Below are 142882 nucleotides of genomic sequence, written 5' to 3'. Positions count from 1 at the left end.
CAAAATTTTGGATTTTCCGCTCGCGCTCTCCTCCTCCTTTTTTTTTTTTTTTTTTTTTTTTTCTTCTTTGTCGTCTTTGTTTTGTTTCTCAGCTGCAAGCTCCTCCCAGGTTCACCCGTCCCTTCTTTTCTTCACGCGCTCTCCCATGCGGTCCTTAAAAAAAAACAAATCAAGCCCTAATGGGCTATTGGGCCTCCTCAAGTGGGCTGGACCACTTAGACCTTCCCTCTTGGTTAATTATTTCTTTCAAAGGAACAGATAAGAAGAGTATATGAAAGAAACATAGCATAATATCATCATCAAGATTCGAGTTTGGAACCTTTGTTTGGTGCAAAGAAGAATGCCGACCATAGGAGAAGAGGAAATACCCAGACTAGTCCGAGAATCTAGAATTTGCGCCCCGAAAAATGCTGAAAAAATTATCGGATTAGAATCTTGAGGGATAACCGTGCTGCAGGCCTCGTTTTGGAGCTCTTCGAAGAGTTAAGCCTGGCATAATTGTTCATATACGAAATCTTTCACTAAATGGGCCATGAGTTTATAAATAAAAAGGGCCTCATGCATGCATGGGTTTAGCTTGGTTTCTTGTATACTTTAAGAAATACAATTCTTTACGAGCAAACTCGCAAGAGAAGCCGGCTAAAACTAATGATATTGTTCTAGCTGTCCCAATTAAGATGGAATTCAGCATGAGAAACTACGTACGTCTGGCATCCTAGGATTTCTTTTCCTCATGCAAGGCGACTGCAACCTAGTCTTGTAGAACAAGGGCAGTGGCTTCCAATCCAGCACGTACAGCTGCGGTAATATATACATGCATGCACCTTCACACTAAATGACTTCGGCCAATTCGTGATCAAGGGTGCCGGCAGCTCTGCCATCTGGACGTCTTCTCTCTGAGGCAACTTATACACGAGGCGAAAGTATGCCGCCGTCCTCCGACTCGATGAGGAAGTAGCCATCTACGGCCCTGCCGTTTAGATGATCTATAATTTCATTATATTGTTGCAAGGATGGTGAACCCAGGGACCTTTTTCTTTTGAAAAAAAATTTGAGGGTGAGGGTGTCATACTATGATTGATGTACGTAATAACGCTGAGCCAAAAAAAAAAGAGTATAGATGACCGTGCTATACTATGAATGGGACATTAAATTGAGCATGTATTATGAATTCTTCAATAAGCTCCATTTAGATGGTTGATTGAAATTCCCCTCGCTCTCTCCTTCTCTCTTTCTTCCTGCCAATCTCCACCTTATAATGAATTTCTAAATGATCACTGATGTGGTGAAACCAACTGAGGAAGCTAGTCCATTCAATATGGTAAATGATAAGATAATTATAATGAGTGAAACCACTTTCGGCTCTTGAAACAGAAAAACGTTAATCCAAAGATATTATATTGGTAAATACTTAGAAGATAATTACTGCTACTAGCTTCATTTATTCCTTGTTAACTTACAGAAAGTCTAGACTACACATTAATACTCAGACGAGTTTACAAGTAGGAGAACAAACGCTGGATACAAGCTCGTAATTTGTCTTAGCAGCTTCCTACAAGGATTGCTTTCGACTAAGACTAAGATACATTACTTGATATTATGACTACATATTAACGATTTCATGCCCAACTTACTGGAAAGATGCTGCATGGGAGTTTAGCTCGTCATCAGATAAAAGGAGCATATGGACTACAGATTCCATGGATGGCCTTTTGCTTCTCTCATCTTCGAGGCAGCAGACTGCTATCTCCACCATCATCAATGCTTCCTTGCTGTTGAACTGTCCATCCAATCTGGAGTCAACAAAGTCGCAAATCCATGACTCTTGTCCGCTCTCCAAGTTCACTTTGAGCAACTCAAGCGACCTCCTCAGTACCATCTCTACCTCCTCCCCCCTACCAATTATCCAGTCTGAAACTCTAACCCCCTTCACTAACTCTAGAAGAACTACTCCATAGCTATAGACATCAACCTTCCCAGTGATTGGAAGACTCGAAGCCCATTCTGGAGCAATGTAACCCCTCGTCCCTTGGATACGTGATAAGTTTTGTCCAGATCCACCTCTATTTAACAGTTTGGCCAGTCCGAAATCTGCAATCTTGGGCTCAAAATTCTGACCTAACAATATATTCTCAGGCTTTACATCACAGTGGATGACCCACTCAAGGCACTCGTGATGAAGATAGGCCAATCCTTTTGCCACCCCTACCGCAATTTTAAACCTCTCACTCCATCTCAGAAAGCCGTCACCGTGAAATAAAACCTTGTCCAGCGAACCGTTCTCCACGAACTCAGAAACTAAGAGCCTGTGTGAGTGTTCTGAACAAAATCCCCACATTCTCACTAAATTCATGTGGTATATTCTCCCTATGAAGCTCAGTTCGGAATGAAATTCCTCCTCTCCTTGGATCACATCTTCCAACTTCTTGACTGCCGCCACCCTCTCATCATCCAAGACTCCCTTGTACACGGCTCCCGAGCCTCCCCTCCCGAGCTCTTCCTTGAAGTTTCGAGTAGCCCTTTTCAGCTCTTTGTAAGTGAATCTTCGAAATTGAGTAGACATCGCCCTATATCCTTCCTCCATGGGGGCTGACAGCTTCTCCCTCCTGAAAATAAACAACCAACCAAATGTAACAAAAAGGACTTCTATTACGAAAAAAGCTGATATGAACCCATAGAAATTGGCCCATTTTTTTTTCTCGGTGCTCCTTCCCCTTATATCCTTCCCGATGCTCACTTCTGGGTTGTTGCAAACAGGATCATGCCCTTGAAGACGAGGAGAGATTTTTGAGGCGTTTACAGATCTCGGTATTTTTAAGAATATGTTGTTACCGGCGCCTGGATAACTTTTTCCATTGTGGAGCTCAATTTTTGGAAAACAATCTCCGGTTCCCTTCTTATACCCAAACGCTTCGCATGAACAGTCCATTTTGCAAATCTTCCTGCATGCCCTGAATGACAGGGAAGAATTGTAATTGAAGTCATACCCCCAAAAATCTGTGTCGGGAAGTGCGAAAAATTGAACTTGATGAGATTGGTGGCAGGCGATGTTGTATTTGCGCTTGCAACCTTTGCTCCAATCGCTCGGGTCATTCACTTCAAAACCAGGAGGACAAGTACATTGGGGTGTCGGCGAGTAGACACAGATTCCATTCCTACCACACAGCGAATGTGCCAGACAGACCGATGAAAGAGCAACCCACGAAATCGACCACGTCTTCGTCGACTCATCCAAGCTGTACAGCCTAAGATTACCATCATAATCCAGAGTCATTCTCCTTCTAATCCCTGGACCCAAGTCAGAAGCTTTGAATGTCCAGTTATCGCTCGACACAAACTGCCCCATGTCATCAAGGACTGCATATTTACTGCCATTATAGGTTGCTCTGCCATTCTCCCACGCTTTATTTTCAGGATCAGGCCAGTAGACGCTAGCAAATTCCGGCGTATCATACATGAGTATCAAAACATTATTGCTGTCAAAATAAGATATATAGGGGCCTGAAGATAGTGATCCGTTAGCAGCAGCAGATACCAGTTTAGAATTTCTATTGAATACCTGGTTAGGGAGAAGAGTATCAGTAGGATAATCAAAGCTTTGCCATAGAATTGTACCATCTGGATCCTTCACAACAAGATTCCCAGTATCGAGAAGCTGCGTGTGAGCTTGAGTTGAGTTGGTGCTGGTGGTCCAAATGAGCGTGCCATCATAGTCGGTTAGAACCACATTCCCATCCTTGCGCATCGTAACTCTCGACCCATGACCATTCACAGGATTGTCACGGTTCACTGTCCAGACGATAGTCTTGGAGTTCAAGTTGGAGAACCAGATAGAGAAGGTGAAGGCATTCGAACCAACTTCGTGGAAGCCGCATGTGAATGAATTCTTTGGTGAGATGAGGATGTCTGAGTCATCCTCCACAGAAAGATAAGAATGTCTTGTCAGAGAGCTCCTAGGTGATGGAGATGCGAAAGTAAGGAGGAGCAGGAAGACGAGAAAGAGAAGGGTAAGGATGGTGGAAAGAGTAGGGTTTCTCATAGCAGAGAACTGAGTAGAACTGCAAAGAAGAAAGACAAACCAATACATGCCCTTGATCATAGATTTTGGGTCTGGTATCCTATGTTATAGTTGCTGGACCTTGAATTATTGTGTCGACCCCTCGGGAGCTGATTTGTCCAAGTGAATCGATAGGATATTTAAGGTCAAGCATGAGTCCTGACCCTTTGCGGTGCTTATCTTTCACGGTATGGAGCTATTCGTCGTTTGATAGCTATGATTCATTTGAATGGGAAAGCATCGTATTTCGGTGTCTAATGGGTGACTTGAGTGCCAAACACGGTAGGCAGTAAATATTGGTTCAATTTATATCCGAAGTCAAAAAGAAGGATCTTTCTGGAGGCTGATGTATCTAATATTTTTTTCAGCAACACCTCTTTGTTTTTTTTGAAAAACCACCTTACCTCCCTTCCCGAAAAAAAAAAAAAAATCCAACCCGCCACTGCCATTAATTCGAAGACTCAAAGTCCTCTTGAGGCCGTGCTCGAGTTCTTATCTTGTGCGGTGCTTATTTTGGCGCTTTCCATCATTGAATAGCCACCACGTCTCAATCCTTGAAACGGATGGTTGTCATTCATCTAAAACAGAGAAAATTATATTCCATGCCGAATACGTCACTTTGGTGCCATCCAAAGTAGGCAAGGAGACGAGCCACAATCATCCATTCTCGAGATGAAGTAGTGGTAATTCAAAGACGAAGAGCCCTGTACAGTACAGAAGAGGCATGACAGTAGTGGATTTTGATTCTTCCACGCTCGGCATACTTATTATCATGCAATGATCTAATGGTATCTTAAACTTGATCTACGTAGTTTGGCTGGATATTTATACGATCCAAATGTGGAGAACGCATAAAGTAAATCAGATTCTTGTATTGGGTCACGGAAACGCGGTCACCTTCAAAACGACATGTCGAAATGAAAATAATGTTAAGTTTTATATAAGCTATTAACCTATATAGGTAAAGCAATGCTAGGGTTAGATTCCGTTCGAAGCATTCAATTCAACCTTTTTTCCCACTTCAAAACTATCCCAGCGCATGGTGACCCCACTTGAACCGTAGTTCGAGAGTTCAACCCCATTTTAGTTGCAGCCTTTTACGTGCATTGTACGTGCCAGGTTCTTGTTGCATTTTGATCCAACTTTTGTGTCCACGTTTCCCATAAAGCTTCTGCCCGAAAAATAATAGTACGTCCCTCTAATTTTTTTGATTATATTTACATATATGATCTCATGGGGTGTAGGCCCTCGCTATCATTTTGATGAGAATTATCTACTAAGCATTAAATTATTGATGACAAAAGAATTGTGTCGCAATATGCCAAGAATTGCTGTGATGAATTTAGAGGGATCCAACTAATTTTTTTTGATTCATATATTTCTCAAAATGATAGCAAACTAAATTTAAGAAAAAATTGATATAAATTAAAAAAATAATTATGTAAAAAAATTCTAAAATATTTAAAGGTTTTAATTTTTTTAAAAAAATTAATTTATTACAATCAATTCATTGAATTTTTAAATTCATTCGATTTGAATTCTGATCATGAATTCTATCTGGCTGCGCGACAAAATCATCATGTGATGTGACATAATGAACCATCCTCTTTTGCTATATAAGTTGATCATATGTAAATTCGATCACGGTAGCTACATGAAATTTATAGCTAGGAATTTATAATTAGGATCTGAATTGATCCAATTTAAAAGTGCGATCTATTAATTGTACTAAATTAAAGTTGAAAAAAATTAAATTTTTCTAAATAATTTAAAATTTTTGAATAATTATTTTAAATTAAAATGAAAAAACCGCTCTGAGCCGGGTTAGCAGTTGGCTGCTTCTTTTTTTTTTGCGCACCCTTGCTAGAACCATTCACTTCCAAATCCACCTCCATTAGGGATTCAGGTTGAGTTGGTGCTGGTGGTCCAAATGACCGTGCCATCATAGTCGGTTAGAACCACGCTTCCATCCCTGCGCATCCTAACTCTCGACCCACGACCATTCACAAGATTGTCACGGTTCGCTGTCCATGTGAGAGTCTTGGAGTTCAAGTTGGAGAACCAGATCGAGAAGGTAAAGGCATTCGAACCAACTTCGTGGAAGCCGCATGTGAATGACTTGTCTGGTGAGAAGAGGATGTCTGAGTCATCCTCCACAGAAAGATAAGAATGTCTTTTCAGCGAGCTCCTAGGTGATGGAGATGCGAAAGGAAGGAGGAGCAGGAAGACGAGAAAGAGAGGGGTAAGGATGGTGGAAAGAGTTGGGTTTCTCATAGCAAAGAACTGAGTAGAACTGCAAGAAGAAAGACAAGACATGCTCTTGATCCTAGCATTGTGAAATTGAGAACATGGTAGTTTTTCAAAGATTTGCAGCTCTCTACCGTGCAAGGCAAGCATGACAGCTGATCTTTATTCTCCCGTGCCTGTTATGCTTCATCATCGACACTAACAACTCCATATCCAAATATTTACCCTAGACTTGGCCTACAAAATTTGGCATACGGAGAACGCATGAAGTAATCACATTTTTGTACCGAGTCATAGTTCCACATGGTCACTTTCGAAAGGACATGTCGAAATAAAAAAACAACATTAATTTCCATCCCGAGCATTCAATTCAACTTTTCTTTTCCCATTAATTTCAAAACTATCCCAGCACACTAGTTCGAGAGTTCAACCCCATCGAGAAGGATGGGGATTGATGAGAAGAAGATAAGAAGGGAGGCAGTGGGGATTGGGTGTGGGATGGCCATTGCCATTGGTTTGGGTAGATTCCCTTTCAAAACTATCCTATAAAGCATTTTGTTGACTTGGAGTCAACGATGTCGCCCTGGTCACCTGGCGTGATCAGCGGGGGAAATTGCTCGGTTTCCAGGGTCCACGTTCGGACTACGTCAACCTAAGCCAGTCTCCCCAACGGACGAGGGTCTCAGTGTAGGCCAGCTAGCATCGAGAAGTTTTAGAATACTTTGCGAGATCAGGAGCCTCGCGTCGAGGACACGAAGTCTGTTGGGGTATGTGGAGACCATTGGTGATGAAGAGAATTGAAGGAGAATCAATTCTGCATAATTCTGTCTGGCGGACTGTCGGAGTCGACTCAAGCTACAGTCGAGTCGACTCGGGAACAGTCGAGTCGACTCGGGAACAGTCGAGTCGACCCGGGAGGAGAAAGGCCAGAAGACCGAGAAAACCATGTTTCTGTCTCGACTGTCAGAGTCGACTCGAGATACAGTCGAGTCGACTCGAAGCATCGTCGAGTCGACTCGAGCTACAGTCGAGTCGACTCTAGATCGTGCCAGTTTTGTCCAGATGTGCCAGAGTCGACTCGAACCACAGCCGAGTCGACTCGGGCTCGCGAAAAATCGTACAGACGATTTTCTTTTGGTGTTTTTGGTGGCGTTTCGACGGCTATGATCATCTGAAGGTCTTGAGACTATATATAGGACTCATGAGAGCCCTAGGAGGAGAGATATTCAAGGATATTTTGAGAGAGACTCTTGTTTTGTGCGGCTAGGGTTCTAGAGAAGAAGAGGATTGGGATCCTACTTCTTGTGCAAGGGGAATTCTGTGTGAATCTCTTGTAGAGCGATCGCGTGTGATCATTCGGGTGTGTGCTATCTCTGTAATCTGTTCATCCTAATTGAGATTTGGAGCGGTGGAGGACGTAGGCTACTTGTAGCCGAACCTCGTTACATCTTTGTGTTTACTTTGCTATTTTCTTCCTATTTCTTCTTCTTTTGGTTTGATAATCCGCTGCGGTGCTCAAGTGTTTTACTCTATTGATACCACGGGGTAATCTTTTGCCCTTCGTAGCGGAAGCGAAGCGGTAATCCTTGAGTCCGGTGTCGAGGGAGCGAGAGAGTGCTTATCCGTTTGCTTCTCTCTTTGCTTGTCCGACGTTGGTGGTTGTACCGGTGTGAGTGGGTTCCGGTGCGGGGCGTCGCCAACAAGTGGTATCAGAGCTATTGGTATTCTGCAATGGCGGATGAAGGGAAGTTGCGAATTGAGAAGTTCAATGGCACGAACTTCGGATTTGGAAGATGCAAATAGAGGATTATCTTTACCAGAAGGATCTCTATTTACCTCTTGGAGGTAGAGCGAAGAAACCAGAGAAGATGTCCGATGAAGACTGGGAGGTCCTCGATCGGAAGACGCTCGGCACCATAAGATTGTCACTTGCATCCCAAGTGGCATTCAACATCAAAAATGAGAAGACGACGATGGAGTTGATGGCAACATTGTCGCGGATGTACGAGAAACCCTCAGCATCAAACAAGGTATTTCTCATGAAGAGGTTGTTTAATCTTCGTATGAAAAATGGCGGCAGCGTAGCAGAATACCTCAACGAGTTCAATGGACTCACGGCCCAGTTGGAGTCAGTGGAGATTAGTTTTGACGATGAGATTCGGGCATTGCTAATCCTCTCCGGATTGCCTGATAGCTGGGAGGGCCTGGTGATGGCGGTGAGCAACTCTTCGGCGACGGGGAAGTTGATCTTTGATGACGTTGTGGGAGTGCTTCTGAGTGAAGAAGCAAGAAGAAAATCTTCTGGAGCTACGGAGTCGTCTGGAAGTGCACTAAACATCTCTAACCGGGGAAGACAAAAGAAGGACGGTCGATTTCGAAGCGACTCGAAGTCGAGATCCAGCAGGTCTCGAGCACCTCAGAACAAGGGAGCGAAGTGCTGGAACTGCGGGGGGCACTTTAGGAGGGACTGCAAATCTCCTAAAGGGAAGCAAGGCGACCACACCGAAGGAGTCAGCAAGGATCTGGCAAATCTTGCTGAAAACGGTGACATGGATGCCCTCGTTCTATCTTTATCTACCGATGACGAGTCTTGGGTGATAGACTCGGGCGCGTCTTTCCATGCTACATCCCAACGGAAGCTTCTTGGAGGATATGAGAAGGGAGACTTCGGCAAAGTCTACTTAGGGGATGGAGAGCCTTGCACCATACAAGGAAGGGGAAGCGCGGAAGTGAAGTTGATTTCTGGATCTTCACTTGAGCTTGAGGACGTACGGCACGTGCCTCAACTGCAGAGGAATCTGATTTCTGTTGGACAGTTGCGAGCCAGGGGTACAAGACTATTTTCACAGCTGATCAGTGGAAGATATCCAGGAGTTCGTTGATGGTGGCTAGTGGCAAGAAGGTTGGGACACTTTATATCGCCAACGGCACGGAGAACTCTATTGGAGTTGCTGCAGCAGATGTGGACGCCAAGTTATGGCATTGCAGACTTGGGCACATGAGTTATCAGGGACTGGAGGTGATGCACCAGTTGGGAAAGCTGCAGGATCTCAGGAGTGTTGAGATGGACTTCTGTGAGGATTGTATTCTCGGAAAGCAGAAGCGTGTTTCATTCAACAAAGAAAGTAAACCTCGGAAGCAAGAAAAGCTAGATCTCGTGCACACGGACGTGTGGGGGCCTGCACCGGTTTCTTCCATTGGTGGATCTCAGTACTATGTTACTTTTATTGATGATGCTACCAGGAAGCTTTGGGTGTTCTTCTTGAAGCACAAGTCAGAGGTATTTGGGGTCTTCAGGAGATGGCAGGCAATGGTAGAACTCGAGACAGGAAGGAGGTTAAAATGCCTGAGATCAGGCAACGGTGGTGAGTATTGTAGCAGGGAGTTTGAGGACTACTGTGCAGAGGCTGGGATCGTCAGGCAGAGGACAATTCCAGGGACACCACAACAAAATGGAGTTGCTGAAAGGATGAACAGAACAATTAATGAGCGTGCCAGGAGTATGAGGATACATGTTGGATTGCCACAGCAGTTTTGGGCGGAAGCAGTTAACACTGCTGCCTACTTGATCAACAGAGGGCCATCAAAGAAACTTGAATTTGGGATTCCTGAGGAAGCATGGACAGCGAAGAAGATTGATTTGGCGCACTTACGAGTATTCGGTTGTACCAGTTATATCCATGTTGATTCCAGTCAAAGAAGCAAACTAGACGCCAAATCAAAGAAGTGCATTTTCGTTGGATACGGAGGTCAACAGTTTGGGTATCGGTTTTGGGATCCCGAACACAGGAAGATCATTCGTAGTAATGATGTGGTATTTAATGAGAAAATGCAGCAGAGCACTGAATCAGAAACGAAACCTGTTGAGCCGTGTTTTGTGGATCCTGAAGAGGAGTCTACAAATTCTGGTCAGAAGACTCAGTCAGAGCAAGAACCTGAAGTATTGGCACCCTTTCCACAACTAAGAAGGTCCACTCGTAGTACTCATGGGAAGCCTCCTCAAAGGTATGATGGGACTCTTAGTTATTTGCTGCTCACAGATAATGGCGAACCTGAATGCTTCACGGAGGCATTGGAGGTTGATACCAGCAAGGAGTGGGAGTTGGCCATGGATGATGAGATGGAGTCATTGGAGCAGAATCAAACGTGGGATTTGGTGGATCTGCCCAAGGGGAAGAAAGCACTGTCAAACAAATGGGTTTACAGGCTGAAGGAAGAGCAGAATGGGAAGAAACGGTACAAGGCCAGGCTGGTTGTAAAAGGATTTCAGCAGAGAGCAGGTATCGACTTCACGGAGATCTTTTCTCCTGTAGTCAAGATGAGTTCTATTCGGGCAGTGCTGAGCATGGTGGCAGTAGAGAATCTTCACTTAGAGCAGCTTGATATGAAGACAGCTTTTCTTCACGGAGATCTCGATGAGGAGATATATATGCAGCAGCCGGAGGGATACATTGCAGCTGGCACGGGTGACTTGGTTTGCAAATTGAAGAAAAGCCTCTATGGTTTGAAACAGGCGCCCAGGCAATGGTATCTCAAGTTCGATAGTTACATGCTTGAGATAGGATACAGGAGATGTCAGGAGGATCACTGTTGCTACTTCCGGGACTTCGGTACATCTTATATTATCTTGCTATTATATGTTGATGACATGTTAGTTGCAGGAGCTAGCATGCATGAGATTGCAAAATTGAAGCTGAAGCTGTCAAGAAAATTTGCAATGAAGGATCTAGGAGCAGCGAAACAGATCCTTGGGATGCGGATCAGCAGAGATAGGTCTAAACATATCCTTAGACTATCTCAGGCGGAGTACATCAGCCGAGTACTCAAGAGATTCTGCATGGAGGGTGCCAAACCTGTTGGCACACCACTAGGTGCCCACTTAAAGCTTTCAAAAGGACAAAGTCCGAAGACGCGGGTGGAGGAGCTCAATATGTCAAAAATTCCGTATGCATCGGCGGTGGGGAGCTTGATGTACGCTATGGTCTGTACGAGACCTGACATTGCTCAAGCAGTGGGAGTTATGAGTCGCTTTATGAGCTGCCCAGGCTTGGAGCATTAGCGTGCGGTCAAATGAATACTGAGGTATCTGAGAGGCACGGAGCACATATCAATGTGCTATGGAGGTTCTGAGATCCGGTTACAGGGCTTTGTGGACTCAGACATGGCAGGGGACTTGGACGGCAGGAGGAGCACGACAGGGTACTTGTTCACCCTGGGCAGTGGAGCCGTCAGTTGGATTTTCAGGTTGCAACCAGTTGTTGCACTGTCGACTACGGAGGCGGAGTATGTGGCAGCCACAGAGGCGTGCAAGGAACTAATATGGCTTCAGGGCTTGATGAAGGAGCTTGGGAAGGAGCAGAAGGATTGCATGTTATATTCAGATAGTCAAAGTGCAATTCATCTGGCAAAGAATTCAGCTTTCCATTCAAGGACGAAGCATATTGACATACGGTACCACTTTGTGAGGTCATTGCTCGAGCAGGGACTCGTCAAGTTGGAGAAGATTCATACAAGTCAGAATCCTGCAGATATGTTGACGAAGGTCGTCACGGTGGAGAAGCTGAGGAGTTGTTCAGCTTCTGCTGGTCTTCATGCTTGAAGACGTTGAGGAGGCATCGTACCTATCTCACTAGGATGATTCAGTTTCAGTGGGAGCACAGAGGAGAGCCAAGTAACAAGAGGATATACCCAAGGTCTCCAAGTGGGAGATTGTTGGGGTATGTGGAGACCATTGGTGATGAAGAGAATTGAAAGAGAATCAATTCTGCATAATTCTGTCTGGCGGACTGTCGGAGTCGACTCGAGCTACAGTCGAGTCGACTCGGGAACAGTCGAGTCGACCCGGGAGGAGAAAGGCCAGAAGACCGAGAAAACCATGTTTCTGTCTCGACTGTCAGAGTCGACTCGAGATACAGTCGAGTCGACTCGAAGCATCGTCGAGTCGACTCGAGCTACAGTCGAGTCGACTCTAGATCGTGCCAGTTTTGTCCAGACGTGCCAGAGTCGACTCGAACCACAGCCGAGTCGACTCGGGCTCGCGAAAAATCGTACGGACGATTTTCTTTTGGTGTTTTTGGTGGCGTTTCGACGGCTATGATCATCTGAAGGTCTTGAGACTATATATAGGACTCATGAGAGCCCTAGGAGGAGAGATATTCAAGGATATTTTGAGAGAGACTCTTATTTTGTGCGGCTAGGGTTCTAGAGAAGAAGAGAATTGGGATCCTACTTCTTGTGCAAGGGGAATTCTGTGTGAATCTCTTGTAGAGCGATCGCGTGTGATCATTCGGGTGTGTGCTATCTCTGTAATCTGTTCATCCTAATTGAGATTTGGAGCGGTGGAGGACGTAGGCTACTTGTAGCCGAACCTCGTTACATCTTTGTGTTTGCTTTGCTATTTTCTTCCTATTTCTTCTTCTTTTGGTTTGATAATCCGCTGCGGTGCTCAAGTGTTTTACCCTATTGATACCACGGGGTAATCTTTTGCCCTTCGTAGCGGAAGCGAAGCGGTAATCCTTGAGTCCGGTGTCGAGGGAGCGAGAGAGTGCTTATCCGTTTGCTTCTCTCTTTGCTTGTCCGACGTTGGTGGTTGTACCGGTGTGAGTGGGTTCCGGTGCGGGTCGCTGCCAACAAAGTCTCCACCGGACAGGGATGGATTTCTGAACTATAAAACGACAGAAGTCCACTTATGTTTCGGACAAATCGAACGATCAGTGGTGAGCAAGATTCTTGGTCTTATCTAAGAGAAAATCTATGTTTATCTGGTGGGTCACGGAGTGGGCTGAAAAACGCTGGGCGTTTATTCTAGGCCACACTATATATTGAGATTTGAGAATGCAAGAATGAAGTTTTACATTCCCCTCATTACCAATTTTCTAGTTCAATCGGTGCTCTCATTTAGTGTTAGCTTGCATGAACAGTGAAAGATGCCCATACGCTACATATGCCATCAGGAGAGTGATTTATCACCTTTCTGTCCTATGCTTCGCATGGCACGTCATTTCACTGAACTGGGGAGTGCAGAAATATATGAAGGAAACAATGCCTTAGGTTGCAAGCCAAAAAAACCTGTTTTATTAGAACAGTACAACTTAGTTGATGTTATTAAACCATTCGACACCACGTGGACTTGACGTTTAACAACAATGTGCTCTCATATGTATGATGGGTAATGTTGTGGGATGGGGTTCCGAACTTTAGTCCCACATCGACTAATCAGCGGAAAGATCTGTGCCTTATAATGAGGAGGCCTAAAACCTTTCCTCACGAGGCGCCTTTTATAGGATAAAACCGTGAGGGTCGCCCAAGCCCTCTGTACGAGCTCCGCGCCTGCAGGTGGGTGCACACCCCGTGCGAGCTCCGCGCCCACGGGGCCTGCCCAGAGCGGACAATACCTCGGGAGGGACGCAGTCACTTTCCCTGCTCGGCCGGTGTGCGGGCTGGTGCCGGGGTGAAAACTCCGCATCAGATGGCGCTAGAAGGAGGGCCCCGGCCACGCACAGACCTTCCCGCTGGGGGGGCTGTGTTGTGGGATGGGGTTCCGAACTTTAGTCCCACATCGGCTAATCAGCGGAAAGGTCTGTGCCTTATAATGAGGAGGCCTAAAACCTTTCCTCACGAGAGCCCTTTTGTGGGACAAAACCGTGAGGGACGCCCAAGCCCCCTGTACGAGCTCCGCGCCTGCAGGTGGGTGCGCACCCCGTGCGAGCTCCGCGCCCGCGGGGCCCAGAGCGGACAATACCTCGGGAGGGACGCAGCCGCTTTCCCTGCTCGGCCGGTGTGCGGGCTGTTGCCGAGGTGAAAATCCCGTAACAGGTAACATGTATAATGATATTTAGTTTGAAATGTTTTATTAATCCTGCATACCACTTATAGCTGGTATTGAGAGATTTCTCATATCAACAACATGTCATGAATCTCCTGATATTAAATTTGACATTGCAATGTTTGTTCGTAAATCATATATACATGTCTTGCCCATGATCATTGTTTTTTGCATAAAAGGGTCGATGAACTACCTAAAAAAGAATAAGAGACATTTTTATGTTTGCATGGCGAGTTTGTTCTTGTTGAACAGCCAGAGGATACTACACATGTTGGTTAATATTTGATGCCAATTGGACTTGGCTGTGACCAGATTATATTAGGTCTTCATTTTGATGTGGGGTGTCTAATTGGGTACTATTGCTGGAAAGTGGATCCGGGGGCGACCGCTCGGCTGAGAAGGAGGAGCTCCGGCAGATGGCGTGATACATCGGTGCGCCGTGTCCTCCGGGGGACCTGCAAAAAGCCGATGGCCGGAGTTTCCGGCGCCGGCCCTCCAATGCTTAAGTCAGGAGGAAGCTTAGGAGGAGAATGGCTAGTATATTGATCCTGAAAATCAGTGGGGAAGAGACCCTTTTTAAGGGGGAGAAGTTCCCCTTTTATAGGAGGATATGGAGTTACCTGAGATGTGACTGGGCGAGTTACCGTCATGATTCCGCATGTTCATGGGCATTAATGAGTTGCCGTGGATGGCTTGAGTTTTTGGGTAGGCCGGAGGCCTGCGGAGGTCGTGTGCATTAATTGTTGAGTAAGCCGGAGATCTGCAGAGGCCATGTGCATTAATTGCTAACAGTCGCTCATGGCATGGTCCCTGGTACGTTATAGCATGGCAGGCGGGTGGAGCATGGCGTAGAAAGATTGTCGCAGGGTGTGGCCACAGCGTGTGAACGGCCAGGTTGACCTTCTGAGGTTGGATCGGCGTTTGAAGTTGGGGATGTCAAGATCGGATGCCTTGGGGGCGGGCGCCTGTCGGGCGCCTTCAGGTCGGGAGCCTCCAGGTCGGGCGCCTCAGTCACGTGCCGGTGATGGTCCATGCGTTTTGGGGCGATCCGTTTTTTCCCCAACACTATCTCCCGACTTCCGAGTTCGAGCCGCTTACGTTCTCGGACGAAGGAAGTAGTTGCATTTATTGTACTAGCGGGGGCCAGGTAGCTTTGGATTATTCCGTTGTTTCGCGCGCTTAGGGGCATCTTTAATGAGAGAAGACGGGGCAACACCCTTTCGCCTTTCGAGGTTGCTTCGCGTCGTGGGCTCATGATGGGGCTCCGGGATCCAAGAGGACGCCACCTTGATTCTATATTCAAAGCGTTGATCCAGACTAGTGTGCCGCTTTGGTTTTTGGGGCCGACACGTGGCGGGATCTAGGCGGAGGGCAGGGTCCAGATCTGCCGATCGGGGCCGTCAGGAGGCTCTATATAAACCCCAGACCTGGCCCTAAAAGTTCTCATTTGGCCGTCATAGTTGCTGCTCCCCTCTTTTTCCTCTGTCTTTCTTCTTCCTTTCCCAGTCGCGACCGAGTTTTCCCAGCGATGCCCTAAGACGATTTCCGGCGACTCCACAGTAGGTCGTTTTCCCACATTGGCTTGGAGGATTTTTCTTCTTCTTTTTCTTTTTTCCTCCTTCATTCCTTGCTTTCTTCTTCGTCCTCTTTTTTTTTTTGGAATGGGTCGTGGTCCAGGTGAGGTCGGGTCTAGCCTGACTGAGGAGGAACTGGAGATGGTTTGTTCCTGATTTTTCTTTCGGCCCGAGTTTTGTCTCGAGCCTGCAGGGTCGGAGAACCGGGTGACGAGACCTCCTCCAGGTCGAATCGGGGTGTACATTGAGACACTCTGGGCCGGCCTGCAATTTCCTCTTCACGAGTTCGTGAACGAGTTGCTGGTGGCGTACCAGCTCGTCCCAGCACAACTCGTTCCGAACTCGTGGAGGACCATCATCGAGTTCCTATCATTTTGCCTTGTGCATGGGATACTGACCTCGGTGAACGTCTTCCGCTGGTGCTTCATGTTGAAGTCTAACCCGGCGGATGGAGAGTGGCTCTACCTCGCCTTTCGGGGCGGCAGGCCGCTCTTCCGAGGTGCCCCTTCCTCCATCCATGAGTGAAAGAAAAAATTTTTCTTTCTTTCCCCCGAGCTCACGTGGGGATTTGACCCGAGTTGGGGGCATCCCCGGCTGAAGGCCCTCAATAAGCTCCCCCAGCTTTCGGTGGACGAGCAGAGGGCTCTCGACGCTCTGCATGGCCTCGGGGGGATATCCTTCTAATCGACCTCCTGAGCAAGGAGGCCCTAGTGAACGTCGACCTGAGCTCGGCGTGCTCCGAGAGTAAGAGCAGTCGCACTGCTCCTTCTTCATTTTGCTGTCTTTCTTTCTTATTTGTTTCTTTCCTTCTCTTTTGCTGCTGATCTGACACTTGGAAATTTTTTCTTCTTTTTAGATGTTCCCGACATGCTGACCAGCAACACTGCACTCTTCGCCCGACTGAAAAGGCGAGTGGCCGAGGCTGGCGGGGCTCATCCCGAGCCCAGGAAGAAGGCCAAGTCGGCCTCGACTTCTGCTCCTCCCGAGACGAGGGGCTATGGGGCCGGAACTTCCGAATCCGTCTGGGAAGAGACTCCAGCTGCTGAGCACGCGAGCTCGGGGTCTAGGAGGGCGATGGACTCGGCGCCCCCGGCCTACCCCACTCCCCTTTCCCAACGGCCAAGTCGGCAGGTCGTCCGCCTGCTGCGCTCGGGCCCTGAGCCGAGCAGGGGCCCTAGGGTCCCGAGCGCATCTTGCCCAGTCGTTGCGAGCCCGGGCGGGCCAAGCCCGATGGGGACCAGCTTCCTGAGCTCATCCGGGGTCGGAGATCACTCCGAGAGGGGGTCCGACGATCCGGAGTCTCCGATCCGTGAGGGCGACTCGGCCCTCCGTGATAGCAATGTCGTGTGCAAGGTATTTCGCCGCACATTGCTCCCGACTGATCGGGCCGAGTTCGAGGCCGTCGATCCCGGGAGTCTCGTCGATGAGACTTACTGCACTGCCGTCCGAGTAAGTCGTCTCTTCATTTTTGCTTTTTTGTCTTTGATCGTTGACATCTCCTCGATCTTTACTGACTTTCGTTTTCTTTCTTTCTCCTCCTCTCTTTTTGTGCAGCACCTTCATCAGCTCGACATGTTGGTGCTGATCGCGTCGGAGTGCGAGAATGAGGCTCGGAGGAGCCGAAGGCAGCTGGAGGGGGCCGAGAAGAAACTCGCCGACTTCGAGGCCGCGCGGCGGGAGGCCATCGCGCGGATGGGGCCTGCCAAAGCCGAGCGGCAATCAGCGATCGACTAGCTCAAGGAGGAGAAGGCCTCGCATGCTTTGGCGAGGTCGAAGTTGCGCGCTTCCAAGGCGCGTCTGGCCGAGGCCCGCTCTGAGGCCGCCAGCCACAAGTATGAGGTGGGCGTTCTCCGTCTAAAGGCCGAGCAGCTCGAAGCTTGGGAAAGAAAGGCGCTGGGGCAGGCCCGGGACGCGGTGGCACTCTTCAAGGAGTCGGAAAAGTTTCACGATCTGTTGGAGGAGGAGGCCATAGACGGATTTCTCTACGGCTTCGAAAACTTTCGGAGGCAGATGCATCGGTTCTGCCCCCAGCTTGACGTTAAAGGTATTCGGCCAAGAATGGGGGTCGGTGCGGAGAGCGAGCTAGATGTTCTCGCGATTCTCGAGGCTGAGGAGGAGGTTGCTGCGGCCGAATCCGATGCGGCCGAGCAGGTGGCACGGGAGGTTCCCTCCAGGGAAGCTGCCGGGGGTACTCCCGAGGCCGCTGGTGAAGCCCCGTCCGAGGTCGCCGCAGAAGGTCCCGAGCTAGTTTTTGTCGACGACCCCCAAATGATCATCGTAGACGACCCCGAGGTCGGTGCTGAAGCGGCTGCTGCCCCTTAGGACTTAGCCTCCTCTTTTCTTTCTTTTTCTTTGTTCTCTTTTTTGTAAGTGAGGTCAGCCTTCGAAATTATTGTACGATCGAACCTTAATTTTGTACTTTGGCCTTCGGGCTTTTATCAATGAGAAACTTTCTTTTTCTATTGTGTGTTTCCACTTGTGCTGAATTGAGTTTCTGTTTGGTGAATTTCTTCGAGTCTTCAAGCTCGGCTGAGCCTTCAAGCTCCATTTCTGGGGAATTCGGTTCAATTTGTCAAGGCTTAGGCCTAGGCTTTAGGAGGACTTGCTAAGTCCTTGTGCTTGGACTTCGAAGAAGCCTCGCTAGGCCTTTAGGTTTATCCTCCGGAAAAATTTTGCCAAGTCCTCGGGCTCGGCTTCCAGAATAAGCTTGTCGAAGCTTTGAGTTCGGGCTCCGAAGAAGTCCCACTAGGCCTTTAGGTTTATCCTCTGGAAAAATTTTGCCAAGTCCTTAGGCTTGGCTTACAGAACAAGCTTGTCGAAGCTTTGAGCTCGGGCTCCGAAGATAACATAGGCCGAGGCCGGGCTATCGTTGGAGCTTTCATGCTCTTTGATCTCGAACTTGGTCGGAGTGTCGTCAGGCAGAATTTGAGCTCATGGTGACTGGCTTGGTACTTCCGAGCTCGGCCAGAGCATTATTTGGGTAGAGCTCGAGGTCGTCGTTATGGGCCTTCTCAGCTTGAGTCGACGTTTGGACTTGGTCGGGCCCTCGCCCAGAGGGGTCTGGAGTGAGTGAAGATCGAGCTGGAGATTGGTGGTAAAGAGCTTTTTGTGCTTGGTCGGAAGATTATGTGCGAGGTCGAGGGAACCTCGACTCATGGTCGATTCAGAAGAGCATCCCGACCTTAGTCGGGGGGTCCTGAGCTTGGTTGGGGCTTTGTTGACCATTCTGTGATATAAGCAAATAAGCATAATGACGCAGCTACCAGATAGGATATATCTCTCGCACCATCGGAGCCGGGCATCTTAAGTTGAGGTAAGCGACTCCGCTCCGAGGTCGACCTTCAGTGGCGTTCTTTGGCCTGTAGTCGATCCGGCAGGGTGCCCTTGTTCAGTTCGGGGCATATTATTGTGAGGGGCGTTGAGCGGCGCCGAATATCGTCGAAGTATCATGGGGATGTCGTCGAATGTCGTCCCGAGGTCGAGGGAGCTTGGGCTCGCTGTCGACTCAGCGGGGCATCCCGACCTTAGTTGGGGGATCGAGCACGAAGTCGAGGGAGCTTGAGCTCGCTGTCGACCCCGCGATGCTTTCCGAGGTCGAGGGAGCTTAGGATCCCTGTCGACTCAGCGGGGCATCCCGACCTTAGTCGGAGGATCGAGCACGAGATCGAGGGAGCTTGGGCTCACTGTCAACCCCGCGACGCTTCCCGAGGTCGAGGGAGCTTAGGCTCACTGTCGACTCAGCGGGGCATCCGACCTTAGTCGAGGGACCGAGCACGAGGTCGAGGGAGCTTGGGCTCGCTGTCGACCCCGCGACGCTTTCCGAGATCGAGGAAGCTTGGGCTCGCTGTCGACCCCGCGACGCTTTTCGAGGTTGAGGGAGCTTGGGCTCACTGTCGACTCAGCGGGGTATCCCGACCTTAGTCGAGGGACCGAGCACGAGGTCGAGGAAGCTTGGGCTCGCTGTCGACCCTGCGATGCTTCCCGAGGTCGAGGGAGCTTGGGCTCACTGTCGACTCAGTGGGGCATCCCGATCTTGGTCAGGGTCTTTGATGGAGATCGAGACCGAGCTCGATGTCAACGTAGCGAGGTGTTCCAAGCTTGGCTGGGGCATCCAAACTTGGTCGGGCATCCGAGCTTGGTCGGGTTCTCTGAATGAGGATGATAGTGTTATTTTGATGATTAACAAGCAATTATCTAGAGTATGCTATAAGTTAAATTGATACTTCATTTATAAGTTCATTACTCTCAGTATATTTGGTTAATTGAAAATAGATACATGACCTTGTTCATTTGAATGAATCTAACCTTGAGAATGCAGCAAAGTGTGGATTGAGTCGACCCAAAGGTTGATTGGGTCAACCCCGGCACATCAAGAAATCATTTGGCACACTCCTGCAAAAATGGCACAAATGAACAGTGAGTTGGGTCGACCCAAGGTAAGCATGAGTCGACCCAACCTTGAAGAACCTCAAAAACATAACTGAAGAATGCTCTCTGGATTTACTGAGAGGGTCGACCCAAACAGTGGTTGAGTCGACCCAAGCTTGAGTCGACCCAAACCCTGAGAGGGTCGACCCAAAGGCAAGACAGAAAGATAGACAGAAATTGGTTCTCTGGAATTACTGAGAGGGTCGACCCAAGAAGAAGTTGAGTCGACCCAAGTGGACTTTGAGTCGACCCAAAGAATGGTTGGGTCGACCCATGGGAAGGAAGGCTGAAATTGAGGTTTCTGTGGTTTCTGAGAGGGTCGACCCAAGGAATGTTTGAGTCGACCCAAGGCAAAGTTGGGTCGACCCAAGGACAGGTTGAGCCGACCCAAACACGGGCTGAACATAACGGCTAGTTGTGCAGAAATGCTTTTTAGACTCCCAACGGCTATAAACGGCTAGTTTCTTCAATCCAACGGTCAGAAAGGACTATTTGGAGGTTGGATAAGTATTTAAGAGGGAGTATTCATTAGAGGAAGCAAGCTTTTGGGAAAATACATTAAGTGCATTCAAGAGAGAACCCTAGCAAGGCAAGCTTCATCCAAGTGCTTTATTCAAGAATCAAAGAAAGGGATTGAGCAGATTCAAAGAGGCATCAAGAGCTCCATCCTCCCTTGAAGAGTGAAGCATCCTTGACAAAGAAGAGCAAAGCCACTTCAAAGCGATAAATACTTTCTAACTCTTCTTTGTAGTTTATATTGTTTCATATGCTCATTTAGGAGTTTGAATCTTTTCTTTTCATTTGTTAAACACTTTGTAAAGGTTCGTTGGTAAGCCCGCAAAACCAACAAAGGTTTTTGGTGAACCCGGAAAACCAAAGTGCAAAGGTTCGTTGGTGAGCCCGCAAAACCAACAAAGGTTTTTGGTAAATCCGGAAAACCAAAGTGTAAAGGTTCGTTGGTGAGCCCGCAAAACCAACAAAGGTTTTTGGTGAACCCGGAAAACCAAAGTGTATAGGTTCGTTGGTGAGCCCGTAAAACCAACAAAGGTTTTTGGATTGTGAGCCCGGAAAACAATCCAACTGTAATCCGCGAGATTATAGTGAATTCCCAAGGGGTCGCTTGGGGAGTGGACGTAGGTGCTAAGGAAAGCACCGAACCACTATATATTGTTGTGTTTGTGTTGTGCATGTGCTTACATTTATTCTTGCATTATCTTCCATCTTTGTTCTAGTTTAACTCATTCAAATAATTTAAGAAAGCATCCACCGCACTTAATTAAGAAAACTTTTAAAACACCAAAATTTAAAAGAAACCAATTCACCCCCCCCCCCCCCTCTTGGCTTGTCACCTTGGGCAACAAGTGGTATCAGAGCAAGGTGCTCTAATAGTACTCATTGATCTCACAATCAAGAGTTAAAGATCATGACAACCCAAGTGGGATGTTCTATGAGTGAGGGACAATTAATTGATAGACCTCCACTATTTGATGATATAAACTACACATATTGGAAAGCACGCATGCACATTTTCATTCAAGCACATGACTACGATTTATGGAGTATCATAGTCAATGGGCTACACACAAACACTAATCATGATAAAGAAAGGGCTCAGCAAAATGCAAAAGCCATGAATATTCTATTTTGTACATTAGATGATAGTGAATTTAATTACATATCTTCTTGCATAACTGCTAAAGACATATGGAATATGCTTGAGGTTAAATATGAAAGCACTAACATTTTTAGCAAATCAAAAATTAGCTTTGAAGAAGATGAGAGGCAAGCAGATATTGAAAACCTATGCCTTGTGGCACACAAGAACGAGGTATGTGTTGAAACACAAAGTGTCTCCTCTTCTGAATATGAAGTATATGATAAAACTGAAGATGATTTTACACTTAATGAGTTACATGATGCATTTCTTGATCTAATGAAAGAACATAAGAAACTCATTTGTAAAAATAAGAACCTGAAGAATGAAAAGAAAATCCTAGTAAATGAAAAAATGAAACTGTCTAATCATTATGAAACACTAATTAAGAAACATACTAATGAAACTAAAATCTTAATTGAGAAAAATAAAGAACTAAATCAGAAAAACCAACTTCTCACTGAAAGCTATGATAAACTTAAGAAAAATAATAAATTGCTTTCAGAAGACAATGAAAGGTTAACTAAAGAAGTTAACAAATTTAAGCCTATAGTTGAAAAATTTATTATTAGCTCTGAAAAGCTGAACTTAATGATAAATAATCAAAGAGCTGAATTTGAAAAGGATGGATTAGGATATCAATCTTGGTACACACAAAAATTCCTTAATGACATGTGTGTTAAATCCTCTACTATCTGTCCTAAAACAGATTCCAATTTATCTGATGAACCTAATAGGCAAAAACAGAAAATTGTAAGTTTATCTACTACTCATGTTAAATCTATGTTTGTTAAATTTAACAAGATGATGCAGAAATTCACTCCTTGTAATCCTAAAATTTGCAAGTCTATGGACAAAATGGCTATTAAGAAAATATGGGTTCCAAAAGGAACAATAATAGCTAACCTACAAGGACCCAAAAGAGCTTGGGTTCCTAAGTTGAAAATCTGAATATTTTCTGTAAGTGTATCTAGCACTCAAGGCTCCAACCAAAAGATGTTAATTTAGACATTGGGTGCTCTAGACATATATTAAAGAATGAAACTTAAAATATACTTAAGAAAAGTAATTGAAATGAAAAGAATAATGAAATTAGTAATCCTTGCATATCATCATTCTCTTTGCCTTAGTATCCAATTAAAACATAAATTGCAGGTATTAATCATTTCTGTGATATAAGTGATACTTTTGGCATGAAAAGAAAATATATCCAAATCACTCCATCTTTCTATATTATGCTTCAGTTATTGATGGATAACTTGCTTAATCAATACTCTTAGAATAACTCTTTAAATTCTCTATATGCTTGATTGAGAGATCTTATCCATGACATTATCTTCTATTGATCACAAACATAAGAATGTCTACTTGGTATAATTTTTTTTTTAAAATATATGCATTAAGAATACCAAGATTAAAGAGTCTAGTTTTGGCATATAAAATCAACTCATACTAGTATGGACTTGATCTCAAAAGACCTTGTCATTGGTTCACTTAGATTATTCCTTGCAAGGTCAAAGTTTGCTGTGTATGTCATCTAGAAAAACAAACTAGAATCATTCCTAAATCTGAAAATATTGTTTTCACCTTTTAGCCTTTGAAAACTCTTCATAAGAACTTATTTGGATCTCTAAGATTGTGAACCTAGGAGATAAGCTCTCTAATTTTGTAATTATGGATGATTTCTCAAAGCTAATGTTGGTTTTATTCTTGGCACTTAAATTGAAATATTTTCTGCTTTGGCACAAACTTACAAAAGGTTTCAAATGAAAAAGGTTTGCAAACTGTGAAAATTCATGACACAGCCTTGAAAACCAATTTGTTGATAAAATGGTATTGAATACAATTGTGCTTGCACCAAGAACACTATTGCATATAGGGGTTATAAAAATATATAAAAAAAAAAATAGAACCTTTGTTGTGTAAGGACAATGCTTTGTGATAGCAGTTGATTAATACTATCATCACAGCTTGTCATATTATAAGGTTTCTATTAAATCTATTTTTAAAGAAAACCCCATGTGAACTCATGAAAAACAGAGAATCAAATGTTGCATACCTTCATGTTTTTCAGTTATACATATTATGTTCTCAAGAATGAAATATATGCCAAATCTGATAAAACAAGTATTTCTTTGGATATTACTCTTTGAACAATGCATATAGAATATTCAATGAAAAGATACTAGTTGTAGAAAGATCAATTTATATTATTCTTATTAAAACTAGATCTTTTATTGAGAATATAGTTTATCACTTTGATTCTATGTAACAATCTGAATTTTGATAGAAACAATTGTTTAAGATAATTTGATTAAAACTCAACTTGTATATCTTATTGATAATTATCTTAAGCAAATAGAATCTAAGCTAAATTAATTCTGAAAATAAAAAAAATAATTGATTTGACCTTGATGAATCCTTCTATTACCTCACATGCTTGTCCTTGAACCATTTTACTTAATGAAGTTATCTCTTTAGTTCAAGTGACTTGTGCTTGCTTATATTTATACAATCTCTTGAGTGAAGTGACTTAATATTCAATTATTGTCATATCTTATGTTGAGTCCTCTAGTTAAGAAATATGTTGTATGAATGTTTTTGTATCCTAGAGAACCTAATGAATTGCCTTCAAGAAAAGAAAAAGATTTTGCTAATGATACAGGATTTGTGAGCAAGAAATTTCAACTTGAAGGACACCTCGATGAAAGATACAATAAACATTCTCTTGGAAACAAAAAAAAGAGGAAGATTTTCTTCAGCCAAGGGTGTAAAGAATCTAAAAGGTATTTGGCTTGAAGAATGCTAAATGCACTGGTAATCTAAACTCTTCTCTTGTGAGTTAGTTGAGCAAAATCAATAGTCTGAAATTATATGGTAGCATGATTAAACCCTTAATTGCTGATCATCTTGATATCATGCTTCATTCTCATGCTAGTGATGATTGTTTCATGGTGTGATTAAATTGAAGTTTACTTTTTCCTATATAATGCATAACCATGAAATACACAAGTTTATGCCTCAAATCTCTAATTCAAAATAACTTGTGATAAGCTATGAATCATTGGGCATAATGAAAATGCTGTTTGCATGATATACATGCATATGCAGCATATAAGATTATTTCTTTATTCTGCTCTTTCATGTAAATTACTTGAGAATAACAAAAAGAGAGAGAGATAAAGAAAAGAGAATGGATATTATTCAAGAGAAGTAAAATCTAAGTAAAGACAAATACTTCAATCTTAAGAAAAAGCAAAACAAGCATAATACATTCGGCACAATTGTGAGACTAATATGAACATTCCTTTGGAAGAGATAAAATCCGTAATTAATTACAGAAAAAGTTTGAAGTGAACATTTTAAACCTTCTATATTGCTCATCATAGGGATGGTGTCAATGGAGAGGCTAGTGGTAGTACCCGACACTATTTGACCCAACTATTCGGTGTAGGGCATATTAGGGACGGCACAAGAGGGAGGCTAGTGGTAGTACCTCGTGCCCCTTCCAACTCCACCGGATAGGAAGCAAATAGAGTATAGAGCATAGAAAAGTAATACCAAAAGAAATGAAGATTAGAATGTTCACTAAATGGTTAAAGGAAGAAATTCAAAAATAAGAAAATGAATGACAAGATAAATGAAAGTATATAAAAAGCTTGTGAAAAGCCAAATGAAGTTTCGATCACTTGAAAACACACCTTAAGGATAAAATCAGTGTAGAATTATATATAAATAGGGAGAGTTTATTTGAAAAGAATAAATTTTGATCTTTGAACATGCTTGCTCTTAATGTTTTAATACATGATGTTATGACTTAATGCATATTATGTTTTGCATGTGACATGATATTTTGAATTATGTGTCTTCAATATTCAAATAACAAAGATCTTTCCTAAATATAACTGGTAATGCTTCAGGCCTATAAAATTTGATTGAAACATGGTATTACCAACAACAACATCATTCTGAAAAATATATTTTGAAAAATAAAAGAAAAGCATAATTTGAATTTGCAAATTAGGCAAAATGAATTGATTCTGATTTATCTTTTATCTTGCCTAACATTAGAACATCATGTCCTCCAATTTGTACCAAAATTCAATATGAATTACAAAGATTCTGGATGTGCTCTAATGTTCTTGAAATATGTATTTTCAATCGTAATGATTTAAGATGAGCTACAATGAGAAGATACATATCTCAAATTACAACTTTGAAAGCCTCCTTGAGAATCTTTATGAAATTCAGAATCTGATTTTATATAAAAGCTTAAACTCAATATGAATTTCTAGATAAAATTACAGCTTAAGAAAAATAGAATAATTCTGATGCCTTGATTGCTTGCCCCGATACGCATCTGAAACATATCATTTCTTATCTTCAAAGTGTACTAATATTGGTCTGAATGATGTGTCTTTTGATGATCTTGATTGCAAACAAATATTTTTAATATATGATTTTATTTTGATATTGAAAAGATTTATTGTGCTTCATATATACATTGCTGAAAAACCTTGATTAAGAAATTGAGTTCTATAAATACATATACTTCAATGATCATCTATATATTTTTTCCTCTCCTACATTGTTAAAGACTTTCATCAAAATATATATGTATATATATTATTAAAAGAGTGAATGATCTCAAGTCTAAAAATATTTCAGCTCACTCAAATGATTCTTAAAAGAAAGAAAATGTAAATGCTTTTGAAAGAATTTGAGCTTCAAATGAATCATTTTTTGATTAATATTTCAGTACATTTTCTCAAAGATTAAGAGGAAGCATAACTTGTTCTTAAAAGATTAAAAAAAGTGATTGCTATAAATTTTGAATAATTCTAGATCACTCTACATTCTTGATATCATAAAGGTTCAGTTTTATTCACGTTTATCATTAAAATCTGAAATTCAACTAAAGATAAGAGAAAGAATACTAAATGTAAAGTGGTATTAAACTTTGTGCTTCATTGAATATCTTTTGAAAGTTGGATTTTTATCTGTACTTAATTGGTAAATCACTTGTTTTGAAAACTAAGTGAAAAGGATTTCATTTGTCTTAGTATTGGAAATTTACTTTGGAATCTACTAATGAGCTCTTATTGGCTTGCACTTTAGTGTTTCAATCATGAGCCAATTCATTTTAATTGATTTTGATGCTATGATCTTTAAAGGAGTAAAAGAAAGTCTTTAAGAGAGGTTTAAAAGAACTTTCAAAGCCCTGAATTTTATATATCCTACATTGCATAAATTCATGTCTTGGTATCTATGCTCCAATACTTTTATATCATGAAAGAACTTTGAAGTCATTAAGAATTAAGGATTCAACATAATCTTATATTTTTTGAGTATATAAGTTTTGATCTTTATCTGCTCTTATACTATACTCTAAAAATTAATTAGATTGCTCTCATGTTGCTATATACTTAATATATTAAAAAAAAAAGGAGGATATTGGATTTTCATTCGTGCTTTCTTTGAATATTATTCTTGATACTCCTTGAAATAACTTGAAAAAGATTCCATCTACACTTGATTTCAAAACTATCTTTGGAATCTACATTTAGAGATCACTTCTGGCTTACATTCTAAATATCTCATTCCTAAAGCCAAACACATAGAAATAAGATATCATTTTATTAGGGATCATGTGCAAAATGGAAACATATGAGCATATATGCACTGAAAAATAATTAGCCGACATATTCACAAAACCCTTGAGTGAAGATAGATTCTGCACGCTAAGGAGGAAATTAGGCATATGTGATCTGTTTTATTGAAGAGATATAAAAGGAAGCAAGCAGTCTCATGATACATTCCTCCCATTTCTAAAAACCTATGAAACATGAGTCAAACTTGTAATCTATAGATTCCTTACTCATGTATCATTGTCCCAGAAAGAATTTATAAGGATTGGAAGCAAGAAAAATTTTTAGAAGCAAAAAGGAAGAGAAAAGAAAAATTCTGCACTTGGGTCGACCCAACCCAGAATAGGGTCGACCCAACGTTGAGTCGACCCAAGAAAATTCTTGAGTCGACCCAACGTCGGGACCCCACTGTTAAAAGGGGGACCCGTGAGCTATCTAGGGCACTGTTTACCCTTTGTCCTCTTCCGAAAACCCTATTTTCCACTCTCAAATCTTCTCCAATCATCTCCAAACAGTAGATTACTTCAAGATCTTGGAGAAATGGGACCCGAGAGAGCCGTAGCCAAGCGATCCGAGAGAGTCTCACGATCTTGCTTAGAGACTAGGATATGTATCTAGTTCTCATATGTATTTGGTGGTTATCATGCATCTTTAAATCTTGATTGAGGAACATTGTACTTATCTTTATTTTGGGCATTAATATATGAAAATGTTCCTATTTTGATCAATGTAGTCTGCAGTTTGTTCTTTATTGCATCTTTTCCCATATATATATTTTTGATGATAACAAAAAGGGGGAGAAGAAAAGAAAGAGTATATCAATTTAAGAAAAGAAAGAGTATTTTATTTGAGAAGTAAAGAAAGAGTATTAATTTTGGGAGAAGTAAAGATATGTATAACAATAAGGGGAGAAGTAAAGATAGTGTTTAGAGTATGTAAAGAAAGTGAATAAAGAAGTTATGTAAAGAAAAGAGAAATAAATGGGCAAACAAATTGAAAATCATATAAGAAAGCTTATACATCTAAGGGGGAGCAATTTGTAACAATGAAACTGTTTAAATCAAAAAAAATTTCTATCACAATTCAGAATTTGGCATATACAAATTCAGAATTTGGCACGCACCTCTCGCACCCCGATACATAACCTGAAACTCATATTTTATCTCAAATTTTTGAAGTTTCATTGTTAATGAATTATAAATGAAAGGGGAGACATTCAAAAAGTCAAATTGGCAACTTTTGAATGATATAGGGGGAGATTTCACAAGTATATATGAAAAGCTGAAATTCAGCAATTTAATCCCTTTTATAAACTGATTTTAAAAACAAGTATCAATAGACTTATACTCTTTATTTTGTAATCATCAAAAAGGGGGAGATTGAGGATGATAGTGTTATTTTGATGATTAACAAGCAATTATCTAGAGTATGCTATAAGTTAAATTGATACTTCATTTATAAGTTCATTACTCTCAGTATATTTGGTTAATTGAAAATAGATACATGACCTTGTTCATTTGAATGAATCTAACCTTGAGAATGCAGCAAAGTGTGGATTGAGTCGACCCAAAGGTTGATTGGGTCAACCCCGGCACATCAAGAAATCATTTGGCACACTCCTGCAAAAATGGCACAAATGAACAGTGAGTTGGGTCGACCCAAGGTAAGCATGAGTCGACCCAACCTTGAAGAACCTCAAAAACATAACTGAAGAATGCTCTCTGGATTTACTGAGAGGGTCGACCCAAACAGTGGTTGAGTCGACCCAAGCTTGAGTCGACCCAAACCCTGAGAGGGTCGACCCAAAGGCAAGACAGAAAGACAGACAGAAATTGGTTCTCTGGAATTACTGAGAGGGTCGACCCAAGAAGAAGTTGAGTCGACCCAAGTGGACTTTGAGTCGACCCAAAGAATGGTTGGGTCGACCCATGGGAAGGAAGGCTGAAATTGAGGTTTCTGTGGTTTCTGAGAGGGTCGACCCAAGGAATGTTTGAGTCGACCCAAGGCAAAGTTGGGTCGACCCAAGGACAGGTTGAGCCGACCCAAACACGGGCTGAACATAACGGCTAGTTGTGCAGAAATGCTTTTTGGACTCCCAACGGCTATAAACGGCTAGTTTCTTCAATCCAACGGTCAGAAAGGACTATTTGGAGGTTGGATAAGTATTTAAGAGGGAGTATTCATTAGAGGAAGCAAGCTTTTGGGAAAATACATTAAGTGCATTCAAGAGAGAACCCTAGCAAGGCAAGCTTCATCCAAGTGCTTCATTCAAGAATCAAAGAAAGGGATTGAGCAGATTCAAAGAGGCATCAAGAGCTCCATCCTCTCTTGAAGAGTGAAGCATCCTTGACAAAGAAGAGCAAAGCCACTTCAAAGCGATAAATACTTTCTAACTCTTCTTTGTAGTTTATATTGTTTCATATGCTCATTTAGGAGTTTGAATCTTTTCTTTTCATTTGTTAAACACTTTGTAAAGGTTCGTTGGTAAGCCCGCAAAACCAACAAAGGTTTTTGGTGAACCCGGAAAACCAAAGTGCAAAGGTTCGTTGGTGAGCCCGCAAAACCAACAAAGGTTTTTGGTGAACCCGGAAAAACCAAAGTGTAAAGGTTCGTTGGTGAGCCCGCAAAACCAACAAAGGTTTTTGGTGAACCCGGAAAACCAAAGTGTATAGGTTCGTTGGTGAGCCCGTAAAACCAACAAAGGTTTTTGGATTGTGAGCCCGGAAAACAATCCAACTGTAATCCGCGAGATTATAGTGAATTCCCAAGGGGTCGCTTGGGGAGTGGACGTAGGTGCTAAGGAGAGCACCGAACCACTATATATTGTTGTGTTTGTGTTGTGCATGTGCTTACATTTATTCTTGCATTATCTTCCATCTTTGTTCTAGTTTAACTCATTCAAATAATTTAAGAAAGCATCCACCGCACTTAATTAAGAAAACTTTTAAAACACCAAAATTTAAAAGAAACCAATTCACCCCCCCCCCCCCTCTTGGCTTGTCACCTTGGGCAACACTGAAGTTCACAAACGTCCCAATATCAGGAAGAGCATAGAATAATTAAGGGAGAGCTGTAAATGAATTATCATAAGAAGGGGACGAGATTTGTGTTTCCAATCATCGAGGACCCCTGGGGGTTTTACTGGTAGTACATCCGAAGGTTTTCAGAATTCCAGCTTCGTGGGATGAGGGTCCCTTCGAGAGACTCCAACTTGTATGCTCCAGGCTGCTGGACTCGTGCGATCCGGTAGGACCCTTCCCAATTTGGGGCAAGCTTTTTCTGCTCGGTAGGCTAAGAAGCTTCAACTCTCCTGAGGACAAGATCTCCCACTTTGAAAAACTTGGCCTTTACTCTGGAGTTGTAATATTGTGCTGTTTTCTGTTAGTATCTCGCCATGCGGACTCGGGCGGCCTTCCTTGTCTCTTCAACGAGGTCCAAATTGTTCCTGAGCTGAGAGGAGTTGGAATTTGCGTCGTAGTGCTCTACCCTTGGTGAGAGGAGTCCGATTTCCAAGGGGATGACAGCTTCCGTTCCATATGCCAGGTTGAAGGGAGTTTCGCCGGTGGGAAGTCGGAACGTGGTCCTGTAAGCCCAGAGAACATTGTATAGGTTTTCGACCCATTGCCCTTTGGATCGGTCGAGCCTAGCCTTGAGCCCTTGAAAAATGGTGTGGTTCGTCACCTCGGTTTCTCCATTTGTTTGTGGATGGGCGACCGAGGTGAAACGGTGGTCGATGCCGAGCTCGGAGCAGAATTTTCTGAAACAGGCATTGTCGAACTGACGACCGTTGTCAGATATAAGAATGTGGGGGAGTCCAAATCTATAGATTATTGACTTCCAGATAAAATTCCGCATCTTCTGCTCGGAGATCCGGACCACTGGTTCGGCTTCGACCCATTTAGTGAAGTAGTCGATGGAGACAAACAGAAATTTTCTCTGCCCGATGGCCAGAAAAAATGGTCCCAGGATGTCAATCCCCCATTGGGCGAATAGCCAGGGGGCACTGATTGAAGTCAGTAGGGCCGAGGGTCGGCGCTGAATGTTGGCGTTCCGCTGACACTGATCGCACCTTCGGACGAAGTTCGATGCGTCCTTTTGAAGTGTGGGCCAGTAGTATCCTTGGCGCAGGATTTTGTAGGCCAATGCTCGGCCTTCCAAATAGTTTCCGCAGATCCCTTCATGAACCTCTCGCATAGTATAGTCCGCCTCTGACGGGCGGAGGCATCTGAGGAGGGGAGAGGTGAACGACCTGCGGTAGAGCTTGCCTTCATATAGCATGTATCGAAAGGCTTGACGCCTGATTCGGCGCGCCTCGAGCTCGTCATTGGGGAGGGTTTCGTTCTGGAGATAGCTGACGAGCTCGTCCATCCAGCTCGGCTCGGTCTCAATGCAGAGGGTTGGCTCGGGCTCCTCTATGCTGGGCATTTGGAGGTATTCGAGTACTGTTGTCTTAGGAAGCTCGCTCATGCGGGAGGTCTCCAGCTTCAACAGTTGGTCTGCCCTTAGGTTCTCTGTTCTGGAAATGTGCTGGATATTGAAGGAGCCCAAGGTGGACGTGAGGTCTCGCACCTTTTGAAGATATCTCTGCATCGATGGCTCTCTTGCTTCAAAGTCTCCCAAAATCTGGCTCACGACAAGTTGGGAGTTACTGAAGACCTTTAGGTCCTCCACTTTCAGCTCCTTTGCCAGTTTGAGCCCAGCAATGAGCGCCTCGTACTCTGCCTCATTGTTCGAGGCGGAAAACTCGAAGCGTAGAGCCTGCTCCGCGACTACACCATCTGGGCTGGTAAGAATGAGGCCCGCTTCGCTACCCCCCGAGGTCGAGGAGCCGTCCACATGTAGAACCCACGGTTGCCTTGGGGTCTCCTTCGCTGGTGTGCGTGCGAGCTCGGGATCGTCCGACAAGGTGCACTCCACAATAAAGTCAGCGAGTGCCAGGATTTTGATCATTGGCCTCAGACGATATTCAAGGTTGAACTCCTCGAGCTCGACTGCCCACTTCGCAATCCTCCCGGCGCAATCCGACCATTGCAGAATTTGCTTCATAGGCTGGTCGGTCAGTATGGCCACAGTGTGGGCCTGGAAGTTGGGTCGGAACCTTCGAGCCGAGGTGACCAGGGCAAAGATTGTTTTCTCCAGTTTGGAATATCGGACCTCAGCATCCCTCAGGATCCGGCTGGTATAGTACACTAATTTTTGGAGCTTGTTCTCTTCTTGGATCAAGACTAAGCTTACCGCGACTGGGAAGATGGCCAGGTACAAATAGAGGAGCTCATCCTGCTGGGTGCTGGGGTTTCGTGAGTAGTGGAGGGGAAGCAAGAAGGCGCCTAAGCTCTTCGAAAGCTTGCTGACATTCCTCCGGCCATAGAAAGTTCTTCGGTCGCTTATGGAATTTGAAGAATGGGAGGCACCGCTCGGCCGATCTGGAAACAAATCTTTCCAGGGCCGCGACCCGCCCAGTGAACCATTGTACCTTCTTGATTGTCTTCGGTGGCACCATCTCTTGTAGCGCTCGGATCTTCTCAGGGTTTGCTTCGATTCCCCGTTGGGTTACCACGAACCCAAGGAACATGCCCGAGGTAACTCTGAAGGCACACTTGGCAGGATTAAGCTTCATCTGGTGCTTCCTAAGGGTAGAGAATGCCTCGTCGAGGTCGGCTAGATGGTGCTCTACCGCTCGGCTCTTCACCAGCATGTCATCCACATAGACCTCCATGTTTCGGCCTATTTAATTTTCAAAGACCTTGCTGACCAGCCTCTGATAGGTCGTCCCGACATTCTTCAACCCAAACGGCATCACTTTGTAGCAATAAATGCCCTTGTCGGTGATGAAAACCGTTTTCTCCTCGTCTTCTGGCGCCATTCGGATTTGGTTATATCCAGAGAAGGTGTCCATGAAGGTCAACAACTGATGTTCCGAGGTGGAGTCAACAAGCTGGTCGATGCTGGGGAGTGAAAAGCTATCCTTTGGGTAGGCTTTATTTAAGTTGGTGTAGTCCATGCACATGCGCCACTTTCCATTAGCTTTCTTCACGAGGATCACGTTGGCGAGCCAATCTGGATAGGAGACCTTCCGGATGAAGCTGGCCTCAAGAAGTTTGTCCACTTTCTCGGCTGCTGCTTGTTGTCGCTCTGGGGCGGAGCCCCGTTTCTTCTACCTTACAGGTTTGCAGGTCGGTTTCACTTGGAGTCGGTGAACCATGACCTCGGGGTCTAATTCCGGCATGTCGGCGGGCGACCAGGCGAAGACGTCTATATTGGAGTGAAGGAACTCGATCAGGTGGTCTCTTTTGCGGGAGCTCAGGCCGGAGCCGACCTGCACGGTTAGCTCTGGGCAGTTTTCTTTTAAGGGGATCTGGGTAAGAAGCTCACCAGGTTTTACCCGTTCCTTCCAGGGGTCGTCCCGCACTTCCAAGGTTTCGATAGGCAGCGTCTGATGTAACGTTTGGGTTGGCGTCTTGGTCGGTTGCTCCTCCTGACTTGGTGCTTTAGCCGATTGCTTTGCTTTGTGAGTCACCATATAGCATCGCTTAGCTATCGACTGATCTCCACGAACTTCGCCTACTTCGTGGTCGGTGGGGAACCGCATGAGCAGGTGATAGGTCGAGACCACAGCTCGGAGGGCGTCAAGCCCTGGTCGTCCAAGGATGGCGTTGTAGGCCGAAGACATGCGGACCACAAGAAAATCCCTCCTCACAGTGCTTTCTCGAGGGGCGAGCTCGATCGTAACAAGAAGGCTGACCTCGCCCTCGACCGGGATCGAATGTCCAGTGAATCCGACCAGTGGGGCATTCATTCTCCAGAGCTGGCTTTCCGTCATCCCCATTTTTTGGTAGGCATCGTAGTACAAAACATTTGCCGAGTTTCCATTATCAACTAGGACGCGCTTTACATCAAATTTATTTACAATCATAGAGATGACCACAACGTCATCATGAGGAGTTTCAACTCCTCCTAAGTCCTTGTCCGAAAATGAGATGGCTTCGAAGATGCGCGGACGCTTCGGAGGGGTCCTTCCCTCGGTTGGTTCTTCAATCGAGCTTCCTTCGGCTAAGCTTCTCCCAATGGTGTTGATGGTGCCTGCAATGGGTCTGTTGTCACTTGGGTTTTCGGGCGGCGCGACATTCTCCACTGGTCTTCTTTCTTCACGCCAGTTCTGCACGAACCGGTTGAGTATCCCACGACGAATGAGCGCCTCGATCTCATCTCGGAGCTAGAAGCACTCCTCCGTGTCGTGGCCGTGGTCCCGGTGGAAGCGGTAATATTTTCTGGGGTTGTGCCGAACCCCTGTATCCCGCATCGAAAGTGGAGGTCGGAGATAGTTTCGGCCTTCTATCTCCATAAGGATCTCTGCCCGGGGAGTATAATTCTCGTACTTCCCCGGGGGAGCCCGTGGCCGAGGTGGGGATCTCGGTCGAAGCTGCGTCCGTTGTTGAGGTGGGATCCTAAGTCGAAGCGGATTCTTATCTTGGCGGGGGGACCGGCTTCTCGGGCGGCCGCGCTCCTTACGGCGTCTCTTCTGCTTCTTTGAAGCCTACTCGGTCGTACCCTGCCTGGAAGCGATAGCCTCTTCGGCCTTCGCATATTTCCGAGCTCGGGCCAACATCTCAGTGAAGTCGGCGGAAAAGTTCTTCTCAATAGAGAAGAGGAACCTGTAGGACCAAGCTCCAGTCTTCAGCGCTGACATGGCTATCGACTGGTCAAGCTCGCGAACCTCCCAGGTTGCGGCGGTGAATCGGTCGAGGTAGTCTTTGAGAGACTCTCCCTCCTTTTGCTTGATATCAAGGAGGGAATCCGACGTTCACCGCTGACGTCGGCTGGCAACAAAGTTGGTGGCGAACTGCCTGCCAAGCTGCTCAAAAGAGGATACCGTGCTCGGCTTCAGTCCAGAGAACCAGAACCGAGCCGTTCCTCGGAGAGTCGCTGGGAAGGCCTTGCAGAGTACAGCCTCCGGGACCCCTGCAATGCCATGAGGGCTCGGTAACTTTTCAAGTGGTCGAGGGGATCGGTAGTTCCATTGTAGGGCTCCACTTGGGGCATTTTGAATCTCGGTGGGACCGACTCATCCTCGATCTAGCGAAAAAAGAGGGACTTGGTGGTGAACTCAAAGTCACCCTCGCGCCTTGCCTTCCTGCTGTGGAGCGCCTCAATTTAGCGCTCAAGCTTCTCGACCTTCCTGTCGAGTTCTCCACCCTGGGAGATTGCCATGGTAGTCTGCTCCGGTTCGGGTTGGTCCGTGGCTGACTCGGCTTCCGAGTGCTGCGGCCTTCTATCTATGTTCCTCCCTAGCGGTTCTCTCCGGGGAGACGCTCGGGCTGAGCCTTGGTAGCAGCACCGTTCTTCGTTGTTGGCTCTCGAGGAGCCATGGAGATTTTGACCATGGGGCGCTGATTCATCTGGAGGAAGCACTGGCTGGACCTGGGCTTGTGGAGGTGGCATAAGTGGGGCCTCCGCACGTTGCAGTCCTTGGACGGCTGCGGCCAAGGCTTGAACTTGTTGCACCAGGATGTTGAACTGTTCTGGCTGGACTTGGGGGGGACTAGGTCCATCGGAGGTTGTGGTGGTGAATTCTGGACAGAGTGTCCAGGGCTTGTTGGGGGACGCCCGGAGGCATTGGAGACTCCTTTGCTTCTCAACTTCATGGCCACAACTCGGGCCCTTCCTCTAGCGCAAACTGTTGCTGGAAAGTTGACCCGGGGGCGACCGCTCAGCCGAGAAGGAGGAGCTCCGGCAGGTGGCGTGGTATGTCGGTGCGCCGTGTCCTCCGAGGGACCTGCAAAAAGCCGGTGGCCGGGGTTTCCAGCGTCGGCCCTCCGATGCTTAAGTCAAGAGGGGGCTTAGGAGGAGAATGGCCAGTATATTGACCCTGAAAATCAGTGGGGGAAAAGACCCTTTTTAAAGGAGAGAAGTTCCCCTTTTATAGGGGGATACGGAGTTACCTGAAATGTGACTGGGCGAGTTACCGTCATGATTCCGCATGATCATGTGCATTAATGAGTTACTGTGGATGGCTTGAGTTTTTGGGTAGGCCGGAGGCCTGCGGAGGTCGTGCGCATTAATTGTTGAGTAAGCCGGAGATCTGCAGAGGCCATGCGCATTAATTGCTGACAGTCGCTCAGGGCATGGTCCCTGGTACATTGTAGCATGGCGGGCGGGTGGAGCATGGCGTAGAAAGGTTGTCGCAGGGTGTGGCCACAGCGTGTGAACAGCCAGGTCGGCCTTCTGAGGTCGGCTCAGCGTTTTGAAGTTGGGGATGTCAAGATCGGGTGCCTTGGGGGCGGGCGCCTTCAGGTCGGGCGCCTCGGTCACGTGCCGGTGATGCGTCAATGCGTTTTGGGGCGATTCGTTTTTCCCCCAACAGGTACAAATCTTTAATTTAGTATATTGCGATATACAAAATGACAAAACATCTTGTTTGATGTATGCCCATGATAGGTTACGATAACATTGATATATTCATCTTAGTTTTATTTATTGTTGTTGCAGATCTAGTGGTCTGCAGTGCTGGGGATTATAGCTAGGAAGATGTCCCTATGGTATAAAAATGGTCAAGGTATGGGAGTAATACCTCTTTCTGGGATTGATCTTGGTGATGATATAGAAGTAACTTCCTATTTGTACATATTCATTTCAGTATTTACATGATGAATGGGCTTTTGATTCCCTGAACATTTTAGACTTAACATGTTTGCCATTAAATTGATTCATTTTATTTTTTTGTGAGTTTATGCATTGGTGCAATTGTTCTAAGTTCATATTCTGTACAACATGCTTTAAAAAGTATGTTACTTAGTGTCACGCCCCGGACCCGGATCCGTGACACGGCCGTGCTATTGCCGACTACCGCCCACAATAGCACGCAGCCTCATACATGGGTAACAGGGTAGTCAAACCAACCAAATCTTTTCATGTGAAAGCATTCTTAGTACAACATGCTGGTCAGTACCCAAATACAGAGCTTCTATATAGTTTATGTACACAAAAGTATACTTATTTTACCCCAAAGGAAAGAAGCCCTGATACCAAATTAACGTGTCTCTGGCAGCTATCAGTGGTAAGGATCTGAAAGAAAAAGTAAATGAACGGATATGAGCTACACGGCTCAGTAAGTAATCATACATAATCTTACCGGATCGAACATAACGGTAACCATGTTTATGCAGGGTTTGAGAAGCTGACATGCATATTTATCTAATCATCATCATGGCATAATAGGTATGCAATTTAAAGGAGATATCGGTTATAGCAAAATACAACATTTCATAACGATATATTCAAAACCCGTTGTAAAACAATGTATGCTTTGGTCAGGCACGTTCATAAATGTCACGGCCCGCCTGCGCAGGGCACGTGACTATCGGGCCCACATGAGGGGGAAACACGGGGCTCCCCTGCCAGATGTTGGCCGGTTCCGGGGCTTCACGCAAGCGTCCTTCACCCCTCACCGATTTTACTTCTCCCCAAAAACACATCTGCAGGATTTGGAAGCACCCGCCTCATATACCCAATCTCTGAAACGAGCCTCATGATCATGCTTCAAATATCATTTTCATAAAGTATGCAATTTAAACAAAGCAGTATTGCAAATCACAAAATTTTCATAAAACATGCACATGAAACCGTGCCCCCGGCATACCGTGGTCCTGCTCTTAAATGCTACTGCGAAGTCATTCTTGGCCACTGGCGGGACCGGCTCAGTTATTAGGCGGCCACTGGCGGGGCTGGCTCAGTCATTCTCGGCCACTGGCAAGGCCGGCTCAGTTACATTGGGTCAGTAGCTCTTAAGAGTTCATAAATAATGCTCAGTATAGGTAGTACCTCATAGATGCTACGGCGAATTCATTAATGGTCACTGGCGGGGCCTGCTCAGTTATTAGTCGGCCACTGGCGGGGCTGGCTCAGTCATTATCGGCCACTGGCAAGGCCGGCTCAGTTGCATTCGGCCCGTAGCATTAGTAGTTCTTAGGTACCCCCTTACAAGCAATATGCAGCTAGGGCAAATCATTATCATTCTTTACACTCATGCTAAGAAATGTTCATATTTCATAACTCATATCTTAGCATGTAATGTAATCCCAGTATTTTGTAGGCATAACGGAATATAAAGCATATATCCTCATATCTTGTGTAACTAGAGCATGTCAGATACACATATCGTTCTTAGCCTACAGTACATGCATAACATGTTAAATTTCATGTATGATCCATAAAGATTAGGGCAGGCTACTTACATACATGATTCACAACAAGATTAAAACCAGTTACTTACTTTCTTCACAAATCATGTATACAATTCAAATTGTATGAAAAACACTGGTTCATCTTATAAAACGTAATACAAGATCTACGATAAGATTAAGGTAGATTACTTACTTCAATTCGCTTTCCAAATTGCTCAAGTCCAGGTGACTAATCCTTAATTACCTAAAACAACATCATAGGAATTACATTATTTTTTATTTATTTATTATATAATTTCTCAGTTCATCACACTATGAACTTACTTGCCTGGATCCCATCCAAGGATCTAGCCCAAGTTCAATTTACCCAATTTGGAACCTTTGGGCTCGATTTAAAACCAGATGGGGTTCATATAGGTCAATTAGGCTTAACGGGTTTCGGACCCGAACCCAGATCTGACCCGATAGGATCTTTTCTTTTTCTTTTCTTTCTTTTTTTTTTCTTTTCTTTTCTTTTTTCTTTTTCTTTTTCTTTCTTTTTCTTCACTGTTTCTTTTCTTCTCCTTCCCGAAGCTTCCTCCCCTCCTCCTCTCTTTCCTTCCTTCTCTCCCGATCTCCCCCTTCCTCTCTTCTCCGACGATGGCAGGACGGCGAGCGGAGGGGAGGATGGCGAGCGGAGGGAGACGGCCCACGACCGGCGGCGTCCGCGGCCAAGCCCCGCGGCATCCCCGGCCGAGCCCGCGGCCGAGCTCTCGGCTTCCCCGGCCGAGCCCGAGGCCGAGCTCTCGGCTTCCCCGGCCGAGCCCGCACCGGCGACGCTCACGGCCGTACACGGCAAGTCCCCTCCTCCTCTCCTTTCTCTCTCTCTCCTTGGTTCCGATTGGAAGCCCTAGCCATTTCGGCCGGTCCTCCGGTCTTCTTCTTCTCCTCCGGCCGGATCTACGGCCTCTTCCTCCTCTCTCTTTCTTTCTTTCTTTCTTTTCTTTGGTCCTTCCCTCCGGCACCACCCCCTATTCTCTCTCTCTCTCACTCCCAAACCCTCTCTCTTCCTCTCTCCATTCTTCCCCTGTGAAGGAAGAAGGGGGTTTTGGGAGGGCCGAGCCACAGTCGGCAGTGCCACGGCCGAGCTCGCGGCGTCCACAGCCGCGCCTGCGGCTGAGCCCACGGCCGCGCTTGCGGCCGATGCCCGCGGCCACACACGGGTGAGTCCCCTCTTCCCTCTCTCCTTTTTCTTCTTTCTTTCATTTTCTTTTCTTTCCTCCCTTCTTCTTCTTCACTGAGACCCCCTATCCCACTGAAGAAGAAGAAGGGGAATGGACTCCGGCCGACTGCAGCCCCCTACCGAGAGCCGGCAGTGACTGCAACTGAGGTCCATGGAGTCCCTCCTCTATTTTTATTTTGGTAACAGGAGCTTACCATTTCCGGGGATGACCTGCGGTGCCTCCTCTCCAACACCTCTGCCGATTTAGGGGTTCCTCCTTCCTCTTGGAGCTTCCGGGCTCTCTCTCTTTCTCTCGTTCGGTGTTTAGGGGGTCTGTCATTTTGGGGTTGCCGGCATAGGCTTAAAGGACTGTTTAAGGATGAGACCCCCTCTGAGAGGTCCCTTCCCTCTCCATTCCTCCATACCTCGGGACTGGCCGCCGCCCCCCTTGTCTCCGGCGCGCCGGCAGCGGCTGTCAGCAGGGGTGAGGGTCACCCCTCCCTGTCGGTCTTATCCCTTCGTTTTTATTTTTTTTTTTTTATTTCAATCCTTATACAGCACTGCCCACAGTGAAATTTGGGCCCAACCCTTAACTGGGTCCATTTCTTATTGGGCCTAGTAGGTTCTGGGCCCGGACATTACACTTAGACACTGCAATATGGGTGGAATGTCTGGATTACCAGGAAGATCAGGTGAAGCTGTTAACATATATGGCATTATGACGTGCTTCTGCAAGATGAGCTGGAAATATCTAAATTTAATCCTGGGCTATAGCTGCCTCTCCCTTCTCAAGATTTGATTGAAGTCTTAATATTTGCTTTAAAAAAATGAGCTGTAATACTATCTTGACCTAATCATATCTATCCAGAAAGGATATGGTATTGTAGGCCTTTTCCCCTTAGCAAGTGGGAGTTAAACTTTGTAGTATTTGATTCATTTTGTTACTTTCATCTAGGTACTGAGAAAAGCTAGAAATAGAGAGGGTGAACAAGTTATCCAACTCCATTTGTCACAATGGTAAGGTGGACCATCGAATGAAAAAGAAAAAGAAACGACAAAAAGCAAAGAAAAGTATGCAGCAGAAAACCCTAAAATTTCAGGTTACTTGTACTTCTTAAATGCTATATGGTTTCAGCTATGTTTTTAGGATATTTTTCTTGGGTTACAATTCGAGTAAATTAAGTTTTTGTTTTCGATTAATTATGCATGCCTGACACTTTTTTTTACAGGATTTGCAAGCATGTCAAGGCTTTTACATGCGAAAAGATTCATTAGAAACCTCTCCAACTGTCATTCTGCACTCTAAAACACGCACAACATTTCTTTAAGTTAATTTGAGGGGATACTAATAATATCTGCACATCAGACAATGTGCTATTGTCATGTGTCTGGCTTTAGTTCTGAGCATGAGCATTAAATTTAACTTTTTCCTGTTATGGAATCACTAGATATACCAACATAAAACTAGAAGAATAGAATGTCAAATGTCATATGGTATGAGACAAATAAGATAGCTTATGAGAGAATGAGAATTAAGACAATGTGTTATTGTGTTGTGTCTCTCTAATTCTTTTTTAGAGAGCAGGAGGAGCAGATGCAGAGGTCCACCTTCTTTTATTGGGTGAAGGTGGAGGTCAAACCCAGGTCTCTAGTGTCAGCTGTTATTTAGCAACTCTGCCATGGGCACCTTCGGAATGCTAATAATATTTCAATAGTTGTAATGAGCATAAAAGTTAGGCTGGTTATTTCAAGTAAGATAGCATACGTTATATGATGTACATATTCAAAGGTTTGCATGCAGATTTGATTATGCCTTTGCTGATCCACCTATTAACTCGTATTATGAAAATAATTGAAATATATCTGGGGCATGAGAGTAGCTACTGATATCATTAATTGTACTGGGGAAACTGATGCCACTAGATGTCTACATTTTCCATGTTCACAGCACTTCTTTTTTATTCATAGGCATTATATGATTGCACCGGTACCGTCATGGGATTAACTTACATGATAGATTGTACTAATGGGTTGTTGCATCCGCTAAATTTCGATCTTGCTTCATTTCAAGGTGCAGATAATTGTTTGTTGGTCGCTGAGGACAGATTTTCTAAATGCCAACTTTGAATGTCAGTTTGTCCAACATACATACATACACTGTTGAATTCTTATGGATTGCAACCTGATACTTTGTTATTTAATCAGAGACAAATCAGAGTTCCATATTGCATAAAATGATATTGAACAATTCTTTAATAACCAAAATCTGAACCATCTTGCTTTGGCCATAATGACCAAATTCTGAACCAGCTTGCTTGGCCGTAAAATTGGTCTGATGCCATGTCTGCATAAATACTATCAAACACCATCACTTTTTTAGATCTCAATTTCTCTAACCATTCAGTGTAAAGGGGGATCTTATTTTCCATAATCTTGCTTCTGGAGCGCACGGGCTGCTGAACTCAATGACCCAAATGGGCAGGTTGTTTGGTTATCATTTCATTTCTTTTCTTTTTTAATTGATTTTTATTTGTTCATATTCTTATTGGCGTGCATGTGGAGATGTTTAAACAAACTGTTCCTGAATCTGATGTTTCAATCGTGTTAATGCTCTAAGAGCAGGTATTAAGAGTGCTTGATTACTCTCGACATAGTCGGGACATTTTGGTGACAGCAGGTGATGATGGATCTGTACATCTACGGGATACAACTGGCCGCAGTCCAAAGGTCTGTCAGATATTGCTGAATCTCACTGCATATAATTATAAGAATAAAAAATACGATGCTGCTGGGTTCCTGCTGGTTTAAAATTGTGTGATATATGTAAGTGCTTCTTATTAATCCTGGTCTCCGCTGACATATGGATTTGCCACTGCTGAAACCACTTTCGGCTCTAGGAACAGAAAAACATTAATCCAAAGTTATCATATTGGTAAATAATTAGAAAATAATTACTGCTACTAGCTTCATTTATTCCTTGTTAACTTACAGAAAGTCTGGACACATTAATACTCAGACGGGTTTACAACTAGGAGAACAAACGCTGGATACAAGCTCGTAATTTGCCTTAGCAGCTTCCTACAAGGATTGCTTTCGACTAAGACTAAGATACATTACTTGATATTATGACTGCAGATTAACGACTTCATGCCCAACTTACTGGAAAGATTCTGCATGGGAGTTTAGCTCGTCATCAGATAAAAGGAGCATTTGGACTATAGATTCCATGGATGGCCTTTTGCTTCTCTCCTCTTCGAGGCAGCGGACTGCTATCTCCACCATCATCAATGCTTGCTTGCTGTTAAACTGTCCATCCAATCTGCAGTCAACAAAGTCGCAAATCCATGACTCTTGTCCACTCTCCAAGTTCTCTTTGAGCAACTCAAGTGACCTCCTCAGTACCATCTCTACCTCCTCCCCCCTACCCCTACCAATTATCCAGTCTGAAACTCTAACCCCCTTCACCAACTCTAGAAGCACTACTCCATAGCTATAGACATCAACCTTCCCGGTGATTGGAAGACTCGAAGCCCATTCTGGAGCAATGTAACCCCTCGTCCCTTGGATACGTGACAAGTTTTGTCCAGATCCACCTCTATTTAACAGTTTGGCCAGTCCGAAATCTGCAATCTTGGGCTCAAAATTCTGACCTAACAATATATTCTCAGGCTTTACATCACAGTGGATGACCCACTCAAGGCACTCGTGATGAAGATAGGCCAATCCTTTCGCCACCCCTACCGCAATTTTAAACCTCTCACTCCATCTCAGAACAACGTCACCGTGAAATAAAACCTTGTCCAGCGAACCATTCTCCACGAACTCAGCAACTAGGAGCCTGTGTGATCGTTCTGAACAAAATCCCCACATTCTCACTAAATTCATGTGGTATATTCTCCCTATGAGGCTCAGTTCGGAATGAAATTCCTCCTCTCCTTGGATCACATCTTCCAACTTCTTGACTGCCGCCACCCTCTCATCATCCAAGACTCCCTTGTACACGGCTCCCGAGCCTCCCCTCCCAAGCTCTTCCTGGAAGTTTCGAGTAGCCCTTTTCAGCTCTTTGTAAGTGAATCTTCGAAATTGAGTAGACATCGCCCTATATCCTTCCTCCATGGGGGCTGACTGCTTCTCCCTCCTGAAAATAAACCACCAACCAAATGTAATAAAAAGGAGTTCTATTACAAAAAATGCTGATATGAACCCATAGAAATTGGCCCATGTTTTTCCCCCGATTCTCCTTCGCCTTATATCCTTCCCGATGCTCACTTCTGTGTCGTTGCAAACTGGATCCTGCCCTTGAAGACGAGAAGAGAGTTTTGAGGTGTTTACAGATCTCGAAAATTTTAAGAATATGTTGCCATCGAGGCCTGGATAACTTTTTCCATTGTGGAGCTCAATTTTTGGATAACATCCTTCGGTTCTCTTCCTATACGCAAACGCTACGCATGAACAGTCCATTTTGCAAATCTTCCTGCATGCCCTTACTGACAGGGAAGTAGTGTGATGTATGTCATACCCATAAAACTCTGTGTCGGGGAGCTCCAAAAATTAAGCCTGATGAGATTTGGGGCAGGTGATGCTGTATTTGCGCTTGCAACCTTTGCTCCAATCGCTCGGGTCATTCACTTCAAAACCAGGAGGACAAGTACATTGGGGTGTCGGCGTGTAGACACAGATTCCATTCCTACCACACAGCGAATGTACCAGACAGACCGATGAAAGAGCAACCCACGAAATCGACCACGTCTTGGTCGACTCGTCCAAGCTGTACAACCTAAGATTACCATCATAATCCAGAGTCAGCCTCCTCCTAATCCCTGGACCCAAGTCAGAAGCTTTGAACGCCAAGTTATCGCTCGACACGAACTGCCCCATGTCATCAAGGACTGCATATTTACTGCTATTATAGGTTGATCTGCCATTCTCCCACGATAGATGTCTGGGATCAGGCCAGTAGATGCTAGCAAATTCCGGCGTATCATACTTGAGTATCAAAATATTATTGCTGTCAAAATAAGATTTATAGTGGCCTGAAGCGAGTGATCTGTTAGGAGCAGCAGATACCAGCCTAGAATTTCTATTGAATGCCTGGTTAGGGAGAAGAGTATCGGTAGGATAATCAAAGCTTTGCCATAGAATTGTACCATCTGGATCCTTCACAACAAGATTCCCAGTATCGAGAAGCTGCGTGTGAGCTTGAGTTGAGTTGGTGCTGGTGGTCCAAATGAGCGTGTCATCATAGTCGGTTAGAACCATGTTCCCATCCTTGCACATCGTAACTCTCGACCCATGACCATTCACAGGATTGTCACGGTTCGCTGTCCAGACGACAGTCTTGGAGTTCAAGTTGGAGAACCAGATCGAGAAGGTGAAGGCATTCGAACCAACTTCGTGGAAGCCGCATGTGAATGAATTCTTTGGTGAGATGAGGATGTCTGAGTCATCCTCCACAGAAAGATAAGAATGTCTTGTCAGAGAGCTCCTAGGTGATGGAGATGCGAAAGTAAGGAGGAGCAGGAAGACGAGAAAGAGAAGGGTAAGGATGGTGGAAAGAGTAGGGTTTCTCATAGCAGAGAACTGAGTAGAACTGCAAAGAAGAAATACAAACCAACACATGCCCTTGATCATAGATTTTGGGTCCGGTATCCTATGTTATAGTTGCTGGACCTTGAATTATTGTGTCGACCCCTTAGGAGCTGATTTTTCCAAGTGAATCGATACGATATTTAAGGTCAAGCACGAGTCCTGACCCTTTGCGGTGCTTATCTTTCACGTTATGGAGCTATCCGTCGTTTGATAGCTATCATTCATTTAAATGGGAAAGCATCGCATTCGGTGTCTAATGGGTGGCTTGAGTGCCAAACACGGTAGGCATTAAATATTGGTTGATTTATTGCTCAGCTGAGGTCGAAGTTGTTCTCCTCAATTTATATTTGAAGTCAAAAAGAAAAATCTTTTTCAAGGCTGATGTACCTAATATTTTTTTCAGCAACACCTCTTTGGCTTTTTTTGAAAAACCACCTTACCTCCCTTCTCGAAAAAAAAAAAATCCAACCCGCCACTGCCATTAATTCGAAGACTCAAAATCCTCTTGAGGCCGTGCTCGAGTTCTTATCTTGTGCGGTGCTTATTTTGGCGCTTTCCATCATTGAATAGCCACCATGTCTCTATCCTTGAAACGGATGGTTGTCATTCATCTAAAACAGAGAAAATTATATTCCATGCCGAATACGTCACTTTGGTGCCATCCAAAGTAGGCAAGGAGACGAGCCACAATCATCCATTCTCGAGATGAAGTAGTGGTAATTCAAAGACGAAGAGCCCTGTATAGTACAGAAGAGGCATGACAATAGTGGATGTTGATTCTTCCACGCTCGGCATACTTATTATCATGCAATGATCTAATGGTATCTTAAACTTGATCTACGTAGTTTGGCTGGATATTTATACGATCCAAATGTGGAGAACGCATAAAGTAAATCAGATTCTTGTATTGGGTCACGGAAACGCGGTCAGTTTCAAAACGACACGTCGAAATGAAAATAATGTTAATTTTTATATAAGCTATTAACCTATACAGGTGAAGCAATGCTAGGGTTAGATTCCGTTCGAAGCATTCAATTCAACCTTCTTTCCCACTTCAAAACTATCCCAGCGCATGGTGACCCCACTTGAACCGTTGTTCGAGAGTTCAACCCTATTTTAGCTGCAGCCTTTCACGTGCATTGTACGTGCCAGGTTCTTGTTGCATTTTGATCCAACTTTTGTGTCCACGTTTCCCATAAAGCTTCTGCCCGAAAAACAATAGTACGTCCCTCTAATTTTTTTGATTATGTTTACATATATGATCTCATGGGGTGTAGGCCCTCGCTATCATTTCAGATGAGAATTATCTACTAAGCATTAAATTATTGATGACAAAAGAATTGTGTAATGTATATATGAAACATCAGCATAACCCATGTAACATGGGGATGGTTAGTGTATCTCGCAATATTCCAAGAATTGCTGTGATGAATTTAGAGAGATCCAACTAAATTTTTTTGATTCATATATTTCTCAAACTGATTGCAAACTAAATTTAAGAAAAAATTAATATAAATTTAAAAAATAATTATGTAAAAAATCTAAATTAATTAAATGTTTTAAATTTTTTCAAAATTTTAATTTATTACAATCAAATCATTAAATTTTTAAATTCGTTCGATTTGAATTCTGATCATGACTTCTATTTGGCTGTGCAACGAACTTGCCACGTGATGTCACATAATGGATCATTCTCTGTTGCTATATAAGCTGATCATATGTAGATTCAGTCACGCTAGCCACATAAAAATTATAAGCTGATCATATGTAGATTTGGTCATGCTAGTCATAATTTTTTTAAATTAACTTGAAAAGACCGTTCCGAGCCGGGTTAGCAGTTGGCTGATTTTTTTTGCGCACCCTTGCTAGAACCATTCACTTCCAAATCCACCTCCATCAGGGATTCAGGATGAGCATAAGATCCAATAGCACGTCCCCAACGCACATCGAAACATGACCGTTGGTAGTTCCGACGGAACGAAAACGAAGGGAAAATCCGAAACCCATTGGTAAGTACTTCTGGACCTTTTTTAACTTTAACTTCTTTCACTTAAATTGCACCACCCTCTCTAAGATTGATTGTTTAAATTATATGTCTTTGTTTTCTCTCTGTCATCTTAGCTGATATATATACATTTCTTTTTCTGATGTTTTTTCATTTCGCTTTTTTCTTTGATTTTTTTTTTTTTTTTAACTTTTAGCATTTTTGCTGCACTAGTTAACTAATTTTTCCAGTTCAGCTGTAGATTCTTAGTTTTTCCCTTTCTGAATCCCCTTTTAGTTTTTTTTTTTTTTTTTGGTTACTGATTGTTGATAACTTGTTTTATTAGAACCGAACAACTTAGTTGATGTTACTAAACCATCCGACACCATGTGGACTTGACCTTTAACAACAATGTGCTCTCACATGTATGACGGGTAACATATATACATAATAATATTTAGTTTGAAATCTCTTATTAATCCTGCATACCACTTATAGCTGGCATCGAGAGATTTCTCATATCAACCACATGTCATGAATCTCCTGATATTAAATTTGACATTGCAATGTTTGTTCATAAATCATATATACATGTGTTGCCCATGATCAATGTTTCTTGCCCATTCTTTAATAATCAAATTCTGAACCATCTTGCTTGGGCCGTAATGGCCAAATTCTGAACCAGCTCGCTTGGCCGTAAAATTGGTCTAATGCCATGTCGTGTGATGTAAGTGCTTCTAATTACTCCTAGTCACAAATCATAATCTAATAAATGCATGCACCTTCACACTAAATGACTTCGGCCAATTCGTGATCAAGGGTGCCGGCAGCTCTGCCATCTGGACGTCTTCTCTCTGAGGCAACTTATTGTAATAACCCCAAAATTTTTTAATTTTTTTTCTATATAAAAAAAGGATAGAATAGTCCTTTAAAATTGATATAAGGGGTAAAATTGGAAGGAATCAAAAGTTAATGGCATAATAGTAGATGCGTTGAAGTGTTAGGGGCAAAATGGGAAGGAATCAAAAGATAATGGCATAATTGCAGATATATCGAAGTGGCAAGGGCAAAATGGAAAATTAATAATATTAAAAAAAGGGTGAATAGTGTTTTGATGTGATTTAATTGGAGGGTTTGAGCTGGCTCACGGGAGTGAAACAGAGAGAAGAGGGGAAGGGTTCTCAGACGACACAGAGAAAAAGAAAAAGAGAAGAAGAAGAAGAAAAAAGAAGAAGGAAGAGGGATTCGAGGTGGAAGGAAGTCCCGGTTGCACTTCCAGCTGAAGGGAAAAGTGTAGATCTCCTTCTTCTCTACGCAAAGACCTCGATTTTCAAAAAGAAAAAGGTAAATATCCATCCCTATCTAGTCTTTTGATGACATTAGGCTATACCAAGGGTGGATATAGTCTAGAGGGGTCGGATAAGGGTTGTAGAGGCGGTTAAAAGAGGAAGAATCAGATTTCGACAAATTTTTCCGGTATTACGGAAAAATTGTGTCGAAGTCCCAACTTCGGCGAATTATTTAGGGGGTCAAACGACCTCCGATAGCAATGCATTTTACCTCTTTGGAATTCCCTATGAGCGTAGAATGTTAGGTAAAAATTTCATCAAATTTGGAATCCTGAAAGTGGATCAAAACCGGGATGAAGTAACCCACTGTCAGTTCGGGTTACTGTTCATCCGGGTGGAAAATAGGGGATTTCATGCTATAATAGGGTATTAAGCCTAGATCAAGCTAAAAGGGACCTTGTACTCATTCAAGGGAGTCCCTAATACATATAAATGGTAAGTTAATTAATTAAAAAGAAAAAGAAGAAAGAAAAGAAAAGATTTAGGGAATGGGGGAGTTGAATCAATTAAAGTTCCCTATATTATAATTGGCACGTAGATTATAGCCCTTGATATAAAACTAAATGTATTGTAAATGCATGTCACAGTTGGGCAAGAAGCTAGGGAACAAGAGGAAGAAGTCCCCTGCTGCCTACTGTAAAATTCTAGAGGCGTATCGAGGCCGTGCCGGATTGACAGGTGAGTGGGAGTCATGTACTTTGCACCATGAGCATCCTTAATTCATTTTCATGAATACCGCCAAGTGTGAATTGATTCCACTTGTGCATATTGATTGATATTGTAGTAGATTCCTCTATAATTTTGTTTCTCCATACTTGATTATCTTGTGCACACATTTGAGGGAACATTGAGAGGAATTACGAGGGGTTGATGAGTAACCAAATTGATTTCGAATTGTGAAATAACTTCTTTTGTAAATTGATTTCATTTCCTCTATTTCAAAGACTTATGAGTGGTAGCCTTGATTATACTCTTTATGAGTAATTAAATTGGATCTGAATTGTGAAATGACTTCTTTTGTAAATTGATTTCATTTCCTCTATTTCAAAGACTTGTAAGTGGTAACCTTGATTATACTCTTTATGAGTAATTAAATTAGATCTGAATTGTGAAATGACTTTTTTTGTAAATTGATTTCATTTCCTCTATTTCAAAGATTTGTAGAGCCCATTTCAGTGGTATATTGAGTTGCATTGCACACCCTTGACCCCTCACTCCCAAACCTGATGTTAGTTTATGATTGGGTCGGAGTCGAGTGAGTGGTAGTCTTAATTATGCTCCTTTTAGTAGAGTATTGGGAGGGTGCATTATGGCATTCATGCATGGCTTGACAGTATCTGCAGGACACCTATAGTCGATGGGGTTGAACATCGGCCTTTGTGCACATAGTAGCCTTCTGGGTGGGCGGAGCCCAGTCCCTTCCTAGGGGGGACACGGCCCTAGGCGTAGGATCGGCCGGTCCTACGACTTATATTCTGCTTGCCGCCGGGCATAGTAAGACCCCGCGAGGTGCAGTATGGCTTTCCGCGGATGTAGAATTCCCGCGAGGTGCCGTTTAGTATGTAGATGTGAGATGGATTTCTGTTCTGGATACTGGCTGGCATTTACATGATCAGTGTGGTATCTTATCCTGCATATGCATGTGACAGTGGAGAGTTGTTGCTGGTTCGCCTGGGGCGTAAAACCCACCTCCCGACAGCTGTCTAGCATTTACATTATCAGTATGGTGTCTTATCCTGCATATGCATGTGACAGTAGGGAGTTGTTGCTGGTTCGCCTGGGGCGTAAAACCCACCTCTCGACAGCTGTCTAGTGATGATTTACATATTGGTGTGGTGTCATATTCGATGTATGCATATGGCAGTAGGGAGTTGTTGCTGGTTCGCCTGGGGCGTAAAACCCACCTCCCGATAGCTGTCTTGTTGATGATTCAGCCTATTGACACCTGATTTATATGATTCAGTACTATGACCTGTTGAGCATATTCATGAGTAGCATATATGTTTACTTGATTATTCCATATATGCTTCAGATGAGTTGAGATTGATTGTGGTGATATTGATGACTTACTCCATATTCTCTATGTTGAGATCATGTTCATCTTGTTATTGATCTTGAGATTTCACCTCGAGCCATGATTATATCTGGTCTCATGTGCATAGTACTCTCTACTCCACTCACTGAGTATTTATATACTCACTCCCCAGTTTGGTGTTTTTGATTGCAGGGCAGGTATTGTATAGAGAGGAGCAGGATTAGTGATTGCCTGTTAGCTGTGCCGCTCCATAGTATAGTATAATGTAGATAGAGGTTTATACCCTTTTGGTGTATTATAAACCTTCTATTGTATATAGTGTATAGTTACAGTCATAGATCCTGTTGTGGATATGGATTGACCATGGATGGATTGGGAAGTATGTATATATATATGTGTGTGCAGATCAGTTGTGTGCCTGTGATAATGTATTGCTATATATTGTCCAGGTTTATTATGTGACAGATTATGTGATTGCTGCTCTGACAGGTAGTGTGTTATATGTATTGAGATAATCCTGATAGGTCACCATAGGAAAAGTGATCATTTTGTGCATGCATCATGCCAAAATTTTTCAGAATTTATGGATGATTGATAGGTAGTAGGGTTCTACGTGGTGGCTGGTGGCCTTATGCCTACCCGCACCCTAGGACCGTCGCGGCGGCCCGCCGGGAACGGGGCGGGGGTCGTGACAAAGCTTGGTATCAGAGCAAAGGTTAAACAAGAGTCCTGTCAGAGCAATAGGATGAGTCAGGATTAAGTATAGGATTATACTATGGAGCATAGGATTTTTCTGTATGTTATTTTATGAGTCATTTACAACTCAGTAAAATATATCATGACTCAGTGTGTAACGACCATCCTCTCTTTTTGACTTTTTTAGAGAGATATAAAGAATACCTCCAAGGAGAGGACCTGCTCGTCCTGGAAGGAGGATGGAGCCAGATATAGCATTGGATGCGGGTTCTGCACATGTCGAGCCCCAAAGAGAAAAACCTCCTCCTGCTAATAGACGGAGGGTTGATGATCAAGGAGATGTAGGAAGCAGAGATGCATTGATGGAACAGTTACTGGCGGAGAATCAGGCTCTGAGGGAGCAGATTGCTCGGGAAAAATCTCCTGCCCCGTCAGTAGTATCCATCCCACCTCCTGTACCTGTGCCAAGAAGTTTGGCCAGGCGAGCTCTAGATGATGAGGGGATTACTGTACAAGAATTTCTGAGGCTCAGAACCCCGGAGTTTAAGGGGGAAGAAGGTGAAGATCCTCAGAGATTTCTGGAGGAGACTGAAAAGATGATACGGAGACTGCCCTGTTCTGATGCAAGAGCTATAGAACTTGTAGGGCTTACAATGAAGGAAGATGCTTGGGACTGGTACCAGAGACAAGTGGAGGACAAATTGTACAGTAGGAATCCTCCAACCTGGGAAGAGTTCAGGCAAGCAGTGATGGATGAGTTTTTGTCTCCGGTTGAGAGGCAGAATCGGGCTCTTCAGTTTGAGAGGCTGAAGCAGATGCCCGGAATGAGCGTATCTGAGTACGCTCGTGAGTTCACTAGATTGGGGAAGTATGCTCCTTACATCATCCCCACTGAAGCTGCCAGGATAGAAAGATTCAGGCGGGGTCTGATTTCCCCGCTTTATAATGCAGTACTGGCAGTAGAGGTCCCCACCTTATCTAGGCTGATTGATAAAGCAAAACAGTGGGAGACCAGAAACAAAGAGGAAAGAGCTGAAAGAGAACAGAGAAAAATGAGTATGGGGAAAGGGCAAAGCAGTAGAGATAGATCTGAGGGAGTAGATCTCTCGGAGGGCCCGATGGAGCAGTCTGTACGCTCAGCTCCACCTGCCCCACGTAAGAGGAAATGGAGGGAAAGAGGTCAATCACAAGATACTTTTCTACCATCAGTACCTCGTCCTCCAGTCACTATGGCCAGAACTGAATCTAGGTTCCAATCATGGCCAGTATGTGGCATATGTGGGAAGCAGCACCCTGGCAGATGCAGAATGGGTCAGGGAGTGTGCTACAGATGTGGACAGCCGGGTCATTTTGTCAGAGAATGCCCGCAGGGTGCCACCCAGCAGTTTGTGCCTTTGGCATCCTATCCTTCTGTGCAGATGGACAGGCCTAGTAGTAGGGAGCCTGTAGGCAGAGGTAGAGGTCAAGCACAAACATCACAGCAGAGTGCTGGACCATCTCAACTGTCAGCTCCAGTAGGCAGAGGGCAAGGAAGGGTGTTCACGGTAAATCCACAGGAGGCACAGGCATCAAATGCAGCTGTGACAGGTATGCTCCTCATTGAAAAGATTAAAGCTAGAGTGTTATTTGATTCTGGAGCTACCCATTCATTTGTATCCCCTTATTTTGCTAAAAAGTTAGCTAAGGATAAGATATTAATGCATATTTCCTTAGCTAATAGTACACCTGTAGGGGATAGTATAAAAGCGAAGTATGTGTATCCTACCTGTGTGGTAGAAATAGAAGGTAAAACACTCCCAATTCATTTGATTTCCAATACCACACCGAGCAAAATATGAAGAGTAGATATACTCATCCCTTTGAGTAATCAGATAATTTACTCTTTTAAATTCGAGGACGAATTTTATATAAGGGGGGAAGGATGTAATAACCCCAAAATTTTTTTAATTTTTTTTATATAAAAAAAGGATAGAATAGTCCTTTAAAATTGATATAAGGGGTAAAATTGGAAGGAATCAAAAGTTAATGGCATAATAGTAGATGCGTTGAAGTGTTAGGGGCAAAATGGGAAGGAATCAAAAGATAATGGCATAATTGCAGATATATCGAAGTGGCAAGGGCAAAATGGAAAATTAATAATATTAAAAAAAGGGTGAATAGTGTTTTGATGTGATTTAATTGAAGGGTTTGAGCTGGCTCACGGGAGTGAAACAGAGAGAAGAGGGGAAGGGTTCTCAGACGACACAGAGAGAAAGAAAAAGAGAAGAAGAAGAAGAAAAAAGAAGAAGGAAGAGGGATTCGAGGTGGAAGGGAGTCCCGGTTGCACTTCCAGCTGAAGGGAAAAGTGTAGATCTCCTTCTTCTCTACGCAAGGACCTCGATTTCCAAAAAAAAAAAGGTAAATATCCATCCCTATCTAGTCTTTTGATGACATTAGGCTATACCAAGGGTGGATATAGTCTAGAGGGGTCGGATAAGGGTTGTAGAGGCGGTTAAAAGAGGAAGAATCGGATTTCGACAAATTTTTCCGGTATTACGGAAAAATTGTGTCGAAGTCCCAACTTCGGCGAATTATTTAGGGGGTCAAACGACCTCCGATAGCAATGCATTTTACCTCTTTGGAATTTCCTATGAGCGTAGAATGTTAGGTAAAAATTTCATCAAATTTGGAATCCTGAAAGTGGATCAAAACCGGGATGAAGTAACCCACTGTCAGTTCGGGTTACTGTTCATCCAGGTGGAAAATAGGGGATTTCATGCTATAATAGGGTATTAAGCCTAGATCAAGCTAAAAGGGACCTTGTACTCATGCAAGGGAGTCCCTAATACATATAAATGGTAAGTTAATTAATTAAAAAGAAAAAGAAGAAAGAAAAGAAAAGATTTAGGAAATGGGGGAGTTGAATCAATTAAAGTTCCCTATATTATAATTGGCACGTAGATTATAGCCCTTGATACAAAACTAAATGTATTGTAAATGCATGTCACAGTTGGGCAAGAAGCTAGGGAACAAGAGGAAGAAGTCCCCTGCTGCCTACTGTAAAATTCTAGAGGCGTATCGAGGCCGTGCCGGATTGACAGGTGAGTGGGAGTCATGTACTTTGCACCATGAGCATCCTTAATTCATTTTCATGAATACCGCCAAGTGTGAATTGATTCCACTTGTGCATATTGATTGATATTGTAGTAGATTCCTCTATAATTTTGTTTCTCCATACTTGATTATCTTGTGCACACATTTGAGGGAACATTGAGAGGAATTACGAGGGGTTGATGAGTAACCAAATTGATTTCGAATTGTGAAATAACTTCTTTTGTAAATTGATTTCATTTCCTCTATTTCAAAGACTTATGAGTGGTAGCCTTGATTATACTCTTTATGAGTAATTAAATTGGATCTGAATTGTGAAATGACTTCTTTTGTAAATTGATTTCATTTCCTCTATTTCAAAGACTTGTAAGTGGTAACCTTGATTATACTCTTTATGAGTAATTAAATTAGATCTGAATTGTGAAATGACTTTTTTTGCAAATTGATTTCATTTCCTCTATTTCAAAGATTTGTAGAGCCCATTTCAGTGGTATATTGAGTTGCATTGCACACCCTTGACCCCTCACTCCCAAACCTGATGTTAGTTTATGATTGGGTCGGAGTCGAGTGAGTGGTAGTCTTAATTATGCTCCTTTTAGTAGAGTATTGGGAGTGTGCATTATGGCATTCATGCATGGCTTGACAGTATCTGCAGGACACCTATAGTCGATGGGGTTGAACATCGGCCTTTGTGCACATAGTAGCCTTCTGGGTGGGCGGAGCCCAGTCCCTTCCTAGGGGGGACACGGCCCTAGGCGTAGGATCGGCCGGTCCTACGACTTATATTCTGCTTGCCGCCGGGCATAGTAAGACCCCGCGAGGTGCAGTATGGCTTTCCGCGGATGTAGAATTCCCCCGAGGTGCCGTTTAGTATGTAGATGTGAGATGGATTTCTGTTCTGGATACTGGCTGGCATTTACATGATCAGTGTGGTATCTTATCCTGCATATGCATGTGACAGTGGAGAGTTGTTGCTGGTTCGCCTGGGGCGTAAAACCCACCTCCCGACAGCTGTCTAGCATTTACATTATCAGTATGGTGTCTTATCCTGCATATGCATGTGACAGTAGGGAGTTGTTGCTGGTTCGCCTGGGGCGTAAAACCCACCTCCCGACAGCTGTCTAGTGATGATTTACATATTGGTGTGGTGTCATATTCGATGTATGCATATGGCAGTAGGGAGTTGTTGCTGGTTCGCCTGGGGCGTAAAACCCACCTTCCGATAGCTGTCTTATTGATGATTCAGCCTATTGACACCTGATTTATATGATTCAGTACTATGACCTGTTGAGCATATTCATAAGTAGCATATATGTTTACTTGATTATTCCATATATGCTTCAGATGAGTTGAGATTGATTGTGGTGATATTGATGACTTACTCCATATTCTCTATGTTGAGATCATATTCATCTTGTTATTGATCTTGAGATTTCACCTCGAGCCATGATTATATCTGGTCTCATGTGCATAGTACTCTCTACTCCACTCACTGAGTATTTATATACTCACTCCCCAGTTTGGTGTTTTTGATTGCAGGGCAGGTATTGTATAGAGAGGAGCAGGATTAGTGATTGCCTGTTAGCTGTGCCGCTCCATAGTATAGTATAATGTAGATAGAGGTTTATACCCTTTTGGTGTATTATAAACCTTCTATTGTATATAGTGTATAGTTACAGTCATAGATCCTGTTGTGGATATGGGTTGACCATGGATGGATTGGGAAGTATGTATATATATATGTGTGTGCAGATCAGTTGTGTGCCTGTGATAATGTATTGCTATATATTGTCCAGGTTTATTATGTGACAGATTATGTGATTGCTGCTCTGACAGGTAGTGTGTTATATGTATTGAGATAATCCTGACAGGTCACCATAGAAAGGTGATCATTTTGTGCATGCATCATGCCAAAATTTTTCAGAATTTATGGATGATTGATAGGTAGTAGGGTTCTACGTGGTGGCTGGTGGCCTTATGCCTATCCGCACCCTAGGACCGTCGCGGCGGCCCGCCGGGAACGGGGCGGGGGTCGTGACACTTATACACGAGACGTTAATTCGTTAATTCCATCCCGAGCATTCAATTCAACTTTTTTTTTTCATTAATTTCAAAACTATCCTACAAGGCATTTTGTTGACTTGGAGTCAACGATGTCGCCCTGGTCACCTGGCGTGATCAGCGGGGGAAATTGCTCGGTTTCTGGGGTCCACGTTCGGACTACGTCAACCTAAGCCAGTCTCCCCAACGGACGAGGGTCTCAGTGTAGGCCAGCTAGCATCGAGAAGTTTTAGAATACTTTGCGAGATCAGGAGCCTCGCGTCGAGGACACGAAGTCTCCACCGGACAGGGATGGATTTCTGAACTATAAAACGACAGAAGTCCACTTATTTTTCGGACAAATTGAACGATCAGTGGCGAGCAAGATTCTTGGCCTTATCTAAGAGAAAATCTAAGTTTATTTGGTGGGTCACAGAGTGGGCTGAAAAACACTGGGCGTTTATTCTAGGCCACACTATATATTGAGATTTGAGAATGCAAGAATGAAGTTTTACATTCCACTCATTACCAATTTTCTAGTTCAATCGGTGCTCTCATTTAATGTTAGCTTGCAGAAATATCTGAAGGAAACCATGCCTTGGATTGCAAGCCAAAAAAAAGACTTTATTGCATTTATACTGGTAAAAAGCTCAAGCTTTAAATTCATGTGTCACCCTCTATTCGGTCAATGCGGGGCTATGACATCTTCTCCTGTTCAGTCTCGAATTGGCTTAATGCACTCCTCGGAGAGGAGGGGTTCATCCTTGGCCCAAGCCCTACTCAACCTGACTGGATTCTATGCGACCTTGGTATCATCATTGAAGGACTCACGTCGCTGGTAAAGCTGCGATACAATATGCCTGGTTTTGATACCACCTTGCACGGACTTGCCAGCCCAAAAGCTTAAGCTATAATATAATTGGATGGAGGACCATTCAGCACCTTTGGGACCATGATAGAGCAATATATGTCAATAATATCCAGTATGCACATCGCTCATTAAGAACTCCCATCAACACATAATCAAATATATGATGAATCAATGGTGGGCTGTCGCCTTTTCTCAAATAAATACATAAATAAATAGATAGATAAGCAAATAAATGGTGGAGCTGGGAATATATGGTGACCTCTGGTTATGTACAATACTTTAGACTAGTTTTGCAATGCTACTTTGAATGACATTAAAATGCATAGATTAGTCACGATAAAGCCCGTGTCCTGCTCCAAATGAAACTCCTTAACGGACATGAGTAGAAAAGGGTTGAGAGCAAGGACCTGGGAATAGAGTGCATCGCCCCACTTTCTCTCGAGACTCACGCTGAAGTCCACGAAGAGGCATCCAAGCACCGGCAAGATAACAAGACTATGGATCGTATTGGAGCTCATTTTATTTATTGGTTAATTATGACAGCTTATTTTCTCTTTAATTAGAGTAGGATTATGACGTCCAATGGCTTAGGATTGATAGGATTTTTGGTTTCAGCTATAAATGGATTAGATTATTTTAAATTTTTGATTTGAGAACTGGATGCTATTCCTTGTTCTTTTTTTCTTTCTCCTGGTTTCTTGCTTGTGATCCTCTTATTCTCCTTTGGGATCTTCTTCTTCATCATCATCATCATGAGGTTGGGTGCCTAGTCTACAAATATATCTTTCGATTTGCATTACAAAGATTTCAAATTCGCTTACAACAATTCTTATTAGTACATATAAATATGATCGAAGTTCAATATTATGAGTGAAAACTGTCATTATGCTGCAATTTGTAATGGCATTGAAGCCTCTCATTGTCTCTGTTATATGTGTGTATGCTTGCAAATATATATAATTTGTTGCATATTTATACTTCAAAAACTACCATGTGTGTGTATATATCTTACTTTATATTATTTTTGCAATAATGTCTTTTTTATTAGATTATTGTCCGATATTACTACCAAATAACTATTTTAAGTAAAAAACAACTCTATTATGTACCCTTTTATATTAAAGTTTCTAAAAAAGTCTAACCTTCAACTTGTACTGTAGAAGATTGTAGCTTTTATAATTTTTTCAAGAAAATCGATGCACAAGTGTAAAAGCCATTTTCTATTTAAAAAAGTTACTTAATAATGTTATCAATCAAAAATTTAGTGAAGGTAATAAAAAAAAAATTACAGAGATACTCCTCCAAGTTTGGGCCATTTATACTTAAATCCCAAAAGTTTAAAAAATATCAATTAACCACTAAAATTTTAAATTCATTGCAATGTAGCCCAGCCATCTATCTGAATACTGACATCATTAATGGAGTGAGAAAAAAGATAAAAGTACCCTTAATTCAGAGAGGTTGAATTGTGACTTTCATGCGTTCTCAAAGCACTCCGTCCATGGTTATTCATTCGCTTGCACAAATCATAAAGTGCTTCATCCTTTGTCATTCATCTACCTGCATAGATTTCAAAGCACTCCATCTTATGTCATCCATCTACTTACATAAATCTCAAAAGGCTCTATCATTTGTCATTCATCCGCCTACACAGATCTCAAAGCACTTCATTCTTTATCGTCCATTTGCCTACAAAGATCTCAAAATATTCCATCCTCTATCATTCAGCTACTTGCACATATCCTTAAGCACTATATCCTTTGTCATTCATCTATTTGCATAGATCTTAAAGCATGTGCACTCTATTGTCCATTCACTTGCATAGATCTCAAAAATGTTCCATCCTCTATCATCCATCCACCTAGACAAATCTCAAAGCACTCCATCCTTTATCATTTATTTTCTTATATAGATTTCAAAACACTTTATCCTCTCTCATCCATCCATTTCAACAAATCTCAAAGCACTTTATCCTCTATCATCCATCCACTTGCACAAATCTCAAAACACTTCATTTTTATCATCCATCTACGTGCTCAGATCTCAAAACACTCCACTCTATCATACATTCACTAGCACAAATCTCAAAGAACTTCATCCTCTATCATCCATTTGCCGCACAGATCTCAAAGCACTCCATCCTTCATTTTTTTTCTTCCATAGATCTCAAAGAACTCCATCCTCTATCATCCATTTGTCTGCACAAATCTCAAAGTACTTCATCCTCTATCATCCATCTGCTCGCATAAATCTCAAAGCACTCTATCCTTGTCATTCATGCACCTGCACAATCTGAATGCTCTCTGTCCTCTACCATCTATTCGCTTGCATAGATCTCAAAGTGTTCCATCCTTTGTCATTTATTTGTCTGCATAGATCTCAAAATACTTCATCCTTTGTCATTCATCGGTTTGCATAGATCTCAAAACGCTCCATCCATGTGACTCTCCTTCCCCTCCCTTTTAAGTCGTGCTAAAACAAGAGCCCATTGCTAAATTAGTGGTGATTCAAAAAGATCCTCAGAATTGATGTGGACTATTTTGAACATTATGAGTAAGGTTGGACAAGGTTCAGAAATGACATCCGTCACGTCAGAAAGCCGACTCGCAGATCAAACTTCTAGAGGTCATAAATTGATCATTTGATGCCCCATTAAGATGATCTTTTTTTTTAATCGGACAATTTTTTAAGATCTATAATGCGACTAAATTCTATCATTTCCATCCTTTATGGGGTGGTGCCCCTATTGATCGAGCTCAAATTCTATTGTTTAGGGTCTCAAACGAAAACGAGCCAATCAAACTGAAAATTTTTTTTTTTGGTAAAATTTTGATTGAGCATAACTCTCCATTCGAAAAAATTTGGCGGAATGACAGAAGACGGAGTTGATATTAGAAGTCGAGATCTACCTCCTAAAGAATTTAGATTGTTGATTGAAATTTCCCTCCCTCTCTTCCTCTCTTACTCTCTAACAATCTCCGCCTTAGATGAATTTCTAAATGATCACCGACAATCTTCCACTCTCTCTCCCTCATGAAAATAAAACCACCAACCAAATGTGACAAAAAGGAGTTCTATTACAAAAAATGCTGATACGAACCCACAGACATAGGCCCATTTTCTTTTTCTCGATGCTGTTTTGGTGCAAAGGTGACGATGGAATGAATTCCACTTCCGTGACATTGCGAATAAGCTCATGCCCTTGAAGACGAGAAGAGACTTTTGAGGTCTTTACAGGTCTCGAAGATTTTAAGAATATGTTGTTATTGGTGCCTGAATGACTTTTTCCATTGTGCAGGGCAATTTGTGGATAACATTTCCCACTTTCCTTCTTATACCCCAACTGTTGCTGGAAATTGGACCCGAAGATGACCGCGGACTGAGGAGGAGGAGCTCCGACTGGTAGTACGGCGGCAGACAATTGTCTCCGATGGACCTGCAAGAAGCCTGTGGCCGGGGGTTCCGTCGTAGGACCTCGATACTTAAGTCAGAGAGGGGCTTTTAATGGAGAAGAATAATGGAGAGAAATGATATAAGGATGTATTTTCGGCAGGAGAGGAAGGAGAGAGAGAGAGTCCCCTGCCTAGAGCTCCCCTCCTTTTTATAGGAGGGGATGTAGCGGTTACCTATGATCGGGCGTGATCGTGCGAATCAATGAATTACCGTAAACGGTCTGAGATTTCGGACTAGCTGGCAATCCGTTGAGATCGTGTGAATTTAAATATTGACAACCATTGGGCGGAGATCGCGGAGTTTGATCCCGGATATAGATGACTTGATTTTCGGTGAAGTGGGGGTCGGTTCTTCCCTTTGACCGGGTCTTTTCTGGTCTTGAGGTCGATCGGGCTTAACTCGGCCGAGACCGTGCCTGCGTGAGTCATGCCGAGGTCGAGGTCGTAAGTGCGGAGATCGAGCGCGATGAGGTCGGGCGCTCTGAGAGCATGCTCGCCGTCGTCACGTTCATCATCAAGTGTCAGCGATTTGACCATGTGCTTTGAGTGATCTATTTTTCCCCCAATACTACTTCCCGACTTTCAAGTTCGAGCTGTTTCCGAGCTCAGGCGAAGGAAGTAGCTGTCTTTATCATGCTGATGTTGTGGGAATAAAGGATCTCGAACTTAGTCCCACATCGACTGAATAGCGAAAAGATCTGTACCTTAAATGGAGGGCTCAATTATCCTTTCCTCAGGAGGCGCCTTTTAAAGGAAAAAACCGTGAAGGGTGGCGCCCTCCAGCGAGCCTACTGGGCTCGGAGCCACTGATCCCCAAAGCGGACAATACCTTCTGTGGGGATACAGTATTCTTTTCCTGTTCTAGTTCGGTGGAGGCTAAAGTCTGAGGTCAGAGGACGACCTCAACACCAACCTTCGCATGAATAGTCTAGTTTGCAAATCTTCCTGCAAGTCCTGAATGACAAGGAAGGAGTGTAATTGAAATTAGACCCCAGAAATCTGTGTGGGGAAGCTCGAAAAATTCAACTTTTTTTTTTTTCCAATTTCAAAACTATCCCAACACATGGTGACCCCACTTGAACCGTGGTTCGAGTGTTCTGTCCCAGTTTAGTTGCAGCCTTTCACGTCCACTGTACGTGCCAGGTTCTTGTTGCATTTAGATCCAACTTATGTGTCTACGTTTCCCATAAAGCTTCCGCCAGAAAAATAATAGCATTTAGTTTAACCCCGTTCGATTCGGATTCTGACCATAAATTCTGTACACATCATCTTATTTGCAATATAAACTGATTACGGGACGATTTCGTCATGGTAGCCGTACAGAATTCATAGCTAGAATCTAAGTTGAACTAATTGCACTAAATTAAAATTTAAAAAAATAAAAATTTTAAATAATTTACAATTTTTTGAATGATTATTCCTAAATTAAATTGGAAAGAACGGTCCGAATCGGGTTAGTAGTTGGCTGCTTTTTTTTGCGCACCCTTGCTAGAACCATTAGCTTCCAAATCCACCTCCATCAGGGATTCCGGATGAGCATAAGATCCAATAGCACGTCCCCGACGCATACCGAAACATGACCGTTGGTAGTTCCGACGGAACGAAAACGAAGGGAAAATCCGAAACCCATTTGAAAACCCCAACCGAGTCGCCGTCGGCCGCTGGGATCCGCTCCTTCCCTCTTCTGCTCCTTCAATTCTTTCCATCCCCCTCGTCGCGATCTTTATTGCGAGGCAAAGGAAACCAGAAAAGGAGAGAATTTGAATCAGACAATCCCTGATCTCGTTACCAGGGTTTTGATTCTGATCTCTCTTTGTTTCTTACTAGGGTTGTTGATCTCACTCTATCTTCCCCTCGACGTCGAAAATTAGGGGCATTGCTTTTTAGAAGGAAAAAATTAGGGCATTGTTTTGATTTTTGAGTTTTCGAATCAGGTACTGTTTGTTGCTTAATAGGGCGAGGATTCGGTTGCTGATTCGCGCGGAAGATGAGCTTCGTGGATCCGTCGGCGTCCCTGCTGGCCACGTGCGGAGGGGACACTGTTAAGATCTTCGATGTTACGGTGGATTCGGGCGATCCGTGCGTGCTGAGCTACACTCCCTCCCCTGGATCCCAAGTGAACTCCCTCAAATGGAACCACACCAGTAACCCCTTTCTTGCTTTATTTCTCTGATCATCTATTTTTTTAAAATTTTTTGGATAAAAATCATATATCTTTTTATGGATAAGTCGGTTTTGCTCTCAATTTCGTGCAAAAAAAAAAAAAAAATCTTTTGCTTGGTTTCAGTTGTCATGACATGAACTGATGGGATACCTATCTTTCTTCTAAAAAAAAATCTTGGTGATGATGTTTGAGATGTGCTTCTTGGGCCACTTGTAATTGTAACTACTGCACGATGTTAAATATTATCATGTGATCTAATTTACTAAGTAGATGTTGTAGCCCAACAAGCACATCTCAAACATCACAACCAAGAAAATATTACTACTATAATAGTCAGAAAACCTAATTCAGCTGTTTGGTGTGAACGTTGGGAACCCTTCCTTTCCATCAATTTGTTCTCAGGTTGCCTCTTCTCTATCAACTCAAACTGTTTTGAGTTATTTGCATAACTTGTATCCATTTCACAAAAAGTTTTACTGCTTTTGAACGAGAAGAAAGGCAGCTTAATCCCCCCTTATATGATATATGCTTCAATGTTGCTTCATTTGATGGCAAACATGAATCTTACCTAGTTGTGGTCCTTTTCTAGAAGCATTGGTGAGTACTTCTGGACCTTTTTTAACTTTAACTTATTCCACTTAAATTGCACTATTCTCTCTAAGATTGATTGTTTAAATCTATATGTTTTTGTTTTCTCTCTGTCATCTTAGCTGATATATGCATTTTGTTTTCCGATGCTTTGTCATTTCCCTTTTTTCTCTGATTTTGTTTTAACTTTTAGCGTTTTTGCTGCACTGGTTTAGCTAATTTTCCAGTTCAGCTGTAGATTCTTATTTTTTCATTTTCTGAATCCCATTTTAGTTTTTGGTCACTGATTGTTGACAACTTGCCTTATTAGAACAGTACAACTTAGTTGATGTTACTAAACCATCCTACACCATGTGGACTTGCCTTTTAACAACAATGTGCTCTCATATGTATGATGGGTAACATGCGTAATGATATTTAGTTTCAAATCTCTTATTAATCCTTCATACCACTTATAGCTGGTATGGAGAGATTTCTCATATCAGCAACATGTCATGAATCTCCTGATATTAAATTTGGCATTGCAATGTTTGTTCATCATATATACATGTCTTGCCTATGATCAATGTTTTTTGCATAAGAGGGTGAATGAACTTTCTAAATATGAATAAGAGATATTTTTATTTTTACATAACTAATTTGTTCTTGTTAAACAGTCAGAGGTTACTACACATGTTGGTTAATATTAAATGCCAATTGGACTTGGCTGTGACCAGATTATATTAGGTCTTGATTTTGATGTGGGATGTGTCTGGTAGGATTGTTATTGGTAGGATTTTGATGTCTGGAGGAACAACTTTTAATTTCATATATTGCGATAATATAGAAGATGATAAAACACCTTGTAGATGTATCCACATGATAAGTTATGTTAACATTGATATTTTCGTCTTAGTTTTTATTTTGTTGTTGTTGTTGTTGCAGATCTAGTGGTTGCCAGTGCTGGGGATGATAGGAAGATCTCCCTGTGGCATAAAAATGGTCAAAGCATGGGAGTGATACCTCTTTCTGGGGGTGATCTTGGTGATGATATAGAAGTAACTTCCTATTTGTATATGTTCATTTCAGTATTTACATGATGAATGGGCTTTTGATTCCCTGAACATTTTAGACTTAACATGTTTGCCATTAAATTGATTCATTTTATTACTTTGTGAGTTTATGCATTGGTGCAATGTTCTAAGTTCATTTTCTGTACAATACTTGCTTTATAAAAAGTATGTTACATAGACACTGCAATATGGGTGGAATGACTGGAATACCTGGAAGGTTGGGTGAAGCTGTTAACATATATGGCATTACAACGTGCTTGTGCAAGATGAGTTGGAAATATCTAAATTGGTCCTGAGCCATGGGTACTTGTTCCTTCTCAAAATTTGATTGAAGTCTTAACATTGCTTTAAAAAATGAGCTGTAATACTATCTTGAACTAATCATATCTATCCAGAAGGGATATGGTCTTGTAGGCCTTTTCCCCTTGGTAAGTGGGAGTTAAACTTTGTAGTAATTGATTCATTTTGATACTCTCATCTAGGTAATGAGTAAAGCTAGAAAAAATTAATAATAAGTTGTAACTATGGAGGGGGTGAACAAGTTATCCAACTCCATTTATCCCAATGATAAGGTGGGCTATCAAATGAAAAAGAAAAGACAAAAAGCAAAGAAATATGCAACAGAAAACCCTAAAATTTCAGGTTACTTGTACTTCTTAAGCGTCGCTTTATGGATTCGGCTATGCGTTTAGGATATTTTTCTTGGGTTACAATTCCACAAAAGTTTGTGTTGTTTTGTGTTAATTATGCATGCCTGACACTTTTGTTATACAGGATTTGCAACCATGTCAAGTTTTCTGCATGCGAAAAAAATCATTAGAAACCTCTTCGACTGTCATTTTGCACTCTAAAACATGCATAGCATTTCTTATGGTTAATTTGAGGGGATACTAATAATGTCTGCACATCAGACAATGTGTTATTGTCATGTGTCTGGCTTTAGTTCTGCTGTTGAGCATTAAGGTTACTTTTTTCCTATTCTGGAATTACTAGATATACCAACATAAAACTAGAAGAATAAAATGTCAAATGTCATATGGTATGAGAAAAATAAGATGGCATATGAGAGAATTAAGACATTGAGAAAGCTAATACTAATTCTTTCTTAGAGAGCAGGAGTAGATGCAGAGGTCCACCTTCTTTTATTGGGTTGAGGTGGAGATCAAACCCAGTCTCTAGTGACAGATGTTATTTAGCAACTCTGCTGCTGGCACCTTCAGAATGCTAATAATTGTTACATATTTGTAATGAGAAAAGAAGTTAGGCTGGTTTATTTCAAGTAAGGTAGCACACATTATATGATGTACATATTCAAAGGTTTGCGTGCAGATTTGATTATGCTCTTGCTGATCCACCTATTGACTCATAATTTGAAAAATAATTGAAATATATATGAGGCATGAGAGTAGCTACTGATAGCATTGATTGTACTGGGGAAACTGATGCCACTAGATGTCTACATTTTCCATATTCGTAGCACTTTTTTTATTGATGGGCATTATATCATTGCACGGCTACCTTCATGGGATTAACTTATATGCTAGATTGTACTAATGGGTTGTTGAATCTGCTAAATTTTTGATCTTCCTTCATTTCAAGATGCGGATAATTATTTGTTTGTCACAGAGGACTGATTTTCTAGTGTCAACTTCTAATTTCAGTTTGTCCAACATACATACATGCGTACACTGTTTAATTTTTACGGATTGCAACCTGATACTTTGTTATTTAATCAAAGACAAATCAGAATTCCATATTGCATCAATGATATTGAACAATTCTTGAATAACCAAATCTGAACCAGCTTGCTTTGGCCATAATGACCAAATTCTGAACCTTGCTGTGGCCGTAAAGTTGGTCTGATGCCGTATCTGCATAAATATTATCAAACACCATCACTTTTTTAGATCTTGTTTTCTATCACAATTTCTCTAACCATTCTTTGAAAATCCTTTTCGTTCATTTGCAGGAGGCTATAGTTTCCATCAGCTTTAGTAACAAAGGTTCTAGATATCTTTGTTCTGGTGGAAGTGGTCATATTGTCAGAATATGGGATTTACAAAGAAAACGCTGCATCAAATGGCTGAGTGGTCACACTGATACGATCACTGGTGTTATGTACAATTGCAAAGATGAGCATTTGGCATCCATCAGTGTAAAGGGGGATCTTATTCTCCATAATCTTGCTTCTGGAGCACGGGCTGCTGAACTCAAGGACCCAAATGGGCAGGTTGTTTGGTTGTCTTTTCTTTTCTTTCTTCTTTTAGTTGATTTTTTTTGTACTTAATCTTATTCATGTGTAGAGATGTTTAAACAAGCTGTTTCTGAATCTGATGTTTCAATCATGTTAATGCTCTAAGACCAGGTATTAAGAGTGCTTGATTATTCTCGACTTAGTCGGCACATTTTGGTGACAGCAGGTGATGATGGATCTGTACATTTATGGGATACAACTGGCCGCAGTCCAAAGGTCTGTAAGATATTGCTGAATCTCACTGCATATAATTCCAAGAATGAAATGTGATGCTGCTGGTTTTCCTGCTGGTTTAAAATTGTGTGATGTCAGTGCTTCCTATTACTCCCTAGTAAAAAATGACAATCTAAATTGTGTAACTAAGATGTGGTTATAATATTGTAAGTTGATAACATCAAATTGTTGGAGCCTATTCCTATGTGCAAACAAGGTTCTGCAACTGTGTAAAAATTCTAAATGCTGCCATAGTTTGATGCTCTCATACCTTGCTTCTAAGTCATGACAGGATATCTTTTCTCCAGATTGTTAGGTGGTCTGGGAGTTTAGGGAAGCTGATAATTTAGATTGTTTTTGGTGGTGTTAGCAGATCACACTAGTGTTTTACAGATATGAAGCTATAATTCTATATATACATACATGTGAATGTGTAGGCATTTAAATTTTTTTGAAAACTTTGAACTGAAAATCAATAAATGGAGTGTCTTTAAAGTCCATCTCTTTTTCCCTGGTGTTAAGTCCATCTGTCAAAGTCCCTTTTTCTAAGGTATTCAATCTTCCGATGTATTGAAGTTTAAAGTTCCATGAATTTTAACTGAAGGAAAATGAATATCAATCGTACATTGGCCTTCATTCTTTTCACCCTCTTCATGCTATACAATTTCTAAAGATATAGACACACTGCTATGATCAGATCACTTTCTGTACCCTATTTATTGGTTGATGAAAACTGTTTTCCTTTGTTGCTGAAAGTCATTGTGCTTCCAGTTACTTCATATGGTTTTGATGCTTAGTTGCTACGGTTTAAATGAGGGTTTTAGCTCATTACTTTCACTGGCAACAGGTTTCTTGGCTGAAACAGCATTCTGCACCAACAACTGGCGTTTGCTTCTCACCATCAAGCGACAAGGTCTCGTCTTTCTCTTAATTCAATTGTGTATCGCTGATTTCGATGAATAGTTTATCTCATTAGTTAAAACATGTGGTAAAGATATGAACTATTTTTTTCCTTTTTGTCCTTAATTCGTTTTGTAACTTTCTTCAATTTTTATAGGTATGATATACAGTTGACACCTCTTGACATTTTCCTTACCTTCTTATAGATAATTGCTAGTGTCGGTCTAGATAAAAAGTTGTATACGTATGATTGTGGGACAAGAAGGTCCACATCATGCACTCATTATGAGGCACCCTTCTCATCGCTGGCATATCATGATGATGGCAATGTACTGGCTGCTGGAACAAACAATGGACGTGTAGTGTTCTATGATGTTCGGGGAAAACCTCAACCTTTTACTGTTCTTCGTGCGTATAATAGTTCTGAGGTACCAATCTTCTCTAAATATGCTATAACACTCAAAATCTTTAAAACTGGGATTAGCTTCTTTATTTCTTAACTTCTTGCCTGCCTATTGATTTTTGACCAGGCTTCTGTATATATATGATAGTTTAGTTTGTTGATAGAATCAATTGTAATGTATAATACTTTATACTCCTGTACAAGTATATTATCATTGTGGATTCTTACACTTTTCTTATTTGAAACTCTATAGCTTTCTTACCTTGTGTGGATTTCCAGTAAAATATTCCATCTACGGTTACCATGTTAATATCTACCCTATGAGTTTGTCTATTGATGCAACGATAAAATAAATAATCAGATGAATAGTACCATCCAATAGCAAGCCTCTTATTTCTGTGTGGCTATTCCAGTATCATTCATATTCATGATTCTGATTCCACATCCTTAGACATGTAGAAATTTATTTTTAAGAATATCTAGATTTGCTAGCATCTATCATGTGCTAGTATGTTGCACATCAGATCAAATAAATCAAAGCAAACTAGTTGTCCTGCCTTGCTTTCACTAGGATGTTTGTCCAGCAGAATTGACAATAGCAGAAGATTTTTTAAGGAATAACTAAGCAAGAATACATTTCAACTATGGGCAATCCTCGTGAACAGCATTATGTTCCAATCATTGATTTCGCGACCCCTCTTATTAGCAATCCTGAAAATCAAGTGCTTATGCTTGTTAGAAGTATCATGACTGGCAGAGATCACCAACAAAACTTTGCACATCTACATGGCAGAAAATCAGTTTCAGGGTCAACATAAATAAAATAAATTCAGATCTAACATGCCACAGTGAAATTTATAACTTCTTTTTTTTAAAAAAAAAAATAAATCTATCAGCGAGTTTCTTCTACTGTAGCTAACCATTTTGTTTGCTAATGACATCTTTGCAGTAAGTTTTTATTGCCATTTAAATCTGATCACTACCTATTATATGTGAAATAACTCGTGTGTACATAATTTGCTACCATAACCACACATTATTAATGGTTTTTATATTTAATAGCACCTTCTTAATTGGGTTTCTTTCAGATAACATATGTGATTACTTCTTGAGTATTTTGTGTTCCACATAGTAATCCTTCTATCATGGTAAAATGGCCTTCTTGTAATTTGTTCTGCACATACATCCATTATGATTGGATCTAGTATCCTTTTTTTTATTTTTATTTTCATCTTCTTATCAGGCAGTTACAAGTTTGTGCTGGCAAAGATCAAAGCCTGTCATTGTAAATGAGAATAGTTGCACTGCTGAAGTTGCTCTTCTTGGGGGTACCAGTGAGGACTCTGTTCTTATGCCAGATCCCCTGCCTTCTATGGCAGCATTGAGTTTCCCTTCTGCAACGATGCCTAGCTTTCGCTCTTCTTTGACAGCAAGCACTAATGGGTCAATATCAGCAACACCTGCTGTAGAGGAAACTCCACAGCGGAGTCGACTTTGGTCAAGTGGATCTTTGCCAAAGCTACATGCACCTCGGTCTAGTTATAACTTAAAGGATGATGATATGGATGTATTTTCTCCGCTTGTGGATGTTCAGCCAATTACACCTTCTCTTGGCAATTGGTGGGATGACCGTGATGAAGCAACAAAGGATAACATGCCCAATGACAAGAAATCTGCAGTGTTTCCTTCTTCACTTAGGAGATTTCCCTTTACTGAAGGCAGCACTGATTCTCATCCAATATCAGATTGGAGATCAAATTCAACATCCAAACAGGTTTAATACTTGATTCTTACTCTTTTCATATTGCTTATGTAAAAAGGGCAGCTCTAGGTGTGAAGTGAATGTTATCTCTGTCTACCATGATCATGACTGCAACCTATTGGCACTATGTGGATGATCCATAGCTAGAAACACATCAACCAACTGCAACAGTTTGACCATTTCCTTTTAAATGGCTTGCAAATTTTGGTGATAGCTCATATAAAGTCCTATCATATGAAGGGCACTCATGATTGACACGATTTTAGTTATGGTCCTCATGAGATGACTCTAGTTGATGAATTTATTTTTGCGCCGTTCCTTTTTCTGCTAACATATGTAAGTTTTGAAACATGTGAGACATTGTAAGAATGTAAGGTGAAAAAGCATTGGCATCGCAGCAGTCAGCTTTCTTATTCTTTCTGTAGACCTTATGGCATATCATTCTATTGTATAATTCAGTGAGCCCATGGAAAAGTTCTAATTGAAATTTGATCATCACCATTGCAGGACAGTTCTTCTGTTATATCATCAGCTGCCACACAAGTTGCCTCTTCAAAGGGTGAAACATCATCTTTCTCTTCAACTCCTGAAGCCTGGGGTGGAAATGCGTTGCTGGACAAATTAACTCACCGCCAGCCAATTTCACTGTCACGCTTTGTGCCTTCTGTGTCATTAGCCACTGGACCAATATTTGCAGGCTTGCAAGATTCATCTTCATCGTCCAGTCACTCCAAGAACTCTGCAACAATTTCTAGCACAAGTTTTACAAATATGCAGAATAAACTTGCCTTAAACCATGCAAATTCTTCAGTAATCATGGAATCCTCATCTGCTTACCATCTTAGCTCTGTTTCCACATCGTTAGGGACTAAAATGATGCCATCATCATCATCATCTAATCTTGAGTTGCCAGGAACGTCGCTATCAACTTTCCCTCGGAGGTATTCCACATATGCTGAGAGAATAAGCACCACCTCTTCCTTCAGTGAGGGAATAGCTTCAGCAGTGGGTTCACCAAAATCAAAGAAAACAGGAGCAGAAACTAGAGAAGAATTGCTAAATAGCCTGCTATCGGGGCAAGAAGCATCAAATGCCTCGGGGACCGGGAGCCTTCCTGCAATCAATGTAATTAGACATGCATGCCCATACATACACATGTAATACATCGCTTATACAGCACTACGAAATTGCATGAGAAAGTTGATGTTTGTGCATAATTTTTGTTGTGGCAGGGAGTGTCATCTCAATCTATGCGAGCATTAGGTCAGCCAACAGATCAACAAGGAACTTCTTCATTTTCACTTCAGCTAGTCCAGCACACTCTTGAAGAGACTTTGGGATCTCTGCAGAAGTCGATCCATGAAGATGTGAGGAATCTTCACATTGAGCTGCTAAGACAATTCCATATGCAGGAGGTAGATCATAATGATGATTTATTTTTAGCTTTTCTGACATATCTGTATGCAAGCACTTTTTAGAATTCTTTGGCATAAATATGCATTACATCTTTGTTAAAAAAGAACCTATTGCATTTTCAGCCATAAACTTTACACTAGCTAGGATGGCAGACTCCTTTCTCACGCATATGCCTCTGATTTTAGAAAGCTGATGCCTTGATTCATATTTTAGCATGAGATACAAGATATCTAGTATTAGAAAGAGCAAAATGGCATAACCTACGAGAATCATGGCAATCTTGGCTGAGCTTTACCAATTTAAATGGGAGTTATAATGCTTTGTATTCCTGTTAACAGAAACATAAAGAGCAAGTGTTATCCCATCAATTTAGCTCAGTTATACAGATCATAGTATTGTTATGTATATGGTCCAGTCCTCCAAAATGGAAACCTCAGTACCTGAAACCATCTTCCTATTTTCCTACACCTTTTGAAATCTTGCCCCAAAAATTAAATATATTCAGTTGATGCCATGTTTTATTAAGATCAGTTGGTTTAATCATAATTACAACTACTATATTTAAGTATTCCTACAATATGTATTACTTTTATGCAATGCCTGAACAAGTGCTTTCTTATATAGATGCTTTGACGTCCTAAATTCTGAGTCCTAAGGTTTCTTGCTTCCTCATCCAAATCTGCTCTTACACACCTTTTCTGTTCAAGCAATCAAGAGAGAAATGGTCTTTAAAATCACTTGCAGCAGCTCCATTTAAGCAAGTTGGTCCACTCTTTTGACCCTAAAACCTGTATGTAGCACTCTTCTTGCCAAGGCCATATATGGCTTGTGGTGTAAATGGCTCGAAACATCTTAACGATGGTTCTCACACTTAAATCTATGCAAATTTTTAAGTTAAAAGTTTCCTGTAATGTACTTACTGCTTCTACCTTGTATATATACACATCTAGTGGTAACCCTTATAATGATGATAATCCTATTGCTGCCATCTCTTAACAGTGTGTCACCTCATGTTTTTATGATCATGACAGACCGCAATGGTGGGCTTGCTAACCTCAATCCTAGAAAAGCAAGATGAGTTGATGAAAGAAGTACAGTCGCTGCGAAGGGAAAACCAACAGCTCCGCCAGTTACTTTGAAGTGTCACCAGGGATTTCGAGCAAATTATAATCCTTTTTTGGGGTGTTTTCTGCTTTCAGAATAATCAAAATTTGTAGTGTGCAAATAGTTTGTGATAATTGGATTTTTACATAGCAGCCGATCAACGTGTAAGCAGGCCTAGGACTAGAGGATCGTCTGAAGTATTGGTAGATTCGGTTCTGTTGATGTATGTGCTACGTTTATGAGAAAAGGGCAAAATAGAGCCGATAATTTAGAAAATCCAGGTGAGATTTTGTCACCAGAAATTGTGTGCTACTGTGCAGGCATCATAGATTTCAGTTTTGTCATTTAATATATGTACATAGTTGAACTCACACAAGTGCAGGAGATTGATCATTTTATGTAGAGAAGTTTCTCTTGATTCTTTGAATTCCTTGCCGTTCTTGCTCGGTTCCTTATTAGTAGATGATGTACTGGCACTTACTGCATTACACGGTGATGAACATTTTCGTTCGTAAAGACATATAGCGTACTTATTGCATTGCACGGTGATGACTTAAAGAGTATTGCTATAATACTATCAGTCACCTCATTGCTATATAAAGTAGGAGTGTCGATGTATGGACGAGCGTCTCAGATACCGCACAACCAATTGCCAACTTTCACGTATCATTGATAAATTAAGCAGTGATCTTTTGTAATGAGAGTGCAGTTTAGGCCTGCCAAGTATATTCCCATACCATTTACAACTTATGTTGGAGCTCATAAATAGATTGGAATTTTTATGTCAATAGGAAGGTAATGCTAATTTTTTATCATTATGGTTGGCAACGCTATCCATTAACTCATCTAATTTTAGATTTAGCTCACTGTAAATCTATTTGGATTATTAATTTAATAAGATGATCGTACCAACCCTCAACCAGTTGGTTTGCACCGGTTCGCTATAGGGAGCGCATCCGTTTGTTGCGTAGGCCCGTTCGGCATCGATCCGAATCGATCCGATAGATGATAGGTATGCCTACGATTCAGCTTATGTCTATATTGATGGATTTTAGATCCAATCGAATGGGTACATTGATGGATTTTTGATCCAACCCGATTGGCGGTGCGTCTTTTGGGGAGCGGGATCACTTTTTTTTTTGAAGAAAAAAAAGGACGCCGGAAACGGCTCAATCTAACTCGCGCCCTCTGCATCACCCCGTTACCATTCTCCACTGCTCTCTCCATTTCCATCCCTCCCTTTTTAAATCTCTCCAAAGATATTGAATCGTTGGTCGCCGCTTCTGCTCCTACCTTCCTTCGACTTCTCTCTTTCTCTCTAATTTTGGGGTTTTTTTGTTTTAATTTTTCTGCTACGAATTTATTTTGTTAATTAAGCCAATCGGTAGCAGTTTCTTTAAATTTCGAGAAGGGGATTTTGGGAAGATGGGTTCGGTTCGGAAAAACGGTGGATGAATAGGCTTGTCGAGGAGGTTGCTGCCTGCAATTTCATTTGGGATCCCGTGATCGTCGACGGCACCAGCGCCTCAAGGTAATCTATCGCTTTCTTTTTCTTTCCTCTTTTTTTTTTTGATGTGATTGCTTCAGTTTTTTTGTTTTCCATCCCTGTCATGTAATTAATGAACTGGAATCTTTTTAGTCAATTAATGTTGTTATCTATTTTTATCTTCTCCTTTGAAATGTATTCGTTTTCTTGGATTTTCTTGAGCTAAAATTTTTTGAGCCAAAGAAGTTGAATCATGAGGTCTCTTCGATGACGAACGGAGCTCAGGTTTTTGACTTGTTGAAATTTTTAAGTGAAGCACCTCAAATCGCTTTATCTGGTGGCCAATTTTAATAGTTGGAAAAAAATATCAAACAACTAACAAAGGAGATATTTGAGTTAATTTTCAGAAGTGCTTCTTTGCTTCTTGAATAGAATTTATATCATTTCCGTAAGCACTTTAGAGGTATAAGGTTTCCTTTTTTCAAGTTCAAGTATCACAATGTCGTGATAGTAATTTAGGGTAAGTGAAATGAATTTAAGCACAAAGCCCCAATTACATTCTGTTTGGATGAAAGGTGAACAAATTCTAGAAAAGACTGCAGAACGAAATTTCTTACAATTCAGCTGCTTGGCCAACTTGTTTATTGATATTATGTTCCATAGCATTAGAGAGCATTTTTTTCGTTTTCCAAGTACTGCTATGCTTCTATGTTATTATTCATTTTATTGTTATATCAACAGCATGATCCTTGGCTTTCGCGTTTCGCAGGAGGACCACCGTGCAGGTGATGCTTGCTTTAAGAAACGGTACAAGCCAGCTTTCACTTCCCGACTACAAATGTGTTTTGATCCTACCATCCTTGTTTTACCGCGTACCATCAAAAGGGGAAGTCAATAAATATATCAATGTTTGTTTCTATGCTTTTTCCAGCCATAAATATTGTCTGATGTTTGTTTATCTGCCTTTCCTTGCCTTGTACTCTATTTTGGCTATTTAATTGTTTGTTACTAAACCAGTATGCTTTGTTTAGTAACTAGTTCAGTTTTGTAACATTTTCTCTAACCATATTATTTTAATATATATATGCGTGTGCGCACGCACGCTATGCACGTACGTGCGCGTGTGTGTATGTGCCTATTGTATTTAGTATGAACTTGCTAAGCCTTGTGTATTTTGTCTACCTTCCAAAAGGAAAAAAAAAAAAAGAAATGGCAGTATGCAATTTATCGACAGGAAAGTATCCTGTGATATATGTCATTGTCCTAGCCCAGTGGCATCTTCAAGGAAAAATATGACAAATGCACTGAAACCTCTGAAATTAAGAGACGAGCCAAGAAAAGGTGACGATGTAGAACTCTAGCGTCCGCTTAAGAATCCCGAGAAAATACGATGCTTGCTGACAAGAGTATGTAATAAAAAATTATGGTCCTCCACAAGTAAGAGGCAAGTTTGACCTCCAGCACATCTAGGATGAAGCAAAGGGTTACCTTAAGATCACATCTTTGCAATTACAGTGCTTATATAGTCGACCATAATATCAAAATTATACAAGCAAATAAGAGGTAGTTGTTTCTTCTAATCATGTCAAAACTTTAAGGGGTGCTAATGCTGCTTTATTGCATTTGAAGACGTGGGTGGCACGCTGCTATCTTGAGAAATTATTGCTTTCTCCATGATAACCGTAAACCTGTCATATACAAGGGATGATGTTTAGTGAAGAACTAAAGATAAATCTGAATGGCATAGTTAACTATTGATCATCATCCGGTATGTATATTCATGTTTATAAATTTTCAAGAACGTGTATTATTTGTGGAAACAAGAAATCCTTGGAAGAGTAGGTAAACGACTCTGTGATTTTTGCAGATCATTGAATGTTAGAGCTTTGAAGCCAAAATCTGTTTGCTGGTCAGAACTAATGGTGAAAGCTTGACATAGGAAAACTAGAGATGCTTTGTCTTACAGGGGCTTTCAGTAACCCTTATAAATTCAGCTTGTCCTTGTCAGGAAAGCATTGCTAACTATTGCGTTATAGCTTGTCAGACATTGATGATTGGCTTTGAAACAAGCTATTGGGTTTAATCTCATACTTTTAAGAGGGTAGTTCAGAATAAGTGTGCGTTCTTGTGATCAAAGATGGCTGTAGATGTATTTAATGGGATAAATGGCTTTTTGCTAATCTCAATGCTTATGACTAGTAGTAAACTTGAGCTGAATTATTTATGTAACAACAGATGCTAGTTCTTGGAGAGCCAGAGCAATTCCCCCACCAGGTGGTTCACTATATATTGTAATGCAGAAGGCAGTCTTGATGCTAGGCTTAAGACGACGCATATTCACCAATTTGGGGAATTGATATTGCTGATTACTGAATTTTATGTAACATGATGCCAGTGACTTATGTATATGTGTTATTTGTAGACCAAGTGTTTTCTCTTTCCTTTCTATCCATGTGCAACTCCTTTGTATAATAATATCCTAGTTGGTTCTTTCTTTTCCAATATGGGTTCGTGGGATATCTTCTCATCTGTGCTATATAAAGAACAGCATCTGTTGAGTTTGATCCTTCATTAGTTTAAGGCAGGATGCATCATTATGTAACCATGATAAGGAGAACAAAGAAATATTGTCCTGCCAAATCTAAGTAGTGGCTCATATAATTTACTCGAGAGCAAATAAATACCTTTCAACTTAATGTCTGATGTTACCTGATCAAAAAATTTCATTTAAAAAACCTTCTTTTGGAGGAAATCAGTTTCTTCTTCTTCCATGTGTGCATTTTGTGCAGTGCATTCATGGGCCCATATATGGGCATATTTACCGATTTTTCAGTATGTAAATATGCCGTGCCTGTACTTTGCATTCATGGGCCTATATATGGGCATATTTACCGATTTTTCAGTTTGTAAATATGTCATGCCTGTACTTTGTAACCGATTGTTTAATGCTGTGTGTTTAGGTTTACAGACTTGTGCTCCATTTTGGATCCTGGAAGGCCTCTATGGGCAGACAAAATTGCCATCCTAAATGATGTGACTCGTCTTTTGAACCAGTTACATCTTGAAGCCCAGCTACCATCACATAATATCCCAGCTACATTACTCCATTTTATCCACCCTGCTTTAGTCCTATGGATAACATCCTCTTTAATCCCACATTTCTTATGAATAATCAAATCCTACCGAAAATACTCACTTTGAAGAACTTCATGATCCTCAATTATCATGCCATCTTCATCTCTTTCTAATTTTACTAAAACTGTATTCCATGTATTCTGTCTTAATCTTACTTAACCTGAAATCCTCAAATTCTAATGCACTCCTCCATAATTCCAACTTACAAATAACTCTAAACTTAGTTTCATCTATACGACTATATTATCCATAAATAGCACGCAACAAGAAATGTCGTCCCGAATATACCTAGTAAGCTCATTCATAACTAGCACAAAAATGTAAGAACTTCAAGCAAATCCTTAGTGTAAACCAATTGTGTTTGGAAACTCACTGTATTACCACCAGTAATTCTCGTACTAGAAATCACTCCATTATACATGTCCTCAATCGCATTAATATAACTAACAAAAACTCCATTCTTTTCTAACACCCACCATAAGGCTTCTAAGAGACTCTATCATATGCTTTCTCTAAATCAATAAAAACCCTTTGAAGATTTTGTTTCTTTTCTCAGTATTTCTCTGAGAACATCCAAAAAAGAAAAATAGCTTTCGTAATCGATCTTCTTGGCATAAAATCAAATTGATTTTCTAATATTTTTGTTCCACCATTTGTGCTCAATCATCCTCTCCCAAAATTCCATTGTATGGTCACAATTTTAATGCCACAATAGTTAAAACAATTTCAAATATCACCTTTAATCTTATAAATAGGTAATATAATGCTCTTCCTCTATTCATCAAGCATCTTCTTGGTCTTTAAAATCTTATTAAATAAATTAGTCAACCAAGTTACTCCCATATCACCTCATCACTTCCAAAACACAGTAAGAATTTCATTTGGTCCAACTTTTTGTCCTATTTTCATCTTTTTCATAGCTTCCTACCTCAAATATCCTAATTCTATGTAGATACCTAACATTTCTATCCTCGACAGAACTAGTAAAACATCCTAAAATTGTTTATATAACTTTCATTAATGGCTTATCAAAATAAATCCATCTTTCTTTGATCTCGTTCTCCTTAACCAAAACTTTATTTATTTTTATATTTCATACATTGAACTTCAATCAAGTCTCTAGTTTTTCTCTCTCTTAATCTTGCAATCTTATAGATATCTTTTGCTTCACCCTTAATTTCTAATCTACAATATAACCCTCCATACACTTTGAATCTAGCCTATTGTATCGCCTTCTGAACTGCCTTCTTAGCCAACTTTATAGCTTTCGCATACCTCTTGATTCCTACATTTAGGTAGTCTTCTATAGCACTCTTTTTTAGCCCAAACCGCCAATTGAACTTTTTTCATTCCACCATCAAGTTTTCTTGCTGGCGGGCATTTTTTTCTTCAATATCCTAGTACCTCTATAGCTACTTTCTTAATATTGTTAACAATCTCTTCCCACATGGTATTCATATTCCTATTTTAACCCCATTTTCCTTCCTTCAATACTCTATCAGTAAAAGCGATTTGTTTCTCTAGCAAATTTCACCACTTAATACTCGGGTTACTATTTCTTTAGTATTTTCCATCTGCTAATATATATATCTAAACTACTGATGTATATTAGGTGGTTAAACTCCACCTATATTTTATACATAGCCAGTCCCAAGCCTGGATAAAGGAGGAAGGTTACGGTAGGTTGACGACTAGCATAAAACTATAGTCACATGAATATGAATCTATATAATGCTAATCACTACGAGGCATAAACTAGCTACTCCGTAACTGAATATCAATTCATTCACAAAAATGAGGGCTAGTTAGATATGCTTGAGCACAACATCAAGAAAGTCTAGACATTAGGAAAAATAACCTCCCCCCCCCCCCAATCCTTTTTAAAAAAACACCCTAGGAAAAAAGGAAAGAAAGGAGAAAAACTTTATGCCAGCAATTTCAAATGTACTTTAGATAATATCAAACGTCAAGACAAATTGATTATCTTACTTGGAAGTAAAAAAAAAAAAAGAACTTTGACATTCTTAAGATTCCAAAAATGCGTCACATTAAATCCTCAAAATAAGTTTGTCCTGAGTCCAATAAGATGTGCAGTCAGAATATAATATAAAATGCACATTATATGTACACTATGTTATAATACATACACAGAAATCATTATGTAAGTTCTTTTTTTGTTTACTTGTAGTTTCTATGCTAAAGGACTTATCTCTCTTTTTAATCTGATGTTCTGTGATAAAGCATCTGTCTTATTTGATAGAATAACTACAATTACTCTATACACAAATTAGGAAGTTATTGCCATGCTGAAAAACAACCTCTACAACAATAACCAACAACCCTTATCTCATCACCTTCTGTAAATCACGTTCCCTCATCTATTCCTATCAAGGGCCACATTTAGGGCTGGAAGTGGGCTCGGGCCGGCCCGAAGCCCATCGGGCTGGGCCGCCTGCGGGCCGGGCTATGGGCTCGACCCAATGAATTTCGGGCCGGGCTCGGGCTGCAAACTTAAGCCCAATTTTATTTCGGGCCGGGCTCGGGTTTCCCATTGGCCCGACCCTGGCCCGGACCAAGCCCGAGCCCAATGACAGCCCGAACCAAGCCCAAATTCACGGCCCGAATTGCATTTGGGAGTGGGACTAGCCGGTTTAGGGGTTACGGGATTTGGGGATTTTATCAAGGATTCAAGGTTGCCGTGCGCCCGTGCCGACTTCCAGCTCCACTGCTCCAGCCCTAGCCGTCCGCCAGAGCTCGTCGACACTCGACCATCGTCTCTAGGCTCCAGCCCTAGCCGTCCGCCAGAGCCGCCGCCTAGAGCCGCCGCCAGAGCCTCCACTGCTCCAGCCCTAGCCCTAGCCGTGCGCGATTTGCAGAGGGCCAGTCCGCCAGAGCTCGTCGACCATCATCTTCTTCGTCTAGGGTCCGGTGGAGGCGTGGAGGCTCGTCGTCGTCGTCTAGGGTCCGGTGGAGGCGTCGTCGTCGGCTCGTCGAGCGCAGAGGCAAGACGAGAGCGGGGGAGGCTCGTCGTCGTCGGCTCCGGCGTGTGCTCTTCTCTCCCGCCAACGCCTCATACTCATACACCCCCTTTCCCCCCACCCCCACTCTCTCCGGCGTGTCCTCTTCTCTCCGCTTCACACCCTCGACGCACAGCAGGACCAGAAACTCATGTTCGGCCTCCTCTTCTCCCTCCGCTCCTTCACAACCAAGGGTCCAAGTCCCCCCCCCCCCCCCCCCCCCGCGGTTGCTCCCGTCAAGATCTTGTTTACGGACTCGGGAGGAAACGAGAAAAGGATCCAAAAATTCTAAAGATTTGGGAAGCTTCACAAGATTTGCCTGCCTGTTGTTGAGGTATTGTCTCCTCTTTCTATTTTTGAAAAAAAAAATCGCATAAATAAGCCGTGATTTGATCTTTATTTTCTAATCGTTGCGATTTTCCTATCCTTTTTGGAGATGTGGTCTTCCCCCTCCGTTTTTCTCCTCTCCTATTCAATTAAGTTGTCCGTGCCCTATTTTCCTTTTTCATTGTTCGGGGAAAACACAAGATTTGTTCTTCGTGTCGTTTTCTTTTTATTTGTTCTTCTTTTATGTTATTTGTAAATTTATTCCGCACTGTTTGTATCTTCTAACATTAGGTCTCAAGTTTTTTTTTTTAAATTTTTTGGGTTATCTTATGCTATTCAGCGATTTTCATTTATGTTCGAGCATTGACATTGGCTACTTTTTAATTCCACTTAGGATGCTTATCTTTAGCTTATTCAGATATTTTTGGGAAATTTTTTAGGCTTTCCTTTTCTTAATGTGTCGGGGTTTGAATCTGTACATATCTTTGTGTGATATTGTTATTTGATGTACTATGTGCATAGAAAAGATGAAAGAAAAGATCTATATGAACACGTTTAAGCTGATATTCAAAGCTTTCTGTTAAAATTGCGGGATTTTATTCTCCCTCTTCCACTCCCCCTTCCAGGTGGGTGTTTGTAATTCATACTTTTAGGTATTTGCATATATTCACATGGTTTTTTTCTGGATTCTTGTTAGGTAGAGACTGGTAAGTAAAGCTGTTTTCTGGATTCTTGTTAGGTAGATAGATTTTAAAGCCATGGTGAAAGAAACCGAGTATTATGATACTTTGGGTGTGAATGTTGATGCATCTGCTGCTGAGATAAAGAAGGCCTACTACATCAAGGTAAGAAAACATTCCAAACGGGCCGGCCCAGGTTAGGGCCCAACTGGGCCGGCCCAAATGGGCTCGGGCCGGGCTCGGGCCTTGTTCCTTAAAAATTTTTCGGGCCCGGCCCGGCCCAAAGCCCGGAAAAAAAATTCGGGCCGGGCTCGGGTAGGGGTTTGGCCCGACCCGGCCCGGCCCACTTCCAGCCCTAGCCACATTCCTTGTCCATAATGTTTCACAAAATTGTAATTCGATATAATCAAAGCACAATCTTTAAAATATATTAGATTCGTTAGAATAAAATAATTAGCATCATGCGAGAAGGTATGATTGAAACTTACTAAAGTGGAAGATTCTTGTGGGTGTAGATCACCCCTTTATCTCCATCCACCACTTGCCCGCTTCCTCTTAGAATCCTTCACATCATGAAGATAACACAGTTAAGCTGGAATACATGCATAAGGATATCCAGACATGTTTTGAAAAGAAATGGACAAAATATATACTGAAAGAAAGAGGACTTGATAGGATGAGCTATCCTGTCTCAGTCATATAGGGTATCTATAAAAAAGATGGCTCTGAGGGCAAAGCCATAGTAATATGAAGAACAAGCATGAACTCTATCATGCCAAAGTTATCAAATAATAACACATCCATGAGAACAGAATGGCAAAGTCCTAAAATTTTCTGACAACCACTTCTACTAAGCATGGTTTGCGACCCGGCAGATTATAATTTCTTCACTCATTTTCTTCCTCCTCTATGCTATTTGTCAATTACTTTAGTTTCTTTTGGCTATTATATTAAAAGCAAATACTCTCGAATGAATGCTCGGGTTATCTTAAGAAACCAGAAGAAACCACGAAAAGCAGAAAAATCACAAGATGCAAGAAAAGTAACATCATCTCGCATGTACCATCGTGTGGTTAGCAGTCCTTCAACACCAACAGGGCCTCGAGCATGTATCCTACCTGTACTTATACCAACCTTCAAATGCCACAAACAAGATTTAATGAAAGGGCAATAAATTATGTAACTAAGACATTTCGAACAAGTTGTTCCACGTACCTCTGCACCAAGTCCAAAACGAGCCCCATCACAAAAGCGTGTGCTTGCATTGTGAAAAGCAGCAGCACTGTTGGGATTGGAAAAGAAAAAAAATCATAATCTTTATGCCTTATAAACTCAACAAGACATGAAACTTGGCGCTACTTTTTGCAAATAATCATAAAAGAAATTTAAAATAGAACAGTGATAAACTGAAATCGGTCGTTGGTAACAGTTATATAACTTAGCAACCAAATCAACAAGACATGAAACTTGGCGCTTCTTCCAACCGTAGTAACTGCAGCCACCACCACCAGGAAACTTGTAAACAAATTAATAAGCAGATGGATAACATATCCTAGTATCCTACAAATACCAAACATGATTAGTCACCTCCACATCCACCCCTTCCACATGCACCTCTTGTCTCACCAATAGATAACATATTAGTGATGTTTTATTTTTATTTTTTATATTTTTTTTTCCAACAGGCTCTAGTTGGTGTGCCTTAATTTGAAGGTTTAGTCCCATGCCGAGACACACTTTAGCTTATTTACAGGTTGACAAATTGGCACCAAAGAGCTCAAGGAAGCACAAGAATATCAATCAAACATGACAATTGCCTCCCCTAGGAAAAATTACAAGAGAAACAAAGTTCCAAAACTAAGTTGTACACATATCCTTCTCAGATAAAAGACTTGTAAGCCAAAGAACAAGCCAAATCCCAACAATTTGGGTTGATCAAGTCTTAAAAATCAAGATCAGTCCAATTGGTCAGATTGGGGTCCAACCTAATAAGAGTTGGTTAAATTAGTACAATGGGTAAACCCAAATAATAGTATGGAAATGACTCAAAATGACTGGACCATATGGTTTGGATGAACAAGCAGGTCTCGATACTAATATGATTCGTAGCATTTTCAAAAAAAGGGTGCTTGCACATGTCAAGACTTGAAGCTACCATATGACAACAAGAAGCAAGCAACTAACCGCTACAGCATTATGTTATGAATGTTGATGTGTGTTTGAAGGAACAAAACCAGTGATTTTAAATTGTTGGCCCAGCTTAGGCCATTTTGATGGCCAGGTCACAAGCTATCATTTCAATCAAAGGCTAAACATGTTCTTTGATTCCATCAGCTATTCGACATGCACTTACTTATCCCCAAACAAAAGGCACATAAGGGAACCTTAGTTTGTATGCCCTAATTTAGGATCCCAATCCCAAATTGCACCTATCTAACCCTAATATTAAGCTCCATATGCATCTTTCTCAAGAAAGGGAAAAAGTATAAACCCTCTCTGTTGCCAAGACAGCCACCACAGCTGCACAAGTCAATGCTTGAGTCCAGAGTAATGATGAGTAACTGGGGTCAGAGTTCCAATAAACCAATTGACCTTCAGATCATTCGATCCAGACCTGGGTGGTTTGAACATGTTTTGCAGAACCTCAGATTTGGACCCAACCTGCACCACTTTTGACTGTGGCAGCTCGAGCAGGTAAACCTGGTTGACCCGTCCAAATTCTAAAACACTATAAAACAGAATTCCTGCAAATACAAATACACTATATAAAAATAACATTATTCAACTAGGTAGACTGAGTGGCAAAACCAGTTTGGACTGAACTGAGCTCAAAATCATTTTCAATGTTCAAATCTAGAAGTTTAAGGATCACTATATGAATCTCCTATCCAGGGTGTAGTCCACCATAGAGATGATTTTCAAGAGGGAAAAAAAAAGAAAATCTCTATTCCCATTTAAGTCTTCTATATTTATCCCTGCTCTCTCTCTCTCTCTCTCTCAACCTTTTTTGTTCTTTAGTCTTTTTGCCTAAATTGCTCATTTCTAAACCAGATCATGCCGACTTGTCAAAATGGGCCTGACCAAGACCAACAACTAAATAAATATGACCTTCTAATGAGTTGATTGAAAGCGCAAAACCAGATAACCCACATAATACTGATCTAAATAATTAAAATATAGGGCAATGTGAATCCATATAGGATTTCAAAATTGCAAAGCAATGCTTCATGAGTCTGTTTCAATATTATTGGAGTATAACATAGCAAATGTCCAACCAAGAAATGGAAGCATGCAGTAGTTAATGAGTATAATATGTAATACTTGAAATAAAATTTAACTAGCAGATGATTCAAATAAGCAAGAGGAAATCTTTTCTTTCTTGAAAAGGCAAATGTTTAAAATGTAAAATGCAGCCCAGGAAAGGATGCATAGGAAAGAAAGGTATGGATGCAACTTAATAAACCACATGAAAAGGCAACAACTTCCCTTGTCGTACCTGTCAACTTGACGGAGAAAAATCCCTGCCACATCAAGATCCTTGGCAACTATGCAATCAGTATGTGCACTGGAGAATACCAAGGGAACAGAACAATAAATTTTCAGAGTGTCTGATATTGAAGATACTTTTGCATTAGTCTAAATACTGAAAACACTATTATGTGATTGAGATGGCAATGAAAACCGAATAGAAACACACCCCTGCTGAAAATAAGGCTAGGAAACACAGGTGCTGCAGAGATGCTAAAACATACCTTCCATGACGATGTATATGGTCAATTGCAGCATGTACATCATCAACAATTTCAATAGTGCAAGCCATCGAGTTATACTCATGATGAAATGAATGTGCCTGTGGAATGTCTAATTCAATGCTTGCTCTAGGTCCACCATAAAGAGTAACCCCTGCAATGAGAAATGGATAAAGAATTACCACAGAAAAATTGAGTTCAAGGAAATTTTTATGACTATGTTTTTAAACATGGATGAATATCTTAGATGTTGATCATGTGCTGATTTCTTTTAAGCAATATTTTCCTTTCAGTCCAACAAGGATGTCCATTCCTAAACATGATCTAAGAGGATTGCCGATGCCAAAAACTGAGTTACATGATGATCCATCATACATATCAGAACAAATTTAGTAGTTTGTGAATTCTCTCAACAAGTGATGATACAGTCTGCTTTGGTATAGGTGCACTCCAGTTTATCTATCATTCTCAAAAATACCCTATGGAACCAATAAACAGAAAGGCAGTATGATTACACATTTCCTTTTTCCCATTTGATGCAACTCCTAAATCATGAACTCAAAACAAACTATGTAGTTTTAGCAGGAATTGTACTAAAAAAGCAAAAGGCCTGGATAATAGCCATCTAAAATACTAATATGATAAAATGCATTATTTATCAGAGAAAGATCATGCTGTTCAGTAGGTAAAATCTTAAACCACACTAAATTATTTGGAATATTCTTTATGGAGTACACGCAAATAACACCGCAATAGCATGCCTTTCTACTCTGGAGGAAAATGTAAAGTACAACCCTTTAATCCCTATTTTACATAAATAATTAAACAAACCTAAGAAACAGCTGCAAAGTAGTACCGGATAAAAAAAAACTATCCAGGCATATCAGAGCTTCAAGACATCAATAGGAGGATAGTTAACGAGTTTCCAAGTGAATCATTCGTTGGGTGATGCCATGCTTTCTGGAATAGTGTAATATAGAAGAGTTTGTACATTGTGGATCAAACTTTTTCCATGACAAAATCTATAAATGAACCACTGTAATGCGGAAACTTAGAAATTCTATGACTCAACCGCAGAAATCCAGAAACAAAATACTAGAACTCTGAGTAGTAACTAATCCAAAGGGAAGTATATTGGTGCACAACATTTTTTTTGGTGAAGATTTTTTACTCTTTGTATCTCTCAATAGATATAGAACAAAATCCAAATGGTGAAATTACTCACATCAAACTGACAAGTACTTCTAAGAATCAAGATGCTGTTACCTGGGTTCTCAGAACCATCCGAACAAAGATTTCTAGTTCCATGATACCAGACCACCACATGTCAATGTTTCAACTCTTAGAAAAATAACGGCACATAAATTTATATCTATTAAATTATTAGAAAAGTAAAGAAGCAAGAAAATGTACTTCAAAATAATGCCACAGAAATGATGGAAAGTTTATTTTCTTAATTTTGCTTTTACACCTAGTACTTTTAATATTTAAATATTCTAGGAATGGATCTTCAAACATTTCATTACGTATCAGACTTCAACTTTTGCACCTGTCCATTCACACATTGTAGCTTACTACCCTTCTGCTCACAATAAAGGTTGCTTGTGATTGTATGGTATCTCGTTCAGCAGCTGTTTTTCTATAAAAATATAACAGAACCATCTCACATTTTCACTAATGCATATCAGACATTTTGCCAATGAAAAATACAACAAAAGAACAATGTGGCAAGTATATGTTAATCCATCCCAAAAACTGTGCCTTACAAATTTTGCCAAACTTCAATTGATGGAGGGTTGCCAACATACCTTGACCTCTAAGTTGTACTATTAGATCATTTAGCCCCTTGGTCTTCAAGAGATCCTTGTGTATAAGAATTGTTTCCTGCAAAAAGCAGAAAGAGCTGCAACTTAAATTCAAAGGCGAATAAATTCACAAAATAGGTTTGTATGTTATTTCCAGATGATACAGTCTCGATTGATGTGAAGAGACAAGATTAAATATTAAATTGGGATTATAGAAGAATGTTCTAGAGGATAATGGTCTGAAATTCAACTCAACTCAACCAAGCTTTAGTCCCAAACTAGTTGGGGTCCACTACATGAATCAATGGCCTGTAATTCAATAGAGTGAAAAAACAGACTGGAGAGAGGTGCTTCTACAATGTATCTTGTTATGGCTGTCAAGTGGGGAAAAAATAGAGATTTAGATGAAAAATACACGTATTACATGATTAATAGTTTAATACATGCCCTGGCATCTTAAGGGAAGAATTGACATGGCAGCAGTTAAGCTCGATCTGTTATACGGTTCAAAATGTTGGGCAATAAAGAATATTGTTGGAAGTGAGAATCTAGAGATAAGACTTTTGGTAAAGGGAAAACAGTGTAGCTTAAGGATGACTAAATTAGAAGAAACATAGATGTTGAATTAATTGATGGAAGAGTAATGGAAAATCGAATGAAGTGGCATTGGCATTTGCGGCAAAATTAGACAAGGCCCTGATAATGCAAAGTGTTAAATCCATGTTGAAAGATCTAAAGAGGAGAGGAAGACCTCAGCTCACATGCAAGGAAGTTGTAAAAAGGGATAGAAATGCTTGGTAAAACTAGAGGTGGCCCTCAACATGAACAATTGGCATGTGAGGAATAGCAAAGCCAGCCCCATATAGTTGGGACAAGGCTTAATGGTTTAAATTGCCTGGAGAAATTAATTTACAAGGTACAAGAACACAATAAGCTGCAATTACGATAAACAAAAAATAGTTAGTCATGATAACAATTGCATTGGAAAAATAAAATCATTGAGCAACAAACTAATCATCTTGAAAAAAATTAGAAAATACCATAGCATTACAGGCTGCAGGATAGTCTATTTTTGCATCCAATACAATGCGCTTTGCCATGTCCATGTCAGCTGATTTGTCAATATAAACATGACAAATGCCATCTGGAGGATAGAAACCACATGTGAACTTGACCTTCAACATAAATTAAAGAACCATAGGAAAAAAAATGCATCTTGCAATAGGACTGTTGTTCTGATAGTGCATTGTACTTCTAAGGTATAGCAAGATTAATTATCTTACCAGCATGACCTAGAACAGGAATCTTAGTAGATTCCTTGATTTGAGTAACAAGCTTATTGCTACCTCTTGGAATGACGAGATCAATGACATCATCAAGCTGGAAAAAAATTGCAATTTCAAAGTGAAAAAAAAAACTCCAATAATTTTTAGAAAAACATTCTTTTAAGCTTCTGCCCTGAAACAAGCTTACCTTTAGCAAATCAGGAATCTCATCTCTTGACGTAACAAGCCCAATAAGCTTCTCACCTACAGTATCTGGAATAGCTCCAGTAATAACCTAGCAGAAGAAACATCAAACAAACACTTTGCAACAAAATGAGAAAAACATCTAAATTTAAAATTGACAATCCTCAAGTTAGAGAAACTAGGTATCAAAGAAGTAAACCTTATGCAAGATTGCATTAGATCTCATGGCTTCCTTTCCACCTTTCAAAAGAAGACCATTCCCACTCCTAACTGCTAAAGATGCAATCTATACCAATCATTCCAAAAGCAAAATGACAAATGAATGAGAACTATAACACTTATATACAGAAATAAAAATTACTGATGTATGAATAAAATCTAAGATATGGTCAACAGATATGGCTATTGAAAAGCAACACAAATATAGGTGGCAGACATTAAAATTCCATAATCAAAATTTACAAAAATGGGGTTTCTAGAATCTAGACACAAACAAACGTGTGAACACATGCATTCTTGCATATGTGTACCTAGTAAAAATAATTCTATTTTGATGCAAATTTATCAAGGAGTTGTTAGTAAATAAAACGGCAAGTTACTTTTGAGAAACATTTAATATATGCAACCAAAAGGGCTCATTATAAGAGTGACTATGATAGGCTGAAGAACCAGATACTGGTGAGAGACCCTCATAACTCCAAATTTGCTTCCTTTGACTACTACTTCCCAGCAATCATATGGTATCTCATTTCAAGTACCACTTTTTTTTGGGTAAAATTTCAAGTACCACCTTTACTTGACAACAAGTTGAGTCTTGGACTTAAGAACATCCACATAATTGACCTATGGCACTGCTATGTGGATAAGCAAAAGTTTGAAATGCATTTCAGATGCTGCAACCTAGATAAACATGAAAGGCTCAATGAACACAAAGGCATATGAAACATTATGTGATTCTATAAAAACATGAACTCTTGCATCAGCAGTCATCCAAGAAATCAACTTGGATGACTGCCACATGATTACCTAAATATAAACTAAATACAAGACTGAATGATCATATGATAATCAGAATACTGGATGCATTTACAGAGATGCCCAGAGATTGCAGAATATCAGAAACAGGGATATACATCGAAATCCAAGAAAAAATCTTAGTTATAGCAGATTAAAGTTATGCCTTGTAAAGGAGTTTCATATAACTTCGATGTCACGGTAGTAAACAAAAATTTTTGTTCCATTTGTAGCACACCTAGTTATCCATGCATTCTTTGTTCTCTCTTGAAAATCATAAAGCTAATTTGTATGCATAGTTTCTTCATAAATTTGACATTTTTTTAAAAAACAGGATTTGCCACATTGGTTTAATTTCATCTCTTGACCTTTTCTCCATTCCAATATCTCAATATCTAAATTCTGCTTCCAACATGATGTTATATCAGCAGATGGCTGACGAACATTGTATGGCATGGTGTGAGGTGTGAATAAAATGGACGCAGCAATGCATCTCATGAAGGTTAAAGGTGTCACCAAATGGATTTTCTTCAACACTGTTCAAGCAACGCTAGATCATAAAAATATGAAGAAAAAATGATTTGCATGAGCGAAAAATCTCATTATGTGACATAGATGAGAGGTTTAAGATGAAGTTTGGAATGACCACGCTCTAGAAATGCCTCTCATTTGTCTGATTATCTAGGCTTATTTTCCATTTCGACTTCCTCCAAAGGTAAAGTTGTGAAACTAAGCAATATAATTTGCTTGTCCATGACAAAAGGTAAAAAAAAGAAATGCTTTCAATCATTTTCTGAGACATGATGCGTTTACAGACATGACAGCCAGTACCTCAACAAAGGTGGATTTGTTTCTTTGCTAAGGAAAGAAGAAAACATGTGCATATACTGCAGATGGCTAAATCTTTAAGTAGACTTATTATAGTTAATGTTGCATTGCAAGAAATATCAAAGATTCTTACTTTATCAGCATTTTTTTTTGGGGGGGGGGGGGGTGAGGTGGGGAGGAGAATACAAAAGTAAAAGTAGGAATAACATGTTTTTTACCTGAACTAAGGCATCAGGTCGCGACTCAAAAACAATCAGGAGAACACCCAGGGGACATGATGTCTTTTCTAAGACTAGCCCATCTGCAAGCTGGATGAATATTATGCCTCAGAATTTGCAGGCAACATATGACGACAGAAAACAAATATAATATTCTATATGCATCAAATTGAAGTAAAGAATTCACAAATTTATATTCATGATGCATAATCTTTCAATCAAAAAATATGTCAAAAAAATGCAGCAAAGCAAAAAATATATTTCTTAATGTAGATTCCTGACCTCTGTCCTCTTCAAGACATAGCCTATGGGGTCTTCTATGTCTGCAAGTATACGAATGGACTTTGCGAGACTTGATATCTGTCAAACAAAGAAATATTAGATTAAAACAACCAAGAGCAAGTATCTACACACATTTAGAGTGCAAAAAAAAAACCATAAATAAAGGGCATAGTGGATAGTGGATCAGTTGAAGTGGATAGGAATATAAATGTTATCTCAAACTAGCAAGCAATGTTAAGTTGCAATCCATGGGAATAAGTCCTGGCCCAAATAAACTAGAATACATTTTTTATGCCTTGCCTTTCCGGGCTTCAAAGTCAATCTAGAAATCAAAGACTTCTCATATCCAGCTAGATGTGCAGAAGCAACATCAGCTTCATTTTCAATTCTGATTAATTTTTCATTTGCCTCTAGAGCATCAGCAATGTCCAACAAAATCTTCCTGCGGTCTTCTGATGATATGCTCTGGAAATAACACAACAACAATTAACAAAAACTTCTAGATGAACAGGATATCTCAATATTGAAGAACAGACTGAAATGAGTTCAAATTAAGTAAAATGATACTATAATTAAAGGAAATATAAGCAATGGAACAACATATGAAGTATGGCAAAGAATGTGTCATGAAGGAATATGTATGTCATACTACTTGAACTCATGCAATATACCTGGAGTCGCCTGGAACATTCCCTTGATGAAACCGCCATCTCACGAGCACGAACTTCTTTGGGCAATGCCCATAAATGTGCATCCTGATGAAACAGAGTACCAATTCTCTCTCCTTGAAGTACTTTTATAATGCTATCAGTAGCGAAACCACTACAGTAACCAACCCCCCACCCCAAAAAAAAAAAAAAAAGGAAGCTAGTTGAGACTCATTGGTTTTTTTTTCAAAACTGCATAAAAATCAGATGCCTTAGGCTAGAAACATACAATTACTATTTAACAACAGATGAAACTAGAACAGACAAAAGCTGTCCTGCTGTGACCACCTAAATATGGCCAAGAGTATCACAGGGCAACTTGGTCCTCGGACCAGTCTAATCATTGGCTGTAACTCAGGACCCACAATGGGTCTGGTGACACATCCAAGCTCCCAAAAGCTGGGAGACCAATCTCCAACTCTCAAGTCCATAACAAATCAAAGCATTAAGAACTGGTGCTAGTTTAAAATGAGCAATTAGCATTATTATATGCACAAGTTTAGGCAATCCTCTTACTACAAGTAGCATAATAGTATACTGGTCAGGTGCCAATTTCAGTATCAATACATTATTATTAGCATAATACCAAAATTATTTATATCAGTACAGAAACCAAATTAGTAGGAGTACTAGCACTTACATCAGTTTTATAATCTTATTGCAGATATTATGAATGCAAGTAGCGTGCACATGCATATGCAATGCGCACACGCATGTGCATGAAAACACATGTTAAGAGAGAGAAAGAGAGCATCAAATATCTTATTCAACAGTCATCAACAATCAAAACAGTCATTTTTAAGCATGGTTTTAAATACTGTGGACGACACCATCCCAATTTTTCCATGGAACAGGACATCCCACATACGGACACTCGGGTGGTGAATGTCATTCCATCCCAATCCATTTCCTTGTCCGTCCCATCTCAACACTCAAGATGGTACCCCATCTTAATACTTAGGATGGCCGGATGCCCCACCATCCCTCCAGCATTTGAAACCCTGTTTTCAAGCATATGCTTTCAACCATAATTCTTGTGACTTTAGACATGAATGACCATACAAAGACTTTCCTTCTTTAATTGACTATAAAGCAAAGAAAAGACATTAAAACCTTTAAATGATGGTATGAAGTCTAACATTATGCTGAACTACATGCATTTTGACTGCAGTAACAGGCAAGGTTGAAAATAAGGGTTAAGGTACTAGGCATACCTAATGATTACAACAGGGGTGCCTGCGGATGCAGCATAAACTGCAGACTTCACTTTAGCAGTCATGCCACCTCTTCCCAACCTAGACTTGTCGCCAAAAGTAATCTCACCCTGATGCCTGTCTTTTATGTAAGTATGTATTATCTTTGAATGAGGTTCACCAGGAGGAGCACTATATAGAGCCTCCACATCACTAAGCAAAACAAGAAGATCAGCCTTTAACTCTAAAGCCAATAGAGCTGCTAAACTGTCATTATCCCAAAAGATACCAGAAGAATCCTGCAAATTATTCGCTATCAGACAGAGCAACAGACCACAAACAGTGATAAATAAGCTTGACAGATAACTCAAAGTAGATAGTGGGCAGAGTTATAAGCTTATAGTCAAGAGTTTAAAGTTAGATTTTCTTGTTATTTCCAAACAAATTATTTCAAAAAAAAGGTGCTAAATTCCTACAAATATCTTTAACTTGCATATCCATTCAAATTATCTACCAAATTCTCAACATCACAAATCATAACTGAGGATGTGGGTGACGCAAAGGGTTTCTCCTCATTCGGTATGGGGGTATAAAAGAAAACCCTGACAAGCTTAAATGCCAGTTAGCCAACTAAGGGTTGACATCTGAAGCAGCACAAATGTTTGCTTGACCTATTGAGTCAACCTTTCTGTCTTCTTAAATTCCAAAAATTACATCAAGAAAAGTACACACCATGGTGGAAATCCTATAAGCCATTGACTCCTCCAAAAAACAAGAACTTGGTTAGGTCTTGGTATATATTGTAGTGATATTCCCACACTCATGAAACTACAGCATTTTTTTCTTAGGATCATGATCATTCATATTTCATCCAGAGAACACCCAATAGTAAACATCTCGCAAGCTCCCCACCTCCACTGGACAAAACACTCTCCCTCATCCTTTGGAGACACATCTAGAAAGGCTAAATTATCACAGTTCTAGACGACTAAATAAGTATTTAGATTTTGGAAGAAAAAAAAAGGAGCCTACATAAATACACCTTGGTAGATATTTGCAAATTTAATGATGAAAACATGGTCCATATTAGGAAAGCTAATAGCCAACTCTGTCTTCCACCCAAATATCTCTTAAAGGCTAAAAGCATTGTTTGCCTTAAAAATGTAATCACTATCTAAAATTCCTCATTCCCTTTTACTATATTTCCCAATGGGTCCACACTTCTGATCCCATTGTTGCATTTCAATGACATCTATTTCAGTAATACCAGAATCCTCTATGTGCGATGCACGTGAATGCCAAGATCGGGAATGTCTGGAGTCCTAGTTTAGCCAAAATACACCTAAATGAAATTCCCTATCCATCTAAATCAACCATCAGATGCGAGTCATAACCAATAAACCCAGCCAATGCCTTTATTATTTTCATGTATGGCCTCATAAGAGGATACTTTAACTGCCTCTATTTAAAATTAATTCCATATAGGCTCCACCGGAGCAGTTATTTGGTAAAAGAAGGAAACAAAAATAAAACAAAGTAGAGTCAAACTCAGGGTTGGAGTCCAAACCCTGATAATTGGCATTATAATAGTACAAATCAACTCCTCCCAACTTGTGTTTGTAAGCCACCTATTCCAAATCTCGGATGCCTAAAACAACTCTATTTGAAAATTAAGCCTCAACATTTCTAAGCTTTCTTAGTTTTCTGAACTCTATCCCAAGAATGATTACATGAAACCCCCAACTCTCTCCTACACTCTTCCCGAGATATAGTCTAATAAAGTCTAACACAAACTACAGGATCTATAAATTAGATATTTAGGACAGATGGAATAGACAAGATTGCCTTAAATCAGCTATCTATCACTCATGAAAAGTAATAAATTCTTCTATCTTACACGTCATCTGTCTATCCTCTAGAAAATTGCATCCAACCCCTTTTCTCTTCAACTTGTTGAATCCCCAAAATATCAGCAAATGTTTAATTGATGCTTTCTACACTCTACAGCAGTAATGTTGGGTAAGCCTCAATGATAGTTTCCATTCTAGTGGCAAAATCAGGGAGGCATTTGTCTAATTTGCCCAAGCAGAAGAATCTGAAACTATCAGTTTACTTGAAGGTATCACTAAAAATATTGGTCCTTTAATATTCGAAGATAAGTGATGACATGCACGTCATCATGCATGAAGCTCTATATCTGCAATTTCATATTATCTAAAATTTTCCATGACCTATGTAAGCAAAGCATGCCATATTCAAAGTTTCTGGAAACCCATTCTGAACGCTCATCCTGAATTTGAAGCTATTGAGACTCAATCCCTTTACATCAACATACTAGTAGTCTTCTGTTGCATAGAGAGAAATGCACGTTGACTAAGGGTTACACTTCTCTGTTTTTAACATTTCTACCAAAATACTTTCAACAATCTGTAGTCGCATTTCACAAAATTTTAAGTTGGGGTTCAAATTCGATAACATTATGATTTCCTCGTCTATTTGGGGTTGGTTGAGAAAAGAGTATAAACATAGAATTATCCTCCATGGAGCATCATTATTAGAAATCTCCAGCACATTTTTCACAATGTACTTCAATTTTTAAAAGAATGAGATCATGATCCATTAAAATCTTATGGTAACTTACCATACCATATGAAAATTAAATTCTTTCACTTCATGAAAGACTTCCTTTCCAGCTCTCATATTAAACCTCTTGACCTTGAAGTATGCACCTTCCAATTTGGCCTGCACCTCCTCTCACTGTTCTCAACATATCCACCCATCTTTTAGTAGCCAAACACAGATAATCCAATATATGATCATAGTTCCCCTTGAAGATTTGCTATTATAATTGTGGACCCAATCATATATATCATTTCTTAAGATCTCATCTGAAAATTAGATCCATATTAGTTCTGGATTCAATTATTGAGAATCAGTTTTTCTAAAGACATCTTCACTAAACAGCAGGAGGGGAAAAGCTTCATCTGGAGAAAGAGAAAACAGAACAGTCCCTGTGATTAGTGTTCACTAATTACAAATGAAAATTCATTGAACCACCATTTTCCAGTGACATCTCAACAATCATAACTGACAATATCCTCTATCAGTTGCAACATAAAAGCAACAAAGAAATGGTCAGCAGTCAGCAATGGGGTCAGCAGATTTTAGCAACAATACGGTAAGAGATATCAGCAAAGGTATGGTGTAATTGGAATTTCCACACTTCACATATGATGCTTTGCAAGGGTTTTGAGCTGCAGCTTCAACCTACAATATTATGAAACTCGGGGAAACAAGTGTAATGCAATATGCATTGTGTTATGGAAGGTACATGCAATTCACATATGCAGAACTCAGTATCTACAACCTGTGTACAGGCTTGTAAGAATCATTGCAGCGTTAAAGATAACGGATCCGCATCCTTTTATATAGATATTGTAATAAGCATAACAAAGAATAAGCTGCCATACTGGTCGTCCCTAAAAAGTATACAGGAAAGTTTCCCAGTTACCACCTTCTGGCAGTGTGTGTGTGTTTGTATTTATAAGTAAAATTGCAGACAGAAATAAGTTAAACACAGCAATAATTTATAACAGCAAGATATTATAAAAAAGCTAACAGAATTCAATTTGTTCAGATTCAAGGTTTACATGAAAAGCGTACCTCATATGGAGCTTTCCTAGAACTGATTGCATCGTTTTCATTGAATACAGGAATAACTCTAAGAGCCAACAATGAATTCACGGTTTGAATAAGCTGCATCCTGAAATCTGGATGCTTAAAATCACTATCGGTCACAAGAAACTGAGATGATGGCACATCTAGCTGCATTAAGAATTTGTAATGAAGTTTATGAGAAACTAGGGCGACATGTAAACAAAGAAAAGATATTCAATCAATAGTGGACATCAAGCAACATGTGTTGTAAAAGATTGGTAGATCAAAAGCACACCAGACTAAATAAGCAATCATACAGAGCCATTAGGCCACTCTGACCAACAGCAGCACAAGCCTTTCCATCCAGTTCTAATTGTGGTTTTTGGAGATCAGCAAAGCTGCAAAATCTAACTAGTTATTCAGTGAATTTAAACAAGCAGAATTTAAAATATAAGTATCTTAGTTGGAGAGAAAAAAAAAAATTTAATTAAAGATGAGGGCATCATGAGTATCAAAAATGCTTGCTTTACTTAAAAACAAGGAGATGTATCGACCTGCTGTTAAGCAGTCTCCTGTATCTAAGCCTTTGCCGGCCAACACCCACTGCACCTGAAGTGACCAAAATAACCTCGAAGCCTTGAGAATTTAGTTCTTTAACCTAAAAAAGTCTCATTTCAATAAGAAGAGTATCTAAAAGTTTGAATCTTGCACTACTATAGTGTTTGCAATAAAAGGGAAAGGGGCATTCGACCATGGGACAGTTCAAGCATACCTGTTCACAAAGAGCTCCAAGTCTTCCCAGAGCCAGTCTCCCTTCAGTTCTAGTGACAACAGCAGTCCCCACCTATAAAACGTATATGTATAATAAAGTCAATCTCCCGTCGGACAATATATAGTAACTAGGGATTCATTTTCTTTTCAAAAAGACCGTACAAGAATAAACTTAACAGGTTTTTAATTAATGTGATTTGCGGATTTCCAAATTTCTCATTCATTAAATATCATCTGCATTGCTAAATATAACCTTGCGAGAGAATTTACTAAGATGAGAAAGAATTTGGGAAGGAGAGGGGATATTCCGACTTGAAAGACATCAGAAGGATATTATCGAAGCCGTGAAGGGACTGAGACAAGGTCTATAAGCAAGAAGTACCTAAGTTCTGTTCTGAAGCCCAGATCCAAAACTATAAATCAAGGAAATAATACTTCAATCAATAATAAGCAACTGAAATAAACCAAGAACGTGTCCATCAGAAGGAAAAAAAAATAGCATGAATCAATTCAATCTAGAAAAGAATCGAGAACCTAAGTTTCACAAAACTAAAAAAAAAAAATCACTGCATGCTAGAAAAGAATCAAGAACAAGAGGCACTGCTTTCTTTTGGAGGACGAAGAAAGTGAATATCAGGGAAGTAAACAAAAATCACAGCGTCATCGAAAAGAATCAAGAGCGTGAACTCAGAAATTTGAACAAAAAAACAACTGCAATGTAGAAAATAATAGCAATCCATTGACTTGAAAGAAAAGACAAAACAGGGGCAAGTTGAAATGAACCACCCCCTTCTTGATAGACAAATACATCATGCTTCTTGCAGTCCATAACTACGGTTATCGGTCATCAAGAAATAATGATAAGAAAGAAAGAAAAAAGAATGAAAGAAAGCAAGAAAAAATCAAGGTTCCAGGATCGAAAAAAGAGGAAGGGGAAGATCAAAGAAGGGTAAGAGAGAGAAGGATAGACGAACCTTGATTATAACGCGCTTGACGTCCTTGACGAAAGCTCGAGTGGGATCCATGGCGTCCAAGAGTGCGAGATTGAAGAAGCGGAGGAGTAGGGAGAGATATAGAGGCCTCTTTTCTTGTTTTTTTACCCGAGTTTTCTTCCTCTTTTCTCGCTGCGACGCGTCCTTTTTTGATGGGGTCTGGGGATGCGAGCTGGCGGCGGCGTCGACCGCGAGTTTTAGGGTGGGAAATAAATCCCAATCCAGGCGGGCTACGCGGCGGGGAGTCCGTGACTCCGTGACCTCGGACCTATGCGGAATCTCGTAGCAGTTCACGTGACGTACCCGGCAGGCAACGCTTATTTATCACTTGCATCGCATCCACCGTTGAACTAAAAACCAGTAAAACCGCAGAGCAGCACGTAGCATGTTACCCTTGAAAAAAAAAAGCACGATACGTACAGGTTTGGCGTATGGCGGTTCAAATGATCCATCGTTTGGACGGTGGACCTTATCCAACTTAAAAATTAGCCCTAGGATCCATTCCGCTTTCACAGGGATTCTGAAAACTCCTTGCGCGTACACCGCAATGTATAAGTATAATTTTTTATTTATTTTTAAATTATTTTAAATATATAATATAAAAATACTAAATTATATTTTAAATATTATGAAGTAAATTACGTACATACAGACGAGCATAGATTATACTAAATTTTAAAAAGTTATTCTAAATTTCAAGTAGTATTTGGAAATTCTATGTTATTTATGGTTATTCTGTCTTTATTCCATTCATAAAAAATAAATTTAAGTATGTTTCAACGTCAATTGATTCAACCATCTAAATAATATGTTTCCTTGTAGACTAATAAATCTACTAATTTAACTCATATTTCTATAATCGACTGATCTTCCAAACCAATTAAGCACAAATACCTACGGAAGGATCGCCCTATATCAAACCATGTGTATGTGATTATTTTTATTTTTAAGCTATTTTCGTTATTGTTTCTAGTTTCTTTGATGAAGAGTAAAGTATGATATAACTTTTATTGAGATATATTGTTTGACTTATTTTTTCATCATCATATATTTGTTTTTTTTTCCTCCTCTCTTTTGAGTTATTCCTTTGATTTCATCTTGATTTATATCTACTATATTATACCGTTGTCTAATTTGGTGCATAGTTATATTCTTGCTCCTGGTTTGCATTGTCAAGGCATATTTTATGATTTTAGAACTATAACATATGATTTAGCAATTCTCTAATAATATTATATTTCTATTAGATGAATTATCAATAAAAAGATGAGAACTATAGTGTATAATTATAAGTATATAGAATTTCAAGTGTTTTGAATATTTTTTAAAAAAATAAATAATATACACGAACAATAATAATAAATGACTATATAACATAATCTGCTATAAATTTTATTATATCCAATCAATATAATTATGTATTCTATTGCTATTAGTACAATAATTTTTGTACTTGTTATGCTTATATTAGATATACCAAATTTTATTAATTATATAAATGTAGTTGAGATATGGTAAATAATCTAGCATATAATAAATGGTATAGTATATTATTTATTATCATATACATGTTGTAGTATCAGAATATTGTACTGAGTAATAATTATCATAATATCTTACTAATGAATTATATTAAATATATTGTACTTTAATATATTAAAACATCTATTGAAGTATATAATTGACGAGGATATCTGAGTCATTCCTTCATATGATAGAGCCGTCGGAGCTCTTCGCTGTCGTTCGCACCTAAGATCGACATCATTGTAGCTAAGAGATGATCTTGAGCCACCGGTTTGAGTCAGGCCCTGGATTAGATCTATTTGAGTCTGTGTTATTTTTATTCTATTTCATTACTGGTTGCTTTTGTTTGAGTTGATTTGGTTGTACTTTTGTTATTGTTTGAGTTGATTTGATTGTTGAGTCAAGTGATTAGATCAATTGATCAATGTAAGGCCTAAATTATAAAGGTCCAAAGTTGGGTGTGATCAATTGATTTAATAGTCTAATGTTGGTAGAGTTAATTGATTTGATGTATGGCCCAATATGTTAGGGCTCAATTATTGTTTCGTTGGTTAATTATTTGACTTAATGTAAGGCCTATATAAAAGCTAACCCTCATTAATTAGAGCAGTTGATGTTTAAATGAAAACTCCTTTCTCTTTGGCCACCGCTTCCTCTCTTCTCTTCTCTCTTCTCTGTGTCATGCATGGCTTCTCTTCTCCCTTCTCCTTCTCTTCATGCCGTGTGATGATCCCTTTCTTTCTTCTCTTCTCCCATGCCTCTCAAACCTTCTTTCCTATTTTGGTGTCTTCCTACTCCAACAAGGAATCAGATTTGTATGCATCAAAGGCGTCCCATCAAGGAGCAATCCTAATCCAAATAGGAATAGGATCTTCGTCAACCACTAAGAGGTTTTCGTTGACCAACAAGAACTTCATTCTTCCACACGCCTTACCCTTGGTTTCATCCCGTGAACCATCTAAGAAGGACCCTTTGTTCAGCAAAGAAGTCCTCACGCCCACCCCCTCACGCCAACGTAATCCACTGTCCTAGTCTCCAAAGGATTCCTCCTTCATCCGCCCGCACATAATCCTTTCTTCCTTTAGATCTGAGCTTTCCATCTTTAGATCTAACATCAGCTCATGCATCAGCGGCAGACCCTCCTCCTCGGGTCATCATCCAGCCATCTATCATCTCATTGGCATTCATCCCCAACGCACAACGATCCAGATTCAACAAATCAACTTGCTGATTTTTCTGCGCAGCAACCTTCATCTTTGTCATCGCTTGAAGATCCACCAACAAAGCGTTCTAATCCTCTTCTTCCCGATAGGTAATAGGTTCCTCCTTCTTCTGGATTTGCTCACCGATTTATGTTCTAAATTCTCTTGTATGAAATCTATACCATTGAAAACTTACTTTGCTGCTAAAATTTCAGAACTTATATTCATTCATTTCCACACCCATCCTACCAACCTTTTTAAAATCTTTATTATTAAATTAGCACACCCTAACAATGGAAAGTTTCTCAACATCCCATGATCAGATTATTTTAGGATTAGAACAACCATAATACTTGTTTGGAACCTAATCTCTTAAATTGATTAATCTCATACTTTAACTCCGAATAAGTGAAGTAAAAATTAGCAACCATTAAATTTTAAATTACTATTGTGAACGCTTGCTGATCTCTGAAATTATAGTAAATTACATTGGTAGGTTGTCCTACATCAATAATATAATATAAAAATTTAACTAAAATATGCTAGAAAATAAACCATATGCTTTACATGGACCGAGAATTACATTATTAACATTTTACCTTGAAATAGAGAATACGTTTCTCAACATTAATGATTTGCATTGAATGCAAGAATGGTATTAACTACTTTTAGAGAAATGGTGAAAAGAATATACTTCTCGCTATTGATGATTTTCTTTGAAGGGAAAATCTAGATTTCAAATCATTATTCCACATTATTGCCATCATTAATCTGGTATTTATATGGAAAGAGAAGAGCTCTGTGCAAGCGAATCTTTTGGCATATAAAGGAAAATTAATAATTCCAATATGTGTTCGCATGTCCCGTGTTTTTGTAATGTTTCTTGTTACTTATTCTAAATCAGAATAGGATAGCCATTTCTTACCAAGTCTAGTATGGATTTGTAATTGCCAAAAAAAGTATAAAGGCGTTAAGCATTTCATTTGTTGCATGACTAAATCTTTCCCAACCACAAGAAATACAAGGCAAGCCCAAAAGTATTCCAATATTGGAAGTCAATATGATGATCAAAAGTTGCTCATGAAACCCAATTTGACAATTAATAGGGTATGCTAACTTCACCTTTGTATCAGATTTAGAATTCCAGTAGAGGACATTCAACAACATTCGACTTTTATTGGACAATGTACAATGTGTCTATTCCAAATATACGCATAAGAATTTTACAGTTCTTTGTAACTTAGTTTGTGGTTTGTATCAAGGGTCAGAAAGAATCCAACTGCCAGCTATTCTTTACAACTTTGTTTGTAATTTGTATCAAGGAGAAATTCAGATCTATTGTTGTTCTTTTATGGAGAAATAGGAAGATTGATCCCCCTCAAAGAGGATCTTAAATAGGGGTGGCAATCCGATTAGGTCGGGCCGAATGCATAGTGGGTCAAAAATTTACCAACCCAAATTTGACCTATTTATTAAATATGTTCGAAATTTAGGTCCGAACTGGACCTATTTATTAAATAAATTACCTAACCCAACCAGTATAGCCCATTTATTAATCAAAACGAATCAGGTTAAATGGGTTAAACAGGTTCAACAGGATTTTAACAGATTAAATAAATTTAAATAGGCTTAGTAAGTCGAGTTAAACAGGACAGAAATGGGTTAAGTTAGCTTTAAAAGAGTTAAATAGATCTTAAATAGGCTAAATGGATCAAGCTTGACCCAATCCAATTATTAAAAAGGTCAAAATAGATTAAATAAATTAAAGATCCGAACCTGAACTTGACCAATTTAATAAACGAATCTAGATTGGTTGACCCATTTACGATTCAAATTTATTTAAATATCATAAATTCAAAAAAAATATGTTTTCTACTTCGAAATTACTTTTGAATTATGTAATACATACAACTAATTTTTTATAATTTTTGGTATTAACTATATATTTTTATTTTTTAAAATTTAAAAATAATTTTTAAATATAAATATTTTAAAAAATTAATTTCAGCTCAGATCTATCTAAAACCCAACAATGGATGCTACATATATTTTTTTAGGCCCATGGGTAGGTATTAAAGGCTATTTATTTCTCAATTTTTTCTAAACTTAGGCCTAAGCCACTGTGTGCATGATTGAATCAAAACTTTAATAAATTGACACCGAATTTATTTTTTAATCTAAAAATATATTTTTAATTTTAAAAAATTATATAAAATCTGAAAATTAAATTTTTTTATATAATCATGTAGATCTGCAATACATCATAAAATCAAACCAAAATCAAAAATTTTGGCATGATCTTCTCTTATTTTATAAATTTCAAGCTATTTTTTAGAAGAAAAAAAGGGAGAGGGAATGAGATAGGAGAGAGGAAGCACCCATTATTTAAGCTTGGATCTTCTTTCAATCGTACTGAATCGGTGTGATTTACACCATCGGAAGGAATGGAAGAAGTGCAGAGTAAAATGAACGTTGGGAATGCCTAAGAAAGGGGAAGGGGGCTGTTCCAAACGAGCCCGACTCAGTGCGAACTGTCCCGGACGGTTCGCACCGATTTCGAACAGAACCGGTTGGTCTCAGCCAGCTCAAGATCAGTTCCGGGTGGTTTGGGACCCAATCCGAATACAATACACGAACCGACCCGGTCCCCCACTGGGTCGGCTCGATATAGGGGCTCGGTTCGGCGTGATTCGGCGTATCTTGAGAGGAACCAAAAAGGAATATGATAGCTGTGGAAGGCTCATGGAGAAGGAGAAGAAACGGTCGAAGCTTAACTGGAACTGCAACCAACTTTGCTAGAGTTCTGAGATTTTTTTTCGTTCATTTACAGACTTGTAAATACAACTGCAGACAGCCAACGTTTGCTATGGTTTTAATTATGAAATTTAAGCATTTCTTTTTTTAAATTTCACGTAGTCAAATATTTGTTTAAAATTCTTTATTACACCAACGTACTTAAAACTCCTGGGCGTATGGAGGGCATGACAATTATATTGGTGACGATGCGGAAGTAACGTCCAGGTCAGCTTGGTATATCAAACGTAAACCTCTGAAGAATTATATTGCCCATGCCATACCCCACAGCACGCACGGACAGGAAAACATCGACAACGAGGTGATACAATTTTACTCAGTATTTGAGCTCTAATTAGCCCTTGAGACTGGAAGCGCTTTTAGCACCAAGGTATTACACACCATAGCGCCTCTATCATGCTTCAAGCCTTGAACACCTTAGCAGTAGAATAGAACATACCTATCACGACCTCAGAAAAAAATTTTGATTGACTTGGGCATTCATGATGCATGCACCCAATTCTAACACCTCATCCCTCTAATCTCTAGTACTCTTGCCTGGAGTGTGACTTTGACTTTAGATGTTCACTAATCAATCAATTATTCCAACTTTTCTTAGTTATAGCGAGGAGATTTTCCTTTATATACACATCCTTACCTATTCTTAGAGCCTAGAATGATAGTTTACCAAATAAAAACAAAGAAAACCTAAAATGGAATCACGTGACAAGCACGCCACTACCCAGAAAAATTATGAATTTTTTGAGTGCCTAAAACATCTCATATCTCATAAATGCCAAATGGGGAATCACATACCAAGCTCCTCTCCAAAAAAAAAAAAAAAAAAAAAAAGAGGAATCACATTCCAGACATGTCACTCTAAGAGGTGATTGAGGGGAAAAATTCGACCGACACCAAAGATAACCAACAAGAATCATCAAAAGAGCGCCGACAGAGATTTTGCAAATGCTCAGCATTAAAAAAACTGGCAGAAACCATGCTCAAAGTCTCTGATAGTTTGGGAAGACAAGAGAAGCTACATCGAGAGCAGGCAAAGTTTCAGGTACCAAAGCTGCGGTCCCCAGCATCTCCCAACCCTGGGACCATGAACCTGGCAATGCATATATATTAAGATGTTAATGAAAGACAAATTTTATACTGTGTGTGTATGAGTGAAGCCTGCTTCTTGTGCTGTGTGCGCGAGCATCGGTCCGTGCTTTGTAATGCATAAACTGATCAGAGGACTATACCCTTTCTCATTCACAACTGGGTCTATTATTCCTGCATATACACGAAGCCTGAAAACAGAACCGGCATCAGTTCGATAAACAACTAGCCCAGATTAGTGTGACAAGCAGGTAAACATGTTACCCTAAGAACCTCTTGCTGAGCTTCTGCAATGCTGGCGGGGCAGCAACAGCTGATATCTACAGTGGAAGATGGTGATTTGTACAAAGAAATAAGATGCATAGAATACGTAGACGTGGCCTGAAAGGATGTTTTAGTGTGCTTACAATTTTTATTTGCTTGCTGTCAACTCCACGATCCTTCAACAACTCAATAGCTGCAACTATTGTGCCACCTGCAATTCAGGAAAACATCAAGGTTAGCATTATTAGGTCGCTACACGAGCTCTGCACCAAATCCTAGGAATCCGTCTTTAGTAAATCAACATATGGATATGCTAGCTGGATTCAGAGATGGAACCCAACTAATTTAGACTCCGTATTGAATAATATCATCACTACACCATGTAAGTAAAATATTATTTTCCTATGGATGTTTTGTTGACAGAAAAGAACTTTGACACTAATCCATATCTGGGTTCACCTAAGAGGTGCAAGCAAGTTTTCCCATTTTATTTTCCATACCCTTTTTTCAAAGGCTAAATTTACTATTATTAGAGAAAAGGATAGACACCAAATCTGATCCCATTTTGATCGAAAGGACTGATTTACAATGATAATGATCATGATCATGTTGATGATTAATTGTATACACTGAAAAAAAAGGACTATTCTCAAAATTGCCAATAAGATAGGAGCCTTCCCACTCTCCTTTAATGATAACTCCAAAAGTTTTCACCCCTCAGCCAAAGAGATTGTCATAGTCTTAAATATTTCTTGATTTTGAAGAGCTGAAATATATTAGCGCATTGCCAGCCCAGCCTCTCTAACAATCATAAAACAATGAAATGCAGTATCCTGACAAAATGTTCATCGAATGTAATTTTCTAACTATGAGTGGTAATTGCCTCTGATTGACATTATAATTATTCTACAAATAAAAGTTCTGGTCAGAAAAATGTACTTTTAGATATAATATCTATCATTTAAATCAAGCCAGGCATGTTCATGTATGCTTCATTGCTCTATTTAGTGAAAAAATATCAAAAGTAAAAGGGAAATAAATGAACTGCTTTTCTAATTTGATAAAGTTTGCCATGAATGAGGAACATATTTTTAATTAGACCAAAACTTATGGAGGCTCAACCAATTGATCCCATATGGATTTTACAAGTCTTGTTATTCATGGCTCTAATTCTTTTTTCCACAGAGAACTGGAATCAAATTGTTATGGTTCTAATGCAAATTGCCACAATCAAAAATTTCAACCAGAATGTTTAGAAGAATCTATATCAATAAGAAAACAGCTTACCAGTTGCCAGCATAGGGTCAACAACAAGTATACGAGATCCCTCTGGAAATTTATCCGGCAAGCTGCAGTAAATGAGCGAAGGAATATAAATACATCATCTACCAGAACCCAGTTTATGAGTTAGTAATACCATATACCTCAATTATTTGCAAAACCACCTACTGCCAAATGTGTCAGGATAATGAATGATACTACTACACTGCATTAAGGAACACAGAAAATAAATAACTAAATAAAGCAGACATGATGAAGAAAACCCAGCTGTCCCTTTCTGAAAAAGGTACAGGACACCTGACATTGTTGCACGACAGAAGAACATCAAACTATTTAATCTAAGTAACAATGAATTCATATATAAATAAATCACAAAGTAAAAACCATGAATCAATCAACAACGAACAAGCCCTGTTCATTTATTTTACCATTTACTTTATCCCTAAAATGTCATTTCTTCAACCGAGCTTCCCTAATCCTTGAATCATGACTTGCATTAGGTTTTCTTCAGGTCTTTCCCTTCTTTCCTCGTGTCCTTTGACAAACAACCCAGCTACCATCCTACTTGCTACGCTGTTGCATGAAGGTTTTACTTAAGTCTCCCCACTTAATTCAATTTCACATTGATAGCATAAAACAACAAAGTTCACACAGGTAGGGAAGTATGCCAACAAAAGGCCAATGGCCAAGGGCTAGGGTAAGGTTTTACTCAATCACCTGCATAGTTAATAGACAACTCTACGCTAACCAGTTGTCAAGCTTCAAGATATTCTGATGCCATCATTGAAACAAATACGCGCATTGCAAATGAGGATATGTCCTCAATCAGCAAAATAGGATAATGGAGTTATGACCAATGGGAAACTGTGAAATTGTTGTGATGGTATTTTGGTAGAAATCATATTAAATTAGCAAAGCAAGCAAGAACTTACCTATCAACAAAATGAAAACAAGAATTAACTGATAGCAATTGGAAGAAATAAACATGCAACTTAAGTTCAGCACAAAGTTAAACAAGGAAAGACACTGATAGGCTAAATTTTTTTAAAAAATAAGGGAGTTTATTACAAGGTGAATTCAAAGAACCCAGTCAAAGAAACTTTCAATCCTTCCATGCCCTCTATCCTTGTATGATGAATAAGTACACTCGAGTAACTAGGTTTTCAAACCTTGAACTTTCCAAGTGACACCACTAGAACAAGATAACCCATATAAACATTTTCAAACTTTACAAATATAAGAGAAAAGGCAAGGAAGATATGCTCTTACTTGTTCAGATATACAGAGGGCTGTAGTGTTTCCTCATCCCTGCGCATTCCTTCATTTGCAAAAACATTACATATAAATCAAATACTGCTATGAAACAAATGAGGTTTTACATTTAGTTTTTATACTATTTCCATCATCATAACCATCAAGTTGACTGTCAGCTGATTTTCACTAGCTTTTTGATTTAAACCAATATTGCGAGTACCATCTTTGCTTCAGAATAACTGAACAATGAACAAAACTAAGGCTGGCACTTTGAAGGAGTCCATATCTAATCCAGTTTACTTAGATCCTAAAACCCAATGTCATCAGCATAAGAATTCCTAAATAGCAAGTATGGATGTTTATCATGATCAATATGCATATGACAAAATTGTATCACAGAGCATTAATCTGGAGAGCCATAAACGTTAACACAGGATATATCAATCTATCACAATATTCGGAGCCTAAACAAATCCAAATAAAGGAACCTCTCCTTACCCAGGTGGTAAGTTTTTGTTGCTGGCAAAACTGATGGAGCATGCTCAGCTAGAGCAAGACCAGCTCTCAAGATGGGAATGACCTGCTAATTTGAAAACAAAACATGCACAAGAGAATGCTCAATTAACAAAATATGAATGGCAAGGAATAATTCAAAAATAAGGGACAAGCCAACCATATTCTTGTTTCTAATAAGTTAGCTAAAATCGAAGACACAGTTAAGAGAGAGAGAGAGAGAGAGAACAGACCGCCACAGGCTCACGTGGATCAATAAATTCAACAGTAGCAGGACCAATTGGTGACTGGATCTCTCCCGTAATTGTAGGCTGCAAGGAGAACAAGTCAATTGTCAAAGATCTGGAAAAGATAACCATGTGCACAACACGTACTTAATTTGTGTTTTTCAGTGAGAACTGTGTTCTTGCTAGGCTTACTAACACCTGACCAATAAGAGAGGAACAAGAGATCTAGAAACTAGTGTATGATAAAGGCCCAAACAGCCACATCCCATGATATAATGTAGAGTATAATGCCAAAGCAATCAAAATCCAGAAGCAATATATCTTTAATTATATTGATATTAAAGAGGGCTTTTGAAATTTCAGTTTAATCATTGCAGCTTCAGAATGCAGGGACAATCTCCTGGTCACTCAGAAGCCCAGCAGATCGTACTGTTCCAAATAAAGAGATATTCATGTTTTCCAATTGAAGCAACACAACAAAGCTTCACTCCAGCAGTTAGAATAATGATAATGATTATGATTCCAACTGCAGAATCGAAAATTTCCTTGTGTTGCTTGCTGTCCAGTTGCTGTTTACTTACCAAACATTTTTTTAAAATATTAATACAATAAAAAAAGAAATTAGAGCATCATGCTTTGCATGTATGTCCCTCTCAGAATGATGCCCGTGATAACAGACTTCCATGACAAACTGAAGAACATTCATTGGACAAGAACACTTGCACAATTATGGAGACCATGCAAGTAATTGAAATTACATGTTCAACACACAATAGCAGGCCAATGAGATACTTTAAGCCCTCACTTGAGCGTGGGAACAAGTACTAGCATTTCTTCCCTAGATTACTCTGCCAAAGTCCATAACTAGGAAAACATTAAATGTCAGTTATGCCCATACTAGCATTTAACGTGTCTGAAAATATAGGCATTGTTAGAAAGGATAGGGGATGGAAGGTCAAGGAACTCATAATATATTACTTGCTAAAATAGATGCTTGCAAATGGTAAGACCATCCGACATGTAAGAAGTTTGGATTCAAAAGGTGCGCAAGAGTCTTTTTGCGAAATATCACATCAGTTTGGATCTTTATGAGAGAGTCTAGCCATGATGACCGTTGATTTAATGGCCAATCGCCTCTTGTTGAAGTGGAAAAGACATTACTCATTTTCTGTTCAGTAATTTTACATGATAAGTCATGGTGGCATGCAAAAGCTAATATATCAACGCCGATGACTGGAATGGGTAAACCCGGTTGAGGATTTAGAGTCATCATGGATTCTTCACTTGATAAGTACACACCATGTGCTTGGACTATAGTCTTCATGCAAAGTATGAAGTGAGTGAGAAGTATACTTACCAACCAATCTCTTGAAGCTTCGTATATGAGTAATCTCCCAAGTTCTGCCATGGCACTCTCTATAACAAGTTGACAACAATTAAGGTGTGCCAAATATATATTAAGAAAATACATTTAGGTGTGCCAAATGAAATTACAGAAACGAACGATGCAGTACCTTTGGTTCTAACAGTTATATGCTATTTCTCTGCATCAACTTACATGCAGAAATCAGTAATGTTGCATCATTTGAAAAAGAATGTATCAACGTTAAACGTAAAATTAGCAGCAACAGTATCAAATATACGATAGATGAAAAAATGTTAAAACATTACTGTCAAAGTCAAGGATGATAGTAGTCTTTTCTTCCCAAAGATACAAAATTTCATGAATAGCAGTTTCAATAAATGATATGCTATTACCCATTGAAATGTATAAAGTCTCGTTACTCGTAGTTCATATAAACATAATTAGACACCCACAAGTTGCAATAAATTTATGATTGTACAGAAACAGAGAAAAAAATCAGTCATGAATAGTATTCTGCATGCAAACAATGAGATGATATATAATCCACTCCTAGATTTTCCACAAGAAATTTCAGATTCGAATTAAATGTCCATTCTACGTAAAGAAACAACTTCTACCCCTCATTGGTGCTATCACTCTGTACAGTGAATCCAGACATATTTGCTAGAAAAATCAAGCAATTCCTTTTTCGTAATCGGCTCCAAAGGAAGAAAAGAACGAGATTTGAAGGCGGAAAACTACTCACTAAAGATGGCGCAGGGGGTCTGCTCGTTCCTGAGAACAGAGATCCAGTGCTTGATCAATGGATGCGGCGGAACCATCACCTGAGTCCCAATTCGATCATCAAATAACAAGAAAAGAACAAGCAAGAAAACAAAAATTTCCAACAAAAAGATCCACTCAGGCGCCACTAGGAGCGCGACACCTACCAGCATCCTCTCATCCGAGACGGCATGTTCCCCCATCGCCGTGCCGGATCTCGCGACGACGAAGCAGCTCGCGCGACGCCTCCCAATCGAAAACTCGAACTTTGAGAGGAGAGAGAGGGAAGAAAAAGTGTGAGCTTGGGAGAGCTAGTGTTTGAAAGAGAGAGAGGAGATGGAGATGGCGAAACGTTACCTTCGGGAAGGGTTTTATAGCGGAGGAAAGGGAGAGGAGGGCGGGGCTTCGGGCGTATCGGCGAGAATGTGACGGAGACATCTCCGGTAGCGTATCGGGAGGACGCGGTAGCGGAGTCCTGGTGGTGGTGGCCATGAATAAAGATTTCGGGAGCGGAGGAAAGAGATGAATGGATGGGCTCGCGGTGGAGGTGGTAAGTGGAGTTACGGAAAAAAAAAAAAAAGCTTATTCCGTAGGGAGTGGGGTTTCGGGTCGTATCTTTGGTGCAAGAGAATGATCGTTCTTTGCTTCGGGACATCGACCGTTGAGTCGCTCATAGCACAGATCTCCAAGCACTCCTAGAAAATAAATAAAAAAATTCTCTTCAAAGTAAAATTGAATTTTTTTGAGTGCCTAAAACATCTCATATCTCATAAACGGGGAATCACATTCCAAGCTCCTCTCAAAAAAAAAACAAAAAGGAATCACATTCTAGACATGTCCCTTTAAGGGGGAACTGACACCAAAGATAGCCAATAAAAATCATCAAAAGAGAGCGGACGAAGATTTTGCAAATGCTCGGCATTAAAAAAAACTAGCACCCCATGGGCAAAAGATGGAGAGCTGCCTCGAGAGCTCTGCAATATTTTGTTTTTTAATTTTATTGGATATATCCGTATAAGTATTGTATGAATCATTCGCTGTAGTCAAAAAAAAATAAAATAAAATAAAATAAAATATTTGGTCCATATGATAATCACCAACATACCCTGCATTTCATTTCCCCCATTAAATCACATTTAATCATATCATTGACATATCAAAAGCTATGGATGAATAAATTGCTTTATAATAAGTTATTTCAGATTAATTCCATATGTTATAATATACTTTCTTATAAGACAGCTTTTTTTTCTGGAATAATTCCAGATTAATTGAGTGATTTCTTAATTGTTGGGCTCAAATTCCTCATTGGCTGTTCCTTAATCATAATATCTATGAACTAATAACTAATGATTTTCATGTTTTGGACTTGTAAGGCATTTTTTTCTCATAACAACAGGTAGTGTTTTTAACACCATCTCCCAAGTCATCTCTCCCGTGGAATCTCATGAAATACTGATAAAAAAATAAAGATGAAAAGCTAAAATGAGGGAAACATAAGAAAACTAATTGCTAGCTTCTAGTTTCACTGTCATTTAATGAATAAGGCTGGATCTCCTCTTATCATTCAGTTATGTGGGAGGTAGATCTGTAATCTGAACAGTAACCTAGTGATAGTTAAAAATATGATAATAAAAATAAAAAGTTAACTTATTGATATGATGGGTCCACATTTTCATTGGTCTGCATGGAAAAAAATATATTTCATAGGTATCCAAAAATACATGCTACAATAGATAAAGCGCAGGAACTATCATAAAAATACAATAAAAATATAGATAAAATTAGAGTCACTTGACGATAGAGTTATAATCACCAAAGCGGCAGAGGGGAGGGCAAGTAGAGGGAGAAAGATGTGGAGTCACATTTATGAGTATCGGCATTATTGCAACTAAAGTCTAATACGTGTAAACACAAAAAAAGAATTGCAATTTGATTTGGATGTTGTATGCGCTCATGTTATTAAGAGTGAGAGGCACATTGTTATTTTTGGGATAGAATGCTAATTACTGCAAAAAAAAAGTGACTCACGAATGAAGTTACATGCCGAGCTCTAATGCTATATGTAATGATGAAAAAAAGAGATAAGTAATAAAAAGAAGGCAATAATGTTGGATTGAAAATGGAGATTTTCACTTTCCTAATAAAATCTATAAGAGGATGTTTGGATACTAGAAAATTTTATCGGGCCTATAAAATCTTTCTAGCAAGCCTTCAATTTTTAAAAATATATGGGAATGAGAGTAAATTCGGAGGAGTTTGGGGGGAGCCAAGGAATCAGAATCGGATCGGTTTTTTCTAATATTTTGGGATATTGCAAAATTATTGAAAAGATGATTTGCTATATCCCTTAAAAAAGAATAATTGATTCCTACACTCATTCCATCCTCACTATTTTACTAATGGAATTAATTTCAGAGAATATTATTTTCAAAGAACATCTATGGATTAGTTGTTTGGTTCCTGAGCTATCACAGTCTATCCCTCTCACAGGATTCCTATTTGTCGTGATCGTAATTGGATAATGCCTCTTTTGCTGCTTGTTCGAGTTTCCAAACAACCCCTCAAGAATAATAATAGTTCTCGAACTTGGATATGCTTTATAAATGATCTCGTGTGCGTTAAATATATTTTTCCTCTCATTGTTGTAGTGCAATATGGCTGCATTTTGCTACAAATGAGTTAAATACGCACCCGACGATGAGAGAATTGGGATACTCTGCATTAACTCATAAAAGATAAAAAGAGTTCCGTTTTTCACCTCCTACAATGCATCTTATGAAATCATTCTAGTTTTTTGATAATTCTCATCGTATCTTGCTACATTTGTTTGTGAATTTGCTGCAAGTCTTGGTATTGTATCGACATCAACAAAAGGCTAGTAATAAAAAATAAAAATGGAATAGTGGTTGGAGATGGTTGGGATGGAGATGAAAGGGAAACAAGTTTGTTAAAGAAAAGATAAAAATTAGAGCTGGTGTAACGATCACATCCATGTGGTATTTAAATACTAGGGAGTACTATATTAGCTGCCTGCATATTTTTGCTATATAATAAAATTTTGTTTGCCAATCACATATTATTTCACATACAAAAGCTCCTCTTAATATTGTATATATTCCATCCCTCGCTTTCCATGTGGAAAAAAAAACCATTTCACACTTTTTATTTAAGTATATGTCCACATCAAATTGTATTTTTGCCCACAATGTTTTGCCTTCCGCTAGGGAATTTTTTTTTTTTTTTTGATAGGACGACGACCCACAATAAACATGTACAAGTGTAGCTAACAAAATTAAAAAAAAAAGTTGTCGAAAAAAAAAGAGAATAAACACATGATCCTTTCAAAAAAAATTCTGAGCTTCAAAGAAGGTAATTCAATGAGCAGTATTGTTGGTCTCTCGATAGGCATGAATGATCCGACCACTGTCTCAGATGAATAGGAATGGGCCGCAAATAGGTGATAACCTTTTTACACATCCCAGTCCTCGTTCCCAAAATTCTAGCTTTCAATGAAGTTTCCTAGCCTCACCACACGGTACCCCATCTTAGGTCCGGCTCAACCAACTCGTACGCAGCACGGGAGAGAATCCCAGTCTGAAAGAAGGGGTCGGTGGGGTGATATCGAGGCTAGGGTTTTCGCTTGGAATTGGGAGAGGAAAGCGAGGGGAGGGGAAAAATACTTGGGGCCGTACCTGTTGGTTACCCTTTAAGGCTTTAACGTACCCCGTTCCGGTTTATTGCAAACCGTCAGTGATGAAATTGGCAATAAAGCCTTCCATGAATCACCTACCAAGGGTATGATGCATTAGAAAACCCGGTTTGGCGCTTCTTCCGGTTGAAAGATATCGCTCGGGAGGAAGGAAAGGCCTCCGATTCGGCTCGGAAATGGTGATCTATAGACAACGTTGATTCTGCTTCTCTTTTGCTGAGATTACTCCGCCATGGAAGAAGATTACACGAGCCTCCCTACCAGCCATTTGCTCGGCTCCGTTCCCGTACGCCTCTGCCCCTCTTCCCCCCCTTGTTTTCCTTCTCTTTGCTTGATTTCTTCGCTGATTTTCCTTTTCAAGAAGAACATGGATTCTTCTAATCACATGGTGGTATGATCTTTTCTTCGCTTTCTTCTTTTTCAAGAACTTTTCGTCTTTATTCTTTGTTGGATTTGATCTTCTCCCTCGTTTCTTACATATTCTATTTGATCTTCTTTAGTAGTATTTTCTCAGAAACCGAAAGAAATCATTCTTGCGCCTCCCATCTTGTTCATATGAACTGGTCTTCTTTCCTATAAATCTTGAATCAGCATTGATCGAAATTGAATTTGCGTGCAGGCCGTGGCAGCTGAAGATAAAACAGGAGGCGCTGCTCGTGAATGTAATAATGCCTTTTTTTATGAACTAATTATGCATATTTTTGCCGTTTAATTTTAGCGAGGGAAATCTAAATAACAGTTTCTGTTTTTTTTTAATTCAATTTTTGACTCGGTTTGGTCATATATGCAGCCTCAACTGCCAACTTGCAAAACTCTCCGCCTGCTAATGGAGGCTATCAAGCCCCTGGGAGTCCATATGGTATGCATGCTTTTAAACAGTTTTGTTCAAATATCATGTGTAATGGCTGGATTGGGCCTGGAAAGTTGGGAACTGTTGTGACGAGACCTGCAAATCTTTAGTCAATTATCTCATTTCTTTTTATTACTAGTATTGATGATCAGTTTGATGGATAACAGTCACATGGATTATTTTCTATTATCGACTAAGGCCAAATTATTATGGGTGCCTCGGGTTTGTTTAGAATTTGCATCATGCCTGATTCAATCCTGGAATTGTTTGTGCTTGTTGTTGAAACCTAGCTTCTCTATAACCGTTGACATGTTATACTTACTGCTAGAACTTCTTTAAATAACCTTTATCATCTTCTTCAAGATGATGCCTCATCCTATGTTTGAAATATATTTGAAATATATGAAGTCTAAAGTGGTGAGTTTGCAGTGTTTGTTTCTGGAACTTGAGGTTGCGAATTTAGTCTATACTGCTAAAAATTGAGCGGAAAAAATGATGAAGGGCACCTGGCAGAGGTTCCCTACGTCAAGAGAATGTCTAAGGAGGGTTCCTACCACAATAGGGTGTCTGATGAATGTCCCTACCATGAGAAGGGAAGATAGCTGAGAACAGAAAGTGGTCACTGTACAACTATCAAGTTTTGATCATCAGAATTTTAGTTTCTGGACATGTTGAAGCAAGAGCTGAAACTTGTTGCCAGAATTGGGGTTGCGTTCTTGATTTGTGCTTTCTTCAAAGACTTCTATTTGTGTTCTTGGAAACTACTTTTGGCATGAATCTTAATGTGGATTCAGGTGCAGTATTTCTGCACCAACTTTTTTTTGGTTTTTTGAGAAATACATTTCTACACCTACTAAGGGCGTACAAAAGCAGGTATATTCTACAGCTACGTATGCATGCCCTTTTATCATATGTCCATTTTCAATCTTGTAATGTGTTTAGGTATGGAAAAGATGTATCACATGCTGTTATCCAAAATATGTTGCAGTATTAATTATGATTTGAAACAAGGTCGTATGTTCTTGTACCTGCTCGTTTATATCTGTTGCGACTTTCTTTACTATCTATGCTTGTTTATATAGAACATTTTTCTGTCGATGCAGGTGGAGATGAGCAAACCACAAGCAGTTGGAAAGGAGCATGTAGCATTTCATCGTACACCCCATATTTCAATGTCGATAGTGATATTGTGGTAGATAGACTCATTACTTCAGTGTATCCCATGAATGATTTTACAAGGAAGATCGATGGCAATCCTGATCTGTGAGTTACTCTCCCCTGTAATTGTTACCGACTTGTGTATGATTTACAATTTACCATTGATGATGTTTTTCCTTTGAAGCAGTTTTTTTATGTACAGTTCTCCCCTATTTGTACGTGTTCTCCCCTTCTACTACTGTGTATTTTTCATAATATATATTGAAATAGAAGCCAGTATTTTTAAGACTCTTGTGTATATCTGGATATGAGATTTATTTTGTGCTCATACAAAAATTGTTTATACTTAGGAAATCATGTTGTCAATGTCTATAATATATATTAACCAAAGCTTAAATATCTCAATTTTTTTTATTACCATATCCTTGTCTATTTATGAGCATTTTAAGTTTGTCCTGTCAAAACTGTGTTTCAAGAAATTGTCAGGTTTGATCATACATATTTGATGCCTACATATTAACTGCTGTTATTACTAGTACTACCCTCAGGCTCCTTCCCTGATCTGGGTTGGTAAATTTGACTTAAATTCTCCCTGATTTATATCTCCTCCTTTACTGAGCTGACACTTTATAATCAGCAGTGTGAGCTGGCTGCTGTGGTATCTGTTTCCCCATATATTATGTTGGATGAACTGCATGATCAGTTGCAGAAGTTAGATCTCTATTGTCTGTCAAGCAAATGAAAATTAGGTTATCTATCCTGTCACATTTGAAGTGCTTGTATTTGTTTCGTATTCTCATGCTGTCTTTATTTATTGCAAGTATATGAAGTCTATTCTCATAAATCTATATGTGCTGAGAATTAATTAAAGTAAACATAACCCTGTGCTTATGCGTTAAATGTCATTGTGTTATTATTTTCCCTTCTACATGGTACGCATGTTGATCTCTGGGCTATTTTGGCTTAAATTCTCACTGTTTTTTTACTTTTGTCCTGAAAGTAATCCCTTAGGGGGTGTTTGGTTGCTGGTTAAGGGCAGGTTATCAGTTTAACCAGACAAATGCTTTGGGGGGTTAAAGTTATTCGGTCAATGCCCCCAAAAGCCACTTAACTTGGTTAAATTTATCTTATGGGGGAGGGTGAAATAAAGTTAACCGCTAGAGCTTTCTCTTCTCTCTCTTTACTTTTTCACTTTTTGCACAACTTGTCCCACCATTGGAATGCCAATCAAATAGCAGACAACTTTTAGGGTGGTTAGACGATTTTGGGGTGGTTATTAATCATCAAATCTATCTACCCCCAGTGAGCTTTTCGGCATCCAAATGTAGACAATGAGCTTTTTTTTTTTCGGTTATAGGGACATTTTTATTTTTACTGCTGAATATGCTTTGATGAAGCTATTGAAATTTGGGTTCATGTTGTGATGCAATGATTAAATTAATCTGTGTATATACGTCATTTCTCTAACTCTTTGATTATCAGACAGTATTGCCTTATTAAAATGTTAACTCATTCTTCTTTAGAAAGTTAATTGTCTGTTGAGCATGCATTTGTAGAAAAACTTTGTCTTAGTCTAGTCACATTTTAAATGATTGAGAGTGTTTTATTCCACTTCCTTCCACTCTCACCTGTGCTTAGCTTCTTGTAATCCTCTTTAACTAGCATATGGCTGCATTTTCTCCTAGATCATTGTTCCATATTTTTCAATAATTGAAATCATCTTTTTTTCCCTCGTTGCTCTGCAATTAAACATTGCCTATTTGACCTGGTCATTGAGTCGATCTGTCCTTTGCTGGTCGACAGCGACCGATATAATGAATTCTAATGCACTTATTTAATAGCAGAAAAATATTTATATTTCCCCCCTTTTTCAAGTTTTTGTGTGGCTTACATGATTATTTATAGGTATGGCCCCGTTTGGATCTCTACTACATTGGTATTCATGCTTGCTGCCCTTGGAAACTGTGCAACTTATCTTATGCGCAAAAGAAATGAACCAGATATTGTATGGAACTTTGACGTCACTTATGTAGATTGGGCAGCATGTGTCATATATGGTTATGCACTTGCTGTGCCAGTTGCATTTTACTTCTTGCTTCAGTATGTTGGATGTAATGCAAGCCTCATACGTCTCTGGTGTATGTGGGGTTACTCGCTGTTCATCTTTCTACCAAGTTCTGTAAGTTTCTTGATACGTGTCTTATGTCTCTTATTGATGCTTACTGTTCAAATCTTTCTTTTGCTTGCAGACTCATCATCCAAGTTGAGTTACTTGTTTGTTGATTTATTTAAATGAATGAGCACTTACTGTTAGTCCAAAAGCCATCCTAAAAATGATGCGGGTTTAGAGGAAAAGAAGGCCTTTTTTTGTTTTTTGGGAGGGGGGGAGGCTATACTCATGATGCTTTCAAGTGATTATGGAACCTGGATGGCTTAAAGTCACTTCACCCCCTTTTCTCATTATTTTGGATGAAAGTTACTTTAGTGGCCAAGTGCCTTACATCTTTCACTTACAGAGTGAAATGCCCAAAGTGGACAAAAGTCACTTTGAAGGTGACTTTCTTCCACTTCACTCAACCAAATAGGCCCTAAATAAGATAAACATCACACTAGGAACTAGGAACTTCCTTGCAATTGTTAGCTATTAATTTTTCACTGCCTAGAACCATGATATTTGATCTGGAAGTTAGACCAGGCTGTCCAACAATAATAATTGGGTTCCTGCCGCTCCATGACATGAATTCTAAATCTGATGGATTAGATTGATTCAAATCCATTGACAATGTTTAGGATGACAAATGCAAGCATTTTTCCCCTACTCCATTGTACTGTATTGCCATAGCTATATATCTATATATCATTAAGTGTATGTTTGATGAACAGATATGGTGGAAATGTACAAAATTATGCTCATTTTGCAGAGCAACTGCAATCCTAATTATGCATAAAACCAGTTGTACTGTAAAAATTATTTCCAATGTAGGAAAATGATCAATTTCTCATCAGCTAATTATGAATTCTCTTAACTGATATTTCAGTTGTTATTGGTTGCTCCTGTTGAGATCGTCCGATGGATCGTCATAATTCTTGCTGGTGCTGCATCATCTTGGTTCGTTGCACTAAACTTAAAGGCTTATACAGACGGGAGTGATCTGATGGTTTTAATTGTTAGTGCCTTGTTGTTGCAATTTGCTCTAGCGCTCTTCATCAAAATTTTTTTCTTCGTGTGAGGTTGTATGTCCAGGGGTATCTTGCCATGCAGCATATTTGATAGCAGCATGTACAGGTAAGCTCCAGACTCCCATGATGCATGTAATGTAGATTGAATTATGTCATCATTTGTTCCTGTATGAAATACTAAAGGGAGTTCCATACTGCTGCTGAATTTGTGCAAACACCATTTTTCAGGTAGGTATCACATCATGATTAAGGGCATTTTATTTTCATAATGTTATTAAGCTTGCATACTTTTGGCATTATTACTCCCTACCCACTACAGTATAAATTTTTTATAATATTATTTGAGTATATAAACCATTTGTTCCAAATAAGTTGGCCTCTTGATCGCATTTATGATGTTAGGAACAGTAAATTCTGAATTACCTCAAACTGTTGCAATATATCTCCTTGCCATCAATGTTGCTACTGAGCTGCATCCAAGGCATTGCAAAATATTTGCATGATCATGTTGTTCACTCCATGTCTTGGACTCTCTGTTAGAGGTCAAGTGCAGAGATTTTAATGAAATCTTTTGAATTCATCAGGAATATCCCAAACTCAAGAAATCCAATTTTACTTTGATATGATCCAATATGCAAAAATGTTCTTCATGATCTATTTGGAATTTTATCTGCGAAATATTGTCTAGAAAATGTACAATTTTACTCTATGAACTAGTACATCTGAGCTTCATTGATGACTAAGTATGTTTTTGACTTGTTACCAGATGACTTTGACAGCAATGCCCCTTAGCCCCATCCTGTATGCTGCATATATTGTACAGATAAGAGTGGGTGAAACTAAAAGAGATGATGTGAACACCTTGATGCGTGGAGTTGCAGTGAGATGTTTTTTTTTTGACAGACTTGATAAACTTTCGACTTGCATTTGTCTGCTCGATGATGCTTCTATTTTCATGCAATGCAATTGTAGTGCACAGGATCCTTCTGCTTTATGTTTCAATGGTATTGCCTTTTTGGGACACTCTTTTTTTCCCCTATTTTTTCTAGAGAAAATTTTGTTTTACTTGGAATTTCCCCTAGGTCGGGAATAACAACAGGAGATTAGGTGCCCAACTAATATTTGTGCTACAAAATAATAAATATTACAAGAAATTAGATCATTAAAACCACAAAACAGAATTTGATTTTCAAGCGCAGGGAATAAGTCGCGGAACAGAAGGGAAACGGAACGCCAGACCACTAATGTGTCGTTTCCACTTATTTGGGCCTTCTTCCTTTCACCAAAGGTTGCTAATACAAATTTCAGTCCACAGAAATCTATGTAAGAGCTTAACACAGTAACATTCTTACGTCCAAAGTTACAAAAGAAAAACTAATTATTAATTGCGCATGTTAACATCAAGCAATGCTTCTACTCTGTTTCTCAGCTTAATATACAGCTGACCGACATATAAATAATTATACTCATATATGATATATACAAGGATTTTTTTGCACAAATACTTTTTTAAATATTGAATTTTGTACGAATATTCTGCAAAAATTGATAATTGTATGTATATCCTCATAAAACATTTATTTGGCTATCATACTCTTTTTTTTATCCTTATTTTTGCATAAGTACTCATGCTATCTAATACCGTTAAATAATTAACGGTTTTAAATTAAAATAACTAAATATCGAATTTTGTACGAATATTCTGCGAAAATTAATAATTGTATGTATACTCTCATAAAACACTTATTTGGCTATCATACTCTTTTTTTTATCCTTATTTTTGCATAAGTACTCATGCTATCTAACACCGTTAAATAATTAACGGTTTTAAATTAAAATAACTAAAATATTCTTGATAGGTAGATATGCAAAAAAAAAAATAAAAAAATTTATAAGACGATTGCCATGGGACAAAAAAAATAATTTTAAAATTTATTTTTATTTTTAATTATAATAAATATGATTTTTATTAATGGTGTTAGAAGAATTAGTATATTAGAGGTATTTGTGAAAAGTAAAGTGTAAAAGTAAATATAAATTTTAAGCAGATATTAGAAAAATATTTATAAAAAAATTATATACAATGGACCGGCGCTTGTCGTATATATTTCTGTTTCCAGTAGGCCATCAAAGGTCTAGGGTTCAAGAAAAGAGGCAAGAAACGGTACGATGTTGCCGCGAGTTCAGAAATTATATACTCATCGAATTGCGGAAGGTGGAAGGCAATCGAATAAAATATAATGCACGCGAACATGCATCCATATGCGTCAAAGAAAAAATAAATAGTAAAAAAGATACACCAGGTTCCCAAGTATTTCACCTTTTGACCGGATTCCAACCTCCTTCAACTGCTTTTGATCTTAAATGTCACCACCCAGCATTAATTAATTCGATAAGCAAGCACTTGAATGACATCTTAGCTTATGGCATCCTAGACGCCCAAAATCCAATATAATAATGGCACATAACGAAAAAAAAAAGAATAATGAAGATTGCCGGAACGGAGGGCCTCTAATATTTAAATCAGATAAAATTTAGGAAAAAAACATCGAATTAGAGAAAAAAAAATACAGAGATGAATACTTAATACTTTGAGTTTTTTTAATAGATGAAAAATTCTTATTTCATTAGGGTTAGGATTTTAAAGTTCGAAGATGATTGGATAATTTTTATCTAAATAATTTCCAACATATGTATCTAATTGAAACTAGTTTTCTGCTGCACTATATCTTAACCTATAGACAATGGTCAGGTTGGACCACTGGCAATGTCCAATAGCTTAAGGTATATCTATTAATCAAGCCACTAATCTTTATTCTTATAATATTCTTCTTGCTTTTATTATCCGTGATAGTGGCATAAAAGTATAATTTAGACATTGTCCTAATATTGCAGTGCTCGGTTGCAGCAATGCTACCTTCCAACCACTTTCATATGGAATTCCCGTGCGGATTCAGATCCACCGTCGATATCATCCCCTGAACGTTCCAACCGCCTATTTACAGCGTCACCTCTTCCCCATTACGACGCAATGTGATCGCCTCCGGGATCCCGATGGCCGGTTACTCCCGTATAGAAATTTTATGCGTCGGAATGGACCTTTCTCCGCGCTTACTTGCGTGTTAGAGAGGAGGAGAGAGGGGGGAACATTATTCGTTTCTTATATTCGAAGAGAAACTAATCACAGTCCATTTATTAGGCTTTTTTTTTTCAGTTCGAGAATTCCGACATCGATCATCGAATCTGAAGAAAGAATCGAGGGTTTTGAAGAAGAAATCCGAGAAAAAGTAGCGTGGAATTGGCCGTCAGGCGCGGAGGGCTGCGAGGATTGGTATGTAGATCCAGCAATGGGAGGCGGTATTGAAGAAATCTAGGGATTTTGGTGGAATCCAGGGTTCTTCAAGGAGGAGGAGGAGGAGGAGGAGATGAAGGTGGTGGTGGGGAGCCCAGGCACTTGGACTGGGTTGGTGCTGAGGATCGGGCAGTGTGCCTTCGCCGGCGCTTCGATTGGGATTATGGTCTCCGCTCTAGGGTTCTCCAACTATACCGCTTTCTGGTATGATCGATTCCCAGGGTCCCTTTTTAATTTGGTAGCCTTTGAACTATGTTTCTCATCTAATATCTTGTTGAGTGATATGGGAGCTCAGATGCTTAATTCTATTATAATTTTGTTATATTGTACACTGAGCTTAATCTCATGCAAGTCCAGGTTTATTTACTTTGTTTTGTTATATTTTATGGTCTCTTTCGGTTGAGATATCAAACTGATTGCATATTGTCAAGCTTCTTATTTATTGAATTATCTTTGACATATGATAAGAGTACCGTTTTTGAATTACATTGCTGATTTTAGAAGTCCAGTTACTATCAGAGAGGGTTTTTAGGCATGGACCTAACAATGTGATGGTCTTCTGGGTAGGTTTATGAGTTAAAAAGTAAAACTTTTGTAAATGATGGAAACATTGGTGTTACAATTTATTCTCTGCCTTGGGGGGTTGAGACAGAATGACGCTTGCATATATGTACTTGAAGATGATTGGGTTATGCCCCATCACTTGGCAGATCATGGGAAATAGGTTGGTCAATGCTTATACTATTGGCGTGTGTGGAGGTGATTGTGGCTTTCACTAAATTTTCTGCTAAAAAAGGCATAAAGTTTGGAGATCATTTTTCAAGGATTATGCATGTTGTTGGAAAGATTGGATATTTACATAGGATGGTACCTTCCTAATATGCTAGTCCATTTGAAGAAGGTTAGAGTTGAGAATGGCCATGTTGCTAAGACGAGAAGAATGGGCATCATATATTTTTTGCACCAGGAAAGCTACATTGTAGACCTAATTCTGACTGGAGGATGGTTATTGTCCCAGAATGCTGCTTCTTATGCATGAAGTTAGAATGGAGAAGGAGTATGCAGGTAATATTTTGAAATATTGAATCTCAGCTATCAATGAACGAAGGGTAAATTGGGTAACAGAGGGAGTTATTGGTTCAGCTGGTTGTGATTTTGGCCATCTTGTACGTGAATGCCCACCCCACCTAGGCTCCCTTTCTCTCTACTCCCTCACCTAAAACCCCTTCCCCCTTGTTCGGATAGCCTCTATCTCCTTCTCATCTTCCTAAACCACCCTTCCTCCTTGTTCTCTCTCCTCACCCCTATTCATCTACCAGTCACTGCAGTCCCCTGATTCTTACCTCCATATCTTTACACTTCCCTATCCACTGCCCGTCCTTCCACCTCTCTCTCTACCCTCCTCCTCACACAAATGTGGGAAAAAAAATTACCCATGCACAATAGCCATCAAAACCAGATCAGAGGTGGGATTCTGAGCAAGTGTTGAGTCTGGGGAAGAGATAGATAAAAAGAAGAAATAAGAGAAAGGAGAATGATGCACAAAGATGAGAAGAAAGAGAAGGTGGTAGCATGTGGATATGGGAATCAGTGGTTCTAATCAGCAAAAAGAATACCAAAAGAAACCTCAACCATTGAACGGCGGTGATATTGAATATTGGATAAAGAAGGAAGAGATAATGATCTTGTAGGGAGAGATAAAGGATGGGCTTCAATTTTCCACATAATTACACTGGGAATCCTTCTATCAACTGGTACCTCTAGTCATAGATAAGGTACTGACTAGTCCTAAGTTACAATCTTAGCCCTTAATTATGATGTATCGATGACACAGAAAAAATATAAGGTACAGAAGCAAGACTCGTATATGCCTACCTATCTATACTTGTAAAAGGAGTTAACGATTTTAAAATCAATGATAGGCCATCCAAATTGAAATTCCAATCATTAAATGTCATCTACGCTACAAGAAAAATGCCTATATACCAAAGCTCATATATTTTGGTGGTCTCTAACGTATACCAAAATGAACAGTATCAATTACATTAGTATGATAAAGCACATGATAGGGCACAAAAATTGAAAATCCATTTTATAGATTATGATCTAGACATCTTAAAATATGAGTAGATTTAAATTCACTAGGTTTTGATGATTAAGTCATAGTAAAATATAGTATCATGTTATTAAAACCGTCCATTTTGACTCCTACATGATGATCAGGTAAGAGACCACCAAAAAACATAAATTGTGGTTTGTAGGTTTTTTTTTAGTGTAAATCATGTTCAATGGTTTGAATCTTGAATTTGGATGGTCTATCATAGATTCAAGGAGTTAACGTGAAAGAGTGTAGTCCAGCTATGCACATATATATTATCATATTATTTCTTTACATGCAACAATGTATCTTCAAGAAAATCAAATTAGGAGAATTGGTGCTTCCTGCTTCCAGTCATGATCAATGGAAGAAATTCTTATCCACACCCTTACTAAAGTCTGATTTATAATGCTTAATCGATAAACTCATTCCATTCCAGATATTAAAAATGAACATGATTCTTGAACTCCATTTCTGATTACTATAACGATGCCAGCTTACCAAGTGGTTAAAGTTGTCGATAGGTGTTGTAAATGACTTGGGATCAAACCCCGTCTTCACCTGGGTTTGTGGGTTAGGGTTATTGGGGAAGAGCTACTCCTTGTTCCATAATGCATTACTGTCTACCAAAAGATGGGGAAAAAATCTGATTATGGTCTTAAATGATCAGCAAGACTAGATTGTACTGAACTTGTTTAAAGCAGTCGGCATATGGATTATTTGTTTCTAGTTTGTACTTATAGCAAATTAACTAGCATAGTATAACAAAAAGGGAAATTTATTACCTGATATTCCTAGGTTAGCTCTGTGCAATCATATTTTATGATTCAGGCATGACATCATGAAATAAAATAATTTGCAGATCATCCTTTGTAAAGCTTACTATCATGATGATATTGACTTTTGTGTTTGACTGAATTGTTGATAATGCCTTTGGATTCAGCTATTTGGTCGCTTCTATGGGATTACAAGCATTATGGAGCTTGGGACTTGCATGTCTTGATATCTATGCCTTAAAGATTAAAAGAGATCTGCATAATCCTGTGTTAGTAAGCTTGTTTGTGGTCGGTGACTGGGTAATCATGTTTCATCCTTTTACTCTGATTTTAGTTACATGTGTCACAATTTAGTTAGTTCTTAGAATTTAATGTTTTATCTGCTTGCCTAAATTATACATCAAGATTTGTAGCAGAAGCACTTGTTATGCATCTTTTCTGTATCATCAGCTTTAGTTTCTCATATCATGAATCCTTACGTAAGGCTGCTGAGGTTTTCACTTCATTTATGGCAAGTTCATATGCAAATGCAATTGAACACTGAGGTTTTTCACTTCGTTTTTGGCAAGTTCATACTCAAATGCAGTTGAACCTAAAATGTCTGACGGGAAATGCTTAAAGGATCTGCTTATAGGGCATAATCATGGAATACATTATAAAATAATATCTCTATCACCTCCTTGTATTTAAAATGTTTGTTTTCTTTAGGTCCAGCTGATCAACTAAGTGATGTTGCCACATCTGCTGTACCATGATTCTGTCCCATATTTGTTTTCAGTTTGCTGTGCTACATGTCTGGTATAGTTTCATTTATTAAATGAAAGTAAATGAGATTTTAAAACTCTTTGACAGAATAATTAGGACTTCTCAGCTGTAATGCAACCATTTGCACAGATAATGTTTTCGATGATTTTTATAAGAGAGATAAGCTGTGCAACAGTGCAAGGTCACTATAGTTTCATTGTAACACTCCCTATTTTACAAGAATCTTTGCGATATTTCTGCTTTATATGGTATGGCATGATGAATTTTATGTATTGTATGACATGCCAATAATGCCTTTCCGTCTCCATCATATTTTAGGAAAACAATAAAAAATCAAGTTGCTTGTGGTCCAACTTTATGGGATATTAAAGTGTGCAATTCAAAAAACTAATTTAGAATACACAGCACTGGCAAATCAATGAATTGTTGTTGTGCCAGCAAAATATTTGATGAAAGCAGTTTTTCTATCTAGGACTTGGAACTATTTTTGTCCTCTTACCCCTTCACTATACTGAAGTCAACACTTCTTCAAGCAGCATGTGTGGGAATTCTGTGAATTGTCCAAGTTTCATCACATGTAATATTTGTTGTAAAAAAATTGAATGATGTGAAAGGAAAGACAAGAAGTCATGCATGTTTGTGTTTCAGTAACATGGTATAAAATACATAGTGGGGTAGCTAGAATAACCTTAGGCATCCAACATAATTGGATAATATGAAATTATTCGGCTCGTTTCAGGTTCCATTAGGGGTGCAAATGGGTCGAGTCGGACTGGGTCATGAGTGACCCCAATCCAACCCGGTTCCTTGTTCGGATCCTAATTTTGGACCCAGACCCACCCAATAGAAAATCGGGTCGGGTTGGGTCCACGACTACAATTTTTGATCCAATGGGTCATTCGGGTTGGGTTGGGTCCATGTATAACCCAGCCCCAACCCAAAAAATTCGGATCCGATTTGGGTCTGTTTGTTTCATCTGAACCCGGTCAGAGGGGCCTAATGAATCTTTTAATAAGCATCGACTATACTTTTGCTTGGGTTGGTGGCTTGTCTATTCATCCATCACTGTCACGTCATGCCAACATTAATGACAAACTGTTAACACTAGTGATATATTGCCGTCCTGCCATTCCTGTCTCTTGCTCATTAGTCATTACTCACTTTTCTCTCGCTCTATCAGTCTGTTAACCAATGGAGCAAGGAGGCTTCACCTCCCCGGCCTTCTTCCTCCTTGCCATAGCCCACGCCTCAGTCCTTTTCCTTGCCACCCTCTCCAAGGTCCGGTCCGGCCGCCGCCCCCTCTCGCCGGGGCCCGTGGCCCTCCTGATCATCGACAACCTGCACCTCCTCGGGTCCCTTGTCCGCCAAACCCTCTACCGCCTTGGCTCCACCCTCTGCGTCATTGCCTCCTCCCCTAAACTCGCCTGTGAGCTCTTCAAGACCCATGACACCGCCATCTCCAATCGCCCCCAGACCGTTGCCGCCCGCCACTTCGCTTACGACGCCGTCGGCTTCGCCTTCGCTCCTTACGGTCCCTGCTGGTGCTTCATGAAGCGCCTCTGCATGTCCGAGCTCCTCGGCCTGGACCGTCGACCTCCTCTGCCTCGTCCGCCGTGTCGAACTCCTCGACCTCCTGCGCCCCATTCTTGACAAGTCGGCACGTCGTAAGCTCGTCGACATGAGCTCAAAAATAATCAAGATGATGAACAATGAAGTCACGAGGATGGCGGCCAGCACGACATCGTCGGGGGCCGTAGGGGAGACCGAGGAGGCTCGAGAGCTGGTGAAGTAGGTGGCTCGAGAGCTTTTGCACGAACCTGGACCTCTAGGGGCTGGGGAAGAGGATGAGGGAGGTGTACCGGAGGTTCAACGCATTGATGGAGAGGATCATAAGGGGGAAGGAGGAAAAGAGGAGGAAGGAGATGGAATGTAGGGGAGAGGATGGGCCTTTAGCACCCAGCTGACCTGTTTAGCTTGCGGTCTGCGGGCCCGAATAGTTTTGCAGGTTTGGGGCAGGGCGGGGCATAGGATTGGAAACCCAAAATTATCCAAGTTTCAAATGGATCGTGTCAGGTCGAGTCGGGCTAGAATTCAGGAAACCCAGACCTGACCCCGAAAATAGAATAGGTCTAACTTTTAGAACCCAACCTGACCCATTTGCACCCTAGGTACCATTGATTTCCTTTAAGCTGAGCACTGAATGGCTTTTTCCTATCTTTGCGAGACCTAAGTCCCAAATAAACTTGCAATCTTGTTACAGTAATCACTGTTTCATCTAGTAGTGTTTGAGTGCATTGTTTTGGCCACTGTTGCATATGAATCCGAATTGATTCTATCTGAAGTATCTATTTGGTCTCATTTTCATTCTGAGGCATCAAGAAGTTTCATCAATTATTTCTGTTGGGTGGCTTATGTTCAGATGTGAGTCTGTGCTTCTCATGGCTTCATGAGAACATAGCCGATCCAATCTTATGCCTACATTTTTTTTTTTGCTTCTTTTGCATTTTCTATAGCATATCCTTTCTCAGTTACTTTTTCTAATTAATTTTCAGTTCTAAAATTAATTTGTCAAGATGTTTCAGCTGAATTATCCCTGCTAGCAAGCTGTTGAAAAAACATCACCAGAATACCAATCGTGACAACTACTGTCATAATAATTGTGAGCAGAAAGCAAACTATGAGCTAAATGCCATTGCCATGCTAAGCACCCAAACGAGTCGTAGAACAAACTGTTCGGTGAATCCATTATTTCCTGTTTTTTTGGTTATCATGGTGTAATTATTTACCTCATGCTCTTACCAAACAACATAATACCTTCTCAATTGTTGTTCACACCTGGGGATGTTGAAAATTGAGCTGATACAGAAATTCTCTTTTCATATTTTTGTGGCACTGAAGCAAGTAATCTCACCTAATCCAGGTAACAGCAACTCTATCACTTGCGGCAGCATGCTCTTCAGCAGCTGTAACAGTTTTATTTGCAAGAGATACAGGCTTCTGCAGATCAATTCCTCAATTCTCATGCGGCAAGTTTGAAGTCTCCATTGCATTGGCTTTTATCGCATGGCTGCTAATTGCCATATCATCCCTAGTGATGTTTTGGCTCCTGGCATCAGTTTGACTGGCCGTGTATGTTCTCTCTTCTGGTGTTATTAATTACTGCTAAAAAGTAATGAAATTCGCCATAATTCAAAAAATTGGTCCATTGGTTTGAGCTGCAATTCACTTCTCGAGTCACAGAACATGTTTGATGTATATTTGCCTGTAATATAAAGGCCTATTTCAGGGGGCTGGTTTAGTCGACTCCATACACACTCTGGTGTCATGCATCATCATGCTTCCTCTTGTAAGGTTTTTTATGGACGAAGGTTGTAAAGCATGAAAGAGGAAGAGCCGCAAGAAGAGACGGGAAGCGAAAGTGAATGATAATGATAACTCTGGTCTCCATAGATGGCGACGTAGATCGGTTCATTTGTTCGCAAGGGATGTTCTAGCACCGATCCTCGTGGATCACATGACATACAAGAAATTATTACATGGATCAGGTCCAATGAATCAGTCCAAATCTCAGGGCATATGTACGGTGGATAATAGGCATCCTCATTTGATCTTGAATTGTTTAAATACAATGGGGTAATGTGGCGAGTGACTATTGGACTGGTCTACTGGATCCTGTCCATCTGATAATTATGGTGCGCTGTATTTCTGACTGCATTTTCTATCTGATGTGGTGGGGAGGAATAGGTGTGGTTTTGGTTTGTTGGTCGTTAACTGGATATTAATTAGATTGAGACTGGAGAGAGAAAAGAACTTAGCAAGTCCGCTTCCAAAGATATATAATAAAAGACGGTTTAGTTAGCTGCCATCGTTACAATTCAGAGTTTCAGACTGGACAGAGCTCTCGGCCACATCGGCTTGATTAGATGATTCCGGTGATTAAATTAATTACAACTACCCGCAATTATAGCCAGGAAGTAGGCCGAAATCGCGGTGTTCTTTGGTTTGAAAAGAGTAAGAGGTGGCTTGTCATTTGGCCAGAAGTTGTGAGTCTACCTAACCAAATTCACAACTTGTGTGGCAATTTTGACAGAATGTCTTATTCCATCAATTTAGAACAGCTGTGTAAATTCTTTATAGCTATTTCTCGTAAAGACTAATCAAACTCCCGAGATGTGAACAAAATAAGAAAACCTTACTTACCAAAGTACTCCCCTTGAGATGAATCCCATAGTAATCCATTGGAAAGGACCCATGACATTACTAGCCAAACGGTAGGAGTAATGGCACCGTAATGGGACTCCATTTGTTCGTTGGAGGAAGCCAATTAGGTATCAGAGTCATCAGTTATGGAGGCTACGTTAAAGATCTTGTAAGATGAGAACAGAATGAGTCGTTATTATACGGTACGGACTACAGTGGAAGGTTCCCCACCGGTTGATTCTAACCCGACGCTAGATTGCACGGATCGAACTGAATCACTGTACATAATTACTTGCTGCAATACATGGTAGAAGAACACCTCGTGATGCACGTACCGCTGTCCACTCCCTAGATTCTCTGTAGCTGTCTTTGGGTTCTGTCCTTTAGCTAAGAACAACACGCGATGCACGTACCGCTGTCCACTCCCTGGATTCTCTGTGGCTCTCTTTGGGTTCTGCCCTTTGGCTTTCTGGTTATATCCTGGTTTCTTTTTCATTGCCAGAAAAAAAAAAATGGTGTCTCTTAATTAGTTTTCTTTTTCCAAAGCAAGTGGAATCGAAACATTTGCATCACTATATTTCCTAATGCTGATGTTTTAAAAAAATAGGAAGACTTCTACTGGTTTACAGTTTCCTACACCAGTGCCCTCCGTGTTCGTTTTGGCACCATAAGATATTAAGATCTCGGTCGCTACCAGGTTCCCGTGGCAGGGCAGCCTCCGTGCCATAAAATATTATAATGATTTTTTACGTTCCAACTCCGGCAAATGTTGCTAATTAGGACTTTTTTTTCTTTTGGTACCATCCGGTCCATCTCCTTCGTCATGATCAATCCAATCCCTATCAAACCCCACGGCAAGCCATGAAAATTTTAGGGGCTGGAAATTTCATTGCCCTTTAACACTGCCAACATTTAAAAGTCACCATTCTTACCTTTCCATCAGTCAGGTCTGAAATTTGCATGCTGAGCTCTTATTGCTCCAATGGACTAGATGTTTCTTACATATCAAAATCAAATGCAAAGTTCCACCAAATCATTGAAATACTCCTGACTGACAACTTATCTTCCTTCATGAGGAAGGTATTGAAACCAAAACAAATGTAACAACAAATGATCGATGCTCATCCGTTCAACACTATCGCTCCTGGAGCAGGGGGAAAAGAAAAATAAATGAAACAATATTCATCCGTAAATTTTTATCACAAAATAAAAGTCTTTAACTTTCCATGTTCAATGGAGAAACATGGACCTACAGACTCAGATGACAAACTTACCATCATGAGGCCAGCACTAGAATAGAACATACATATAAACAGACAGACAAAAAACTACCCATAAACTTGCAGCGAGAGACAGAAGCATTAAGAAAAATAACAGGCACATGACACAAATATAGCTCTGATATTGGAACCTAAACCACTTCAACTTTCCATGTTCACATGACAATCTCGGGCTTTAGGATGCTAGACTTGATCTCTTTGTGAGGGAGCACAACACCTCCATTGCTGTATATCTCATCGCACACATGCACATCCTCCCCAAGGATAGTCATGTTTTCAACCCGTGCCCACTGTCCAACGGTGGAGTGCCACCCAATGATGCTACCAGAGATGCATGCATGTTTCTTAATCCGAACTCCTCGCATCACCGTGCATCTTGACAGCCTTACTCCGGACTCCACGATGCACCCTGGTCCAATTGCAACATCAGGCCCAATCAGACATCCCTCTCCAATCACAGCACTCTCATGCACCAAAACATTTCCCACAATGTGTCGGCCAGCAGCCAACTTATAGGGCGATTTCTTGCGAAGGGAATCCAGATAGAGCCTCAGGCCTGTGATGTAGTCCCTTGGCTGTCCTATATCCATCCAGAAACCAGGCAGGACCATGGCATAGAGCTTTTGATCTGCTGCAATTTTGGGGAAAACTTCTTTCTCGATTGAGGTGGGCTTCAGTTCAATGCGGTCTAACACAGATGGGTTCAACAAGTAGATCCCAGCATTGATTTTGTTGCCCACAAATATTTTTGGCTTCTCTACAAATCTATCTACCCTTCCAGTTTCCTCCTCCATAACCACAACACCATACTTGGATGGCTCATCGACCTATCAGACAAAAAAGGGACAGGCTGCAGATCAAACAATTGTTAGAGGAAATAATTACCAGGACTTGGATAAATACCTTCGTTACCATAATTGTAGCATCTCCTCCGTGCGCTTTGTGGAACTGAATCAGTTCAGCAAATGGATATTCATTGATGACATCACTGTTGAGGACAAAGAAGGGTTCACCGGAACTGTCTATTAGCTTGTCTCTAGCTAGAGCCAGGGGACCAGCTGTTCCTAGTGGCTCTGTCTCTTGGGAGCAGGTGATTTTGATATCAAGCTTGCTCTCAAAATCCTTTAAAAAGTTAAGCATCACCTGGAAAAAGAGACCTCAGATTAGAGGATGCAGAAACTTAACTGCAAGAAAGTCCGCTAAATAGAATAGAGGACCGGTGGATACAGATAAAAGTTCATGATTTTACCTCTGGCTGATAATTGATGGCCAGGATAACTTCTGTCACTCCAACCTCTTTCAAAGCTTCGATCTGATCCAACAAAGTGTCCACAACCATTGGTTACAATAAATAGCTTAATTGTTGATTCAAGCATTATAAGCAAACAACTAAGAATAGATTCATACTAGCACGGACTAAACAAAAGCTAAATTGATAGCTTATCTTTCTTTCTGCCAGAAAAAGCAACAGATCTACAAGATTAAAGTGGTCCGGTTTGAAAAGAATCTATAGACATGCACCCACCAAAGGGTGCCTTAATGAAGGTTAGCCCGATGCTAGCCCAAAAAAAGTAATTGAAGTTATAGAAAGAAGGATCTGGCCATAGAGAACAATCTACTTGATAGACTCTCAATATTAAAAAGGATACATATAATTTCTCAAGTGATAATTGTTGTGAGAGATCTACAACAGGATCCAAGTGATTCAATCTGAATTAAACTATGGACAAGCATCTAGTAAAGTGTGCCCTTCTAAAGATTAGATGAATACGCTGATGTTAGGCAAAATGGAATTGAAGAGGCAAAATGGAATTGAAGCGGCAAAAAGAAGATCCGACCATAAAGACTCATCAACCTGATACCACAACCACAACCAGTTCTTGACATTCAAAAAGGTAAAGCAATCTCTTAAGTGACAATCACAAAGTCAACTAAAGTAGGAAGAATCACAAAGTAAACTAAATGAAATGTGGAGGGGGGACATAGATAGAAAGAACTCTGGTAATGTTCTTGTCTTGCCAAAAAAACTACTCTTACATTTATGTAACTGGTTCATTACAGAGAAATAAAACCAGAACATGCTAAAATTGGATCACATTCCAAGGCCAGAAATCAACTATGCATTGGGAACAAAAACAGTTACTTACCTTGATAAAACTTACATTTCCACCTATCTACTCAAACAATATCATAGTACAGAAAAGACAGACCTGATGCAGAATCATGGGTTTGTTGGCAAAATCAACTAGAGGCTTTGGGACACTAAGTGTCAAAGGCCGTAGGCGGGTACCAAAACCTCCAACAAGAATGAGTGCCTTCATGGTCGACTGCTCCTTTCTCGCCCTGTTGATCGAATGGAAGAAATCAATACCACAAAGCAAACCAAACCCAAGAAGAAGCCATAGTATCCATGCTTATATATAGACAGCAGCTACTTTACAGAACTCTATCTTGACATCTGTGAGTGAAGAGTGATTGCCACCTTGTTCATAAAGGACACTGAAAATCTATCGAAGTTACCAGCCTGGTATCCACTCAGTTTCAGAACAATCTTTCCAACCTCTGAGAAAACGATAAGATCGGTGTCTTGACATGGAAGAAAGAAACCACAGGAATTGAAATCTACGGTCAGGCAATATGGAAAGAACCCAAAAGGCTATGCAGGTGTCGCTCAAAGCATAAAAATTTGTAGGTTTAGGTGAAAATTGTCATTATGTTCTAGCTGGAACGAAGCTCCAAATTCCAGCTAATTCACAGGCTGGATTCATCAATGGCAGAAAGCCAAACTATTAGTATTAGGCTGGATTCATCGATGACAGAAAGCCAAACCATTGAAGTCCTCAGGAAAGGAATCAAACCACTGGTAAAGATATTTCACTTTAACTCTTCAGAGTTTATTTGAGAAAACGATTGTTTCTTTCAACTCTTTAAAGTGAAACATAACCATAACATGAATTATCTAGCCTTATCTATGATATTTAGGCTTGGTCACATGAATTCTTTTTTGCTAGATATTCCTACCAAGGTCTGCATCCTATGTGTCACAGAAAGTTATTCAGAATCCTTTTGCATGACTAGGAATCACGTGGTAATTATGCCTTCCTTAAAAGGAAGAAAGGAAATGAATCCCAATTATCTAGAAAATTGCTTCTTAACACTCCTAATTCAGTACTCTAATAAAGGTCAAGCTTATGATCAAGTCTCATTAATCTAACCTACTTACAAGAGAAAAGGGGTCAAAACTCCAAAAGAATCATGGTTAATATCCCAAGCACATTATAGAAAGATGCAGAGAAGGTGAAGAACTCAACATTGAGTATAAAACTTACAACAAGAAAAGGAAATATATAACAAGAGTAGACTTATAGAAGGAAATCGTGTAGTTGCAATCGGACATGGAGAAAAGAATTATAGAATAGACTTTATTAAGCACGAAGAAATCATTTAGTTGTTGAAATTAGAGAACAAACACTCTAAATACAGAAATATATGGTTTATATTCAACTAAAGCAAAAGATTGGAGAAGAAAGAGGGGGGAGGAGGGCAGATTTCACCAAATCTATTTGGAAAAAAAAAAGGCACTGAAAAGGAGCTCCAAGATGGACTTTATTGCAGTAGAAACGCAAGAGATGTGACCTTACTTGTCATTTTTTTTTTCTTCTGCAGAAATCTTAGTTGTTGGAGATCAGAGAATAAGCCCTAAGCCCTAAAAATCAAGAAGGTTGGTACTCAACTGAAGTACAAGAAGATCTATAAAAAAAACTCTCTACACTGTACTTTTTTTTGAAAATCATCAAAATTATATGGACTTTTAACCAAAACATTCTAACAGGCGTTGGAACCCTGAGCGACCCACAGAAGCATAAAGATTAAAACTTCGATCGTTGTGTCGAGTAATTCAACAAATCCCAGCCACACTGCGACATCCGCCCGGAGATAGGGAGGCACCTCCAGATGTCAGAAGACACCGGAAAATTCGAAGAAGAAGAAATCACCATCAGGTACCCAAATCTAACGAGAAACCAGAGTGGGGAAGATTGAAATGGAGAAGATTGTCGAATCTTACGAAGATTTTGGTCAGATACCGGCCGGAGGACTCTAATCCCGTCGATATCCGATCACTCCTCCTTATCTTCAATTCCCCTCGCGCGAGGAAAGGGATAAAAAAAGGGAGCACCTTTGTGCTCAGACTAGGCCCCAATGCCGGAGGGAGATCCGGCTGCTCAATATACAGCACCACCCGCCGAATTTTAAATTAGTCCTCGTTCCACCCCGGATTTTTAAATTAATCCTCGTTTATTTTCTCTCGCTATATATATATATATATATATATTTAAATCTTTCCCGGTAACTCATGCAAACCGACCGCTTCCGCAACGGTGCTCAGTGGCGCCGGAAGAGGAAAAAGGTTGTTGATGCACGCTTTTATTTGTCATAATTAAAAGTTAATATAAATATATAATATGATTATTCACATGCATGCTCTTTTGCCTGTTACATTTCTTGCTCACCCAGAAGAATAATTTTGGGAAGATGCTTGCTTGATCTTATCCTAATTTTTTTGGAAGACATGCAAAGAAATCTGGCTCCATAAGATAAAATAAAATATGAAAAAAAAGAGATGACCAAAATAATCTAGCTACAATGAAAAGGGAGTGCATTTATAAAAAAATCTTCTTATTTTAAAGTTCGACAACCATCATCTCATATTTGCTGTCGTTTTACCTTTTGTTCCCTTATACTTACTATAATTTTATTTTTCGCTGTTTATTGAGTTAAAATATTTGTGAATGATGACATAAAATCTATTTTTATATTTAAAAAATTTTATAAAGTTATTTTTTTATTATAGTGATAAATAAATTTTATATATGCCAAACAAGCAAAGAACTTCCTGCAACAAAGAGGAAGGAAAAGACACAATGAAAAAAAAAAAAAACAAAAAAAGGCGAATTAATTAGTATTGGATCGTGGATATGAATGATTTACCTTTATCATAAAATCTCCAAATCGATAATTATTAAAATCAGAATTTTAAGAACATTTTATTTCAAAATTAGGACTTGTCTTTGTTTCTCAAGTTAGTTAGTAAAATAGGTAGAAGCAACTTAGCTTGCATTTAGAGGTGGAATAGCTTGCCTAATGTAAATGGGTTAATATGATCCTATTCTTCATTATTCTAGAGTAAATTACTCTACTCTAAATGGTTGAATAATTTATTCCTAAGTTAAATAGAAAAAAAATGATTTGGAAGGTAAAAGGTTGTCTAGGTATTTTTTAAAATGCCTACTTTACCTATTTGAAAAGTGGTTTAGTCCGCATGCTCCAATGATTATTTGGCTTGAAAATGATGGAATAATGGGACTAAAGGACTTTTATTCCCCTTATTGCACTTCAAACGTAGTCTTGATGGTAGAGAAAATTGGCACACAAATTTCATTTTAAGAACTCCATATTTTTCTGAATTTTTATTTAATAAATAAGATCTCCTTTTGCTTGTTCTCTTGTCCCAGAGGATCACGGGAGGAGAACACTGGAGCTATTTATGATGCTTCAAATACATGTCAATACGTGTATTCACTATTCAGAACATAACAACAAGCTCTTGTGAATGCTACGAAGTCAAGCCGATCAAACTATGAAGTACTTTCTCATGTTCACTTCATGCACATTAAGATTTTCCGAATGATTTGAAGAAAAAATATTAGTGGTCTGGTACGGATTATAATGGAACTCACTATATCACAACCTTTTGCATTGTAATTATCCTTATAAATATTTCCGCGTACTCCTTTTGGACAATCATTGATCCGGCTTACTTTTTGCACAGATATTTCTTAAATTTCACTAATCATGTGCATCTTGCACCCCACAGTATATTGGCTGCAGAATATTACAGGCTCTAAGCTCACTTATTCCAAACATTGATTTATATTTTGAGTCTTAGACTCAAATTAGATAATCCACCCCTTTCATTTTTTCTTCTTTTTTTTTTTGTGCCTGTTTGTTTGTAAATCCTAGTTATCTAGATAGGTGGCCTACGATGAGAGACTAAGATCTTGATTTATTTTTAATGAGAAAGAAATTTTTGAAAGAAAATAAAAGGAGCAAGAAGGAAAGATCTAGCATATTTTGATATTGGCTGCGATGGTAAATCCTAATTTGGCTATTGCTTTAAAGATTGACTTCAATATTTAAGAACCAAAACATTTTTTTCATTCATGTGATGGTGTAATTAATGAATATTTGTTGATATTTTAGTATTCTACTTGATTGCTAGAATCAAGAGTAAGCATAAGAGCAGGTGATGGAAGTGGAAATAGGTGAGAGAAATCAAATATTTTAGAAACACTTTTATTGCAATTAGGAGGTAGCGCATGAGAATGTAAGGAAGCATCAATATTTTTACAATATTTTTATTGAAAAAGCATGTGTGAGTTCAAGATTGCAAAAAGATTCTAAAACATATCTGTTGCTTAGGTAAAAGATTTATGTATTGAGTGGCTAAGATATCGGTTCCATATAATGGTTGATTCTTGATACCATTGTCTCAATAATGCGCAAAAACTATTTTTAATCATTATAACGATCATAATGACTGTTATCTGCACCAGCTTGCATGTTTCATGCAATCTAAAAAAGATAATAATTATTTTAAGCTATTAGAATGAAAAATAAAAAAAATTAATAACACGATTATTCATATCACTGTATAATAATAATTCTTTTATGCGCTATAAACTCTTTTTAGGAATTTTTGAAAAAAATATTATATTATCAAGGGAATAACATGAACATCAAATAACATAAATTTTTGTATTATAATAGACTTTTATAGTACTAAATAATCTATTATAATACTATTTTTTTTTGTCTTTATCTATTATAATACTTGGATTTATAAGCCTGTGTAGTTCTACATTTCAAATCTTAAAATTTTGGACTGCAAGATGATAGGAAATATCAGGGCTAGCCTAATACTGTAATACATCTAGCCCTCTCGAAGCCATGGAGGGCTCCCTCCTCTCGAGGACATCAGTGGGGCTATTTCGTCATGAGAGCGTTGTGAGATTAGGCTGGGAACAATGAATGAAATGATCCCACATCGAGACTTCGAGTAGGTAGGGGATGCCACTTCCGGTTCCGGGTGGTCCTGCGTGTGCCGCCGGGTTGCAAATTTTTTTTTTTTTTGGGTAAAAACGGCTACTCATTCAAATAGATCTAACATGAGTACAACCCGCCATGTCCGAAGAAATAAAAGACAACAAAGGAGAAGGAGCGTCTATAGTAGATGTCCACAAAACATCCCCGGAATGCCGGGCCACAAAAGAGGCGACCCAGTCGGCGGCCCTGTTCGCCTCTCTAAACACATGACCAATCTGGAAACCGACCATCATCTGAGCCATCCTCCGAGTCTCCCGAATCAGAGGGTGACCGTCACCGTACCTGTCCATCCCTCGGATCCAATCGATCACCACCGCAGAGTCTCCCTCGAGGAACACTCGCTCGGCTCCAAGGACCTGCCTGGCATAGGATAAGCCCTCCCAAGCAGCCCGCAGCTCCGCACCAACCACTGTGATCCCAGGAGTCCGACGCCCACCTGCAGCCACCAGCCTACCACCGTGATCCCTGATCACAAAGCCGACCCCTCCAGTCAAACCGTCTAGTGACCTACTGCCATCGAAATTTATTTTGAGATAGTCAAGGGGTGGGGGTACCCAAGAGACAGTAACGAAAAGGGGCGCTGAAACAGCGTAAGAAGTACCCCAGGTGTCCCTGACCATTCCAGAAGAAATCTCAGTGGCAGCCGCCATAACCTCCCTCGCATGTCGTGCCGCTCTGTCCACCACCATCCTCGGAGGCACCCGCCTCCCCTCAAATATGCGTGCGTTCCTATCCAACCAAATGTGATAAGACAGGTACGCCCTCAATATACCCTCCGCTGCCAGCCTGGGCCTACCCATGGAATCTCTCAACATCCGCAACAGATCCTGAGTCGAGACTGCCACATCAAGCATGGGGAACGAAGAGCACTGCCATATCTGTCGAGCTCTAGGGCACATCAGGAGAACGTGCTCGGTGGTCTCCACGATATCACCGCACGTCTCACAAAACTGAGAAACCCCCATCCCACGCCGAACAAGCAAACTCCTAGTCGGGAGACATCCCCAAGCCACCTTCCAGATGAAAAGTGCCACCCGTGGATGAATCCGTAATCTCCATATCCATCCTCCCACGATCTGTCGCGCTGGCGTCCTGCATAACAACGCCGAAAGATCCCTGGCCCTCACCCGCGACCGCCCCGTCGGTGTCCAAAGCAGCCTATCTGACGACCCTCCAGAGGGAATAGGCAGGGCCAGAATCAACTCCGCCAACTGCTCACCAAACACCTCCCTGATCAACCCCACCCTCCAATGGCTCCCCTCAGAATCCAGCAGATCCCTGACCCTGCATCCAGCTAATCTCGCAGAGTCCACCATGGTCGGCAGACGACATATCGGCCAATCGGTCACCCAGCTGTCCTCCAGCACATCTATCGAGCACCCATCACCGATCACCCATCTAATCTCCGGAAGCACCACCATAGCCCTGGCACACATCACACGCCATATCGGAGAGTGGTGACGCTCCACCCGCCCTCCAGGCACCAAGACACCATATTTGGCCCTCATCAGTGAGGACCACATACTCTCTGGCTCAAGCACAAATCTGACTACATGCCTAGCCGCTAACACCTCCCGTCTCGTCATCAAGGACTGCACTCCCAACCCCCCGGCACTGGTCGACTGGCATACACTCTCCCAGGCCACCAGGTGGATCCCGCCTCTGCCGCTACTCCTCCCCCAGATAAACTCCCTGAACAGCTGCTCAAGGGACCTCAAGACTGCCACCGAAATATCGACATGGGATGGAAGATAAATAGGAACAGATGAAAGTACAGAGCGCACCAGAATGATCCTCCCCATCATAGACAATGAATGAGACTGCCAGCCCTCCAGCCTGCATCTGACTCTAGTCACAAGGGACACACAATCCCTAATCCTCAGTCGTCGTCCACATAAAGGCACCCCCAGATAGGACATCATGCCCCCCTGCTCTCCCACACCTAGAACCTCCAGTATAGATAGCTTCAGCGCCCCGCGCGTCTTCGGGCTAAAGATCACAGAAGACTTGTCCAAATTGACCTGTTGCCCAGAAAGAGCACAGTAATCCCGAAGAGTCTGATCAATAGCTCGAGCCGACTGCCTCGAGGACCTGGCTAAAAGCAAGCAATCGTCAGCAAATAGCAAATGGGAGATCGCCACTGCTCCCTCCACCGGTCTGTAAGCCTCCAGCTCCTGACTCGACACTGCCTGCCGCAATAATCGAGACAATGCATCCGCACAAATAATAAACAACAGAGGAGAGAGGGGACATCCCTGACGCAAACCCCCAGAAGACGAAAAGAAACGGGAGGGCGTACCGTTCACCAAAATAGCAAAGGAGGGCACCCTGATACAGCCCATCGCCCACCTGATCCAAGTCTCATGTATCCCAAACATCCGCAGGGACTGCTGCACAAAGTCCCACCTCATCCTGTCATAAGCCCTCTCCATATCAAGCTTGACCCCCATCAAGCTTCTACTCATTGGTGCTCTGCTAAGATCAAACATAAACTCCTGAACAATGAGCACATTGTCAGATATACTCCGTCCCTCCAAAAAAGCCCCCTGCTCCGGGGAAATAAGTCTAGGGAGAACCCCCCTCAATCTGATAGCGAGAATTTTCGCCGTCACCTTGTACAAAGTCGTACAGAGGCTAATCGGACAAAAATGACTCGGCTCCGTAGCATCCTGCCGCTTCGGAATCAGGGCAATGAAGATCCTCTGCCACTCAGCAGCCATCACAGCCGTGCTGAAGAACTGCTGTATAGCTGCCATCACATCCCGTCCAACTATCCACCAATATCGCTGAAAGAATACCGGTGGGAACCCATCCGGCCCTGGCGCCTTGTCCCCTCCGAGGGACCACACCGCCTCCCTAATCTCCCTCTCTGATACCGGACTAATCAAAACAGAATTCTCCTCCTCTGTGACCATCACCCCTGGCAGTGGGATCTCTGCTAGACTCGCTCCTCCAATCTGCTCTGTCCATCTGCCCCTAAAGAAGCTCACCAGAATCCTCTGTATCACCTCCGGCTCCTCCGACTGCTGCCCCTCCTCATCCCTAATAACTCTGATCCTGTTCTGATTCCTCCTAATCACTGTCGCCTGGTGAAAATATCTGGTATTCCTATCCCCCTCCATGATCCACTGTACCCTTGCCTTCTGTCTCCAGAATATCTCCTGCTGTCTAAGTAGACCATCATGCAGAGCAAGTAAGGATCTAAGCTCCCCAACCTCCTCATCTGACAGACCCCCCCTCGAGCCTCCTGATCCTGTAACCTAACAATGGCCACCTCAGACTCCTCAATCCTCCTAAAGATGTCTCCCACCTCCTCTCGATTCCATCTCCTCAGCCTCCTCCTCGCCAACTCCAATCTCCGGGACACTTGATACATGGCATCACCCCTCACTGGAGTGCTCCACGCCTCCCTAACCATCTCCCATGAACGAGGGTAAGAAAGCCATATCTTCTCGAACCTGAAAGGGGGATGCACCGGAACAAAGGCATCAGTACTCAACAGCAAGGGACAGTGATCAGATGCAATCCTGGGTAAATGAGACACACGATGATCCGGGAATCTCTGGACCCACCCCGCTGTCGCACAAGCTCTATCAAGTCTCTCCCAGACCCTAGCCGGACCCTGTTGATTGTTGCACCATGTGAATCTTGGACCAGAAAAGCCCAAATCAATCAACCCATTTGTAGTCATAAAATCCTGGAATTCCTTAACCTTCCTCTCATGGGAGAAAGGCCTGCCCCCCATCTTCTCCTGAGGGTCGACAATACAATTAAAATTACCCGCCATCAGAAAGGGGAGACCCTGATCAACCAACTGCGAAGCCTCCTCCCACAGCCGTCGCCTCTCCCTGAAGTCAGTGCTCGCATACACCGCCGCAAGAACCCAGGGATCGTTCGTGCCCTCCGAGATCACCAGAATCACCTCTTGGCCACAAACATGAAAAGTAT

At 40.3% G+C, this 142882-nt stretch overlaps 8 protein-coding genes, 2 long non-coding RNA genes and 1 pseudogene across 19 annotated transcripts; 5 read left to right on the top strand and 6 right to left on the bottom strand.

Moving 5' to 3' along the window:
- Positions 1-1404: 1404 nt before the first annotated feature.
- LOC103698790 (putative receptor protein kinase ZmPK1) lies at positions 1405-4175 on the bottom strand. Its single transcript, XM_008780839.4, has one exon. It carries the CDS (start codon positions 4097-4099, stop codon positions 1631-1633), a length of 2469 nt encoding a protein of 822 aa, XP_008779061.1. The 5' UTR covers positions 4100-4175; the 3' UTR covers positions 1405-1630.
- Positions 4176-42751: 38576 nt separating this feature from the next.
- On the bottom strand, positions 42752-45515 carry LOC120112698 (annotated as a pseudogene).
- A 16927-nt stretch (positions 45516-62442) lies between these two features.
- Positions 62443-73178, top strand: LOC103697585 (protein NEDD1). Of its 5 annotated transcripts, none has more exons than XM_026801469.2 (11): positions 62443-62653; positions 62855-63064; positions 64597-64709; positions 66694-66954; positions 67090-67194; positions 68039-68104; positions 68298-68519; positions 69738-70268; positions 70764-71381; positions 71489-71671; positions 72704-72811. In XM_026801469.2, the coding sequence occupies exons 2-11, from the start codon at positions 62908-62910 to the stop codon at positions 72809-72811; spliced, it is 2364 nt and encodes a 787-aa protein (XP_026657270.1). In that variant the 5' UTR covers positions 62443-62653; positions 62855-62907. The 5 variants fall into 5 exon arrangements, with proteins under 5 accessions (XP_026657270.1, XP_008777726.1, XP_008777699.1 ...); XM_008779504.4 differs by having other exon boundaries at positions 62443-62713; positions 62876-63064; XM_008779477.4 differs by having other exon boundaries at positions 62443-62713.
- A 627-nt stretch (positions 73179-73805) lies between these two features.
- Positions 73806-75953, top strand: LOC120112697. The gene is made up of 2 exons (XR_005514266.1): positions 73806-74307; positions 75032-75953. It is a non-coding gene; the product is annotated as an uncharacterized LOC120112697 (long non-coding RNA).
- Positions 75654-98297, bottom strand: LOC103697558 (delta-1-pyrroline-5-carboxylate synthase 1-like). Of its 4 annotated transcripts, XM_008779454.4 has the most exons (21): positions 98089-98211; positions 97116-97187; positions 96898-96952; positions 96639-96741; positions 96350-96511; positions 92708-92985; positions 91458-91608; positions 91087-91251; positions 90787-90864; positions 90505-90594; positions 88644-88730; positions 88449-88535; positions 88259-88355; positions 88016-88119; positions 86979-87054; positions 85174-85324; positions 84918-84986; positions 82637-82703; positions 82485-82555; positions 81910-81984; positions 75654-75950 (listed from the first exon to the last, which is right to left on the bottom strand). In XM_008779454.4, coding segments are annotated over exons 4-21 (1839 nt in total). In that variant the 5' UTR covers positions 96669-96741; positions 96898-96952; positions 97116-97187; positions 98089-98211; the 3' UTR covers positions 75654-75949. The 4 variants fall into 4 exon arrangements, with proteins under 4 accessions (XP_008777676.1, XP_026657261.1, XP_026657262.1 ...); XM_026801460.2 differs by lacking the exon at positions 98089-98211 and having other exon boundaries at positions 96639-96750; positions 97116-97193; XM_026801461.2 differs by lacking the exon at positions 75654-75950 and having other exon boundaries at positions 81909-81984; positions 96898-97001; positions 98089-98297.
- Positions 80623-81679, top strand: LOC120112696. Its single transcript, XR_005514265.1, has 3 exons — positions 80623-80748; positions 81264-81367; positions 81481-81679. It is a non-coding gene; the product is annotated as an uncharacterized LOC120112696 (long non-coding RNA).
- Positions 98298-104284: 5987 nt separating the features above from the next.
- Positions 104285-110966, bottom strand: LOC103697537 (uracil phosphoribosyltransferase-like). Its single transcript, XM_008779417.4, has 12 exons — positions 110757-110966; positions 110567-110665; positions 110383-110461; positions 109629-109687; positions 108278-108355; positions 108030-108111; positions 107547-107595; positions 106284-106345; positions 105140-105207; positions 104997-105052; positions 104876-104923; positions 104285-104736 (listed from the first exon to the last, which is right to left on the bottom strand). The coding sequence occupies exons 1-12, from the start codon at positions 110889-110891 to the stop codon at positions 104685-104687; spliced, it is 867 nt and encodes a 288-aa protein (XP_008777639.1). The 5' UTR covers positions 110892-110966; the 3' UTR covers positions 104285-104684.
- Positions 110967-114028: 3062 nt separating this feature from the next.
- LOC103697529 (protein YIPF1 homolog) lies at positions 114029-120322 on the top strand. 2 transcript variants are annotated; one of them, XR_003383668.2, is made up of 7 exons: positions 114031-114397; positions 114731-114773; positions 114902-114970; positions 116065-116224; positions 118025-118298; positions 119158-119405; positions 120066-120322. XR_003383668.2 is itself a non-coding variant. In XM_026801444.2 (6 exons), exons 1-6 carry the CDS (start codon positions 114344-114346, stop codon positions 119347-119349), a joined length of 792 nt encoding a protein of 263 aa, XP_026657245.1. In that variant the 5' UTR covers positions 114029-114343; the 3' UTR covers positions 119350-120322. The 2 variants fall into 2 exon arrangements, 1 of the variants encoding a protein (XP_026657245.1); XM_026801444.2 differs by having other exon boundaries at positions 114029-114397; positions 119158-120322.
- A 1895-nt stretch (positions 120323-122217) lies between these two features.
- LOC120103834 (CASP-like protein 5B3) lies at positions 122218-129977 on the top strand. 2 transcript variants are annotated; one of them, XM_039132193.1, is made up of 4 exons: positions 122218-122855; positions 125693-125825; positions 129211-129419; positions 129577-129977. In XM_039132193.1, exons 1-3 carry the CDS (start codon positions 122725-122727, stop codon positions 129409-129411), a joined length of 465 nt encoding a protein of 154 aa, XP_038988121.1. In that variant the 5' UTR covers positions 122218-122724; the 3' UTR covers positions 129412-129419; positions 129577-129977. The 2 variants fall into 2 exon arrangements, with proteins under 2 accessions (XP_038988121.1, XP_008777618.1); XM_008779396.4 differs by having other exon boundaries at positions 122219-122855; positions 129211-129914.
- A 1670-nt stretch (positions 129978-131647) lies between these two features.
- LOC103697513 (probable mannose-1-phosphate guanylyltransferase 1) lies at positions 131648-135988 on the bottom strand. The gene is made up of 5 exons (XM_008779387.4): positions 135837-135988; positions 133981-134113; positions 133020-133082; positions 132674-132913; positions 131648-132597 (listed from the first exon to the last, which is right to left on the bottom strand). The coding sequence occupies exons 2-5, from the start codon at positions 134089-134091 to the stop codon at positions 131926-131928; spliced, it is 1086 nt and encodes a 361-aa protein (XP_008777609.1). The 5' UTR covers positions 134092-134113; positions 135837-135988; the 3' UTR covers positions 131648-131925.
- A 2993-nt stretch (positions 135989-138981) lies between these two features.
- LOC120112774 lies at positions 138982-142679 on the bottom strand. Its single transcript, XM_039132656.1, has 2 exons — positions 142195-142679; positions 138982-142102 (listed from the first exon to the last, which is right to left on the bottom strand). Exons 1-2 carry the CDS (start codon positions 142677-142679, stop codon positions 138982-138984), a joined length of 3606 nt encoding a protein of 1201 aa, XP_038988584.1.
- Between the last annotated feature and the right edge of the window lie 203 nt (positions 142680-142882).

Source organism: Phoenix dactylifera, chromosome 12, assembly GCF_009389715.1.
Source record: "Phoenix dactylifera cultivar Barhee BC4 chromosome 12, palm_55x_up_171113_PBpolish2nd_filt_p, whole genome shotgun sequence".
Taxonomy (NCBI): Eukaryota; Viridiplantae; Streptophyta; class Magnoliopsida; order Arecales; family Arecaceae; genus Phoenix; species Phoenix dactylifera.
This window is presented reverse-complemented; position numbering and strand designations above follow the sequence as displayed.

Bases quoted from the DNA above. Each gene is read 5' to 3' on its own strand.
- LOC103697558 (XM_026801452.2), bottom strand. From the start codon at position 98,139: ATGGATCCCACTCGAGCTTTCGTCAAGGACGTCAAGCGCGTTATAATC. The intron at 87,055-88,015 runs GTATTTTCTAAT...TGCTTTTTGCAG, and splicing joins CTGCAGCCTGTAATGCTATG to GAAACAATTCTTATACACAA. The intron at 84,987-85,173 runs GTATGTTTTAGC...GGTATTCTCCAG, and splicing joins CATATACATCGTCATGGAAG to TGCACATACTGATTGCATAG.
- LOC103697585 (XM_017840712.2), top strand. From the start codon at position 62,908: ATGAGCTTCGTGGATCCGTCGGCGTCCCTGCTGGCCACGTGCGGAGGG. The intron at 64,710-66,693 runs GTAACTTCCTAT...GTTCATTTGCAG, and splicing joins ATCTTGGTGATGATATAGAA to GAGGCTATAGTTTCCATCAG. The intron at 68,105-68,297 runs GTCTCGTCTTTC...ACCTTCTTATAG, and splicing joins TCTCACCATCAAGCGACAAG to ATAATTGCTAGTGTCGGTCT.
- LOC103697537 (XM_008779417.4), bottom strand. From the start codon at position 110,891: ATGGCCACCACCACCAGGACTCCGCTACCGCGTCCTCCCGATACGCTA. The intron at 108,356-109,628 runs GTAAGTATACTT...TTCTCCTTGCAG, and splicing joins AAGCTTCAAGAGATTGGTTG to CCTACAATTACGGGAGAGAT. The intron at 107,596-108,029 runs GTAAGGAGAGGT...TTGCAAATGAAG, and splicing joins AACAAAAACTTACCACCTGG to GAATGCGCAGGGATGAGGAA.
- LOC103697513 (XM_008779387.4), bottom strand. From the start codon at position 134,091: ATGAAGGCACTCATTCTTGTTGGAGGTTTTGGTACCCGCCTACGGCCT. The intron at 133,083-133,980 runs GTCTGTCTTTTC...TTGTTGGATCAG, and splicing joins AACCCATGATTCTGCATCAG to ATCGAAGCTTTGAAAGAGGT. The intron at 132,598-132,673 runs GTATTTATCCAA...TTTGTCTGATAG, and splicing joins CTACAATTATGGTAACGAAG to GTCGATGAGCCATCCAAGTA.
- LOC120112774 (XM_039132656.1), bottom strand. From the start codon at position 142,679: ATGGGGGGCAGGCCTTTCTCCCATGAGAGGAAGGTTAAGGAATTCCAG. The intron at 142,103-142,194 runs GTTACAGGATCA...TGGTCTACTTAG, and splicing joins TCTGAGGTGGCCATTGTTAG to ACAGCAGGAGATATTCTGGA.
- LOC103697529 (XM_026801444.2), top strand. From the start codon at position 114,344: ATGGAAGAAGATTACACGAGCCTCCCTACCAGCCATTTGCTCGGCTCC. The intron at 114,398-114,730 runs GTACGCCTCTGC...ATTTGCGTGCAG, and splicing joins ATTTGCTCGGCTCCGTTCCC to GCCGTGGCAGCTGAAGATAA. The intron at 116,225-118,024 runs GTGAGTTACTCT...GATTATTTATAG, and splicing joins ATCGATGGCAATCCTGATCT to GTATGGCCCCGTTTGGATCT.
- LOC103698790 (XM_008780839.4), bottom strand. From the start codon at position 4,099: ATGATCAAGGGCATGTATTGGTTTGTCTTTCTTCTTTGCAGTTCTACT.
- LOC120103834 (XM_039132193.1), top strand. From the start codon at position 122,725: ATGAAGGTGGTGGTGGGGAGCCCAGGCACTTGGACTGGGTTGGTGCTG. The intron at 122,856-125,692 runs GTATGATCGATT...CTTTGGATTCAG, and splicing joins TCCAACTATACCGCTTTCTG to CTATTTGGTCGCTTCTATGG. The intron at 125,826-129,210 runs GTAATCATGTTT...CACCTAATCCAG, and splicing joins TGTTTGTGGTCGGTGACTGG to GTAACAGCAACTCTATCACT.